We start from the raw sequence: 117,500 nt of genomic DNA on the forward strand, positions 1-117,500 counted from the left end.
GGGAGATGGCAGCACATCATAAGTAGCCCCTAGAATAAATCTAATTCTGCTGGCCTCCATGCTCCACAACTCTCTCCACTTCAACTTTCTCTTCTCTACACTCTCCCAGTTCACCCACTGTCCTTGCTTTGCCTGCGACACTGCCTTAGTACATCTTACTGCCTCCTCTTGCCTATGTACTTCTTCAACTACCATCTTCCTCTTTTCTATTACTGATGCCTTGTTCCACACAGGTTTCCCTATGCACAACCCTAAGCCTCCACGCCCATGCTGCACCTGACCTATGATATCCCTGTGTCTAAGAGCTGACTGTGCTTGCTGTACTGCCTCCTTTGGGTTCCACTTCCTCCCTGTTTTAACTGTGGGCGCTACACTCCTAACCACTGGATCCTTTGACTGAGTCAGAGTCATTTCCAGTCTAACCTTAGCACACTTGAACTCCTCTGTCAGGCTAGATAATGGCAATTCCAATATGCCTTTCCCATATAAGGCTACACTGCTTAGGCAGCGTGGGACTCCGAGCCACTTTCTAATGAATGAGTTAATCATCCTTTCTAGCTTTTCTACCTTTGAAAGGGGAACCTCATACACTGTCAGTGGCCACATCAACCGAGGCAACAATCCAAACTGCAAACACCACAACTTTAACTTTCCTGGGAGCCCTGACTTGTCTATACTTGAAATACCTTGAATCATTTCCTGCCTCACCTCCTCAAACTGTCCCTTATCACTGAGACTTGCATCATACCATCTTCCCAAACTCTTGACTGGTTTCTCTAACACTGTAGGCACCACCTCATCATTTATAACAAACTTCTTACCTACTACCCTCCCTTTAATGATTGAAATACTCCTGGACTTACTTGGCTTCACTTTCATTCTAGCCCACTGCAGATTACTATTTAACTTATCCAACAATCTGCTAGTACATGGAGCGGTTGACGTCATAGTCGTCATGTCATCCATGTATGCCCTAATTGGAGGGAGCCGCAGCCCTCCCTGCAGCCTTTCTCCACCCACTACCCATTTTGAAGCCCTAATAATGATCTCCATTGCCATGGTAAAAGCTAATGGGGAAATTGTACACCCTGCCATAATGCCTATCTCCAGCTGCTGCCAAGCTGTAGTGTACTCTGCTGTGGTAAAGCAGAGTTGAATATCTAAGAAGTAGGCTTTAACTAAGCTCTTTATACTACCTGGCACTCTAAAGAAATCAAAGGCCTCCCATAACAGACTATGCGGCACTGACCCGAAAGCATTAGCCAGGTCCAAGAATACTACATGCAGGTCTCTCTTCTCACGCCTAGCTGACTGGATTTGGTGCCAGATCATGCTGGTGTGCTCTAAGCACCCGGAGAAGCCGGGAATTCCAGCCTTTTGCACCGAAGTATCTATTAGCCTATTCTTTTCTAGATAACTAGACAGCCTCTGTGCCACAACACTAAAGAAAACCTTCCCTTCAACATTAAGTAGACTGATAGGTCTAAACTGACTTATCTCTAACGAGTCCCTTTCTTTAGGAATGAAGATTCCCCCTGCTCTACGCCATGCCTTAGGAATAACCTGCTTCTTCCAGACTACCTTCATCAGCTTCCATAGAAACTGCAACACATCTGGAGCACTCTTATACAGCCGGTAGGGGACTCCATTAGGACCCGGGGCTGAAGAGGCCCTTGCACGTCTCACTACTTCTTGAACTTCTTTCCACCTTGGTGGGCTATCATCACACTGGCTCTCTATTTCACCAATAGGTGGAATATCAGCTGGGACTGTCATCTCTCTAAACCTTTCCCTATCTTTGTGAACCTCCTCCAAATATTCCTCAAGCTTCTGCTTAGGTACCATAAGGCTACCATTCTTTTCCTTACTAAACAATGACTTCACAAATCTAAATGGATCCTTATATAATGCTATTCTAGCTCGCTCTTTCTTTTTCCTATTTTTTTTATTTTATATATATATATATATATATATATACAGTATATATATATAAAGGACCGAGCCTTAATGAGGGTTTCCAACTTCCAATCCATTTAGGTGTTCCAATGCTGGGGCCCTCATTAATGTTTTGCTTGCAGCTGTGTTACTTCCTGCATTTTAGACACAAAATGTTGCTGCTGCTGTGAGCAAGGCGGATTGGAGTTGGCACCCACAGGACAGACGGTCTGGGCCATAACGGACGGAAGGAAGGACGGATGGACGGACGGACGGACGGACAGACAGACACACAAAGTCAGTTATAGAAGTGGCTGCACTGCTTAAAGATGAGGGGGAAACTACAGCGGCATCATGAAGCGAGCAGCAGCCACTGACAGAAACAAAGATTGAGACTTGATTTGTCTAGATGCTTCTTCACCATGCGTTTAGACTTGATTTGTCTAGATGCTTCTTCACCATGTGTTTAGACTTGATTTGTCTAGATGCTTCTTCACCATGCGTTTAGACTTGATTTGTCTAGATGCTTCTTCACCATGTGTTTAGACTTGATTTGTCTAGATGCTTCTTCACCATGTGTTTAGACTTGATTTGTCTAGATGCTTCTTCACCATGTGTTTAGACTTGATTTGTCTATGCTTCTTCACCATGTGTTTAGACTTGATTTGTCTAGATGCTTCTTCACCATGCGTTTAGACTTGATTTGTCTAGATGCTTCTTCACCATGCATTTAGACTTGATTTGTCTATGCTTCTTCACCATGTGTTTAGACTTGATTTGTCTAGATGCTTCTTCACCATGCGTTTAGACTTGATTTGTCTAGATGCTTCTTCACCATGCGTTTAGACTTGATTTGTCTATGCTTCTTCACCATGCGTTTAGACTTGATTTGTCTAGATGCTTCTTCACCATGTGTTTAGACTTGATTTGTCTAGATGCTTCTTCACCATGTGTTTAGACTTGATTTGTCTAGATGCTTCTTCACCATGCGTTTAGACTTGATTTGTCTAGATGCTTCTTCACCATGTGTTTAGACTTGATTTGTCTAGATGCTTCTTCACCATGCATTTAGACTTGATTTGTCTATGCTTCTTCACCATGTGTTTAGACTTGATTTGTCTAGATGCTTCTTCACCATGCGTTTAGACTTGATTTGTCTAGATGCTTCTTCACCATGCGTTTAGACTTGATTTGTCTATGCTTCTTCACCATGCGTTTAGACTTGATTTGTCTAGATGCTTCTTCACCATGCGTTTAGACTTGATTTGTCTATGCTTCTTCACCATGCATTTAGACTTGATTTGTCTATGCTTCTTCACCATGCGTTTAGACTTGATTTGTCTATGCTTCTTCACCATGCGTTTGGTGCCACCTGTGAAGTCTGCCGGGGAATTGAGCTCATACAGATTTATAGGAGGCTGGAAACACCAATCTATGAGTCAAACAGCAGATAAAGCGTGTCAAGGTGGGGTCACCTTCCGCCCCCTCCCTGCCTGAAATCACCTAAAACCCCCAAAGAGCAAAGTGTCCTTGGTCTGTCCTTCATCATTCTCCACGCTGGATCTTTTTTTTCTCTTTTTTTTTGTGTGGCTGGGAAAAAAACAGAAAGTACTTTGGACCCAGATGAAATATGGCAATCATATCTGACATGTTTAATAGCCTTATGGGCCATGTGACGCGCAGACATGGCATTGTGTGGGGGGTGGGGGTGAGAAATGGGGGGGTGGGGGAGAGAGAACGTGCCTGCAATACTGAGAAGTCCGTCATTACCACAGTGTGTGTGTGTGTGTGTGTGTGTGTGTGTGTGTGTGTGTGTGTGTGTGTGTGTGTGTGTGTGCGTGCGTGCGTGCGCGCGCGTGTGTCTGAAAGTTGAATGGACAACACATCTTCCAGAACAAAACATGAATAAATAAATAAATTAATAAATTAATAAATAATAATAATAATAAAAAGTCTAAAATGTCAAGGCGGAATATAAATGCATGCCACTTAAAACAGATTAGGAATAAGATGCAGAGGAGCCAATGGAGATAATCCTATTATCTTGTTGGATGTAAAATGCCAACATGGGAGCATCCTCAGAGACTGAAATGAACTGAACATGAACTAATGCTGCAGATATATGGAGAGAGAGACAGACACAGAGAGAGAGAGAGAAAGACAGACAGAGAGAGACAAAGAGAGAGAGGGAAAGAGAGAGAGAGAGAGAGACAGATAGAGAGAGAGAGAGACAGATAGAGAGAGAGACAGAGAGAGAGAGAGAGAGAGAGAGAGAGAGAGAGAGAATAAAGGCAAAACAGTCTTGGCAGCCTGAAGTATAGCCTAAACGGCGCTGTTGTTGACCTCACGGGACACCCACGCCGTTTACCGCAATGTCACCAGCTGACGGCTGTCTTTGCACTCTGTCAACCTACAGCCCCCCCCCGACACACACACACACACACACACACACACACACTCACGCCCGTGTGCATGTGTGTGAGTACCATGTCGCGTGATGACATTGTCTCACCTTTGAGGGGTCCCAATCAGCAGATTGTGCTTCTTTTACCCTGATATGGAACAGAGGGCATGCTGGGGACCGGTGGGCTCCTATACGTGGGTGTGAGGATGTTGGATAGGCTAGACCAGGTGCCGCGTGGGGAGACGCACGCTGGACATCACCCTCTAACCGGAGCACATTTGACATATAGGGTAGACATGACGGGAATGCGCGCAGACAAACGCACACACAGATACACACACACACGTAACCTACAAACACACACACGGCAAGCAAGGCGAGAGAAAAATAAAGTCATGTGGTGGACTTACAAGGGGGGGGGTTGACCCTGGGCTCCCTCCGCGCGCCCCGTGCCGGCTGTTATTCCCGTTATTTCCCCCCGATTCAATCCAAGCGGATCATCAGATGCTGTGGAGCGGATCCTCAAGACGCCGTGGAGCGGAGCCTCAGATGCCGTGGTCGCAGTCCACGTCTCTGCAGATGTACCAGAGGATCACGTAGAGGATGAGGAGGATGGCGAAGATGAAGAGCGCTACGAGGATGGCCTTGGTCACCGGAGAGATGAACGACTGCATGTCAGGAGCGGAGCGGAGCGCGTGCAGTCTGCTGTCCTCCCTCCGGTCTCTCTCTCTCTCTGTCTCCCTCCCTCTCTCTCTGCTCCACTCCTCTCTCTCGCTCTCTCCTCCGCTCCTCTCCTCCGCTCCACCGGCAACTGTTGAGGATGGAGCCGCGTTGAAGCTTCGTCTCAATGCTCCCACTCTCCTCTCTCTCCTCCCTCTCTTTCGCTCTCTCTCAATTCAATTCAAAGTGTCTTTATTGGCATGAAATACCGGAGTACATATGTTGCCAAAGCAAAGAGGCTATACTCTCTCTCTCTCTCTCTCTCTCTCTCTCTCTCTCTCTATCTCTCTCTCTCTCTCTCTATCTCTCTCTTTCAGTTCAATTCATATCTCTCCTCTGCTCCGGTGGCAACTGTTGAGGATGGAGCCCGGGGCTTTGTCGTGCACGCACACATCTAGAGTGCGGCGTGCACGCACACGCACTGACGCAGATATATGTGTGCTGGGCTTCCCTTGCTAAACGGAGCGCAGGAGTGGGCTATCATTCTGTCCCCGGATCCACTCTCTGTGATGAGGCTGTCGCTCATCAGAGGAGTCAGAGGGGGGTGGGGGGGGGGGGGGGGGGGGGGGCTGAGCGACATGATTTGTTCAAAGAAGGTTGCATTAAAAACAAACACACACACACACACACACACACACACAGTCAGAGGAGATGCAGACAGACATCTCTCCACACAGGATCCCTTCTGAAGATGTCTGCTCAGGTCGGCAAACAGGTTGTTTAGTATTCCTCTCACACACACACACACACACACTCACACAGACACACACGCACACACACACACACACACACACACGCACACACACACACACACACACACACAGTGTGAGAGAGAGAGAATGAGAGCGAGACAGAGAGACAGATAGAGAGAAAGCGAGACCTAGACACACAACACACACACCCACACACACACACACACACACACACACACACACACAGAGAGAGAGTATGATGTGATCTGTTGAAATAACATAAACCATTCATCAGCACTCATAAAACAGATATGTCCGCTGATATAGCATCAGCTGTTGCATCAGCCTCTGCACACGAAAACTCTGGGCAAGAAGACATGGGGAGTCTACATGTATCTGCAAGAGTCTATAGAGGGTAGGCCAGAGAATAGGGTTTTTGTTACTTCTTTCCTACTACCATCTCCTCTGCCACAAACTACCATTATCATCTGCCACACATTGTGTCTCTTTCCGCTCCCTGTTGTAACATCAGCTCATAGACATGGCACCTTCAGGTGTAGCAAGCCATGTAACCTACTCAAACTGCACCAGTAGTCCTTTTACTATTGCTGGAGGAGTTTGGAACTGCCAGTCAACAGTTAAGAAACCCGAGACCATCTCAGTCCATGCTCTATCTCAATCCCTCCACTTTCTGGCCCTCACAGACACATGGATCATACCTGAAAACAGTGCACTTTCTGCTGCTTATTCTTTCTCTCACACCCCCAGAGCCTCTGGCCGTGGGGGAGACACCAGACTCGCCATCTCAACTAAGTGGACCTACACTGTCACTGTTCTCTCTCATCTCTCTATAGCCTCTTTTGAATTCCATGCGGTCTCTGTATCCCCCTATCAAGCTCAACATTGTGGTAACCTACCACCTGCCTGGCCAGCTTGGTGACTTCCTTGATGAAATGGACTCTCTCTCCTCTCTTTCCTGAGGATCCTCCACTCTTCTTCTGGGTGACTTCAACATCCTGCCGGAGACACTGCAATCTCTGCCCTTCCCTGCCCTTAACTTTTTCTCGTCCTTCGACCTCTCCCTCTCAAAAATCTCCTCCTAATTTGAAGGCAGGGAACGTGCTTGACTTCTTCACAAAATCCTGGTGCACCTCCAACCTCACTGTTACCCCTCTTCCTATATCTGACCATCTCTTTATAACCTTCTCCCTTCCCATCTCCCCCCAACCTCCTACTCAACAACCACTCACACTATCACTAGCCGATGCAAGCTGAAATCTCTCTTTCCTATCCCCACTCTTCTGCTGTCCTTTCCTCTTCCCTCCGTTGAGCAGTTCTCCCTCCTGTCCAATGAGGAGGCTTCCACTACTCGTCTATCCTCTATCTCCTCCTCTCTTGATGCTCTCTGCCTACTCACCACTAAACCTGCTCGATCCTCTCCACCTGCTCCTTGCCTGTCTGCATCTCTGAAAACTCGAACTGAGCTTTGTGGAGCTGAGAGGAAATTGAGAAAATGGCAACAGCATGACGATCTCGCTACCTACGACCTCCTCCTCTCCAACCTCTGATGTGTCAACAGCAAACACTTCCTTCATCAGCTCGGAAATCAAGTCCTCTGCCTCCAACCCCAGTCAACTGTTTTCCACCTTCTCCTCCCTCCTCAACCTTCCCTCCCCTCCCCCCCCCCCCCCCCCTCCTCCTCTCTCCTTATGATTTTGTAACCTTCTGTAAGCTCTTCCTTCCATCAGCCAGAGCCAGCCACGGACAACACTACTCTTTATTCCAAACCTGCTTCTCTGCCCCTGTCCCTGGGATTGTTTCCTTCTCTCCCCTCTCCCCTCAAGATGTCCTTAAACTTGTCAGGTCTAACCGAGCCACCTCCTGCTCCCTTGATCCTATCCATTCCTCTCTTCTCCAAACCATCTCCACCGACATCTCTCCCTTCCTCACTACCCATATTAATTCATATCTGTCCTCTGGTCTTGTTCCGGCTGCTCTAAAGAGATAAACCAGTTTCTGCTTAAGAAACCCTTCCTTTACTACTACTGCTATCCAGAATTACAGATCTGTCTCTTTTCTCTCATTTCTATCCAAACCCCTTAAATGTTCAGCTTCCAACCAATTTTCTCTCTATCTCTCCCAGAATTACCTGCTGGACCCTCTGCAATCTCGTTTCAAGGCTTCACAGCTCTCCTTGCAGTCACAGAGGCCCTTCACACTGCAAAGGCCTCATCCCTCTCCTCTGTCCTTGTCCTCCTTGACATGTCTGACACTTTTGATACAGTTAACCACCAGATCCTTCTCTCCATTCTGTCTGACCTAGGTATCTCAGGATCTGCACACTCCTGGCTTGCTTCCTATCTCTCTCACCACTCATACCAGATCTTATGGAGAGGATCCCTATCCAGATCCTGCACTCTTTGCACCGGTGTCCCCCAGGGCTCAGTCCTGTGGCCCTTGCTATTCCTTCTCTGAACTAAAGCTCTTGGCCATGTGATATCCTCCCATGGCTTCTCCTATCACTGCTATGCTGATGATACTCAGCTCTACCTCTCCTTTCCCCCTTCAGACACACAAATTGAGGCACGTATCTCCCCATGTCTCACAGACATCAGTGACTGGATGTCTGTCCACCACCTCAAGCTCAATCTTGAAAAGACAGAGCTATTCTTCCTCCCAGGGAGAGATTACCCTCTCACAGACCTCGCCATCTCCATTGACAACACTACTGTGTTACCCTCTCAAACTGCTAAGAACCTCAGGGTGATCCTGGACAACCAGCTGTCCAGCTCTGCCTACATCGCAGCGACTATCCACTCCTGTAGGTTCTCACATCCGCAAATCCATCCATTTCTTAGGAGGGAAGCGACACAACTCCTGGACAAGGCACTTGTCATCTCCCGCCTGGACTACTGCAACGTTCTTCTGGCTGGGCTACCTGCCTCTGTCATCCGACCGCTACAGCACATCCAGAACGCTGCAACCTGTCTGGTGTTCAACCAACCACAATAGGAACACAAGCCTCTGGTCTTTATTGTGTTATCCTGATTTTTCATTGAAATTATCAAATCAAATCAATCAATCAACCAACCTAAATTATCTCACGTCACTCCCCTCTTCTGGTCCCTTAACTGGGTTCCCATCTCGGCATGCATCAAATTCACTGGTACTCTCTTACAGGGCAGTACACCATACTGTCCCTCCTTATCTGTAATCCATGATCAGGTTCCAAACCTTGCATCACTCCCTCCACTCCTCCCCCCTTGCAGATCGCCTCACCCCTCCATCACTATGTGGGCTCAAAAGTCGCTCATCCCAGTCGCGACTGTTCTCATCGCTGGCCCCACAATGGTGGAACGAGCTCCCCCCTTCAGTCAGGATGGCCGAATCACTGCGCATCTTCCGGTGGAGACTAAAAACACACTTCTTCAGGCTACACCTGGACCCTTCTTGAACTAAAAAAGAATCTTCCAACTATCAACAAATGCTACTTGTTACATTTGAAAGGTCTTAGCTGATGAAGTCTGTGATGCACAGTTGATTGTTGACAAAATGTACTATGTAAGTTGCTTTGGATAAAAGCGTCTGCTAAATAACGCAATGTAATGTATGTGTGAACAGTGTATATAACTGATGTGTATTAATCTCAATGTTGCATTGTGTGTTGCATTGTATGTGTATTATTGTGTAATGTGTACTCATGTGTAATGTATTCATTATTTTTGTTTCATTGTTTCTTGATTCTTTGGCAATATTGTTGTTATGACATTCATGCCAAAGCAAATTTGAATTTGTGTGTGTGTGTGTGTGTGTGTGTGTGTGTGCGCGCGCGCGTGGGTGGGTGCTTGGCAGGATAGGCTTATCATCTTATCATGACCCGCAACATCCCATTTTGTGGCAGATCCATGAACACACACGCAGAGCTGTTAGGACTGCTGCTTTGCTTTCAAGCCCGTTTCCACTTGGAGTGCATACACTTTAAATGAATGAGCTTATTATCGCCATCATTATGATAAGTCATAATTAGGCTATAAGCTTGTCATTATTCTCGTCATAACGCATCCTCAGCCTGGTCGCATATAAATGACAGAGGAGAGAGAAATCTTTTAAGTCCCTATATAGGATTATTGTAGTGATTGGAGACAAAAGAAAAAATAAATTTAAATACGGCAAGGTCACTATAAACTCACTACTGAGTACCATAGACATAACTCCCAATAGGAATATTATAGAGATTTTTCCTAAGGGACCATGCACATATTCTATTCTATTCTATTCTATTCTATTCTATTCTATTCTATTCTATTCTATTGAGACAACACAATGATGGTCAGTTGGAATGGATGATAGCAGTGCTGCTATTTTGGCACATAGATGATTCGGATAATCAGGCCATTATGAAACGTTACAACATTATCCTTAGGCCTATATTAAATTAGGCTAACTTTGTTTCCCCAAACATTTGACCAGTAGGCTACAGGTAGCCTAAATAGACCTAACAGAAGGAGGACACGTCTCCCACACTTTGGCAACTGGCCTGGTCATTATAACCCAACATATTGAGTAAATCAATGTTTGTGGTTTCAGACTATCATTTACACACTTTTATCCCCAAACAGTAACACCCCCACCACACCAATTTTTCACAATAGCTATGACTGCATGAAACTGATGATTAAAGGACTTTTAATTTCTACATGGATTTGAGCATGATCAGATATATTTAGCTGACTATGAGCTGCCCCACTGTTCATAGACTTACATGCAGAATCCCCTGTAGTAGGTAGGCATAGATAGGTTACAGGGTTACATACATCATGCGTATTGGCTCACTAAAACCTATGACAATGTCCCTACATCTAATATAATTTACCACCAAAACTTCAAACTCCCTCATATAGGCAGACCATTGATAGTAGGCTTTAATACTATATGGATAAAGTGAGCGTGACGTCACCCACTGGGTTTTGATACAGCAAAATGAGGCCTCAAAGCTCCTGGTTCCTGGTAATGTTTGATTGGACGAATGGATTTCCGTGGAGCATTGTGGGATATCTGTTCAAATCTGGAGCCGCGAATGCAGGAAGGGGCGTGAGCATGGGCGTGAGTCGGGGGAGTGTCCGAATTTTCTGACAGCCATCTTGTTGTCCCCGCTTACCGCTGCTTGCTAGTTGCTAATGCTAGCCTTCTTGCTTCTTGCTCTCTTTACTGTCTCTTACAGTCTATGCTAGCCATTTGCTAGCTGTTGCTAACTGTTGCTGGGTAACTTTTTAGCCTGAAGAAAAAGCCAGTTATCTCCAGACCTCGCGTCGTCAGCCTGCCGCTTGACGTTATCTTCCACAAAATCGAGGTAATCTTAGTTGCTAAAGTAATTGCATGACATTAACGCTACATGTCCATTTCTCATTACAGGATGACTAACGTTATAAAGTAGCAGAAGTTACTGTGTTAATGTTAAACATTATTGCATGCCGCACAGATTCGCACGTAGTGTTGGGTAAACAAACAGTTCTGACTAATGTTAACGTTATAGTAATAAATAACAGTGTCATTAGTTTATTATTAGAATATCACATTAATAAAATTAAGGAAATGTATTCTGAGGTTGTATGGATGTGATTTTTGACATTTTTAATAGCATTGTCAATGGGTTTTTAAAGACATCTTGCAATAGGGGGGCCGTGGCCAAAGGCTAGTGCTAGTTGGGGGGCCTTGGCATGGAAAAGTTTGGGAACCCCTGTAGTAGGCCTACAGTAGGCTAATGATACAAACGACTAGATACAACTGGGATTCAGTTATGGTGAGTGGCTCACTTCGTCATAGACTCCCCAGTTTAGGAAACAATAAACATTTACTTTTCTTTTGCAGCCATAGGATAGAGTCACCATGGGGGGGGATTGGAGAATCTAACATCAATTTGCTCCTTTTCTCACTCACCTCCATGTCACCTGCTCTCCCCGCCTTGCTGGCATCCTCGTGCTCTCTCCCTTTTTACTCTCTACCTGAACATGAAAGAAATATAAAAAATTGTGACTAATAATAATGCTGATAAGAATAGTAAAATAAGTAGCAATAGTAGTAGCAGGCGCAGCCCAGTAGTAGTGATACAGAGTAGGAGTGTAGCCTACTGTTCACCTTATTAGCTCATGTATATTGTCGGCCACTAGATGGCGACAAATAGACGTTTTCATGCATTGGCTCATCAGATCAGATGTGATGTTGTATTTGACTATTCCGCACATCATCCCTTACACAGTAGTCTTGTATAACAACCATGACAACTACACGGAATTAACGATTAAGACGCATAGCAGGTAAGACCAAACAATATCGGCTTACATATACCATAACTAACGTTAGCACCCAGGCGCGCGGCATTGTTTCTCTTGTTAGTTAGCGAGCTAGCAAACGCTAGTTAGCGAACGTTAGCTTAGCCCGCTGCAACAGTGGCCTATTGAGCATGGCTGCTGAGAAAGCTCCCAAAGCTAACTAGCTCGCCAGATAAGTTTAGTGAAATGTACAAACAAGTCGTGTGTTTTGCCATATATCGCGTTTAATCGGAGGTGAAATAGTTTGTTGGTGACATCATATACCATGACATAACTTAGGAAAATGAATGTCACTTGAATCTTCTAATATCTGACATTAACACTAGTAGTATAGACGGACCATTTTTGCAGCCAGTTGCTAGCAGCAAAGTAGCCCAAACAGGCCTCCGCTCCTTTGACAAGCCCTGTCAATAAATCAAAAATAAAGATACAACATCCGGCCTCAGCCTTCAAAATAAACGTGTTGATGCGCGTATGGCATGGACCTGTTTGGGAGCCCCTCTTATGCTAATTATGCTACTGAAATAGGTCTTGGAAATTAAAAGCAGTAGAGACCCATGTATGATGTATCTTGAAGTTGTTGTTTTTTGCAGTCCTGTAATGTTAAGCTGCTTATTAGCATCTTGCTGTGGAAATGGATATTTTACACAAAATCCATATTAATCAGTTGGAATTTAACCCTGTTTTATTGTATAAATGTTTTCCACAGATTAAATTGACATTTTACACAAAATCCGTATTAAACAGTTGGAATTTAACCCTGTTTTATTGTATACATTTTCCACAGAATGTTTTGATTGACAAGCATTGTCTTTTACTTTGAAAGGAAACCCGCATTACTTCCGATCTCACTTCGGCAAAAATGTATGTTCTTTGACAGCGCTAGGTAGGTAACGCTAGATGACACTGGGTCAGGGTGGCTGCTGCAGTGGCTGTTTTAGCCGATATAAATACTTCACCCACCGGCGCAAGGCTGTCACGAGTTGAACCATAGATGAGTTGAACCGTCTCAAACTATTGTAAAATGGTCTACTAGCGCTGTTAGCAACCGTCCCAAGACCATCCCAAGACCAAGTAACGTCAATGCAGAGCTGTAACGTTATTTGTTAAGTACAGGCAATGTTGGGGTAATGTTGCAGTAACATCTCTCTGCTTAGCTAACGTTACCTAGAAAACATAATTTTTTAGCTTTCTTTTTGGTAGGCTTATTGGAAATGACCACATTGAATGATTGACATTTAGTCATAATGATATAGACGGTTTTCACGGAATGGTCAGTCCTGCACTTGAATGTTTTTTTTTCTTTTATGTCCATAGCAAACACTGCAACAGGAAGTGAGGGGGGGTTCAATTTAGAATGTTTTTGTTGTCAAGTTAAAACCATCTATAAAGCCAAAGTCACACCTACTTCCTGCTTCAGCATACAAACCAGTGTCTGAAAAAATATGAGTGGTAGTGAACACTGACAGACAATTTTCTTTCCCGTTTTAATTGTGCCATGAACTACACATGTGATTTTTCCTCAATTGAAAAGATAAGTGCATGTCAAGAAAACCGCAGTTCGTCAAACGGAAACATAAAATGTATTTCTTTTTTGTATTTTTTGGTATCAACTAACAGAACCGTCCGACGCCCTACCCGACCACTACCCAAACCAGCTTAGTTTGGGGACCGAGTGACGTACTTCCTCCTTCTTTGCGGGCTATTCAAGAGGTTGATTGTCAGCTGTCGCAAGTCGCTTTTATTTGCAGATATCTGACAGTCTATGTGTAAAGTTTCATATTAAAATGTGCATGATAAAAGGTCAGAATACCTTATGAAAGTGCCTTTGATAAGAGAAAGTAGCAATGAGCCGCTTGGGCGATGGTACCACAGAAGAAGAATACACCATGAAGAAGAAAGGCCCTGCAAAACTAGCCCAGGCTACTGCAAAACTCCGCTAGCAGCATAGACGTTTAGAGAGGACTGGTCGGATTTGGGGATTTCAGCTCACAGCTTTTTCACCAGCAATAACGTCATTTCCCAGACTCTGGTAAGGAAACAGCTATATTGAATGATTAAAACAAGATGTCTCCAGTGGTTGTGGTTTCAGCCATTAAACCGGGTGGAAACAGCACGTGATAATTTGTAGCAGCAGTTGAAACAGAATTTTGATAGAATATTGGCAAAAAAGTGGTTGGGTTTGGCGTCTGTGTCATGTCACCAACTCTTTTTTTACCCTACCAACACAGCCTGGCGGGAGAGACAGTTATCACGTCACTTACGTGACTGGTTGTGTGTAGTCTTTCTGACTTACCAGGCCCAGACGGAATCTGCGCGTGCAGAACTCAGCAGAAAACTCCACAGATTTCCCCCTCCTGTGTTAAAAGTTCATTTATCTCCTGTTATAATAACTTACCGTGCAACTGCAATTTTCTTGACTTGCAAAGTTATCTTTTAAATTGAGGAAAAATCACATGTGTACTTCATGGTACAATTCAAATGGGATCAAAAAATAATTGTCTAGCTGTTCACCACCACTCATATTTTATCCGACGCTGGTTCGCCAAGGGCCTTACCGGAAGGGGCGTGGCTTCAGCTCTTATTCTGTCAAAATATGATGCTGCCTTGCCTATCTGCAAACGTACAGTACATACCTCAGAACATGACTAGACCTGTTCGGTAGGGTCCTCTGATAATTTCGGCGTATAGATAATAAATCAGGCAGCGCATTGTAATAAGTATATCTCTCTAGGTTATATTATGGTGGGGAAAGGTTATGTGAATAACAGGCGGACCAGTTATAAAAGTAGAAAAATTAATAAGGTGTTGCATGATGGATTGGATACATTATTAGGAGTGGCTCCTGGAGCATATTAAATGATGTTCTACAATGTGTACATTTGCCAGTCAGCAAGCCAATACTAAACTGTCAAACTTTTTTAGGGTGAAGGGATGCAAATTTTAAGTAATTTCCGTAATCAACCGGAGTCAGGTTACCAATCAATTAATCGTTAATTAATATGTAAAAAACAGCTTTTGACATAGAAAATACAGAATGTGGGTTTTTACACCTGTCTTTAGGCCTACTCAACAAGTTAATCAACCAGGCAAACTCGTGCTGTATTTCAACAATATATCACAATGTTTACAATGAATACTGTTGTTTTTGGGCGTAAATCTCCCACACTGGACTTTGCTTGCCTTTCTCCTTCCTCTGTAAGCGGTGACATTTAAATTGCGCCCCTTGTGGTGGTAAATCATTTCAGCAAAAATGAGAAAATAGCACATAGCCTGCATTGTTGATTAATCTGTTTATATATGTTTGATCGATCAAATTCTTAACGGCAATTCATCAATTTCCGATTAATCATTAATGGGAGGATAGAACCTGACCTGTAGGACTATAGGACATAACTCGGTGTCAGCATTGAGAGTGATTTACTGTATTTGACCCTTGATTGTGGTTCAGTCATCTCTCTCTCTCTCTCTCTCTCACACACACACACACGTGCACACACACACACACACACACACACACACACACACACACACACACACACACACACACACACACACACACACACACACACAAACAAACACACTCTCTCTCTCTCTCACACACACACACACACACACACACACACACACACACACACACAAACAAACACACTGTCTCTCTCTCTGTCCTTTCACAGACTCAAGAACCAGTCTAAATAGAGATGAACATGGATAAGTTGGAGGGCATGCTGCTGAAATGCAGCAGTGGAGGAGTGGATGCAGGAGGGAGAGTGGGGCTGGGGAGCGGAGGGGGCCTGGTGGTGATGACCCTGGGAGAACGCTCACTGGCCAACCATCCTCTGCTGGCCGAGGACCACGACAATGACGACGACGACGAAGACCAGGACCTGACACTGGTGACACATGACCTGGTCCCTCCAGAGCAGCTGATGATGCAGGAGGAGATGACAAAGAATGATGGAGGAGGAGGAGGAGAGGTGGGAGTGCATTTCCCCCTTAAACTCTCCAATAAGTTCCCCTGCTCGCACCATATGCCAGTGAGTGTGATGCTGGTTTAGTAGTGCTCCTTGTTTGTAACTATTCAGCTGTATTTTTTTGATTAGATGATTGTATATAATACCCAGTCTCCATATAATCATACTCCCAATGAATTGTCAAGATGATATTGTTTGTTCACAACATCAGTTCAGCCATATCAGTCCTTTACCCATAAAGGATTGACCCATCCAGCACTGAATTCCACCTCTCACCCACATTGACAGCTTTTGCATTTCAGACAAACAGTCCTACTTGGCATAGTGTCATGTTGCAAAACAACAGTGTTTGCCAGTGGCTTTGCCAAAGATGCTATACAACGTTCAAAAACAGACTGAATATTCTCAAGAGGCATTGAAATGCCTACAGTTTGCCATTCATAGATGTGTCCAACATTTTGAGTTGAGTGGTATATGCAAGAATGTATGGATCTACAGTATAGATGGAGAAACCCCTTTCCATCCCAAGCGTGGTCATTGAAAACAACAGCATTCATAAACAACACTGTTGAAGAAGCACTGCAGATTAAGAGTGAATGTCAGCATCAGGTATTTCAGACAAGCAAGACGATCTTATCAGTTTAATACCATCATGTCACACCGCTCCTTGCAGTTAGTCGAACTGACTTAACCTTTGATAATTAATGTTAGTCAAATGATCAAAGTTAATAAATGTTAATCATATTCTGTCAGATGAGTATGGCAGCCAGACAGTCACTGAACAATACCTATTCTCTCGCTGGCACTGAAACCTTGGAACTACTGTCGGTTATTTTTCTTTTTGTTGAGACAATAATGTGGTTTGCCACATAGCTTGAATCACAGGAGTCATTTTGTAATGTTCTGGTTTGGTTTAGAAAATGAGATAAGACAAATAGTTCATCCTCCAGCCTCTCAGGGTGCCTTTTCCCCACCTAGAAAAATAGAGTGGGGAAAAAGCTCACATCTCAATCCAATGCTTGTGCACCTCAAATCTGGTATACACTGTGATTTTGGGCTGTCCCAGACCAAAGATGACCAATGGGAAAGAAAGGTGGAGATATCTTTGGTCGTGGCTACAAAACAGTGGTCCTGTGCCGCACAGTGAGAGAGGTTCAGACTCAGAGAAGGCCGTTGTCACAGTTTGCGACCGAAGATAGCCTGAGGCAAATTCGGAAATTTAGGGTGACAATCTCACAATGTGACTGCTGCTGCGACCTACGTCACTAACCAACCAATAGAAATGCAGCATGATCATATCAGTAGATGCTAAATGCTAGTACCGGTGCTAGTAGATGCTAATAAATACGTAATGTTACCTCAAGCTCTCCTTGAAAAATAGACATCCCAAGTTGACCTCGTTTCCCTAGCTACGACCAGGTCCACATTAGGGATGTTCATTTTGAAAATTTTCCAAAATCGATAATTGGTGAAAATTGACGATCAATTATCGATTATCGATCATATTAATACTTAGAAAATTTTCAATTTTCAATTTTCAATTTTTTTTTTTACAAAATGAATGTCTATGGCAGAAAATACGAAAAACAACGTGTTCTCCTCAATGAACTCTTTATTTCAATATGTCTCCTCTCCAACACTGCTGTCCCCGGCGCATGCCGGTGTGAATTTCCCATGTTTAAAACAGTTTTGTTGGCACAAAGGCCCATGCCCAGCCAGAAAACTAGAGACTATCTGAAGCTCCACCTCACGTTAGTCGGCTGTGCAATGGAGTGGGGCGAGGAGGAACGAATTCCACCCAAACCTAGTCCCAAATTTTTTTTTTTTTTTTTTTTTTTTTTTTTTTAATAATTAAAAAATCGATCCAAATGCCACAGGATCGATTCCAATCCTTAACGATCAATTATCGATTTTCAATAATTGATGAACATCCCAAGTCCACATTCTCCTCCTCCTCTTTGGATTTTTTTCCATACACATAAATACTGTGCCATTCTTGCTTAGCTTGATTGCTTATCTCTACCATATTGTGGTACACAGATGTGTAGTTCAGTGCACACTGATGCACATTCTCCAGTAGGTGTCATCATCGTGCAGTCTAGATCAAACTTGATGTTATCAAGTTTATTAGATCCATGTTGCACAGTGTGGCCTGCAATAAACGTGTACGATTGCTAAAATCTCACAGTCTGTAGGTAGCATAAGGTGTAGAATGTCGAAAGTTGTCCAAAGGTCAACGTTTCAAAGCTAGGACTAGTCAGTCTGTGTTAGAGGGGGGGAGTGGTTTGGAAATAGGCCAACTGCTTTGTGTGTAATGACAAAGGTGTCTCCCTGTCCATGGTCCTGCTCTCACAGTTGAACATCAAGCAGGAGCTGAAGCTGTCTGAGCCGCTGCTCCAGATGAAGAAGGACAAGAAGCAAGCTAAGGACCTGATGGTGTGTCCCAAGAAGAAGAAGAGGAAGCAACGCTCGCCAGCTAAGGTGCAAGTGAGACAAGTTCTTCATCATATTCAGCCATTTTAAAGAAGTAGGTTCATGGAGATGATCTGCCATGTGTGAGTGTGAAGGGCATTATTTGAGACAAAGTATGAATTTCCATAGTGAGATCTACAAGAGACAAACACAGGCTATTATCTTTGTTTTGTCTTCTTTTTGCCTCTCACCATTACAGATTCTCACTATCAATGAGGACGGATCATTGGGCCTCCAAAACCCCAAGTGTCACGTTTGTGTTCACTGTAACGCTGCATTCCGAACCAACTACCATCTGCAGAGACACGTCTTCATCCACACTGGTATGAATTACTCTGTCACCTTAGCATTACAGAATACATATGCTACTAACTGACCTCTTTGCTTGAAATTAGATATTATTATGATGTATAAATTCCTTCATAAGTGAAGGTATGTTTCAAAGATCGGGAGATGAATTGCCAAGCTAAAGGGGAACAATGCAAGGAAAATAATAGTGCAAAGTTACAGTTGATATCAGAAGTTTATATACACTTGGGTTGAAGTCATTAAAACTCATGTTTTAACCACTCCACAGATGGTTCATTGGGGGGGGGGGGAAACAAAACTATAGTCGGTTAGGATCTACTTTGTACATGACACAAGTCATGTTTCCAACATTTGTTTGCAGACACATGATTTCACTTATAATTCACTATATTATCACAATTCCAGTGGGTCAGAAGTTGACATGCGCTCAGTTCACTGTGCCTTTAAACAACTTTGAAAATTCCAGAAAATTATTTTATGGCTTTAGGCATAAGACATGGCCCGATGTCTGCATTGTTATTAATATGTTGAGGTTAATGTATTATTCAATCTGGTTCACCAGGTGAGAAGCCATTCCAGTGCAGCCAGTGTGACATGCGCTTCATTCAGAAATATTTGCTCCAGAGACACGAGAAGATCCATACTGGTGAGTGAAGAATGGAGGATATCAAAAGCCATGTCTGACTTTTTTCGTCTTCCGTGGATGATATTTATTTGCTCGTTCTCTTTTTTTGTCTCTGCCCAGGTGAGAAGCCCTTTCGCTGTGATGAGTGTGGGATGAGGTTCATCCAGAAGTATCACATGGAGAGACACAAGAGGACCCACAGTGGAGAGAAGCCCTACCAGTGTGACTACTGTCACCAGGTAAGCTGTGTTTCTTCTGTTTGCTAGTGAATTACTACTGTCGCCAGGTAAGCTGTGTTTCTTTCTTTTGAGATATTCAGTGTTTACATATTCATAGAACAAAATATTCTTGAAACAGGGCCTGAAATTCGCTGTGGGATTGTGGATATCACACATATTTTCCCACGTATTTTGAATGTATAATGTGGGACAAGTCCCACATGTGTTTGCGGGAGCCAATGTCTATGTTAAGCCGATGGTGCAGAATGTTGCTGAATGCAGATGACTGGCGACAGCGCAAACCTCCGCCAATTAATTCATTCCCCGCCAGAGGTTCAAAGGAAAAGTCACTAGCCACCGCCAGGGTTTCTGATCATTTTCACTCATTTTCCAAGACCCACAGAATATTTTCTTCTATGACTATGTAAACACTGAATATCCCAAAAGAAGGAAGAGAGCCTCTACTTTCATAGAAAAAAAAGAGTTAGATTCTACCTTCATCCGTTCTTTAGTTATTGACACTTGAATGTAGGTAGTGTTCACTGAAAATGTCTTGTCTCTTCACCAAAAGTTGAGAAAAAGGCATTTTTGTAAACAAAGTCATCTTGATGGGTCCTGACTCCTGAACCGAATAAATATTTTTGATGGCGGATACTGGCTGGTGTTACACTCAACTATTATCCCCATAATTATTTGGTTTCCCCTTTCGGTCAAACACCCCTGTGGGCACAGCTTTTACTGTAACACCGGTGCGAGAAAGAGATTCACCCCGCTATTGAGAGAGGGGAGCCCGGGTCGTGCGTTCGTCTTGCGCGCGGGGGGGGGAGAAGTAACACTCGCCACAAGAGCCATGTTTTCAGTGCAGCCAGCAGATCAAAGCACTTCCTCCCATCAGAAAACTGCCAATTGGTGAGTGGAAATTTCCATCACAGGACGTGTGAAAAAAAATAGGCCACATAATTATGATGATTTAAAAACTAATATTGCATTTATTTCAGATCACATAACTTTTACAAGCAAAAAAAGCGATAATCATCTTGACCCTGCGGTGGGCGTGACTTTTTGTATAACCGCGGTAATGCGATAGTCGTGCAGCCCTAGCTCATACATGAAGTTTTTCATTACAAGATGTCTGTGAGCTGCTACAATAGAAACAATGTTTATTTCTATTTCCACAGTACTTCTCCAGAACTGACCGGGTTTTAAAGCACAGGCGAATGTGTCATGAGAACAGAGAGAGGAAGGCCAGCAAGGCAGCTGAGAAGGTTGGACCTCTGTGTGAAGCCGAGTCACTGGACCTCTCCTTTCCTGCCAAAGAGTGTTCGCTGCCCAAGAAAAAGCGTCAGAAATGTCCAGACACGTTACAGAGCCCAGCCCCTTCCACAGCTGCCCACATGGAACCGCACACTGTTGCTGTCTTGGGAACAGAGGAAAAAGAGGAGCAGAGACAGGGCAAAATTGAATGTCTACCTCTCTATTCCGTCTCCTCCAAAGTCAAACATGAGTATGTGATAGCAGACTACTCCGTGGAACTTCCTGAAGAATCTGCTAGCCACCACCAAGAGGGAGAGGTGTCATCTGAAGCGATTCCTCCTAAACTGGTCCTGAAGAAGGTCCCCAAGAGGAGCCTTAAACAGTCCAGTGAACAACCAACTCCCAGCCTGTCCCCTTTGTCTTCCTTTGAGGAAAACAGTAAGGTCACTCGGTACACCTTTGAGATCGTGGACAAACAAGGCATTTTGGAAGCAGAGAGCAATGCTGAACTTGAGCCAGTTGAAACTCTTCAAGGAGGACCGACCAAGCCAGCAGGCAACAGCACAAACTATGATGACGCCATGCAGTTCCTCAAGAAGAAACGTTACCTACAGGCTGCAATGGCCAACAACAATCGGGATTATGCCGTCAACGCAAGCAACATCTCTTCGCAGCCAACTGTTACACAAACTGTGGTGTCAACCGTCATTGATGAAACTGTCCCTGCCACCATCCTAGAACCCCAGCCCATCAACACAGAGATTAAGGCAGCCCATGACAAGAACGTGTTGCCAGATGAGGTTCTCCAGACTCTGTTGGACCACTACTCCAACAAGACTAACGGGCAATCGGACATATCCTTCAGTGTGGCAGACACGGAGGTGACCTCGAGCATATCAATCAACTCCTCGGATGTCTCAGACAGCAGCCCTGTGGAGAGCGTGGGAGCCTCCAGTGCTCAGACTCAGCCGCCTACTGAGAAGGTCAGCCTCTTGCAAGAGTACTCCAAGTTCCTCCAGCAAGCCCTGGAGAGGACCAGCCAGAACGACAGCTACCTGAGCAGCCAGAGCCTCAGCCTCGTCTCCGAGAGCCCCACCCTAGCCGGGCAGCCTCTGTTCTCCACGGAGAAACAGTTCCCTTCCCCCAGCAGGTTCAAATCAGGGATGAGCTCTCCGCTGAGGTCCACTTTAGAGAAACCTCACTTTGGATTGCTGGTGGGGGACTCTCAGCACTCGTTTTCCTTTTCCGGTGATGAGACCACCCCTCCCTCCGCGGTGTCCGCAGCCGAGGAAGACTTTCTGGAACAGGTCTCGCCCTCCAAAAAGTCAGACTCTTCACAAGGGATGCTGCAGACTTTTCAAATCAGCACCTTTGATCAGAACTTCAGATCTCATTTCCAGACATCGAGGTCGGGAGCCTCGTCACAGTTCACTATTGCCAACGGACAAGTTAGCCTTCGAGGACACAGCACAGACTTCTCAGAGTTCCCCTTAGTTACAGTCACTGAGACCAGGTCTCAACTCAACTCCTCCCCCGACGTTTCATCCAGTGAAACCTTTGGCTGAAGAGAGTGGAAAGTATTCACACCTGTAATCATTTCAGTGGCACTTTATATCCCATGTCCTCTGTTCTGCCAAAACATGTCCCATGGCAAATGTGTGCTCTTGCTCAAAGCATTGTTACCTTTTTTTCTTCTTACGTTTTTCTGGTAAGTTTAACTTTACAGAATGGAATGAATGGAAATGGAAAAAGCCTAATTGGCATCCCCCTAAAAAAAGAAAAGAATTTGAATGGTGCATGGGTAGATATCATGCGCCATTCAAAGGAGAATGTACATCAAGACATTGGCGACCAAAGCGTAATGCAAGGGATATAGTGGAATACTCTCTCATATCATTGCCATAGATTATTTGTATTTAAAATTTGTATTTATTGTCAATCATTTTTACCTAACAATTCCTTGCACAAAAATTGGATCAAATCATTGTCGCTGCTTAATGCAATGTTTTCCACTTACTAAAATGTAGGCCTACATGCAGTATGTAGCCTATGCCTTTTTGCTATTTGCTACCTCCCCTTGCTGTTTATCTGGTAAGAAATTAATGAAATTAATTTCAAGTTCATTCCGAGACACCTTTTATTCCAGCTTTTAAACACGCATGTCAAATTGCCTCTTCAAAACAACATGATTATGACATCATGATTGACCCTTCGTCTTATGTTGAAGTCACTTTATTTGCCGTCACCTGAAGCAGGTGTTGCGACAGGATGTGCTTAACGAATGGCATAGGAGAGATTTTTCTGATTGTATTGATCTGGTATGGATTCCAGTATATTTTTGATTCACAAATTGGCTTTAATCTGGTTGCTGTGATGGCCAATAAGTCAAATAATATAGCCCTAATTATGTATGTCTTAGAATTAACATGATATGTGTTCATTTCCTGTCTGTGGCAGGATGTGTTGGCACAGATTAGACTTTTTTTCACCTAGTGATGAAAGGTTAAGCTATCTCATGAAAAGGCTTATGTGAAAAACATGCTACAACGTCAAAGCCGTCGCCGAATGCGCCGAGGGCCGCACCCACGGCTGGCGAGCCTGCGGGCGCAGCCGGCGTGCAGCTCCGCGAAAATGTGACTCGACGCAGCTGACGCGAACAGCACAAATATAAACAGGAGAGCGAAAGCTATTACCAAGTATATGCACTACATTCTCTCCTTGGGCTAACTTCTAGTCGTTGAAATCCTAGTGAAATCACACAATTGACTCATTTTGCTGGGGACTCCCCTGCGACCCCCTCGTCAAGCTGACGTTGGAGGATAGAGCTCTAGCTGCCGTCGGCAAGGCTCCAAGTCGAGGCTGACGTTGGAGCATGTTCACAGCTTTAATAGTCTCTAGGCTCTTAGGGATTCTTTCCCCTTCCCCAAAATTGCAATCCTCATATACTTAATGGTTGCAGAATAATGTTCGTTTCCTGTTACTACATTAAGTGAGTTGTAATAAAATTACTAACCAGGATTGAGCTTAATCTGTGCATATAATTTGCACATTGTCATTAAAGGGGAATGTATGTACTTTCACAGTAGAATCGATTGGCAGTAATTACTCAATAAGCTTTTTTCTTATTCTTTCTCTTCAATGACATGTCTCAGATGATGACTGATCCATTAGGAGAAATACTAGAAATATTAGAATTTGATTGAAAAGAAATTTGGCACAAAGTGGATTTCTGACGAGTATTTTTCTAGTCAGGATAGGGACACCAAGGGCCCTGACAAATCGTCACATCTGGACACTCAACCCCCCCCCAATGCTTTAGTCACTTAATGTCATGGCTCTTGTCACCACCAATTGCACTGGTCTGTTTGCTCACCCTCCTTGGAAGCATGGGTTTGAAACAGGTGAAGACAACCCATTGTATTGTGAGTGAAAACCAACGTTTGACCATGCTGTATGGTCAAATATCATGTGGAAATAGGTATTTGCTTTTCCAGTTTCATTAGCTTTGCATCTGTGCCTATACTGTACATACACCCACACATAATGTACAGTATGTATGTACAGTATGTAATGTGTATATATATATATATACATACATACATACATATTCCCGCCTTTCCTTAGTCGAAGCCCGAAGGCTATTAATTTAACTTGCACAACACATAAGCTATCAGTCTTAAGTTAAAATCTATCTAGAAACTTCTTTTCATCTTGGCTGTTCATATTTTATTTTACGTATTCAGGACTGACATCTTGTGAGAGGCAAGAAATGGCACCAAGACACATTCTCAGTGTAATATCTGTGGTTATAAAATATGGTATTTTAAAGGACTGTCCTGAAGTAGGCTATGTGTATATGAGTGCAGAATCACGTTTGAGATGTCTGTAATTGTGATAACTGATCATTTCTTATTTACAAACTAGAATTCTGTGGTAAGCAACATTTGTTAGACCTTGAGGAAACTGCGGTTTTAAAATGGTCAAGTGAGCTTTTTTTTTATGTGCGTGTGATGTCTTGATTTTGGTGCTATTGTTCAGAATCCCAGATTTTATGTGCACCATCAAATTAGGTTTGGGCATTGAAGCTCGTTAGCATTCTACTGACAATCAGGGACAGACAGCACCCACATTCTAAATCAAATCGCTCATTTTTCCTCTTTGAACATTCCTTCTCAACCCAATCGCCAGAATAAAATCTCAGCATTGTACATTTCTAGAATCCACGGAAATGTAAAATATGAACATTTCTGAACCAAAATATGTTGCATATCACATCTGGTCCTCCAGCACAGACACCGGCTCTTTTTGGTTACTTGCCACCACTACCTCCTGGGTACCAACCCTGGTAGCGAGTTTCGGGAGCCCTGGCTACCGCGACTCACGGCTACTGGCCCGGTTAAGTTTAGGCAAGTAAAAACAACTTGGTTTGGTTTAAGCAACAAAAGCAACTTTTAATTGGGGTTAGGCAAGTAAAACAACATGGTTGGGCTTAGGCAACAAAAAGAAACTTGGTTGGGGTTATGGTTTGGGTCGGGATTCGAATCAGCTCTCTCATGACGAGAAAGTTGCCAGTGGGGAAAGCACGGGTCCGCCAGTCGCACCCCTACTCCCTACCGCGACTTTGACATACTTAAACTTCAGACTGTCATTACGTTCAAGACTAACATACATTTGTCACGTATCTAGAAACATGAAATGCAACATATTTTCCTTCAGAAATGTTCATATCTTACATTTCTGTGAATTATAGAAAGGTGCAATGCCGTCATTTTAATCTGGCAACTGGGCTGTTCCTCATAGAATGTATAGAAAGGTTCCTGCTGTAAATATCTTGTATATTTTTCACATTGTGCATTTTTTCTGTTCTGAGAAATACTAGTATTTGTATTTGTCAGTAGAGTGACAAGGCTTGTGCAAGAGACACTTTTTGTCAGTGGATGCACATTAACACTTTTCTTTCCCACATTTCTCAGATCGACAATGCAGTCAAAGTGTGGCTTTCAGAGAGTTGTATATATCTCACCGTGGTTATCAATATTCAATTGTAAATTTTTCACAGTTTTGTTAGTTTAGGGGGCGATAATGAATCCCTCGCAAAATTATGTGCAGTCGATCGTGTATATTGATAGGCTGTTTTCTACAATTGTTATGTTGACGAAAAGCATTTAAAGTCCCTCCTATGAAATCATGTGTGTGGCTGGAATACTCCACTAGCTACCTATTCAGATGTAAGCACTTTTTAAAAGCACAATGCAGATTCATATCTCTGCTTTGTTAATTGTAACCTTTTTTTTTATAACGTTCCTTACGATTTTGATCTTATTTTCTCCAAATTGTACTTGGCCAATTCCCCAATGTTGCTCCACCCCCTCTGCTGATCTGGGGAAAGTTGTCGACTAGCATATGCTTCCTCCGAGACATGTGCAGTCGCCAGCCACTTCTTTCCATTTGACAGCGAGGAGTTTCACGGGCAACGCGAAGCATGTGGGAGGATCAAGCTTTCCCCCCAGTCCCCCTCCCAACAGTCACCCTGGCCGACCAGAGGAGGCGCTAGTGCATTGACCAGGGCTCATAACCCACCGGCTTCAGACACGGCCAATTGTAACTGTTGGAACGTCTGACCAAGCCGGAAGTACCACTGCCGGGAGTTGAACCCGCCGTGGTAGACGAGTGCTTTTACCTCTACACTACCCAAACATGGTAAATGTAACCTTTAACTTCTCTGTTGCGACTTTAAATTTGAATCTGTAATTGAAAACGTGAAATATCATTGGTGGAAAATAATCAAATTATATGAGCAATACTGCAATCCTTGTTTTTTGTTTCTTTTTTTAAGTAACTATTAACCATAACCTGGCCATAAGTGTCCTTGTATAAGCTGGAGAAAGAAAAGAAATCTTTGTTTTGTGTAAAAAAGAAGAGCAAAGAAGTGTGAATGATAAACCTTTTGATAAGAACTATTTTTGAAACATGTTGCATAAGGCACTGATGTGTATATCATATGCAGTCGCTATAGGTCATCCTCAGATGAGCCCAACTGGATTTTTCTCTCCATTGTTAGGCTTTACAATGCTATGTAAGGACTCCGCTCAGCCCCTATGACTACCCTCATGTATCTCCGTATGATTCATAGATGTGTCAAGATCTTTCAAATATGGACAGACAGGAATCCTCTTGAGTCAGACTGGACTCTGGTATTTTTCATATACTTTTAAAGAACTTGAGAAGGAGGCCCTCCTCTGGGTGGACTGTTCATAAGTTAGACAGTAAGGTTTGTTTGCATGGTCTCTAACTTGTTGGGTCGAGTGAACTTGTTTTATGAATAGTAATGTGCAGCTTTAATTGTAGCTCATTAATTTCAGTAAAAGTAGCCCATATGATTAGATTTTTGCAATATATTATGATTTGTAAACAACCGGATTAAATCGTTGTTTTGATTGTTGTGTGTCATGTCCTTATAAATAAAATATTTCACAGTATCTTTGACTTTTAAGTTGTTTCCAATATCCAAAGCCTATTTATTTCAGGTGTTTGACATTCCATCCAAATTATAGAAAGTAGAAAAGTAATCCAAATTATAGACCCATCTCTATATAGCTTCACCTCTAAAATCCTGGAGAAAGTAATCCATGAACAGTAATAGCTAGGGATGTCACAATATATATACAATATATATCGTCCCACGATATCAAAACGTGACAATATGTATCATTGAGATGAAATCTCATATCGCGAGAAAAAGAAGCTGAACATGGTGGCACTGATCTGCATCTGATTGCATGCTCGCTCTCCTTTTCATTGCTTTGTTTGAACAGACGAGGGACGTTACAGACACGGAGGGATGAAAATGGTGAAATTACTCAAATTAGCGTGGAGAATGCCCCCTCAACTTACAAATCGATCGCAAAAAAATATCGTTAAAATATCCAATCGTATCATTATCGTGAACCCAATATCGTGTATCGTATCGTGAACTGGGTGTATCGTGACACCCCTAGTAATAGCAGTACATCAATAATGAAAAATTTAAAGTAAATTGAAGAAGAACATATCACTTAAACACCCTGCAAATATATATAACTAATATATAACTAGACATCTCGCGCTCGATGCCGTAGCTCGTCGTTGCCTGTCCCAGCAGCTGTTCTGCCCTTGGGGTCAGACGGTCAGTAGCTCCCCTGGCCCATGAAGTTTGCTTTTTCTCAGTAGGAGTCGTATTTCTCAGGAGTTCAAGTGATTCTTCTATAAATAATGTAGGTCACGATGACATCAATTTCATTGTGACATCATCAGTGACATCATTAGTGATGTCATAGCCTTGAAACACAGGCTGTTGACATCACATCATTAGCTAATTAGCTTAATTAAAGAATCCGGCTCTGTCAGGTCACCCACACTGGTGCCCTTAAGGCTTTACACCCGCTGAAAGTTCCAGCCCGGTTGCACTTGAAAGGGCGTAGCTGGCCGGACACAGAATTGACACAGACACAGAACATACAAACAAACATAAATATCGCCCACATGCTCAATTTGATAGATAGATAGAGACAGACAGACAGACACACAGACAGATACACAGACAGACAGACAGACAGACAGACAGACAGATAGACAGATAGATAGATAGATAGATAGATAGATAGATAGATAGATAGATAGATAGATAGATAGATAGATAGATAGATAGATACCCTTGGGAGTTGGAATCCAGTCTGTAGCTCTGTTAGCTTCATAGTTGTGGGGATTTTTTTTTTGTCTCATATGGCAGACATCCCAGAGCCACATCAACCCCAAAATCGAATCAAGTGTTCCTTGGACCAAGTCCATCTGTCAAGCAAATTAAATGGAAGAGTTTGAGATGCTGACAAACAAAACAACGCACACACGCACGCATGCGCGCACACACTCGCGCACACACACACACACACACACACACACACACACACACTCGCACACACACACACACACACACACACACACACACACACTACATGTATGATATTCCACATTAAATTGTATCTAACAACAACTGGGAGATTTCATTGAATAGCTGCTTCGATCGAGGAGTCCTTGTTGGGAATCCCTGCACTATAGAAAGTGTTCATCTTATGTCTCTTAGATTCTAAGTGACATAAGATGAACACTTTCTACAAGCAAATTGGAGTTCTAAGTCTTAGAACACCAATTTGCTTTCAGTGGAATATCATTTAAATATCTGAGTCCACAGAAGGTTAGGGAAGAATAGTTATAATAGGCTTACCAATAATAAAGAAATGCTGTCTGGGAATAATATTAACATATAGCCTATAATGGTTCTGCTATCCCACAAATAAGGTTAATCATTAGCTCTATAATCATCTTGCCCACTAGCTGGCAGGCTTGCCAAAACTAACACAGCAGGCAGGGCAGCCATCCAGCAACACGCCCTGAAGGTTACACAGCCACCTGCAGGCAGGCTGCTGCTGCCTTCACAGCGCTGACGAAAAGCAGGGGCTGGGAACCTTGTCCACATTGAGTTGATCATGTTACATTTCACAGTTTTAGAATTTTTTTGAATTTGTCATTTTGGGACAGTGTTTTTTTTTTCTTTCTCCTCGACCTGGAATGATAGGTGGTAGGCCACATTGTGAAAGGTAAGTGAGTGTTTTGTTGGGAATGTGTGGGAATGCACACCAGTTTTGTTTATTGGCCCCTGTCCGTGCCCCACGCATGCCAAATTCCATCGAGAAAACGTAGAAATGTAATGTCTTCTTGATCGGCAAAACTAGCTACATATATATGACTGAGAGCATTTTTGAATCGCCAGGAAGCCGCGCTGTGTGTGGTGGGAGCGGTGGGAGATGGGAGGCGTTCTGACAAGTTATTGAATAATAATATTTGTAGCCTACCGTACGCTAGTATGTAGCCTACTGTAGCCTAGATGTTGCTGAGCACACTCAAAATCCGCGAACAAATGTTTACAAAAAAGTTTAGCTACTACAACTAACGTTAGAGAAGAGTTCAGCTATTCAACAACTAGAGAAATAAAAATTGGCATATTTAATTATATATTTATTTAATTAATTTACTTAGGCTAGCCTATCATTTTCGTTCTTTATTTTACTCTGTAGTCTGTATCTAAACGGATTATTGATATTTGTTGCCTAATGCCAGTCAAAAGTCAGCCTTCCCTCAGGCTGCAGGTTTCTCTAAGCTGTTTAGTGTTAAGTAACCAGCACACCCTCTGCTGGATCCGGGTGGCACACCTCTGTTTGACCGGGATGTGATGTGATGTGACACCGCTTGTCTGTCCCCGCCCCGACCCTTCAGAAGGGAAATAATCTGCAGCCATCTCTCAGCAGAGTAACACTTTGTTGTGGATGGATAAATTCAGACCTGAACGTGAATTATTTCATTAAATTTCATACTAATGAAAGGTTAATGGTTAAGCTGGGAGAATATAATCCAGTATTCAGCAGTTAAACTTTAGAAACTTTAGAAATCAATATTTGCTTACAGATTCTGGCATTTTTAGTGATTGAGCAGGAGGGGAAGTCATTTTAAGGATAAGATAATTTAACTCTTTTTGTGGGAAAATCACATCACACAAATTATTAGTAAAAGTAGAGGAATTTAAATACATCTTAAAAAACGAGGGTGTCTTTAGATCTGAGGTCTTTCTTGAGTATTATGGACCCATTTCACAGCAGCCGTTGAGGTGGTATAGCAGGAAGTAAAGCAGGTGCAACCAATACCATTAATTATGGTTCCATTCCGTTTAGGTATTCCAGTGAAAGGGCCCTCATTAATGTTATTGGTAACACCTGCTTTACTTCCTGCTTTATCGCCTCAAAAGTTTGCTGTGAAAAGAGCCTTTTATTAAAGCCAAAGTCACCGCCTCTTCTGGGTTCGGCATGGGACCTAAGGGATTTCATTCCTCATTATTTTTTCCATAGATGTTTCATTTACAAACCAAGCGATTCAGCTAGGCTATATTCAGAATCAGGAGAGACGAGAGACCATAGAACATTTCACTCAGACAAAAACAATTCCATGGTCTCCTGATTCTGCTTGGTTTGACCAATTAAAACTTTTTATAAGGATTTTTTTAAAACATCTATATGGGGAGATGAATGGGGGATGAAATCCCTTAGGTCCCATGCCGAACCCGGAAGAGGGCGTGACTTTGGGACTCTATGAGAGACAGGAAGTGAGGTAATGCATCCCATCCCACCTGTAGGTTTCCATGGATACCCTCCCCATAGGTTTGACTGTGCACAGGTGTGAGATGAAGGATGACGGGGCAGGCCTGTTGAAGCCGGGGGGAAACCCACACACCCGGGATCTCTTCCACGAAGACGCACAGGTAGGCTACATTCTCTGTCACTATTTAAGATGAAATGGTCTGAAAATTCCATATCATGATTAAAGTGACCAACATTATCACGTTATCAGTATTATCACGGTATTGTTAAAATGTGCTGAAAATGTTCAAAAAGTACTGATACACTCACTGAAATCATTTCACCAAGGCTGCACGCCTGCGTCTGGGAGACTGTTGCTAACTTTGGTTGATGATCCTCCAGGGGACAAACATTGATCGTTTGTTGAGGGGATCCTACCAAATTCAACTGTGTTTCATCATTGTATTTCTGTTTGCCTTTTGTGTGTTTTTGGTCATTTTATTTCTAGCTTTTGTCTTTTCTTTCTTTTCTTTTCTTTTGTTTGTGTAATGATGTATTGTGTTGTCATAATGTTGTAGTGTTTGTTATGTGTGTGTGTGTGTGTGTGGGGGGGGCGGGGGCTGGTTGATGATGGTCAGTATTTACTATGTTTTTCAAAGCGCTGTAATCACGGTAACATGGTTTGAATGATAGTGACAAATTGAAACAGTTAGCGTCAGGAATTTTATCACGTTTCAACATGATCACGGTTTATTGTTTCATCCCTAGTCACTATCAAGCTCATTCCTAATCATCTGGCCAGCTTTAATATATCGCAATTTCAATGTGTTATTTGAGGGGTAACTGAGCATCGTCAAATTGGGTTGAGTTCTTAAGGATTTTCTGGCTTGGTGTCCAGTGGTCGATTGATTCAGATCTTAAGAGGGATGCAGGGAAGTATGTGTTTAACTTGTGTTTTCTTTAAAATAAAGTGGAAGCATGCCACTATCTCATGTCAACATCTGGTGTTGGTTGTGACAGTGTTTGTCAAAAGTAAGAGCACATTTCTCATCAACTCTGTCACTTCCTGACGCCAATCTGTCACTCATCCTCTTCACCTGGTGTGCTTCCTCTTGTCAGGGCTTTTCTCTTTGATGTTGGAAGTGATTTTTCCATCAACATTCCACTCCTTCCACTATTTGCCTTTGCCAGAAACTGGAAGAACAGCGCCCTCTTCCTGTTTTGTGCCATAAAGCAATCCAGCAGATTTCCTGCTGAATCCAACCCGGTGCCAGACAATGTAAAAAGCAGTGTAGAGGCCAGTAGAGGGCGCCATTCGTCTTGCCAGTGATCTTTTTTGTTTATGGCGATAATACTAATGTCTCAGTGTGAAAGTGGTGATGATTTAATTGATGTTAAAGTGCTACGTAGTACCTTTAACCCTGCCTTGTTTGTGTGTTGAGGGCCTGCCGCGGCCCAGTGCCCCCTGGTGGAGGGTGCAGCTGTTTGTGTGGGAGCCCGTTCTGTTCGGCACCTGGGACGGCGTCTTCACCACCTGCATGATCAACATCTTCGGGGTGGTGCTCTTCCTCCGCACCGGCTACCTGGTGGTGAGTATACTGTACATCTATCCCGTCTGGAATAGACTGGTTTTTAACTTGACAACATAAACGTTCTAAATTGCCCCTATCGGAATGAAAATTGGTTCTATGGGTAGCCACAAGTCTCCCTTTCTCCCCCTCTACATTATGTCTGTCTTTCACTCCCTCTCTCCTGCTGGGGCCTGACAGAAGAAGTTTGAGAACCGAACCACTAAGTCATAAGAACAGAAAAAGGGACAATGTGCAAGTGCGCCATTTGTCTGTTTTCATTTTCAGAAAACTCATGTGACTACATCTACTTAAATAACGTACATAAATAACCCAGCAAAGAAATTAGTGAGACAGCATAGAGATGAACTATGTTTTTATTTTTTTCGTCCGGCCTCACGGGGGCATCGTCCAGGGGAACACGGGTGTGCTGCTGGGGATGGTCCTGGTGTCGTCGGTGGTGCTGGTTGCCATGGTGACGGTGATGTCGGGCGTGGGGGTGTGTGAGCGCTGTGGCATGGGAGAGGGAGGAGTCTACTCCATGATCTCCACTGTGCTGGGAGGCAGGCTGGGCGGCACCGTGGGTCTCCTCTATGTGTTTGGACAGGTAAGTGTGTGTGTGTGTGTGTGTGTGTGTGTGTGTGTGTGTGTGTGTGTGTGTGTGTGTGTGTGCGTCATAAATTGTGTGCGTCATAAATTTTAAAAGTGCAAAACATCTGCACTTCCAATTAGTAGTATAGATTTTGACTGATGTTTTTAAATGCAGCTTTTTGGACTGAAGCTACGGGCAGCTGAGATATTGTGCTGATGTTCAGTATCATTACTGTACATTTGACAATTTTTTTCACTAATTTTTCAATGTTAATTCTGGTCAGGATGGAAAAGCCTAAAACAGCATTTGGACAGCAATAGAACCGCAGGGATGACGTCTTTTTGTAGGCCAATCCAGAAGTCATGCACTTCCTGGTTCCCTCGTCGCGAAGGCAATGGGACTTTTGCATGGGGATTTTGGTTAAATGACTGAAATAAGGTCTGTGGTTAACAAAAGTTTATGAAATGGCAAAGCTTGTGTTCAGCAAGATAATCTTCACAAATTAACACCACTTTTATGACTTTTGAAGGGTTTTCCCGAAAATCTAGATTTTTAAACAATCACATTTACACTTCTCCATACAAAAAACCCCATTGAGTTTGAGATGAGGGAACCGGAAGTGTAAACATCCGGTTCTCAGGCAGGTCTTAGGCCTCATTCCTGCGCGGTACTCTGGCGATGGTTGTAACCTGGTTGTTGTGTGTTCTGCTGCCCCCTAGTGTGTGGCGGGGGCCATGTACGTGACGGGCTTCTCGGAGTCGGTGGCGGAGCTGCTGAGCGTGCAGAGTGAGTGGGCGGTGCGTGGGGTTTCGGCCGCCGTGCTCCTGGCTCTGCTCGGCATCAACCTGGCAGGGGTCAAGTGGATCGTGCGCCTGCAGCTGCTGCTGCTGGCCCTGCTCGCCATCTCCACCCTGGACTTTGTCATCGGCACCTTCACCCACCTCGATCCAGGTAGGCCCAGTGGGCTAGCTCGGGCTTTGACAGAGGAAACCGCTGAAGTGATATTGAAAGCTGTAGTTCATCAAATGGCCACTTGAGGTTGGCTCCAAAAGGGAGTCGTCCCCTGTTCACCCCCATGTTAAATGCCTGAGTTTTTACAACAGGATTAGGCTTAGTCCCCTGTCCAGTGATCGCACGGCTCCCTGGGAAACCCCTGTCTGGTCTCGTGCTGTTTCGTGCGAGCTGCGCAGAGGCGGCCACACTAGGCTTCAAAACAGGAGTCAGAAAAACACGTTGACTGTCGATGGGCTGGCAGGTTTTTGTTGAGGCCTGAAGACAGCCTGAAGACAGCACACAACTGTTTAGTACCCGTTTAAAGTCTAACGGCCGGGACACACATCTTGCGACTGCGTGGCGTGTGCGTGTGCGTGGCGTGCTTGCTGCGGCTGGCACGCCCGCGGCATCCACACAGGCAGCGTGGCTGGTGCGTGCAGCTGCTGCGCTGCTGCCTGTCTGCCAACTATCTTCGTATAGAGTTTACCTTTTATTAAATTTGCTATAAACAATACAATGATGATTTTAACTGAAGATCGCTTGGGCTCACTTCAGAATCGAGGCAGTATCATTTGTGTGTGTGTGTGTGTGTGTGTCTGTGTGTGTGTGGTGGGGAGGGGAGGAACGAAGCCAGTTGTAGCCTGTGGTTTTCAGAGGGCAGGAGAACTGCAGCTGTGAGCTCCGCTCATCCTCTCGTCTCAAATCAAAACGAGCCTTGATTGGCTGTGGCTGCCCCTGTAAAATATCATTGTAATGTCTTTTTGTGTCTATTTGTGTAGAGACACGCTAGAGACACGCGCGCGGAAAGCTGAAAAAATAGGCTTCGCTTCTATTCTCTAGATGACGCGCGTCTCACGCTCGCAAGACACGCGCCTGAGACGCGCGTCTGATGCCGGTGGTGTGGCTGCTGTAACCTGTTAACATGGGAACCGAAATGAACTGTGCAAACCATGCCCTCTTTGAACTCTTAACTACTCGTTCATGCTTTGGACTACAAACTCAATTTAAACTTTAAACAGGTCAACACTTTTACTACTTTATCACTTTTGATATCTTTCCTACTTTTTGAGAAATCGCAGTTTTAAGTTTTATACTTTTTTCAACCTTTTAATGGGAGCTTATGGAGCCAGTCTTGACTGTGTGATGTCATAATTCACTCTAGTTGACTTAAATGCTTAATGGACTGCATTTATATAACACTTTTCTGTCCTCTGACCACTCAAAGCGCTTTACAACAATGCCTACATTTACCCATTCACACACCGATGGAAGCTACCACCATGCATTCAGTATCTTGTCCAAGGACACTTGGACATGAGGACACCAACCTTAGTGGACGAGCCACTCTACCTCCTGACCCATAGCCAGCACCCACAACTTTACAGACTGCACTTTTCACTAAATTCAGAAAACAGCTAAGGAGAGAAGTTTATCAGAGATAATTGTTTATGAATTATATTAATCTCTAAACTCTACTGTGCTGCACTAAAGTGAATATAGTGACTCACTATTAGTGAGTCATTTTACTGCACTTCCAGAACTCTGAGTCTGTTCACTTGAACTGTGAACTCAGTTAGCAGTTTCAGCCAGTAGGTGTCACTGTGGCATCACCGATAATACTGAATGTATTCTACCAAGACTAGAACTCTAGCTCTCTCATTTGTGACACACTGGTGTCTGTGTAATTATATAAAACTTTTCTTTGCATATTCAACCCATTTTCCTCATGCCTATTAACTTGTTTTTAATTCCGCTTAGATGCTTATTAGGTAGGGCTTCTTAAAAGCCTTAATAATGCATTGCTGGTGGTTGTGTTTAAAGATCTAGTGGATGATGGTGGAAGTCTATTGGAACAGCAGACTGCTTATCACAAACAGCTGTGAGGATTCATTGCAAAGGAGTCACCTTTGATCCCCAAACAGGGCACTTAAAGGATAAAATCCTATGACAAACAAAAAAAACAATGAATTTGTTTAGCCAACAAATCTGGTCCAGCAGCCATAAACTCCATTGTAAAAAGAAAAGGGGGGGGGGGGGGGGGGGGGGATGGGCATGAGCATGTTTGCGATCTCAGCAAAGTAGTTCCCTAGCACCGGAAAATAGTCCCCGGCATAATGAAGAATTTGTTCTGATTTGAATTTGATTTGGTAATAACTACAACAGCCCGACTTTTTGTGTTAACAGTTGCTGATTTTTAACATGTAAACTGTTGGCGCACCCTGGTGGCTCACCTGGTACCACAAAGGGCACCCCCAGGGGTCTTTGAGGGGGTTCCAGGGGGTCCCCAGCAAAAAGGGAAATAATTTATTTTCCATAATTCCTCCCATAAGTAACACAATGACAGAATGTATGTGTATGTGTGTTTTGTCCATGGGTTTCATACACTTAAACATCTAAAAGCAAAAAATCTTATCAGATGGGGGACCCTGGGACAAAATCTTATCAAATGGTCAAATGGGGATCTGTGGTCTAAATTGTGTTCGAGTTTAGGGGTCCTTGACTTGTGAAAGTTTGAGAACTGCTGCTTTAAGTAGTTTAGTAGAGTAGTTTTGTGTCTGCCCTTTAAGTAGTTTAGTAGAGTAGTTTTGTGTCTGCCCTTTAAGTAGTTTAGTAGAGTAGTTTTGTGTCTGCCCTTTAAGTAGTTTAGTAGTCTTGTGTCTGCCCTTTAAGTAGTTTAGTAGAGTAGTTTTGTGTCTGCCCTTTAAGTAGTTTAGTAGTCTTGTGTCTGCCCTTTAAGTAGTTTAGTAGAGTAGTTTTGTGTCTGCCCTTTAAGTAGTTTAGTAGTCTTGTGTCTGCCCTTTAAGTAGTTTAGTAGTCTTGTGTCTGCCCTTTAAGTAGTTTAGTAGTCTTGTGTCTGCCCTTTAAGTAGTTTAGTAGTCTTGTGTCTGCCCTTTAAGTAGTTTAGTAGTCTTGTGTCTGCCCTTTAAGTAGTTTAGTAGTCTTGTGTCTGCCCTTTAAGTAGTTTAGTAGAGTAGTTTTGTGTCTGCCCTTTAAGTAGTTTAGTAGAGTAGTGTTGTGTCTGCCCTTTAAGTAGTTTAGTAGTCTTGTGTCTGCCCTTTAAGTAGTTTAGTAGAGTAGTTTTGTGTCTGCCCTTTAAGTAGTTTAGTAGAGTAGTTTTGTGTCTGCCCTTTAAGTAGTTTAGTAGTCTTGTGTCTGCCCTTTAAGTAGTTTAGTAGAGTAGTTTTGTGTCTGCCCTTTAAGTAGTTTAGTAGTCTTGTGTCTGCCCTTTAAGTAGTTTAGTAGAGTAGTTTTGTGTCTGCCCTTTAAGTAGTTTAGTAGTCTTGTGTCTGCCCTTTAAGTAGTTTAGTAGAGTAGTTTTGTGTCTGCCCTTTAAGTAGTTTAGTAGAGTAGTTTTGTGTCTGCCCTTTAAGTAGTTTAGTAGTCTTGTGTCTGCCCTTTAAGTAGTTTAGTAGTCTTGTGTCTGCCCTTTAAGTAGTTTAGTAGAGTAGTTTTGTGTCTGCCCTTTAAGTAGTTTAGTAGTCTTGTGTCTGCCCTTTAAGTAGTTTAGTAGAGTAGTTTTGTGTCTGCCCTTTAAGTAGTTTAGTAGAGTAGTTTTGTGTCTGCCCTTTAAGTAGTTTAGTAGAGTAGTTTTGTGTCTGCCCTTTAAGTAGTTTAGTAGAGTAGTTTTGTGTCGGCCCTTTAAGTAGTTTAGTAGAGTAGTTTTGTGTCTGCCCTTTAAGTAGTTTAGTAGTCTTGTGTCTGCCCTTTAAGTAGTTTAGTAGAGTAGTTTTGTGTCTGCCCTTTAAGTAGTTTAGTAGTCTTGTGTCTGCCCTTTAAGTAGTTTAGTAGAGTAGTTTTGTGTCTGCCCTTTAAGTAGTTTAGTAGAGTAGTTTTGTGTCTGCCCTTTAAGTAGTTTAGTAGAGTAGTTTTGTGTCTGCCCTTTAAGTAGTTTAGTTTAGTAGTCTTGTGCCTGCCCTTTAAGTAATTTAGTAGAGTCTTTTTGTGTCTGCCCTTTATGATCTGTCACCTTTTTCACTCCATGAGTTTGCATCCCTGGCTGTAAAGGCCTCTCTTGTTGCCTGTGGTGAAGAACTTTTTCTGGAGAGGAAACATGGTCACCCCCCCAGTAGATTGTGTTCTTTTGCTGGCCTTCAGGAAGTCCTTCCCCACACTTCCTGTTCTCACTGATTAGCAACGTCCTGTCCAGAGGGAAGGGCAAAGTGTTCCAGAAGTCAAACTTTATTTGCATAGCACCATTTCATTCTCATTTGCATAAAAACAATCCTAAAGCTAGACAGATGAAAAAGTAGAGCACACCCCCACAATAAAAATACATTTCACATGGAGAAAACAACATACACATAAGTGTCCCTTTTCTTTCTCTCTCCCAGCAAAAACTGTAGCACTCCCGTGTCCCTTCACCCCTCCCGTCTATAAACCCAGCCCTTCACCCCACCTCTCTCACCCCTCCCGTCTATAAACCCAGCCCTTCACCCCACCTCTCTCACCCCTCCCGTCTATAAACCCAGCCCTTCACCCCACCTCTCTCACCCCTCCAGTCCTCTTCATGGCACAGCTGGCACCGGCCGATTTGCAGTTCCTGAGGTTTTGTGGGAGAACCAGTCATAATGCACAGCCCAGGTTTTTCCAATCAAGAGTGTGTGTGTGTGTGTGTGTGTGTGTGTGTGTGTGTGTGTGTGTGTGTGTGTGTGTGTGTGTGTGTGTGTGTGGGGTGACCTCATGGCTGGCAGCCAGTCCCTGGTCTAGCCTCCGCTCGCTGGCTGCCTCACCGAGCCACGTCCTGGTTACCTGCCAGGACAGCAAGTTTATAAGACGATAACAACTCTAATCAGACTGGGCAAGGTCGTCACAGTGGAAGGTCAAGGTCGTCACAGTGGAAGGTCAAGGTCATCACAGTGGAAGGTCAAGGTTGTCACAGTGGAAGGTCAAGGTCGTCACAGTGGAAGGTCAAGGTCATCACAGTGGAAGCTTTCAGAGACCGCAGCACATAGAGTACCGCAGGAATGAGTCAGGAAGTAGCACTTGGGTTCGTAAGGGGAAAAGTGAATGGGGTTTTAGAATGGGGATTTGGGTTAAATGCATGAAGGTCTGTGGCTAAGAAAAGTTTATGGGGGTGTGGTAATTTGTGTTTAGCAGGATAATCTTCACAAACGTGGGCCACTTTATGACTTTTCAGCACACAGCGGGCAGTAGGTCGAGTATACGACCAGGCGTGCCTCTCTATGGCCCTCCATGCCTGTTCCCCGCAGAACAGGAAGCCCGTGATGTGCTTGTCGGGTCTGGGGTTTAGGGTGTTAACCAGACTCACCCACATGTTTGGACGATGACAAAGAGAGGATGCCGGAACTGAGATGTGAGGCCTGCTGCTGCTGCTCCAGAGATGCCACATCATCTCTCCTATGATCCTCACCACAGCATGGCTTTCTCAATCATCCTGCCTCTCCTCTGCAGCGACATATGGTCTGTTCTGGATTCTGCGTTATGTTATGATATGTTACGATAGTCTATTTCCATGCAGGACTAAGAGGTCAGAGAGTTAGAGAGAGAGGCCTCTGACTACACATTCCAGTCTGTATCACTAACCTACAGAGATGGGTTCTTGGACTTTGTGACTTGGACTGAAGTCGCACTTAAGTCACACACAGTGACTCGAGGCTTGACTTGAGACTGCTCAAAAGACTTGGGACTCGACTCGGACTCGAGATTTGGGACTCCTGAACAATCTTTATTTGTATTTTTTTGGGGTGCATTAACATTAAGGACATGTCTACTAATAATAATGTCAAATAATCAATGCTATGCTAATACATAAAGGAGTGAGGATAATACAGTATATACTTTGAATTCCTTAGTTTTAGCTATGCAGTGTTGTAAGCAGACTGGAGGGCATGTAGCAGATGATAGAACGCTCATCCATAAGAGACTTGAGACTTGACTTGGACTTGTGACCAAAGACTTGTGAGCATCTCTGCTATCCTGTGCTTCCAGACTGGGCCTGTAAAACTGTGCAGTCCTATCACCATATAGTGTAGGTCAGTCCAGTGAAGACTAGTATGGAGAGAGTGCAGGGAAAGACAGTTCTGCACTGCTGGTGGCTCATTTGACCCACCGAGCCAAATCTGAAGGGCCCGCCTATATTACAACACCGGACATTTCCCCCTTGGTTATCTCGCGATGGGAAAGAATGTGTTCTCTCTGATTAATGACATGTTTATCCAAAAGGAAGTCACCACCCTTTTCAGAAGCCCAGCAGCTTCCAAGTCTGAAAGAAAGAATGAGAGAGAGGGAGACAGGGGAGAGAGACACACAGAGACACACACACACAGACACACACACACACACACACACACACACACACACACACACACACACACACACACACACACACACACACACACACAGACACAGAGGTAGAGAGAGAGTGAGCATGCTCTTTTTTTCTTTTGTTTTCGAAATGCATGACAAAAAGCCAAAGACCAAACGGCTGGACGTTGTTATTCCAGCCAAGCTTTTCTTGCTCGCCACATGTTCTCTAGGCTGTCAAAAGCCAGATCAAATGGGACTCGCAGTCCAAACCCTCGTCCACTCTGTGACCCGACGAGACCACCCTCTATCCAAACAAGCAGAATGTAACAGAGGCAGGGCAGCCAGTGTCCACGTCTGCACCGCCCTCTACAGGACATGGCATCACGCTCCAACACCCAACCAAGCCTGACTCACACAGCGCGCAGCACTGAGGCTGTTCACGTCTTTTAGAAGGCTAAACTATTTCTATGTACAAAAGAGAGTAGAGCGCCCACATCCAGTCCAAATTGCAGGTGCAGGACAAGGGGTCAAACAATGTAGAAAAAGAGTAGAGTCCGCACACTGCTGAACAAGATGTCTCCCAGACGGATAGATTTATTGATTGACGTTTCTCACGTGTGAAAAGGTCGTGTGAGACCGAAACTGCACTATTTCTATGAACATGGACAGAATGTTTGGATACACTGACAGACAACGTTTAATGACCCCCCCCCCCCAAAGTCATGTTTGAAGATCTCACTACCATAATAAGGCAGATTCTACGGCGCACAATTGTTCCACTGCACATGTGCAAAGTGCATGCCAGTTTTTGCAGGCGATACAGGTGAGCACGCTAGAAATGAGCGCACGAAGCATGCATTATTTCTAGTATAGATGGTTTTGACAACATAAACATTCTAAATTGAACCCCAGCTCACTTCCTGTTGCAGTGTTCGCTAATACAGTAGGACAGGACTGACAATACCGTGAAACCCGTCTATGTAAAATTCTCTACGTTGACTAATAATTTGTGTCTGGTTTTTCCACAAAAAAGTTAATTATCTTGTTAAAATCGATTAGAATCCTTAAAATGACTTCCTCTCCTCCCTCCTAAAAAATTCCAGAATCTGTAAATACTGTAGTAGGCAAATACTGATGATTTCTAAAGTTTAACTGCTGAATACTGGACAGCGATTGGCTCCAAGTATTTCATGCTTGTGGGAAATGGCCTTTTCAGAGAGCACAGAGAAACCTTCCATTTTCAGCAGGTGGCTGTGAAAACAGCCTTCTAGTGTCAAACTCTGCACAGACATCATTCTGCACAGTGAAGCTCAAACATCCAACTGAAGGAACAAGAAGAAGAAAAACACGTTTTTGACTTTAGGGGGTCTTTAAAGTATTCAATAACTTTGTTTGATTGGTTGGTTGTCATTTGTATTGTTTTGGAATTACTGTTGAACAAAATGAACCTTTGAGTCATGGTGAGATTTGAAAGCGGCAAAGAGGTGATTGCATCAGCAGCTCCTCCATTGAGCACTGAAACTGATCCAAATGAGTCATTTAGTCTTTGAGTCTAGTATTGAGTGTTACTGATCCACATTTGGTCTTTGAGTCTAGTATTGAGTGTTACTGATCCACATTTGGTCTTTGAGTCTAGTATTGAGTGTTACTGATCCAAATTTGGTCTTTGAGTCTAGTATTGAGTGTTAAAATCTTGTTTTCCTGTTAACAAGAGTAACAAAATCTATGGGTTGAGATCATTTTGATTTTTCCATTGCTTGTCACCCCATCAGCAGATTATCTAATTCAGACATAATTGTGATTGCTGAGAAGGACAACATGCAGCACTTCATTGGTGGGGAAACACTGGGGTTTTTATAGCAGGGTTTTGGTCCTGCTCCTCACAAATACCAGTGTGCATTTTTCCTCTACTTTCATCTTAAAGGATAAGTTCACCCAAAAATTAAAATTCAGTCACTATCTGCTCACCCCCATACTGAGCGAACGTGAGAATGGGACTTTCAGCTGACGGCTACAGTGCAGATTTCAGCTAAAAACAGGGTGTTAGTGACGTCTTTTCAGGTCGACTTGGCATCTCAGAGCTCATGTCAGATGGGAAGTATGGAGCCATTATTTTTTTATTTTTTTATTTTTTATTCCTGTTTGAAAGTTGGTCACCATTCACTTCAGCTGTTTAGCTTAGGAGGATGCTGCAACAGTGTTTTACTGTGAAACTCCATGGACGTTTTGTGGACTAAAAACACTTGACCCGTCCTTCCATCGGCATGGGGGTGAGTAGATAGTGACTGAATTTTTATTTTTGGGTGAATTTCTCCTTTAAGCAGTCATCCATATTTTCTCATTTACAACTCTACCCTGTTTTAGTTTTTTCCCCTTGAACAAACTCTAACCACTCTGAGGACAACATCCCAGTATTCATGTATTTTTCTTCACCAGCTGATGGCTCTCATGTCCAGCTTTGCAAAAGCAGCAGGGTGACATGTCGTACTGCTTGAAGGAGGCCTGAACACACCTGTGTCTGTCTGATATTGGTATTGTAAATTGAATATCGGCCACCTCAGCTCCCTGACTGCACAGCTTGTGAATGTTGTATTTTATTTCATTTATTTTTGTATCAGACTTGAGATTTGAGATAATAACTGTGATGAATGGCTAAATAGACTTGACTCCACATAAAAATGGTCAACTTTGGTCAACATAAAAATGGTCAACTGAGCATTGGCACAAAATATCAGCAATCAGCAGCCTCAATCCAAAGAAATATTGTAGTATTGGCTGTCAAAATACCATATAGGTCTAACCTTATGCATTTATGTATAGTTGGTGTGCTGTGTACTGTTGCGTCCTTTCAGAACATGGCTTATAGGTCTAACTGTATGTATTTACAGTATGTATAGGTTTAACCTTATGTATTTACAGTATGTATAGTATGTATAGATCTAACCTTATGTATTTATGTATAGCTGATGTGCACTGTTAATTGTGTACGGTTGCTTCCTCTTTCAGAACATGGCTTATAGGTCTAACTTTATATATTTACAGTATGTATAGTATAGGTATATGTATGTATTAGTATGTATATGTATAGGTTTAACCTTATGTATTTACAGTATGTATAATATGTATAGGTCTAACCTTATGTATTTACAGTATGTATAATATGTATAGGTCTAACCTTATGTCTTTACAGTATGTATAATATGTATAGGTCTAACCTTATGTCTTTACAGTATGTATACTATGTACAGGTCTAACCTTATGTATTTACAGTATGTATACTATGTATTGGTCTAACCTTATGTATTTACAGTATGTATAGTATAGGTCTAACCTTGCTGTATGTATTTACAGTATGTATATGTATAGGTCTAACCTTATGTATTTACACAGTATGTATAATATGTATAGGTCTAACCTTATGTATTTACACAGTATGTATAATATGTATTGGTCTAACCTTATGTATATACACAGTATGTACAGTATGTATAGGTCTAACCTTATTTATGTATAGTTGATGTGTGTTGTTAATTGTCGCTTCCTCTTTCAGAACATGGCTTTGTTGGTTATTCGGCTGAGCTGCTTGCTAGGAACACGATGCCGGACTACAGCACAGGGGAAAACTTTTTCACCGTCTTTGGGGTCTTCTTCCCCGCTGCCACAGGTGAGCTGCCCCCATCATCTCTACCTGATTTCACCTGATCTTATATTAAGCTCTGGTTACAGCTCACTCAAGGTGATCAAGATAGCCCTGGTATACCAGAAGACTATTGTTCTTTAAGATGAACTCAATACTCAAACTTCTGAATCCCTGCATTACACTTAACACCCTGTATTGTGTATGTTCTATGAATTACGTGTGTGTGTGTGTGTGTGTGTGTGTGTGTGTGTGTGTGTGTGTAGGAGTTATGGCAGGCTTCAACATGAGCTCAGACCTTCAGCGGCCTGAACACAACATCCCTGTTGGAACATTGGCCGCTGTCTTTACGTCGTAAGAAATGACACAAACATTACACACATTAATGACACAAACGTTACACTAAAGGACACAAACGTTACACTAAATGACACAAACGTTACACTAAAGGACACAAACGTTACACTAAATGACACATGTTCCGGTTTGAACCATACTGTATCAGTCACCATTGCACTGACACAATTCTGTCTGATATGGGTCAAGTGGACCAGTTGATAATGATGTGTGCTGTACTGTTGGTGACCCACAGGTGGTTCCTGTATCTGGTCTTTGTCTTCCTCCTGGGGGCTATCTGCACCAGAGAAGCACTGCGCTATGACTTCTTGATAGCGGAAAAGGTAACCTCCTCTCTCTCTCTATCTCTCTTCTCTCTCTCAATCTAAGGGCCTGTCCCTCTCTACCAGGAGGGATTCCCCACAATGACAAGCTCCTCTTGGTGATGATGTGTGGTTAATGCATAGCCCTGTTTGTAATGCCATCCAAAGGTCACACTATGTCCAATCCCTGGCTATCTGTATAGGTCCTGTAATAATTTCAGAAAGATAACTGAAACCTGTTAGGGTAACACTTTGTTTTGGGCCCGCAATTTCCTAATACAGTAACTTCCTAGAAAGGAACTGTTCATTTCTTAGGACGTTTCCTGGAAAGAACCATTAAAGAGGACATGCAACATTTGATCATGTGACTCTACGTCATTTGCATTTCACCTCAGACAAGACAGGACACTGCTCTCAAGTCTGTACGTAGATTTGCGATGAACATTTCACCTTTTTGCCAACTAGGGCGCTGCTTGATGATGTCACCAGGTTGACTGTACAGTACAGCACAGCACAGTACAGTACAGTAATGGAGTACAGGCTAGTTAAGTGTCGGTAGTAAATATTTTGAATTCTAACAGGCTCACAACATATGCTGTTGTGTTTCTGACTTTGATTATAGTTGTTTTTGATTCATCAAAACATTCAAAAACCTTACTACTGGACTGTACAGTCAACCTAGTGACGTCATCTAGCAGCGCCCTAGTTGGCGTCTAGTGAAAAGCTGAAATGTTGTTCATCTTTCTAGCAAATCTAGGTAAATGTCAGACTTGAAAGCAGTGCCCTGTCTTGTCTGAGGTGAAATGCAAATGAACTAGAGTCACATGATCAAATGTTTCATGTTCTCTTTAAATTATGTAGTAATTCTATGGAAAATAGAGAAAGAGTTCAATGGTAGTTAGTACCGGTAAGTACCTCCAGTTTCTTCTGCTGTTTCCAAGACAGAACCATGAAATGATGTAGTAGATATATAGAAAATTAGAAATTCATTCAAATGAATGAAGAATTCAACAAATAACTATATAATATAATTATATGAATGATGACTTCTGATAATTTACCTCTGACTATTAGTTTTCCAATAAATAGTTGATAGTTTTGCAAGTCTTTCTATCAGGAAATTCTTGAAATGTACAAGATCTTATTGACTCTACCAGGCTGCTTACATTTTCTATATAACAAATACATAACTACAGTACATGGTTCTTTCCAGGAAACATCAGCATTACCCCTGATACCTATTACTATATTGTTATGGGAGTATTAAAATATCGTACTCAAGTACTGCTACTTTCCACCTCAGACACTGTGTCAGTGGGTGGTGCTTTTAAGGGTATAGCTACATGAATTTCCGGCTCCAGTCCTGACAGCTCCTAACCTATTTCCCAACGAACATTTCTGATGATATGACAGACGAATAAAATGGCACTTTAATTTTGCCCAACTACTTGATCCTTGCCTGTTGAACTAGGATGAATCTTACAGTTTTGTTTGAAAGAAAATGTTTCACAGGTAAATAAAAATGATGACATGTTTTACATAACCTAAGTAGCTTTCTTAGTCTGCCCAGTGAATGTGTACATTTAAAAACGCGTTGTATTTATGTCGGCATCTGCCAGTGGGCCATCACAATAAGAGTAGGCATAATAATGTGTTAATCCCACTACAGGAGAGACTTGATGTTCTCTGAAATTAGGTGGGGGGAAAATGGCGCATATATCGGTATCAGCAAAAAGAGTTTGAAAATATCGGCATATATGAAAGAAAATCCAATAAGAAGAAGAAAACTCCAATAATCCAATATTGTATACATCCCTAGCTTTAACCAATCATTGAAACTTTGCAGCTTCCCTGACTTCCACATTGTTTTCACAAGGGGCTGTCTGCAGCGGAACTGCCCTGGGTGTAGTCAGGTCTCCTCCCACCCTCTGTTTGTTCTCCCTCTTCCTCCAGGTCTCCTTGGTGGGTTTCCTCTTTCTGCTGGGCCTCTACATCTCCTCCCTGGCTTCCTGCATGGGCGGCCTTTACGGAGCACCCAGGATCCTCCAGTGCATCGCCCAGGAGAGGGTCATCCCCGCCCTGGCCTTCCTGGGAAAAGGGGTGGGTGGGTGAATAGAGCAATAAACAACATGAGCATATATTCACATGACTTATGGGCCGGTTACATGAGAACGGTCCCTGCATAAAATGACAAACTTTTGTTGCTGTTTGGCCTTTAATTCACATGACGACAGCATTTTGGGGGCCTGAAAAGGCCAACTTTTTAAACCAGATTCCAGAGTGGAATCTCATCAAGGGGCGAGACCATGTATACTGTATAGACGGTTTTAACTTGACAACAAAAACATTCTAAATTGAACCCCCGCTCACTTCCTGTTGCAGTGTTTGCTATGGACATAAAAGAAAAAAAAACATTCAAGTGCAGGACTGACCATTCCGTGAAAACCGTCTATACAGCTGAGCGACGAAAACAAAAGTAACGATGTCGAGTGAATATTTCTGCAGTTTGCCGAATGCTGAGAAAAAGGAAGTGCTGTGGGGTTGCGCTCTGGTGAAAACCGTCTATAGTGCGTGAGACGTGCAGATCATGCTGGAGGGCAACTAGCGGCAGGCTACATTTGCTACATAGGCTACACCGGGCAAATCGGACAAGTTGCTGGAAAAAGCGCTTCTCTTCATTGTATATGGATCATATCCTATGTTTTGCATCTGGTGATACCTGGAGCGTGGAGCAGCATCCAACCCTCTTGCATACTCGCTCTGGAGGGCTGCTCTCCAGCGCTGTTTTCGATGTCATCAGAATCATGTGGTTGCAAACAAGCTATTCTAAAAATCTATCCCATTTTTATCCCCCATTAGTGCTAATTTAATTTATTTATCCTGGTTGCTGCTCCACCCTCTGCCGATCTGGGGAGAGCCGAAATTGGCTCCATGCTTGATGCTTCCTCCGAGACATGGGCAGTTAGCCAGCTGCTTCTTTTCACCTGACAGGGGAAGCTTCACTGGTAGGACATAGCACGTGGGAGGTTCACGCTATTCCAACCAGTTCCCCTCCCTCCGAACAGGCGCCCTTAACGAACATGCAAACTCCACACAGAAAGGCCCTTTTGACGACCCCACCCGGGCGGTGGGCACTCGAGGACATGCGGACGGGCACGCATTCCTTCAGCGTTCACAGCGTCCCAGGTGGGAATCGAACCCAGGAAACAAGCTATTCTTGTGACAACTCTGATGACACGGTCGACCCCACTTCCCACATTCCTCCTATTAGGTTTTCAGCCTAATAGGCATGCACGAATAGAAGAACAATGGCGGCCCATCAAGCCGTGTTTGTGCGGCAGACTCTGCTGAGTTTGTTAACGCTCCTTCAGCAAAGTGTAGATTTTCTGCACCATTACTGTGATCAGCGGAGAGGGATTACTTACATGTGCCCAATACTCAATCCACCTCCATGGAGGGCACCAAAACATCTACATCACCATGCTGTTGTACGCAGGTGCATGGTGTTATTCTGTGGTGTTGTTACAAAGTTACACCGCTACCTACTGGCCTGGCACGCATGCGCGCGCGCGCACACACACGCACACACACGCACGCACACATACAGTCACGTTCCCATCCTGACCCCAGCCACCTCCAGTTTTGCTCAGACTTCCGCGGGTGGGCGGGGGCAGCAGCGGGCTGAATGAGGCCTGAGACATCTTGACCCAAATCAAAGCTCCAGAACAAATGCAGGAAGGGCCCCAGGCGGGGCCCGGCCCTGCAAGGCTGGAGGCCCGCCAGGCGCACAGCGGCCGGCACTCCTGTAGCGGGACAGTCGGGACTGGAGCAGTGAAAGCAACTCGTTAACAAGTGAAGAAGAGTGGTTATTGTTGGTGCATTGTTATAGAGTACCGCAGGAATGAGTCCGGAAGACCTAGATATTAGCACTTCCGGTTCCCTTGTCTAAAAGTCGATGGGATTTTTGCATGGGGATTTGGGTTAAATATGCCTGAAATAAGGTCTGTGGTTAACAAACGTTTATGAAATGGCAAACTTCGTGTTCAGCAAGATAATCTTAAAAAATGAGGACAATTGAGATGCTTCAAAAGTCATAAAAGTGGTCCTCTTTCACAATTTCATAAACTTTTGTTGACCACATACATACAGGCATTTAACTGAAATTCCAATCCAAAAATCCCATAAATCACCTTTTTGTTTGCGATTACATGACTCTCTCTCCCACTCTAAAACAGAAAGGCCCTAACAAGACCCCAGTGGCCGCTATCTGTCTGACCAGCCTGCTGACAATGGCCTTCATCTTCATCGGCCGGGTCAACGTTCTGGCCCCCATCGTCACCATCAACTTCATGCTCACCTACAGCTTCATCGATTACTCCTACTTCAGGTGAGACACCCCCGGTGAATATGGTAAAAAAAAAAAAAACTACCGTAATAGATATCAGTATGAAACTTCCCCACTTGATTACTTACCTTAAGGCAATTATTTTTTGTATTATGCGTTTTCAGAAAATGTATGGTTAAATATGCAAATGAGGCAGTCTCTACTAAATTATGCACTAATTTGCATACATTTCCCGGACAGAAATATGAATATAGGAAAAAGCCAGGTTCAAAATTATTTTCATTTTGTTGACATATTAGTGCCAAAGGTTTTTACAGAGGGAATGTTGGATAATATAAAATCCATGTTCGCCATGTTTTTAGGAATAAAATGTTATATAAATCAGGATATGAATGATATATAAACAAACCCCTCTTGTTAAAACCTTCAGAATATAGACCATCTAGGCGGTTATGTTTTTGGTGCCGTTTGTTTGTTAGCAGAAATACATAAAAACGACTGTGCCGGTTTTCTTTCTTTTTTTGTAATTCAAATTTGTATTGTGTCAACCACAAAATCTGCATATCATAGCAGACTGGAGTATTGGCCTTGGCAGAGATCTGTGCTCGCCCAGTACACTTCTAGTTAGGAATCAAACTGTCAAGTTTGGTGTATGTAAGTAAGTAGAGATTTTTGCCTCAAGAGTATGAGAAAGGGAAAACGGATGTTTGGTTTTATACTCTTTTTCACCTGGGGTGTCTCACCTTCAGCGTGGCCATGACCTACCAGCTCCAGACCAGGGAGAGGAGGGACGACGCACTGCTACTGGCCAGGAGGAGCCAGCCGAGGCCGGCCAGCCAGAGCTCCAGGCCGCTGCTGGAGCTCACCCAGCAGAACTACGGCAGCGGAGGCAAGAGTCCACAGGGGAAAGGCACTCTGTTGGAGTTCACTAAAGACATGGACCGCATCTTCCCACCTGTCCCCAACCGAGACGCTGGGGCTGAGAAGATATCTTCCATGCAAGAGGTGAGCAGAGATGGGAAGTAACGAAGTACAAATACTTTGTTACTGTACTTAAATTGGATTTTCAGGTATCTGTACGTTAGTATTTATTTTTCTGACAACGTTTTACTTGACAAAGGTCTGTGTCCCTTTAAGTAAAGAATCTGTGTACTTTCCCATATCTGGAGGTGAGCAGCAGATGCAAAAGCAGGAAGGTTCCTGCCAAGCAGATGCTGATGGACAGCTTTGGTTTGGACCTGAACAGCACCGTGTCCGGCCAGGAGACGGGCTCAGCTCCCCCGGAAGAGGGCACCGAGGTCCAGCGTGGACCTCAAATCAAGTCCCCGACTACTTTGAGCCATGTCGATCCGGATCGGTCCGCTGGGCCCCACAGCTGCAACACAGGTGAACAGCTTTACCTGTGATACTCTAGAGCGGAGAGCAGCGATCACAGAGGTCCTTTGTGGTCGCGCTTTATGTATGTAGTAATCTGACCCATTCCTAAATCTCCCAGGTGCTGGAGGTAAACCAGAGCACCACAGCTTGGAAATCAAACCTATGCCGGATTCATTCTATGCCAAGTTCTGCAACTACTGGGTCGCTCTCATCGGTGTAAGTTACACATTCAAAAGATATCCATAATGTCTCAGTATGTAGTTTAGTACCGTAAATTCCGGACTATAAGGCGCACCGGTGTATAAGCCGCACCTTCAAAGTTGACTATTTTTTTCTTATATAAGCCGCACCGGACTATAAGCCGCGGGTGTTTTAATGGTTTTTTTTTTTTTTTTTTTTTTTTTTTTTGTGTTTAATTACCATATGTAATGCTCCCATTTATTAACATTTCAACAAAACAACATAACACAACACCACCTGTGTTGTTATTTACAGTGCACACAGTGTCATACAGTGTCATACAGTGTCATACAGTGTGGTGAAAAGAGGGCAAGAGAGGAAATTAAAACAGAAGTGGATTTATAGTTAGAAAGAGTGCTAAAAAAGAGATTTTTTTTTTTTTTTTTTTTTTTTTGTTGAAAAAATCCATAGATAAGCCGCACCGTTATATAAGCCGCAGGGGCCAAAAAAGGCCAACAAAACGGGAAAAAAGGTGCGGCTTATAGTCCGGAATTTACGGTAGTTCCAATATGTTACCTTATAATTTTACAGTCAATTATGTTTATTTAGCCTGTTATTTTCAGCCAATATATTTCTAAATGTCGATGGATAATCTTCATAATCCGTGTTTGTTTTCTTTCAGGCATTGTGCTCCATCCTGATCATGTTTGTTATTCAGTGGGTCTACGCCTTAGCAAACATAGTAGTGGCCTTGCTGCTCTACTTCTACATTGGGAAGACAAGTCCTGGACTACCTATGGGTAACTGTCTTTGTCTATGTCCAGATTTCTGCAATGCAGAAAAAATGGATGGAGTCATGGAATTTGGTGGGAAAAAATGAAATCAACTGTAAAACATGTGTGTGTGTGTGTGGGGGGTCTTATGTCACCTACCTCACAACTTGCTTTTCACTTTGAGCAACATGTCAAAGAATCAAAGAGGCTGTCTGACAGAGCCAAGTCATCTTTGCTACATTCTGGTGAGAGTTTCACTTGCAGTGTCTTTGCCTGGCACTGGCAGCTGTTGTAGCTTAGGACAGTGTCTTTGCCTGGCACTGGCAGCTGTTGTAGCTTAGGACAGTGTCTTTGCCTGGCACTGGCAGCTGTTGTAGCTTAGGACAGTAGTGTCTTTGCCTGGCAGCTGTTTAAGATTTCTAGAATAGCTGAATGGGTTTCGCTGTGTGTTATATACAATGTTCACACATGCCTCCGCCAGCCCTCTGTGCATGAGCTGTACAAGTGTCAGCCACTTGTTTCACAGGTGGCACAGCCAGTTGAGATACTGTTCACACTTCCCTGCTCTGTTACTTCGCTTCTCTGGGCACTGGTCCTACTTTAAGATCATTCTGGGTATACGTTCACACACCAAGAGCGAAAATCACGTTTCTCGCTCGAGTTTGACCGTGCAAATTATTCGCCAAAATTGAGCGAATGACGCCGCAAAATGTCTCTTCGGTCCCAGGGTCTGCTCGCTTGTTTGCATTGACTTTGTATGTAATCTCTCCGCGCGAAATTGCGTTCGGCGTGAATGCCCAGTAAGACAGTAAGCTGCTTTTCCAGAGCAAATTTAGCTAATTTGTCGGACATTGTTTGGCCTTTTTGGTGCATCTACTTCAGCACGTGTGCAGGACAACACTAATAACAGTCTTCTTCTTTTTTGTCTTTTTTTTTATGTATTCGCAGGAATTGCAGCTCGATTCAGCTTTTTGGCATGGCTCAAATCAACACTGAGTAGCATTGGCAGGTATATGTCAATTTTATCACTGTGTTACAAAATGCCCAGCCTGGAATCAGAATAGCTTTGGTGCTATGTCGTAAACGGAGTCCACAGCACAAGAATTTCACACGTGATACTTGTACCATGGAGTGACAATAAAAATCTTGAATCTTGAATCTTGAATCATAGAGAGATAGAGTGCTCCACTGCTCTCAAATTGGATGGAGTTCATGATGTGTGAAAGCTGATGAAGTAATGTAATTTAAACCTGTAAAATGCCTGATTATATACCCAGCAAACATAGTCAAGACCGCCACGTCACGGAACTGTATCATTTCAGTTGGTCGCAGACCAGGCAGTTGTGATGTCATCAGTGATGTCACTCGAGCAACTGATGTAGTATGAGCCATCAGCCGATGGCACACAGTTGCACGATGGCGCCTACAGTAGGTGGGTGGGCGGTGTCTGTCTGTCTGTCAGACACGATTTTGGGAGCCCACGGAGCAAGCGATTTCCATAAATAACTGCAGCCATAGCGCATCATCTCCAGAGTCTCCACCCATAGGTGCACTCGATTCCTAGTTTAGTAAAATGCTTATACAAATAGTTTTACTTCGTCAAACCAAGTGATTCAGCTATATTTAGAATCAGGAGAGACCATAGAACATTTCACTCGGACCAAAACACACACAAAAAAACATCGAAAAAATATACAATTTATAATAGCTGAATTGTTTCGTTTGACTAAGTAAAAGCATTTTTATAAGCATTTTACAAAATGTTTATGGGAAAATAAATGCTGGATGAAATCTCCTGGTGTGTGCATGCTGAAGCAGGAAGTGACGTCTGCTTTGGCTCTCTATTGGCACTGCTATTTCCTTTTGTACAGTCTATGGTCCTCCTAGCAAGATGAGGAATTATACCTGTAAATAATTTCATTTACAATTTGCTGATAATTTAACGGGTCACATCTTCACGCTTAAACACATTTTCTCCATACCAATCAATCCCTTTTCCTCTCAGGAGAGATGGTTCCCCCAAGGACCAGATGGTGGTGACGCCGTCGCTGTCCGGGGTGGGCATGCAAACCAAGCAGCTGACGGAGGACAACGCCGACTTCGCCTCTCGTCACCGCTGTCACCAGTCCTCCTACATCCAGGCAGATAGGATGGTGCCACCACTCAACTGACTGGCTGAAACACTGGCTCAGTTACATGGCATGGTATGGCAGACAGGCTGGCATGGCATGGTATGGCAGACAGGCTGGCATGGCATGGTATGGCAGACAGGCTGGGACTGCAGTTTGCCTTTCGATAGAGGCTGTAGAGTTGTGTCACCCTGTCTGGCTGTCTGGGCCACATTCTGTACCCACACTCTACTGAACAGGGACTTTCATCATCCTGTGGTGGCTGGAAAGACCAGCTGCTTCTTTGGAGTTGCACAGTGTATGTGCGTGTGTGCGTGTGTCTGTGTGTGCGTGTGTGTGTGTGTGTGTGTGTGTGTGTGTGTGTGTGTGTGTGTGTGTGTGCGTGCGTGAGAGAGAGAGGTGGATTGTTAGTGCTATTTCTTCAATAAAGTAAAAATTAAAACTGGATTTGTCCTAGACTAAAGGCTCAAACTTCAATTGAAGCATTGCAGTCACAGAAATATGTAGTGTGTATTTATACACTGTGTGTGTGTGTGTGTGTGTGTGTGTGTGTGTGTGTGTGTGTATATACAGTATATATATATATATATATATATATATATATATATATATATATATATATATATGTATATATGCTTTACATGAGAGAGAGATGAAAACTGCAATCATCTACCTCCAATGGTAGATGATTGGAGCAAATAATTCTTGTGCTGTACGGGGTTTGTCCGTACAGGACGGACAAACCCCTGTCCATTTGTCACAATGCATCAATGCATGCACACATTATACACACACACATGCTCAGAGGCACCGTGAAATTTGTCCTCCGCATTTTCCCCATCCTGGCTCGTCCTCTATGGTCAGGCCAGCAGCGGTGGGCAGCTGCAGTGACGTGCCCGGGGACCAACTTCTTCCAACCGCCGCTGGTCAGACGACGTTCTTCTGCATGTTTTTAGTGGGGCTCCATATTGGTGTTATGTTGGGGAAATCCCAGCTGAATACGGGAAGAACATGCAAACTCCACAGAAAGGCCCTTTTCGGGAGATAGCCCACCTGGGCACCAGGCACTGAAGGCATGGGGAGACATACCCCCAGTGCCAACAGCATCTCAGGTGGGAATGGAACCCAGGACCTTCTTGCTGTGAGGCGAGAGTGCGAGGCAAGAACGCTGCCACTGTGCCACCATGCCACCAATCAGTTGTGGAAGAATGAAGAAATAACACCAGCAATTAGGAGAGAATTGTATTAGAGGTCCAAGCAATGTGTGTTTATTGGATAGCATTTTTGATATAATCCAGATATTACACATATTTTCCTTCAACACACAGGATAAGAAAGCTCCTTACCAAGTCACTCCCATCATCCGACACTTGAGTCCCCACTTTAGTATCTCAGGTCTATCCAAATAGAAGTAATATCTGAATAAATTATGATCTTAATACAGACCCAGAGAAAATAATGGTATAAATGAATACAATATACAATATGAACAAACATGGGCAGCTGGCTATGTTTTAAAGGGAGCAAACTTGGAAAGATGATTTGTGTGTGTGTGTGTGTGTGTGTGTGTGTGTGTGTGTGTGTGTGTGTGTGTGTGTGTGTGTGTATATATGTGTTTTGGGGGGGGGGGGGATGCCAAGTAAATTAAAACACATTTCCTGAATCTCAACCCTGGCTTTCCATCTTGGGACCAAAAGATAAATTGTGAGTAAAAAAGGGAGGTGTGGTGTGTGAGAGTGAGAGGAGGGTCATTTCAGTGAGTCTCACTCAAGCTATGAGTAGCCTACAGTAAATATGATGAGATACTTTAAAGTCCCTGGAAACCAAAATCCACAAGAACGTTCTAACTATGTTATTTAGGGTCTTATGTTAGTAATTGTGAGCCTCCGAAATTATTATACATTACTTTCAACCCAAAGCCTTAAAATCGACACTTTTCTACAAGATTCTACAAGGTACTTCCTCATTGAAGAGAGCAGTGCGCGAGGTGCTAAAATGCAGGAGCTTATGACGTCATAAGCTATATATAACCTTTGTACACGCGCGCAACTCGCCCTTCTCCTTTTGTCCGTTCTTTGCCCCCAGTGACAGCGCTCGCTCACAGTGTATGTCTGTCTGCCTCCCACTCTGTGCCGAGCGCTATGCTGCTCGCTCTCGCTCTCTCTCTCTCTCTCTCTCTCTCTCATGAACACACACACACACTTGTGTGTGTGTGTGTGTGTGTGTGTGTGTGTGTGTGTTGACACACGCACTCGATCTCTTCCTCTCTTTCTCCGTTTCCCTCCCCCCCCCCTCTCTCACGCTCTCCGAGAGACAGAAATTTCCCTGCTGCAGACGGGACACGCCCACACAGTCCGCGGGAGAAAATACACTCTAAAAACGAATTGATTCTCATGACTTTTGTCAAGACTGTCAAACCTAAATTTATATACTTTGCGACGTTCATCATTGTTCAAATTTGGCTGGTGGCTTATTAACATAGATTCCTGTGATGTGATTAACTCAAAATGCTAAATAATAATAAAATATTTCTGGTTTCCAGGGACTTTAAGACTTTAACTCATACTTTAAGACGTTAACTCAATTAAGTTCTAATATATGACTTTAACTTCTACCAAAGTCATTTTCTGGTAAGCCATCTATACTCAAAAGTGGCTTTCAGGTAGCCTACTTTAACCACCACTGCTCTTGGCCCTCTTCATGGTTGAAAACCCATTGAAAACCCCCACTTTCCCAGTCCGGTTCGCTACTGTGCAGCTCAACCTGGAATTCTCCGAAGGCACCTGAAGGCAGCATAAACTACTGCATTGATGGAATGGTTGATGAATAGCGGATTGGGTGGGAATTGGAAACCCATATCGGGAAACCACTATCGCTGCTGTGCACCTGAAGGCAGCATAAACTACTGTGTTGATGGTTGAATAGCGGATTGGGTGGGAAACCACATCGCTGCCGTGGGTGCGTGCGTGCGTGCGTGCGTGCGTGCGTGCGTGTGTGTGTGTGTGTGTGTGTGTGTGTGTGTGTGTGTGTGTGTGTGGGAGGAGCCCAGGCGCCTCCGCTGTGATAACAGCTTCTGCTTCAACTTTATCGGCTCTCCCCTCTTGTCGGACAGGACTCAGTGGATCTCTGATGGACTTTTGGAGGGATTCTCTATTCTGACGAGGAGACTCCATTACTAACAACAGCACAGGCGCTCTTCCCATGGTGGCCCTATGCTCTCTACTCGCTCTCTACTCGGACTCTCCCTCTGGCCGTGTTCAGGTCCGGAGACATCATGGAAACGTGGTTTTTGAATCTGTCGGTGCTGCTGCTGGCTATGCCGGGGCAGCTCAGTGCATCGTGGACCCAGACGAACAACCACCACAGCCACGGGGAGACACCGGGGACGGTACCGGGAGGGTATTCGGACTCTGCGGGCACAGATGAACTCAGCACCGGGGAGACACCGGGGACGGTACCGGGAGGGTATTCGGTCTCTGCGGGCACAGATGAACTCAGCCCCGGGGTGAAACCGGGGACGGTACCGGGAGGGTATTCGGACTCTGCGGGCACAGATGAGCTCACCACCGGGGAGACACCGGGGACGCTACCGGGCGGGTATTCGGACTCTGCGGGCACAGGCGAACTCAGCACCGGGGGAAACAAAGTGTTCACCGCCCAGAATTCAGCTCAGTCCAGCCCAGAGAGTTCAGGACACACTGCTGAAACACACGTCTCTGCTGCAGGGAGCCCGGGGGAGAAGACCAGTAACACTGGTAAGCAGTGCTGGAAGAAATATTTTGATCTTGCACCATAGCAATAGGCTAGGCTACCACAGTGTACAAATACTTTGTTACAACTAAGTAAAAGTAGCAATACCACAGTGTACAAACTACAAAGTAGCCTAAAAGTAAACTACAAAGTAGCCTAAAAGTAGCAATACCACAGTGTTCAAATACTTTGTAGTAAAAGTCTTGCATTTAAAATCACAGTACAAAATCAGCATCAAAATATAGGCTACTTTTAAGCAACAAAAGTAAAAGTAGCTAGTAATTAATTGACTTTTGCTACATATAATCATCATCATCATCATCGTCATCATCATCATCATCATCATATATAGAATTATCGATGCATTATGTGTCCATCACTTTAATGTTGCAGCTGTTAAAGGTGGAATTAATTTTAATTACTTTATATAGGCCTACTGCTGGGTAGCTTACCGTATACAAATATATAATACATTAGTTGATTTATAATTTGTATTAATAATAACATCTGCAGCAGTAACTAAAGCTCTAAAATAAATGTAGGGAGGTTTAAAGTACAATATTTCCCTCTGAAATGTAGTGGAGTAGAAGTATGAATGCATGAAATCAAATGCAAATATTCAAGTAAATAAGTATTGTACCTCTAAATTGTACTTAATTAGGCTACAGCAGCTACTTGTTATATTCAGACTGTCAGTAACATCTCAAAAGTGTCTGTCTGCTCACTAAAGTAGAAATGGCTTATTTCTTTAGAGCCATTCCCACCCTTATCAAAATAAACTAGTAGGCTAAGAGGATGCCATACAAAGTAAACATAACAGCAAATCCATAAGTCACACAAGAGGTATTATTATAGGAATGATGGTGATAGATGATATGATGATGATAGTGATACTACAGGAGATAAAAAAAAAGTAAAATAATAATAAATAAATTCAGGCTACAATACAATTATTATATTATTATTATTATTATTATTTTTTTTTGTAGGATCAATCATCTCTTCATCACACAAATGAAACACTTGAATATTAGATTGAAAAGAAACACCCATTAAGTCAGGTGAAGTTTGCCTGATGGTGCCTGCAGGCTGTTGGAGAAATTACTTTCTGGAAATTGCCATTGAGAAGAAATATCTTAACAGGCCGCATGTCAGAATGAGTTCAAATGACTTTCCTCAATCAATAGACATGGTAGCCTACCAGCAGAGACAGGATGTTGAAAGGTAGCCTACCACTAGAGACAGGATGTTGAAAGGAAAAACTAGCATTGCTCATTCTTGCTCCAGTAGTGGTGCAATAGTGTGAACGTGTCTTTATAAGACGACTTACATTCTCACTTCTCTGGTTCTGATATAGAAGACGTAAACACACTTCGCACTACTTTTATTTATGGAATCGTTTACCCAACTTTTCAGCATGACAAATCCTTTCTTTTTTTTTAACTTACAATCACACAGTATACATAGTAAGTAGCATCAAACTGATGAAAGATATAGGGAGAAGGTTATTTTAGGGGGGGGGGGCACAAATTAACGAATTATTTTTGTGTAAAAATATACTTGATTTTTGTTTCAAATCGTGCTTTTTCCCTTTGATCATTGTGTGAAGGTGGTAGTTTACCCTCTTTATTTACGTCTAATCACTTGAAAATATAACTGATTAATCATCAGCAATTATAGTGATAAATAAATTATGATACAAGATACATTGATGAGCGTCTCTCATTTACAAGCTATTACCATTAGGGGGCGTAACGGGTCACTAAATGCAGGGTTCGGTTCCATACAACAGTGGTGTCACAGTTCGGTATGTTTTGGATACAGCAAAAAAGTACAAATGCCAGAGAAATGTCCTTGGTTTTAATTTTTTTTATTTATTTTACGTAAATTATTGATTTATTTTATTATTTTCACAGTCTAGTTTAATTAAGTTTTGATTTCAATAACCACAATGTTTTTTTTTTAACACCTTTCGTCTCTATGACCATGATATCCTTGTAGAAGACTTGCACTGTTCAGCAGTGAAAGAGTAGTTCGGTTTGCAATGAGTATTGAACGTAAAGCCTAACCTAAAAGGTTCGGTACGAATATGCTTATTGTTTCTCCTCTAATTCCCATTCATCATTTGATGTCTTTTCATATCAATCACTGAGTTAAGTGTCATTCCACCACACATTTTAATAAACATACATACACTTTGTCCAGACCAGTACATTACAGTGTCCTGTAATTCATGTTCCTCCTATCATGATCTGAATGTCAAAACTGAGCTCCTCAGCATTCCACTTGTATGGATACTTTTATGCATTTTTTTAATCACGTTTTTTCAACTTTTTCTCACATTTTCTCCCCAACTGTACTTGACCAAATCCCCCTGCTGTCCCGGTCTTTGCTCCACCCCCTCTGCTGATCTGGGGAGAGTTGTAGACTAGCACAATGCTCCTCTGATACATGTGCAGTCACCAGCCCCTTCTTTTCACCTGACAGCGAGGAGTTTCACTGGTAGCGCATGGAAGCATCATGCTATTCCCCCCAGTTCCCCTTCCCCCGAACAGAGGAGGAGGAGGCGCTAGGGCATCGACCAGGACCCATACCCCACCGGCTTCCCACCCGCAGACACGGCCGATTGTGTCTGTAGGAACGTCTGACCAAGCCGGAAGTACCGCTGCCGGGAATTGAACCCGCGGTGGTAGGCGAGTGCTTTTACCTCTACACTACCCAGACCCCCCGTGCATTTCCTCCTTTGACCTGCGGCGTTGTTGTCTCTCCCTCTGTCTCCCTCGCTCTCCATCTCTCTCTCTCTCCCTCTCTCTCTCTGTCTCTCCCTCCCTCTCTCTCTCTCTCTCTCTCTCTCCCTCCCTCCCTCTCTCTCTCTCTCTCTCTCTCTCTCCGCACTGTCACTGCTGCTGAAAGATGCACAGCACAGGTGTACTTACATCAGCGCTCTCTTTACACCCACAACGTAACGTCGTATTGTTGTTTCAATAACGTTAGTCTGTCAGATTTCTTTCTTCTTCTGATGTCATTTGCGGCAGACTTGAATTTCATGTCCAAATTGGGTTTAAGTGATGAGAGCATTTCTGATAGGATGAAGCCTCAGGACAGCATGTTTCAAAGCATGACCACAACTAGTGTTGTGTGACCGCAGGTTTAACAAGTCTAATTTTAGTATTGAAATCCAGAAGAAACCAAAGAGAAAACGTACAAGAACAGGTGGTTACATAAAACTAGAAGTGCACTGCTATGATGTGTGCACATTTTGTGAGTCGGATCAGATCAGGTTTAAAATTTCACGTCTTGTTCCTTGGCCCATTGGCAAATTTCATGAAAATTGGCCCAGTAATTTTTCTGTAATCCTGCTAGTGCTAACAGACAGACAGACAGACAGACAGACAGACAGACAGACAGACAGACAGACAGACTGACACACACACAGACACATGCACACACGCACACACACACACACACACACACACACACACACACACACACACACACACACACACACACACACACACACACACACACACACACACACACACACACACACACACACAGGTTTCCAACTCCCAATCATAGAAGTTGGAAACCCTCATTAGTGTTTTGCTTGCACCTGTGTTTACCCTGCCTTTTTGACACAAAATGGTCCCCGTGAAAAGGGTCTATTGTCATTTTAGGCCTATAGCCTAAAATATTACTGGTATAGACTGGTATATTACTGTATTACTATTACTACTACTACTGTTACTACTAAAAACTATCACCACCTAGGGCTGGGGATATAGCAAAACATTCTATTGATATAAAATATTTCATATCAGTCGATATTGATAATTATTGATATTTGTAATGACCCGTTTTTATTAATAAAAAAAACACGAGAGAAAAAGTTTGCATTTAACCACTTTATTTTGAAACACCTCGTAGCACACGTAGCACGGCTCCATTAACAAGGGTAATTTTTTCATGCAGCCATGCTATCGAACGTCTATCGATTTTTTTTATTGTATTGATTACGTCTCTATCGTGATATATATTGCTATCGTTTTATCACTTAGTCCTACTACCACCACTAACTGCTCTGCTGCTACTGCTCTCATGCAAAATCACGCACGGCCTAAAGCCTTTCTGCCAGCCTAAACCTAAGCCTTAGGTCCTAAGGCCTTTCTGCCAGCCTAAACCTAAGCCTTAGGTCCTAAGGCCTTTCTGCCAGCCTAAACCTAAGCCTTAGGTCCTAAGGCCTTTCTGCCAGACTGACTGTTATGAGGGTGAGCTGAGCTCCCTGCTTTACATTCACACCGAGAGCTGCCCAGCACAACAACACTCTTACTGTTGGCCTGTGAGCAACTCCACTGAAGCAGCTGGAGCTGTCAAGTGCCTTGCTCAAGGGCACAGCTGCTGCCGAGGAAATAAAGAGTGCCCCTCTTTTATTTTCCATTTCTTTTATTCACTCACGCACACAGATTTCACCTAGATTCACATTCCACAGTGTGATCCAGGGATTCAAGCTGGCAATCTTCTGACTGCAAAACCCACTAATTAAGCTGTGAATCACACGCGCACACAGACACACAGACACACACACACACACACACACACACACACACACACACACACACACACACAGCTCAACATTCCGCGTCACGTTTAGCAATGTTTTTGGCCATAAGCAGTCTTTGGCCTGTAAACAATAGAATCTCCCTCATTCTCTTCATAGCATTTGTACATGCTACCATCACCTCTCTCAGATTCAGATTCAAAAGTATTGTCAGTACATGTGCTAAGAGAAACAGGGTGTTGTAACAAAAATAATAGACTTAAAGGATTTTCCTTTTTATTGAAACGAAAATGGATACAAACTGTGCAATAATCACATCAGATAAATGACAGCCAGAGGCGATAAAAAACAAATGTGCTCATATGGCCCTGCTGGCTGCATGGTCAAGTCACGTTAGATGAGAGCTGTGAGGCACACAACTACCAGCGCCCCTGTCTGAGACAATAAATAATGTTGATGCATAATGAATAATGTTTATATATGATTAAAAAATAAATGTAAGAACACACACACACACACACACACACACACAAAGCATTGAAAAACTGATTTGAAAGTCGATTAGCGATCGAACTTTCGCCACTGACATGCTGCTAAGCTGGTGAAGCATAGTGGGTGTGAGAGGGAGACACTGACATGCTGCTAAGCTGGTGAAGCATAGCAGGTGTGAGAGGGAGACACTGACATGCTGCTAAGCTGGTGAAGCATAGTGGGTGTGAGAGGGAGACACTGACATGCTGCTAAGCTTCTGAAGCATAGTGGGTGAGAGAGGGAGACACTGACATGCTGCTCAGCTTCTGAAGCATAGCGGGTGTGAGAGGGAGACACTGACATGCTGCTAAGCTTCTGAAGCATAGTGGGTGAGAGAGGGAGACACTGACATGCTGCTAAGCTGGTGAAGCATAGCGGGTGTGAGAGGGAGACACTGACATGCTGCTAAGCTGGTGAAGCATAGTGGGTGTGAGAGGGAGACACTGACATGCTGCTAAGCTGGTGAAGCATAGCGGGTGTGAGAGGGAGACACTGACATGCTGCTAAGCTGGTGAAGCATAGTGGGTGTGAGAGGGAGACACTGACATGCTGCTAAGCTGGTGAAGCATAGTGGGTGTGAGAGGGAGACACTGACATGCTGCTAAGCTGGTGAAGCATAGTGGGTGAGAGAGGGAGACACTGACATGCTGCTAAGCTTCTGAAGCATAGCGGATATGAGAGGGAGGCAATATTTTTTTTCCCATGATGGCGAAGGCATGACCCGCCCCTCTCTGCCTCTGATTGGCTGACTGTACTCGGCTGCTCCCACCTTCTTTCCAGGCGAGCCAGAAGTATCTCAAACGTGAGCAGCAGGTGCAAAACAATCATTAAATCAACAAGCATGAGATACTTCATTATATGAAGCGTTGCAATAGCAAACCCTATATCTGAGTTATTTAGGCCTACTTAGCCTATTGCACAGACGTGTAATTTTTTCGCAAATTTAATCACATTGTTGCTCTGATTAAGTAGAAGTACAGTTATTTGTGTAAAAAAAAGACTGGTAAAACAGAAGTACTGATTCAGCTTAATTACTCAAGTAAAAGGAAAAAAGTACAGGCTCTGAAATGTACTCAAGTATAAAGAAAAAGGTTTTCTGTGCAAGGTGAATAGAAACTCACATCATATTAATATAATTCAAATACTATTCAACTTAAAAGGTCCCTTCAAAACATATTTTAAGATGCATAAAGACTATACTTTAATATTCTAGTCACTATGACCCACTAGCTCAGAGAGTTGGATTGCTGTCTAGCAGTTTGGAGCTTATGGCTTTGATTCTCAGTGACTTTTGAGGTTGTGGGTTCGATCCTCAGTCAGTTTTTAAGGTCGCCACCAGCCAGAGGAAAGAGTCATTTAAAGCCCTGAGAAAACCTCGCTCAATCAGCCTGACTTGGTGGCACAGAGAGCAGCCTTTCTGCCCGGCAATATTGAGACGTCAGCCACTTTTGCGGTCGTGGGTTTGAGCCTCAGTCAGTTTTGAATGGTGACAGGCAGAGGGAAGAGACAAGAGCGCCTGGAGAAGAGCTGTGAGTGTGAAGGGCAGCTGGTGGTGTGAAGGAATAATACACACAGAGACACTGGGGCCAGAGGTTGTGGGTTTGATTGCCGCTACCTGGAGCTAAGGGGGGGGCTGTTCTCCCCCCCGACCCCTGCAGAGACATGAGCTGAGGGTTATGAGACAGAAAGCCACAGAGAGCTGAAATTTTACTGACATCGGAAGTATGTTTTTGGCGTAAAAATAACTTTTTGAAAAACTGCTCTAGTGTCAGTGTCCATTTCTGTGGATCTGTAGGAGGCGCTGTGTCGCTCTGTATATCTGCCTGTAGGAGGCGCTACGCTGGTGATGTTAAAGACTGGGCAGTGCTGTAATATGTCTCCTCCATCGGGAATCGAACCAACAGACTACCTGTCAGACAGAGATAGTGACACAGCCGCTCAGCCGATTGCGCTATGAGCTGTTGGGAGTTATGCTGTGTTCACACAGACACAGGGAACCTACGCCTTGCCTTGCCTTGCCTTGCCTCAACCCAACGCCTACGCCTGCAGACCTTGAGCTGGGCGTGAACCGATCACACCGCACGCCTTTGCACGCTGAACCTGGAGCCGAGTCACAAGCGCCTCTCCTCTCTCCCGGCTGTATTTTTTCACGTGTGGTCCCGAATTATCATGTGTAGGTAAAATAAATCTGATAGCCTATATTTAATGTTCTATTGATGCTGGATATGTATAACCAGGTCTGACTATAGTCGGACATTTTAGAGAGGTGATCTTGCAAGAATATGTGCTGGCACTAGGGCTGTGGCGATTCACTTATCTCCCGATTCGATACTATCACGATTCTTGGGTGCCGATTCGATTTATATTGCGATTCTTAAGTATTGCGATTCTACGATTATTGCGATTCGATATTACGATTTATTGCGATTTTTGTTTATTTTTTTCTTTTCTTTTTTCAGTTTGTTTGCTTTTTTACACTAGATTAGAACATGGGAAAAGTTGAATCATACACTAGAGACTGTATATTATATATCATGAGTAGGGCTGGGCGATATAGTTAAAAACAGGGGCGGACTGGGATCATAATTCAGGCCAGGCATTAGATACCAAGCAGGCCAGGCCGATATGGGCCAACGCGCGTGAAATTTGGGCCGTTTGAAGCCAGATTTGGGCCGTTTGAAGTCCAATTTTACAATGAGATGCACCCACTTTAACCCTGAAGTGTAATTATTACTTCAGACTAACTAATAAAGTAATAAAACCACTAGTAAACCAGTAGGCGGCGCCTGGCCTGCTGTTCAGTGAGTGGCCTGACTGCAAGCACCCAAAAAAAAAAAAAAAAAAAAAAAAATTTTTTATTTGCGATTATCGATTCTGGAATAAAAGATCGATCCAAAAAATCGTGACATTAAAAATCGCGATACTTAGGTGAATCGATTTTTTCCCCCACCCCTAGCTGGCACAACAACATTGTCCATCTTGCTTCTTCGGTCGCTATTCTCTCATGAAGAGAGAGAGTTGACTTTGCCATTTCCCATGGATATTGTCGCGTTTTTCTTTCGTGGCTTGACAGAAGAAGCCTGCCTGCAGGCGCCTAGTCGGCTTGAAAATAGAACTCACGCCTAAATGATAAAATCGGCAAGGCACACACGCAGGGTTCACGCTCAGGCGGCCGGTGTACACAGCCTCGTTGACTAAAACGGACGTCTATTTAAAAGCGTGGGTAAAGGCAAGGCATAGGCAAGGCTTGGGTCCCCGGTAGGGCTGTGCGATTTTGCCTAAAACTAAAATTGACGATTTTTTCTCTCAAAACTCGATTTTCGATTTCGATTTCGATTTATTATACTATTATACTTCTCTAAACATTTGTTGCCCTGCAGAGCTCTTTTCCCCCCTTTTTTCCATAATTGACAATTTACGCTTTTACTCTGAAGGTAGAACAACTCAACTTCCTGTTTTAGCTTGCCGCTGCTATGCTTAACTTCCTGGCTGTTGCTTGCTAACTTGACACTGGTGGATTTGCGTGTTCCTCCGTGAGATAATTATATTAGTGTCTAAGCGACCACCCGTGCTCGGAGTTATATCTGTACTAGAATAACACAAAGTCACAACAGGAATGCGTGGAACTGCGATAGCAGTTAGGGGGAAATTCAGACACACAGGGACAGGTGAGTCAGCTGAGGCAGCCATGAATACAGCCAATCTATCAGTACTCGGTGGCCTCACGTGTTGTTTTGTTATTATGTGAACTGGCAACGTTTCATCGTCCGGTGATAATGTCTGTGTTCGTGTGCGCGCGTGAGTGTGTTGTGGCAATCGTTATCTTGTAGGCTACAGCCTGCAGTGCAACAAGCTGCTTTTTGGTCGGAGGTGTTGAAATAAGTCCATTGTGCTGCTGTTTTTAGTAGCCAGTATCACAGCCTCTAGAGAGACTTTACACAAGTAGCAGCATGCGTACATGAGAGAGAGCCGCCCCGCGTAACGTACTTACCCTAGTTAAAGTGAAAATTTAAAAAAAAAAAAACGATTTTACGATTTTCATTTTTTTAACATCGTCCTAACTAATTAATTCGATTACGATTCAAAATCGATTAATCGCACAGCCCTAGTCCCCGGTGTGAACTAAGCCTAGCTTCTGATTTCTACACACTGTATTCACACTGACAATAACACAGCGCATAAAGAGTGAGACAGGTGAGATTTGTACCAGTGAGTTGAGCTAGAGTCAGGGACTGACTAGTCTCCTTCATCAGCTTATTTCTATCAGTGTTCAAACTACTGGTGATGATAAAGAAGGATCACTGCTGCAGCTTATAATGTGAGTACTTTTTAAGAAATTGTCTGAGGCTGGGATTGAACCAACAACCTTTACATATCACACAACATTCACATGTTTATCTGAGTGAGCTATAACCCACTTTCTCTTATGCATTATTTAGTCAACCTCATCCTGATTTTATTTAGTCAAGTTTTCGTTGACTAAGTGTCTAAGTATTTTCATCTCATCTTAGTCAAAGAAAACCGTAACTATTCATTTGAATTTCCAAACTTATTGTAAAGATATATTAATCTGTTATTCTGGAATTGTTTTAAGGTTTGAATGTGCAATACAGACACAGATGTTTAACTTCTTCTTGTCTTCTGATTGGATCTCTTCCCAATTCGTCCCTCCCTAACATTTTTAGTCTAGTTTTCACCAGTGAAAATAGGTAGTCGACTAACATTTTTCCTCATAGTTTTTTCCTCATAGTTTTCGTCTACGAAATCAACACTGCTATGGATGCATGTCTCCACCTAGTGGTGCACTCCTCTTCCAAACTCACACACACTTTTCCACAACTCCACCATGTATCTGAAACAATGTTTACTTACTGTCAATCTCATCAAAGTTTCTGAAGACCATCTCCACGTGATCCCACTCCATAAAGCTGCATTTCCCAATCAAGGGCTGGGCAAACACCACATACTGATACACATTTCAATTCAAATACATGTCACTCTTGTGTTAGAATGAGTAAATGGGCATTGACACTGTTTTTATATAACCCTTGATCAATTCTCATTAATCTTTTATCTTTTCTTTTTTATTTGTCTGTAGGCTACATACGTGCACTGCCAAGAGTAGCGGCCGCATTAGAAAACCAGAGACCAGACTATATCAAAAACATAAACACACAGTGGCGTCTTTCATGCATGCTAGCAAGCGAAACTGCTGTCTGTCTGACCACAGACTGTAGAAAGAGACGCAGCCAAGCGAATGTGATTGGATGAACGTTTGACGCTAGGCCAATCACAGGCAGAGAGGGTGCCTCCAGCCTTCGCCATCATCCGAAAGAAAATATCGCGAGAGGGAGACACTGACAGAGCTCGTGTTCATGTGGAGAGCAGAGAGATCAACAACAGAGGATCTGATTGGGAGGGTCCATTACCCGGTGCCAACAGCACCTTCCAGTCTGAGTCTGGTTGCTTGGACTGAATCCAGAGAAAGCAGACAGACAGACAAACAGAGAGACACACACGTCACACACACACACACACACACACACACACACACACACACACACACACACACACACACACACACACACACACACACACACACACACACACACACACACACACACAGATAGAGAGAGAGAGAGAGAGAGAGGAGAGAGAGACACTGACTGACTGACATATAGACAGAGAGAGACAGACAGACAGACAGAGAGAGAGAGAGAGAGAGGAGAAAGAGACACTGACTGACTGACATATAGACAGAGAGAGACAGACAGACAGACAGACAGACAGAGAGAGAGAGAGACACTGACAGACAGACAGAGAGATAGAGGAGAGAGAGACACTGACTGACTGACATATAGACAGAGAGAGACAGACAGACAGACAGACAGAGAGAGAGAGAGAGAGAGAGAGAGAGAGAGACACTGACAGACAGACAGAGAGATAGAGGAGAGAGAGACACTGACTGACTGACATATAGACAGAGAGAGACAGACAGACAGACAGACAGACAGAGAGAGAGAGAGAGAGAGAGAGAGAGACACTGACTGACTGACATATAGACAGAGAGAGACAGACAGACAGACAGAGAGAGAGAGGAGAGAGAGACACTGACTGACTGACATACTGTATAGACAGAGAGAGACAGACAGACAGACAGACAGAGAGAGAGAGAGAGAGACACTGACAGAGATAGAGAGAGATTCAGAGGCAGTGAGGGAGAGAGTTCTCTCACTCCCTGTGGACACTGACAGGCTGTTCAGATGAACTCTCCCCTCCACTGATGTAAATGTTATAATCATGTCTACTTGTTGTCACCTCCTCCCTCTTCCTCCAGCCTGGGCTGGATTAGTCTCCATTGTTGCGAGGTTATTTAAAAAGACAAATTGTCATTGTTCTTTATGACTTTGATGAAGACGCACATTAGTCAATAAAAGTTTATTATACACTTGATCCGTGCGCTCCAGTATCTGACTGTTATCTGAAGTCTCTCCTCTCCCCTCCAGTGGTTTGTGTTTATATGGTTAAACTGGCACTAAAGGCACTAAGCTAAGACTCTATGCACTTTGTTGTACATTGTTTCATCTCATTGGTCAAATTGTGTGACTTTTTGCCTTTTTAGGGCGATGTTTCCTTCCTCAGTTGCACAGATACCGTGATGTATCGTAGAGGATCAATAGTATATTGCAATGTAGCGAGTATCACAGAATCACTGTATCATGATACCATCATCGTTATCGTGCACAATGTATCGTGATAGTCTAGCGTGAGTTATTCTGTGATTCCCTTCCCAACCCTAAGAGCTAGGGGTGGGACTACACACACACTACACTACACACACACACACACACACACACACACACACACACACACACACACACACACACACACACACACACACACACACACACACACACACACACACACACACACACACACACACACACACACACACACACACACACAGATGCACACAGAAACACCCACACCCTATCCCCAGAGCCCGACTGACTCTGGGTGAGGTTCATGTCTCACACACACTTCAGTTCATATCAAACAAATGTCTTGTAAGGCTGTCGTGGAGCGAGACGACGACGACGACCAAACTAAGAAAACAAAGCTGGTTATGTAATCTATAATGGAATGATTAAAAGATGATTTATAATATTATGATACTGAAGCTGCAGCCCTATGTACATAATGACAGTGGGTCTTAGACAAAGTTTAAAGCAAAATGTTGCTTTTTCCATTTCACGTCTCTTGGCACCATACAATTTAGCAATATTCCACACAAACAATGAGCCAGGGTGCAAACTCTCCACGCACAATGGACATGAATAGTTATCTGGACGCCCACGACCACAGTGAGCGTTTGCTAGCAGGGCCTTGTGCTGCTCGCTCAGCTTTAGGAAGGAAATGGCCCATTCCCAACAGTCACTGTTGCCTCCATATTTAGGCCTCGGGCCTTTGTTAGGGTAGACGGCCTGGCTGACAATGGTTCTCCACCCAAAATCATTACATCCGCAGCAAACTACTTCTGACAGCATCTTCCCCCTCCTGCAGCAGTCCATATAGGCCAGTCACAGCCTGGTGGGCTCCCTCTAGTGGCCACATGTTGCATTGACTCCCTGTACATTTACCCTGCTTCTGCAATCTACACAGACACCAAAGAAAGACATTCATCATTTCACATGAAATACTCTGGTTTAAAATGATTTTATTTAAAACTCAAGTAACTTGTAACTTGTATTGGAAAACATAACTTAATACAATGCCAATTGTTGAAAACATATTGAGCTATATTGTTCTGTATTACCTAATGGGCCATGGTGACCTGTCTGTTCAATTATTATTATCTGTGTTCTACTCAAACAAAAAACACAAAAATAAAGTAAAAAAAAAAAAACTAAAGTAGCTTGAAAGCTTCTGCAAAAAAGAAGAAGGGAAAAAAACGACCAGCAGGACCAGTGAGTTTGACTAGAAATCAGTCAAATTGATTTAATGTGAAGCAGAAATAACAGACCTCAGAATGTGTTCACCGGTCAATCAGACTTGATCTGTGTATTATGTAAGGGATAATCAGACTTGATCTGTGTATTATGTAAGGGATAATCAGACTTGATCTGTGTATGATGTAAAGGATAATCAGCTCCTAGGTGTGTGTTAAACCATTTTAATGTACGACGTGGAGACGAAGAATCACCCGAGGCCACAGGTGGAGGGAGGGTGGTTGCCTTGGGCAGCCGACTAATACCTGGAACAATCGTTAGCATCCCGTTAGCTTCTCATGCAATGGAAACGTTGTTTGCTGTTCCAGTAAATAGGACGAACCTTGGATACGAGCCTGTATGGTGCAGGGAAGCTAGTCCGCTCAGATCCTAGAAGCTGAGATAGCGAGTTGAATAACGTTAGCTGTGCTGTTTGATTAAACAGCTGTGCAGGTCGGGTAGCGGATGAATTTATGTGATTAGATTTGAGCCAGACTACAACTGAGGGTTACACTTGTTTTATACACACACCTGCCAGCCAATCAGAAACGAGCATTCACCAGACCATGGTATAATATTTATTGTTTACTTTTTCCACAGCCACTGAGCAAACCCACACCCTCACAGAAGCAAGCCGCTGGTCACTGGAGAAGACAGCCGTCCCGTCCACCGAGAATCTCATGTCCACCATCGTGACCACCACTGAGGCCAGCAGCACCGACTGGGAGGACCTCCCCACCCCAGACCTCTCCCCTGCCCTCTTCCTGGAGCCCAGGCCCTGGACGGTGCCCCGGGACAGCCCCGACAGCACCCTACGACTGGGGGATGCCGCAGACTCTGCCTCAGCCTCTGGGACGGCCCAGGGGATCCCCGTCCAAACGGGCAGTACCTACATCTCCACCACCCTGAGTCGAGCCGGGGAGAGGACCCTGCTGTCCGTCACCTCCTCCGCCTCTGGCAATAGCACCTCCTCTCTTTTTACAGAGGACTCCAATTCCCATCAGCCCCCGTCAACCCGGGGTATCCCGGTTGCCGGCACAGAATCTGAGGACTATAATGATAGCCACGCCTCCACCAGGGCTGACGATAGGGATACGACGCGTTTAGACCGGCATCTCACGCACTCCTTCAGAGGAACATTTTCTGAGCCTGAGACAGAGAGTCCAGGCGTGTCTAGGGGAACCCAGACGTTAACGGGACAGCCTAACATCACCCAGCATCAACCCACCTCCTCGTCGGAAAGGACTCCCAATTCAACCCCACCTCTCACAGTGACGGGCCACAGTACTGACCGATCGGAGGTCTCTGTTTCATCCACACCCCGTGTCATTTCACCAGAGAGTGGTCCTACCAATATCTCAGGGACAATCCAGGGTTCGGACTCCAGCGTTGGGACCTCCACCGATGGGACCTCCACCGATGGGACCTCCACCGAGTCTTTTACTGGAGCTCAGAACTCCAGCAGCCAGAACCTGGGAGGAACAGAAGTGGTGTCATCCCTGACCGGATCAGAGCCCAGCACAGGACTGGGTCTGACCACAGCACCCACTACGGTCAGAACCAGCGTGACGGACCAGGATGATTCTCTGACCAGGTTCCTGTCTGGTCAGCCCCCCTTCACCCCCAAGACAGACAGGCCAGTGCAGGCTACCGAGGTCCTCGTCACCACCACGCCTGTCACCGTTACACACAGGTACCTTTAGACATCGATTTAGAATGGAGTCTAGTACAGATGTAACTCTTAACACTTAACTTTGTTGAGTAATAGCAGGTCACCAACATTATCTAAATGAAAATGTGTGACATTTACTAATAAATAAATCAACTTGTCTATTTTTTCTATTTTGCCTGTAGATTCATACATTTTAAAAATGGAATATTAATATTAACTCAATATAGCTGATATAGCTGGCTACATCAGCTATTTTGAGTTAATGAAATAGTTGCATAGTATACCTTTAACGCTTTAGCCAGACAAGCTAACGCGTTAGCAATGCTATAGCATCTGGCCCTGCTGTCCTTGCGTCCACATGCCTGTGCTGAATGTCAGTCCAGTGGTTACATTATATGCCAGTTTTATCTGACACAGCCTACATACAACAATATTTTCATTTACTGGATCAAAATACTGCCAAATTACACTGTTTCTTTTTATGAGATGCCATCTTCCTTCCACTCCTTTGACTGTCAATCGTCCACACTACCACTAACTACACATGGCTGCTTTGTTTACATCCACACTACCACTAACTACACATGGCTGCTTTGTTTACATCACACTACCACTAACTACACATGGCTGCTTTGTTTACATCACACTACCACTAACTACACATGGCTGCTTTGTTTACATCACACTACCACTAACTACACATGGCTGCTTTGTTTACATCACACTACCACTAACTACACATGGCTGCTTTGTTTACATCACACTACCAATAACTACACATGGCTGCTTTGTTTACATCACACTACCACTAACTACACATGGCTGCTTTGTTTACATCACACTACCAATAACTACACATGGCTGCTTTGTTTACATCCACACTACCAATAACTACACATGGCTGCTTTGTTTACATCACACTACCACTAACTACACATGGCTGCTTTGTTTACATCCACACTACCACTAACTACACATGGCTGCTTTTTTTACATCCACACTACCAATAACTACACATGGCTGCTTTGTTTACATCCACACTACCAATAACTACACATGGCTGCTTTGTTTACATCCACACTACCACTAACTACACATGCTGCTTTGTTTACATCCACACTACCACTAACTACACATGGCTGCTTTGTTTACATCCACACTACCAATAACTACACATGGCTGCTTTGTTTACATCCACACTACCAATAACTACACATGGCTGCTTTGTTTACATCCACACTACCACTAACTACACATGGCTGCTTTGTTTACATCACACTACCACTAACTACACATGGCTGCTTTGTTGACATCCACACTACCACTAACTACACATGGCTGCTTTGTTTACATCCACACTACCACTAACTACACATGGCTGCTTTGTTTACATCCACACTACCAATAACTACACATGGCTGCTTTGTTTACATCCACACTACCACTAACTACACATGGCTGCTTTGTTTACATCACACTACCACTAACTACACATGGCTGCTTTGTTTACATCACACTACCAATAACTACACATGGCTGCTTTGTTTACATCCACACTACCACTAACTACACATGGCTGCTTTGTTTACATCCACACTACCACTAACTACACATGGCTGCTTTGTTTACATCCACACTACCACTAACTACACATGGCTGCTTTGTTTACATCACACTACCAATAACTACACATGGCTGCTTTGTTTACATCCACACTACCAATAACTACACATGGCTGCTTTGTTTACATCACACTACCACTAACTACACATGGCTGCTTTGTTTACATCCACACTACCACTAACTACACATGGCTGCTTTGTTTACATCCACACTACCAATAACTACACATGGCTGCTTTGTTTACATCCACACTACCAATAACTACACATGGCTGCTTTGTTTACATCACACTACCACTAACTACACATGGCTGCTTTGTTTACATCACACTACCAATAACTACACATGGCTGCTTTGTTTACATCCACACTACCAATAACTACACATGGCTGCTTTGTTTACATCACACTACCACTAACTACGGTACACATGGCTGTTTGTTTACATCCACACTACCACTAACTACACATGGCTGCTTTGTTTACATCCACACTACCAATAACTACACATGGCTGCTTTGTTTACATCCACACTACCAATAACTACACATGGCTGCTTTGTTTACATCCACACTACCACTAACTACACATGCTGCTTTGTTTACATCCACACTACCACTAACTACACATGGCTGCTTTGTTTACATACATAAACTCCAATAACTACACATGGCTGCTTTGTTTACATCCACACTACCAATAACTACACATGGCTGCTTTGTTTACATCCACACTACCACTAACTACACATGGCTGCTTTGTTTACATCACACTACCACTAACTACACATGGCTGCTTTGTTGACATCCACACTACCACTAACTACACATGGCTGCTTTGTTTACATCCACACTACCACTATCTACACATGGCTGCTTTGTTTACATCCACACTACCAATAACTACACATGGCTGCTTTGTTTACATCCACACTACCACTAACTACACATGGCTGCTTTGTTTACATCCACACTACCACTAACTACACATGGCTGCTTTGTTGACATCCACACTACCAATGACTACACATGGCTGCTTTGTTTACATCCCGGCATTACAGGAGGGGGGGTGCCGTAGTGGCCGGTGGCAGGCAAGAGCTGCCATTTGCTACTTTTGACCAGACATCTTCTCCATTAGAAGTAGTTATTTTAGGAAAGCGTTGAAGTGGTGAGTGTAGGCAAATGCTGCTTTGTTTGTGAATCAGGTCTCACGTGGGCACAGAACGTACCTGCTCGTCTGCTGTAGTATTTTGCCGTGTGTGCAAAAGTGCAACTTTTTGGCTGTGAAAAAGGCGAGGGTGGAGCGACGTCACAGTCTGCCTTTGTTCCCGCTAGTTCTTTGGAGTGGGGTTGATGTGTTCCTGCCTGTTGTGATCAACAAGCCAAGTCTGGCTGCTTCATTGATTGACTGTTTGATTCACAGATACATTCATTCATTTACTATTTACTCTTGAACACTGAACAGATCTCAGGTAACAGAGGAGGAGACCTTCACACCCACTGCCTCCACTACCACCACCACCATCATCACTACCACTACCACACCCAACCCTCCTCTACCTACCCCTCCACCCCTCCAGCCCAGTAGCAGTAGTGCCAGCCCTACCCAGGGGTCGCCCACCCAGGGCACCATCCTGCACACTACGCCCTCCACCACAGCCTCCACCCTTGGCCAGCAGACCACCGTGGCGGCCCCCCCTCAGCGCCTGACGCCCAGCCAGACCCAGGGGCCCTCGACAGCGGTGCCGAGCCCCACAGACGTCACCACCTTCGAGCAGGAGATCAGCTCGGCCACTCCGCGGATCACGACGGCTCACAGCGAGCACACCAGTGCCCCCTACAGCCTCAGCACGCCGACCGGCAGCACGGTGACACCTCACACCACGGGGACGCAGACTGACAGGGCGACCACGGAGCAGGCGCTGCCAACAGCGCCCATGGAAGTGCAGCCCACCAGGGCACCACCACCAAGTGAGTATAGGTACCCCTTTCCTTCATTTAAAGCAACACGCCAACATTTTAGTAAGACGAGGAGATCAATGCCCTTCTCTTCTCTCTGCGTGCAGTAGAAAGTAGCGAGCGCCCCTCCTGCTACTTATCTTAGCACAATGACTTTGCTTTAGAAAATTGCAATGTCTCATAATTTTGCATTATTTTATTTTATTTTATCTTATTTTATCTTTTCATAACGTAAAAAAAGAATTACGTGTACTTTGATTGTTTGTGTGTCTGTGTGTGTGTGTGTGTGTGTGTGTGTGTGTGTGTGTTTTTTATTTAGTTTGGCTCATGTCCCATCCACTGACATAGAGGGGGCGGGATTTATGACCTATACAGCAGCCAGCCACCAGGGGGCGATCGGGATGTTTTGGCTTCACTTTTTGGGAGCTGACATATGACATCCATATTATTTACAGTCAATGGTTTAAACTATTCACATTATTGGTGTACAGGTGGGAGAACAGATATACAGAAAATGTTTCCAGATGTGTAAATGTGCATTGTATACTATTCACATAATAACATTTTCAGATGAAGATAACTGCGGCCTACAACTAGAGTAGCTACCGAATTTCATTTGAACCATCCTCTAAAATAATTCCCTCTTCCCCGAAAATCCAGGAAACCCCTGTGCACCAAACCCCTGCATGAATGGAGGGATGTGTGTGAGCTACAAAGGCCGTGAATACACCTGCCACTGTCTGCAGGCATGGACAGGCCCCACCTGCAACCAGGGTGAGCTACTCTCACGTCATGTCAGCTCAACAACATTGTAACACTGTTTGACAGGGGGGAGAAAGTAGCCTTTCCTCTCGCCTCTACCAAACCAGAAGTCAACAACACACACACACACACACACACACACACACACACACACACACACTGCCCACGTCATTACCATAAGTGACTGTGAATTCAGTCTGAGCCCAACACAAAATCATACCGCAATAAAATAAATAATACCTGGAGTCTATTTGAGACTGCCGTTTATTTACCAAAACATGTAGCCAGACCCGGCGTCTATATGGGACTGTTATGGGGCGTTTATTTGAAATGTTAAGGTAGTTTAAATGTACAGCGGGTAATCGGCCACTGTGACTGCTAGGGATGGGCATCAATAATCCAAAATCGATAATTGATCGTTAAGGAATCATTTCGATCATGTGGAATTTTTATCAAATTATTATAAATTTATTTTGCGGACTAGGTTTGGGTGGAATTATTTCCTCCACTCTTCTCTCCCCTCTCCATTGCACAGTCGACTAATGTGAGGTGTAGCTTCGTATTAGTTTTCTGGCTGGGCGGGGTCCTTCGTGCCAAACAACACTGTATTTAACATGGGGAATTCACACCGGCATGCGCCGGGGACACAAACAAACGCACCCAGCGGTCTGCGGACCTGATTGAGGCCGGGTTATAAACATGAAACTTCCTACACTTCTTTCCTAATTTTCAACCAAGTGTGAGTAACGTTACACATGTCCAAGTGAATTCAAGTCATTGAATTAGTTTATAACGTTATGAAGTAGCAGGAGTCAGCATGGCTGGACATGGACTCAGCATAACGCCCACCTGAATCAATTCACATCTCGTGGGAAATAACAATATTCACACGTCGGACTGAGAGCAGTTGGATGAAAATCGACCATCAGGACAGGAGGAGGTTTTTGTCACGAGTTTATAAGCCTGGAAGAAAGTTTAGCCGCGGACAGTGAGCTGAGTCCTACTTTCAAAACGTGAGTACAGTAGCCTACATGTTTGTTTAGCTGCATTGTGTTAGTCACAGCGCTACTGCTGTCTGATAATCTTACTACACAGCGGCATCGCCACAGCCGGCCGAGAACGCACAACGTTATTCCCAGAGTACAAAAAATATGAATATTATTATTATTCTATCGATAATCGATAATTGATCGTTAATTTTCCCGAATTTCGATTATGGAAATGTTTTCAAATGCCCATCCCTAGTGACTGCACTGAAGAATATAGCAAAATCAACCCATTTGAGAGCAGTAAAAACAAAGCTAGTTTTAGTTTGGATATTCGACAGACATTCATGTGGTGAATGTCTGTTCAATATCTGTTGAAATCTCCTCTCTTTAAATTCAGCATCTGTTTTGGTTATAGCCTTTATCCCTTAATAGAGATAGAAATAGAGAGAAAAGATAGATGGATAGACAGACGCACATGCGCGCGCGCGCGCACGCACGCACGCACGCACGCACGCACACACACACACACACACACACACACACACACACACACACACACACGCGTAAGAGCCAACTAACATCCAGGGCTTCCAGACTCATTCCTGCAGTATGCTATATCAGGGATGGGCAACCTTGTCACAGTGGTGGAGGTCTTTAACTAATCATCCAGCCTTGAGCTGCTGTTCATTTTCTCACTTTCACCATGCTAATTGTACGTAGCATACTGTATGCTAAAGCCTTAGCATGTGCACTGAGAGAAAGCTATCTATACCAGGGTTAATAATAGGGTCAGAGGTTAGGGAATATGTAGTCAATGAAAGCCCTCACAAATATAATAATACAAGCTGCACCTGTGTGTGTGTGTGTGTGTGTGTGTGTGTGTGTGTGTGTGTGTGTGTGTGTGTGTGTGTGTGTGTGTGTGTGTGTCCAGATGCAGATGAGTGTGAGAGGGACCCCTGCCCCCTGGGCTCCACGTGTGTAAACACGCGAGGGTCCTTCAGCTGTGAATGTCCCCTGGGCTTCGACCTGGAGGACGGACGCACCTGCAACAGAGGTACACCTCCATTACAATAGACATGCCTCTGTGGAAACATGGTGGCATTTTACAGGTGTGTAAACATGACAGCGTTTGACATGTGTGTAAATGCATATCTGTTAACATTAGGCTATGAAATAGAAGGAGATTTTCTGGGGTATCGGCAATCCCCCCACCCTCCATCCGATCCTTCAGGTCCGTCGAAACCTTCACTCTGGCTTTCAAACTAACCCCGCTAGTAGCCGCTACAGCCATTTGATTTGAATCACTATGAAATCAGGAAATTAACGGGCGGAATTACTAATCGGGAGCATAGCGGGAGAAAGGGCAAAAAATGAGACTCGTGCGAAAATCGAGAGTGTTGGCAGTTATGGTAAATGCTACGCAAACTTTAATAAACTTTGATATTTACTGTGATTTTACTCCTTCCAAGAAAATCCCTCCTTGTCCCCAGTTCCTTCCTTCTTGTGGTACTTTTGAAGTCTGAGACTGACAGTACATTGTCCCTTGTCCTTTAGCAAAGACATTTCTGGGAACCTTCAGCGTGAACAGGCTCCCACATGACCCTGTTCACTTCAAGAGCAGCACCCTGCACGAGATCCAGAGAGAGATCATTCAGCTGGTGAGAGGCTGCATCTCTGCATCATATCAACAACTGAGTTGTGAGAAAATGTCCACCATATTTATGTGTATTATGACATGTTACCGGTAAATACACTCTGGATTAATACTCTCTTCCTTCCTTTGCCTCAGCTCAATGCCTCGTTGTCGGTTCTGCGTGGCTACAGCCGATCAACTCTGAGTAAGAAGTAAGTTCTTGCAGCACCATGTACAGTACATGGAATGCAAATAGGCTTTTGTGATAAGAGCTCTGACAGCAGACAGACATCATTTAGCATTAGAAAGGCCAAGTACCATCAATTGACAGCGGTTTTAAATTGTTGAATTGAAATATCTTTGCCTTCCGTGACGACTATTGTTGTTAGTATTTCAAAATCGACTATTATTTACCGTTGATTAGGCCCATTTCACAGCAACTGTTTTGAGGTGGTAAAGCAGGAAGGTGGTAAAACAGGAAGGTAAAAACAGGTCTAACCAATAACATCAACGATGGCCCTGGCACTGGAACATCTAAATGGAATGGAACCATCATTAATGGTATTGGTCACACCTCCTTTACTTCCTGCTTTACCGCTTCAAAATGGTTGCTGTGAAAAGGGACTATGGAATGTTTTTGGCCTCCTCTTCTTTTTTGTAGATCTAGTATTGAGCCAGAAAATTGTATTTCTGCCTACAGGACGAGATCATCTCACTTGCATTTCCAATGCAAATCAACTTGTTTCAGAGATCATATCATAATTCTTACATCAAGTGGACTGATCTGCCTATTCAGCCATGTTTCCAGATACTGACACTGCATTGGAAACAACTGAAATGATCCCACCTATTTGGCAGAATTGTTTCAGAAAAGTAAGATTTTAAGACTGAATATGAGACTGGACATTTTCAGTCTAGCCCTCTGTGCTCCTCTGAGCCCTCGTGTCGTCCTCCCTACAGAGAGGAGTCTGGTATCTCTGCTGTCAACATGTTCTCCATCTCCACCGAGGTGACGAGCGCCGAGGTCTTCCACAGCATCCAGATGTCCATCAGCAACTGCAGCTCCGCCTCCGCCCACTGCAGGATGGTCCTCCTCCACCAGCTCACTTACCGTGGTACTTTATTTTTTGTTCTACAGTATATATAGTGTTTCCAAAAGGCTTACATTACACATTATTGAGGGCAGACTACTGATATCTACTGCTCCAAAATTTAGTGTGAATACATTTAACCCCCCCCAGAGGGCACAGTTTCACCACAAGTAGTGGGCAGCCTGAATGAAAAACAATACTATCATACATTTTCTCAAGAATACTATATAAATATTGTAGGAATATGAAGATAGCATAGTAGGAGATTAAAAAAAAGTTTTATCAAGTACAATAAGGTCATTATAAACTCACTATTGAGTACTACAGACAGACAGACAGACAGACAGTAATTTCCTCCATGAATATCATAGTGATATAAGCCAGTATCACCTTATAGCATCGCGCTAAGCTGGCCATGAGTCGGTCAGCAGGTGTCATGCTAACAATGCAGTTAAGGCATTAGCAATCGATTGTTGAACGTCGCCCATGCTTGTCCTACGGCTCTCTCTCATCAAAGGTAAAGGTAAAACGGTAGTCCCAACGATAGCAAAAATTCGTTCTCCGCATTTGACCCCTCCCCTGGGGGAGCGGTGAGCAGCAGCAGTGCCGCGCTCGGGAATCATTTGGTGATCATCAAAGTCACTTTCCTAAACTATTTGGACATTTAAATGGCCATATTCACATGAATTTGACATCTAGATTGTTAGACATGTCTAAAGTAATTCCACAACACTAGCTGGTGTTCGCTGACATGAATATCGTCGCAAGACATGACAGATTCAGGTCCACAATGTTGGAGGTAATGCATGACAAAGTAATGCATTACCGTAATCACATTACATTAGTCTGTAACGAGTAGTGTGTAAGGCATTGCTGTTCCCAAATTCAGTAATGACATTACAGTTACTAAATCAAACACGCTGCCATTACCTGCATTACATAAGTTCTTCAATTATCAGCAGGATCAGGGTTGAATCTGCAGGATTGTCTAAATTATAAAAGTCAAACGTGCGGTGCTTTTTCATGCACTCGATTATGCAACACAACAGCTGACTGGATGAGCTGGGGGACAGGGATGAGTGATGATTGGTTAGCTTTAGGGATGAGGAGTGACGATTGGTTGGTTCAGCCCAATCAGAGGCAGTCGTGCTTCCGGCCGATCCATTGTAGCACCAATGGGAGAAAAATGGCAGCATGGTCTACAACTTTTGAGGGGTGGAGATATGCACATTACTTCACATCTCAGGCGATGTGGAGTAACGCAAAAGAAAGCTAATGAGTAGTGTAACGAATTAAGTAATGTGTAAAGTGTAATATATTACTTTTTTGAGTAATGACCCCCAACACTGCTTAGGACACAGTTACCTGATAAAACAAGGAAATTAAATGTATGCCTTTATGCCTTTACTGTCCTATGATTGCAGACTTGTCACATGCTCATGATACTCATGTCTGATACTGTCCACATGTGTGTCCCAGAGGAGAGTCTGTGTCTGGCCCAGAAGGCTGCGTGTGATACAGAGCGCTCCAGCTGCACAGACAACAGTGGCACAGCCTACTGCCAGTGTCTGCCAGGCTATTACAAACACAACCCCGAAGACCTGTCCTGCATAGGTAGGCTGTGCGTGAGTGTTGTGTCTGAAGACCTGTCCTGCATAGGTAGGCTGTGCGTGAGTGTTGTGTCTGTCCTATAGAGTTACCACAGAGATTACCTATTTTTGTAGGCCAACCCAGGAGTCATGCACTTCGTGGTTCCCTTGTCGGGAAGTCAGTGGGAGAATTTTGAAGCTTTTCTGAAAACCAATTTTTTTTTTAATCGCATTTCAAAAAGCATAAAAGTGTTCCTCATTTGTGAAGATGATCTTGCACAACACAAAGTTCGCTGTTTCATAAACTTTTGTTAACCACAGACCTTATTTCAGGGATTTAACCCAAAATCCCCATACAAAAATCCCATTGACTCTGAGACGAGGGAACCAGGAAGTGCTAACATCCGGGTCTTAGGCAGATCTTAGGACTCATTCCCGCAGTACTCTATTCCTGCAGTGCGTTTTCTTAGAGATGAATATCTAATTCGATCCAACTACAGTTAATGACCTCAAAGCATATGATGTTATGAGTACGTTGTACACCAGTGAGAGCTGTGATTTGATGAGATTTTGTCTCTCGGACCCGAATCCGAGAATATTTTTAGATTTTGTCCAGAATTCCATGACTATCTGTATTATAGGCAGAAAGATAACAGAGAAACTATGATCAAAATAGTCATTCTCCTAAGCCCTTTTCCCACATGCGTACCGGAAAATTACCTGTAAGTCAATATCGGACATTTCCCTTCACACTTCGGCTCGCGCATGTGGGAATCTATCAGCGAATTTTCCTGTATGTTGGGGGGGCGGGGGGAGGGGGGAGCTTATTTGGGGGTTCGGCAAAACTCGAAATAAGTTCGCTTGTCAGTTGTCACACAATAAATCACACTCGTTTGACTTAAGAGCAGCGTCAAGCCGCCAGCGTAATCAACACAGCCGATTTCCCCCTCCCCTCTCTGCTCGAGAGCAGCAGCCACGGACAGACACAGCGAATGACACAGTAAATGCAGGAAGCGAAATGTGTGGAAGTAGTTTGCTTTGATGTGCGCGAATGATTAGTTGATGCACTTTGAAGAAGTTGGGATCCGTGTCTGAGAGAAATAGTTGCTGGTTCGATGTTTATCCGTTCACCTGCGTCGCGTTGAAGCAGTTTTTTCAGACTGGCTTCATTTGATGTGTCTGGGGTTGCCTTCGGAAATCAGCAAGCTGACATACTGCTCTTATTAGGCTATCACAAGATCATTTCGCCAGTTTGCTTTAATGTGCGCGAATGATTAGATTATGCCCGCTGGAACATTAAGCAACGTGTGTAGGCTACTCCTCGCCCATGATTGAACGACCGCTGTCGCGGAAAATGACTGGAACCGTTTCCACTTGCGTCTCCTTAAGAGCATACCGCTCTTCTGACAGGGTCGAAACAGGTGAAATGTCGGGGACGACGGGGTCGCGCTTATACCGGCACGGCGCCTTTCTCACATGCAGGCATTAGACCACGTACCGGTCATTTTGCGGTACAAAGCGCATGTGGGAAAAGGGCTCTACATTCTCCAATTGTGTTCACTTTAACAAAACATCAATTTGCTGGGGACTTTTTGGAACCCCCTTCAAGGACCCCTAATGGGCCCCGGACCCCACGTTGAGAACCACTGTTGTACACTATTTGACAGTTGTTCCATATAGTTTTGTTTGTGTAAGGAGACGGACACTGACAGCTGAGAGCCAGCAGTTACTCATGCTTGGAAAGCCTAGCATAACAAAATTAAGTCTGGACTGATGCTCATATTCACATTTCTCGTTATTTTCATGCCTAGCTAAATGTACAGGACTGTGTTGACTGGCAATCTCTAACCTGGTGGGCTGACAGCCTGATAAGAAAAAACTATTTGTTTTTAGCATCAAAATGGTCAAATGTAACCCCATGAACTCTGATTTCCCTAACTTCAAAGTTGGATCCCCCCCATACTGTACATCAAAGTCAGTGCTTCATCAAGCTATAGCTGCTCATATTGAGTGAAATGTTCAAACCCGTCACGCCATATTTGTATGGCTATGTGCACCATTTTGTACACAGTTCCCTGTAATTGAACCTGCTGACTATTTGCTATCTTCGGAAACCTTGAAATCTTGACTAGAATTTAAAATAAAGTTATGTGGGTTTGAACATAGCTTGCTTGGCTGGGCATTGATAATGGTGGATCAACTGGTGTGACCGGCAGGGTTGAATTAAAGATGTTAAATATTGCCACAGAATATTAGATATTGTCTCTCCCATATCAAGTCCCACCCAGTTGAACACTTGTTACATTTTAGAAACTGGAAGTTTTCTGACTGATTTGTCTTTTGTTGCAGAATGTGGGGATGGCTATAAGCTGGAAAATGACACCTGTGTCCAGTAAGCATGTTTTTTTGTTTTTGTTTTTTACTTTTGATTTATCCTTTAGTGTCAAAGTCCTTTTGTTATTGTAAATTGTATTGTTTGTTTCCACTTTTCAGGTGCATGTTTGGATTTGGAGGGTTCAACTGTGGAAATTGTAAGTGGCATTTAAAATCCCTGCTCAATTTGCAAATTGCTTTTGTGTGTATATATATATATATATATATATATATATATATATATATATATATATATATATATATATATATATATATATATATATATATATATATATATATATATATAATGTGTGTGTGTGTGTGTGTGTGTGTGTGTGTGTGTGTGTGTGTGTGTGTGTGTGTGTGTGTGTGTGTGTGTGTGTGTGTGTGTGTTGATGTGGTTGTAGTATTAACATGTTGTCCTTGATGTTGCAGTTTACAAGCTGATTGCAGTGGTGGTGTCGCCTGCAGGGGGCGCCATGCTCCTCATCCTCATCATAGCTCTCATTGTCACTTGCTGCAAGTAAGGATACAGCCAATAAGCACCATGACACATCTGCCATGCAGTGGCACTAGGGCTGTCCTCTAAAAGTCGAATAGTCGAATCATCAGTCGAGAGACCCCTGAGTCGATGGAGATTCCTCAAGTCAAGCAGTCAATTTCCCCCCCATCTAAATTTAATTTGTTAATTTATTCTTGTTTAGATTTATTTATTTATTTAGGCATATTAGTTTTTGAGAAATTCTCCAGACACTCCTCCAGATTCAACTCCATCTTCAGTAGCTCCCTAGCTTTTGAGTTCTCCAGACACGCCTCCAGATTCAACTCCATCGGCAAGCTACAAAAACAGGTCTTGTAGGGAAATTGAAGCTTCCACTTATTTTATGCTGGCTTATTTAGGTCGGAAATCACCACAGGTGATCGATCAGAACCACGGAGATGTCTTTCAAGCTTTATTGGAGTATCACAGGCAGAAGTAAGGCATTGGGATGTATGATATCGATGAAAGTCTGACATCACCGATGACATCATTACAACAACTATGACATCGTCTACTACAGCCTGATACAAAACAGAACCTTAAAAGAAGGCACGTCACACACAAAAATCACTGTCCACAACACAGCAGCACAAAATCTGTAGCGTCCAATACACTTGTGCGCAAAATCTTGCCAAACAAGCACATAGGCACAAAGCAAAAGATAGCAAATGATACAAAGCAACACTCCAGCATTACGATACGTATAAATCAACATCTAAGCGTGAGCGGGGATTATTTGAGTGTGAGGTCGGGGTTTGAGGGAAAGCCTTACAAAATCGGAACGTGAAATCCATAAATCATGCTATCAAATTGATCGATCGCGCTCTTGCATATTGATAGGTATGGCATTCCATAACTATCAGCCATGGTTACAGCCAGTGTATTTGCTCAGGATGAAAAGAGGTGCAGTGTGGAGTGTCAAGTTGTTGTGGATGAGCGGTTCTGAAGAAAGCTGCAAGCAGCAATACTGGAGGCCATCGGCCCGTTCCAACCAGGCGTGTTTTGAACGGGCACTGCACTCGTGATGTTAAGGGGTTTTAGTTAACTGACACGGTTGTGTTGTCTCCCAGGAAAGACAAGAATGACATCAACAAGATCATCTTCAAGAGCGGAGACCTGCAGATGTCTCCGTACGCCGACTTCCCCAAGAGCAGCCGAGTGTCTACAGAGTGGGGCCGGGAGACCATCGAGATGCAGGAGAACGGAAGCACAAAGAACCTGCTGCAGATGACTGACATTTACTACTCGGTAAGGAGATGCCAGGGTCACTTGACCCATGTTCAACCCTTTTGTCAACTCACACCAAGTCAGTCAAGTAAGGTATGATGGACACCAAGCTGGTCATTATGTAAGGGATAATGTATACTGAGCCGGTGATTACTGTGGAAATAATGACCGACAGGTGAATGATTTAGCCCGACGCGCAGCGGAGGGCTTAATATTCACCTGAAGGTCATTATTTCCAGTAATCACCGGCTCAGTATACATTATCCCGCTTAGAACACGGCCTACAACTAAATCATTCAATAATCTGACAAAAATAATTATTCAAATAGATTTTTTAATAGCGTTTTCAACACAAAGCGGTTTCATTCGTAATTGGCACACAAGACACCACAGCTGCAACTGGTTGGCCTAATTAGTAGTGTCTGCGGACAAAATGCTCTTACCAACTGATTAATCCAGGTGTGGCAGAGCAGCGGTCGGTTGTCGAGAAATAATGACCGGTGAATAGGGGTGTCACAATATATCGTCCCACGAAATTTCGCGATAGTAAAACGTCACGATATGTATCGTTGAGATGAAATCTCATATCGTGAATTTTTTTTTTTTTTTTTTTTTTTTTTTTTTTTTCAAAAGTAGACAAAGAAACGTCTTTGTTTGTTGAAGTTCAATGTGTGGAAAGTAGTTCAGTTGAACAAGTCTCTGAAGAGACACATGAGAAGTTATACAGGAGAGAAACCATTCAATTGAGTTTCTGGCAAAACTGTTTACTTGACAGGAAAAACTGAAGATGCATAAAAAATAGACTAAGAAAAGTCTTGTTGTTTGAGTTTGAAGAAAAACTGAAGATGCATAATGAGAATTTATACTGCTGAGAAACCTTTTAGTTCAAAGTAAATCTAAGTGACGGTGTAACTCATTCTATTTCAAGATAAGCCTTATCTCCAATCTCATGTTTTTTCTAGTTGTTATTGTAATAACAATTTCCCACAACAGCATGTTTTGTATTTGTGCATTTCAAATAAAATACTACTTTTCCAGTCATATATTGTCATTATTCAAGTTTAAAAAAATATTGTTAAAATCGTATCGTATCGTATCGTTATCGTGAACCCAGTATCGTGATACGTATCGTATCGTGAACTGAGTGTATCGTGACACCCCTACCGGTGAATATTGTTGATTGACCAATCAGAATCGAGTATTCGAGAGAGCCGTGTTCTAATGGAAGATAACACCCGACAGGTTGATCATATCACCGACGTGCTGCACATTATCCCGCTTATTACACGGCTACTAGTCTGACTGCCTGGAAGCAGGCTTCGGATCTAAGCTCTGCCATTGGCTCTGACCGGCTCCAACTGACCGGCTGCGACCATTTATGGATTTCCTTTCCGCTCCCTGCGTGTCGAATCTGTCGATCTCATATGCCTCCATCGCTGTGAAACAACAACGCTAGCTCCTTGCTACACGCTGAAAATGGCAAGTTTTGACGAAGATTTGGACTGCAGTAAAGCAGGCCTGCAGCCCAGAGTGGAGGTATTAGCAGCCAGACTCTCTCCCGGTGCAGGGAGATAGTCTGGCAAGCGACACTACACAGCTACTTACTAAATAATTCAATTATTTGGCATAAAATATAACAACAATTTTATTGATTCGAAAATGATTTCATTGCTTCCGCCAAAAAAAATAGTCTGTTTCCTTCTTGCCGTGGGGCTTTGCAGTTAACCTGACACGCCTGGAAACAATACACCCTTTTCACAGGGGCCATTTTGTGTCGAAAAGGCAGGGTAAACACAGGTGCACGCAAAACACTAATGAGGGTTTCCAACTTCCATGATTGGAAGTTGGAACCCCTCATTAGTGTCTTCCTTGCACCTGTGTTTACCCTGCCTTTTCGACACAAAATGGCCCCCACGAAAAAGGTCTATTAAGACGGATTTACTAACCAGCGTTAGCTTGGACATGATGCTACATGTAACACATCACCCGGGTAGAGACAACAACATAGTGTTACTTGCAAGCTTTTTCTTGCCCTGATGAAGGCCGAGAGGCCGAAACGTTGGCATGTATCGACCTGACATGGCCAAATAAATGGTGAAATAGAGAATCCTTTGTCCTGAAGATCTGTGTGTGCTTACTGTGCTACCTTGTGCCTTAGGTGCAATTATCTTTATGTTTTGAACTTTGCTGGTTTAGCACCACTAAGAAAGCCACCGGGAAAGCGCATCCTTTCCAAGGACTTGAATAGTGTTACTTGGATTTGTCTAAGACGCTTCTAACGAAGAAAGCAATAGTGTCCAACCAGACAGATAGGACCCGGGTCACAACTCGGGAGAGATGCATAACAATTAACAACATTAGCATAATAAATAGCAATCCAGGTGCCATTCACCCTGAAATTAACCCTTGAACTAACCTAGTTTAACCCTTCCAGACACCAAATCAACATGGGAATAACTAAACCCTGGTGGGACCTTGGTGTGAAAGGGGTACCCTCCTTCAACTGCTCTTTTCTCTCCTTTCTCCCAGCCTGCATTGCGCAACTCCGACCTGGAGAGAAACGGCTTGTACCCGTTCACCGGTTTGCCGGGCTCTCGCCACTCGTGCATCTACCCCGCCCAGTGGAATCCCTCCTTCATCAGCGATGATTCACGAAGAAGAGACTATTTCTAAATACCCCGCTCTTCCCAACACACACACGCCCACACACACACACACACACACACACACACACACGCCCACACACACACACACACACACACACACACACACACACACACACACACACACACACACACACACACACACTTGATCTGATGATGTCATGTCATGGCGGTGTTCTGCATTGTTTGTGCTGCATCTCACTTTATTTGCATTTGAATGGGACATGCTGCTGGAATTAGCTGGACCAAGACCATTCTGGGTTGCACACTAATCATGCATGTCCCTGTGTAGACATGGAGCTGTGTGTGTGTGTGTGTGTGTGTGTGTGTGTGTGTGTGTGTGTGTGTGTGTGTGTGTGTGTGTGTGTGTGTGTGTGTGTGTGTGTGTGTGTGTGTGTGTGTGTGTGTGTGTGCGTGCGTGTGCGTGCGTGCGTGTTCCTATTATGTAAATGCTCACTTATGCAAGTGAAATGTTTCTGAGTGTGTTTTTGCATGACCACATGTTAATTGAATATGTGCGTGCCACTGCTGTAGCCTGGTAAACCAGTCGGTCACGTGACCTCACATTTCATTTCGTTCTACCAGACCGTCTGGCCTCAAGCTTTCACCCAGTGTTTGACAACTCCTTCAGCCAATCAGCGTAGGATCCAGTCAAACCCAAATCCACTCGGGAGAACGGCGAAAACATCCTTTCCGCCGAGAAACACCACTGTTGCATACTCATGTATGATTGGCCGGTTACAATGTCAACTACGAGGCAGGTCGCTGATTGGCTCGTACGCTTTGCAGTTTCTGCAAACACCCTCCCAGGGCTTGAGGCCAGATGGTCTGCTAGAACAAAATGAAATGTGAGTTCACGTGACTGGCTGGTTTAACAGGCTATCACTGCTGTGCATGGACACAAAGGAAACTCGTAGCTGCAGACCCATGATTAACTTCTTCTCAGATCATACGGTGACGATGTAGCTGCAGACCCATGACTAGCTTCTTCTCAGATCATACGGTGAGGACGAGGTAAGGGCTTTTCACACTGCACTAAGGGGTTATGCAGGCCTGAGGCTAAGGGACCTGGTGGCTCCAAGCTAAGAAAGCATTCACACTGGCACGATTCCTGGAATATTCCAAAGTGGGCTAACCCCGACTTTAGCCCGGGGTTAGCTGGCCCTGGTCTGGAGCAGGGTTAACCCCAGAAAATCGTTAAAAAAAATCTATTATATCTATTGGCAGTGGGAACACGGTTAGAACACTTTTGTGTCACTTGTGTGTTCAATCAAAACAAACTTCTCCATCACAACTTTGCTAAGCATGAACTCATTCCTAAGTGTTGTTCCAATGGACATTTAACCCAATAGTGAACTCGAGTGTGAATCGTATAGCCTTGGGTTTAGGTTAAGGTGGGTTAACAAATGTGTGTGTGTGAAAAGGGGGCTAAGTTAGCCCAGGGCTATCTTACGCTGCAAACACAGTGGATGCGAAAGTGCCGCCGCGCGTAAATTCAGCTCGAGCAGGAGCCTGGCCATTCACACCAGAAGTGATCTGTTTCGCTCTTGTACCGACTTCGTGCCTGGCTGCACACAATCGCTCGCGGCGTACGTCAAAAATAGACCAGATGCCAAAACTATTGCTGCAGGTGGCTGATCTGAATGGTCTAATCCGTTAACAGGAATGAAACTGACTGCGCTTCCAGACGCGTCCACGTCTCTTCGGCATCTGAGGTGTTTGCACCGTTAGCCCTATTCTTAGGGTGTCCACCCGCTATGCCGACCACCCGCAATGCCGACCTTAGGTTTAGGCGTGGGGGGTGGGAGAGGTTAGGTTTTGGGTTAGGGTCTGGGGGAGGTTAGGTTTAAGCGTGGGGGTGGGAGAGGTTAGGTTTTGGGTTAGGGTCTGGGGGAGGTTAGGTTTAGGCATGGGGGCTGGGAGAGGGGAGGTCGGAACAGCGAGAGGTCGGAACAGCGACATGGAACCATTCTTAGCCCAAGGCTAAGCCAATGCAGTGTGAAAAGCCTCAGTGGAACAATACTTTAACAGACCACTGAAGGTGTTAAGATGCACAAATGTGTTTTGAATGCCAAATGGAAAATGATGAATGACTATTTAATCTGACGCCTGTGTTAATTTATTCCCTGTATGACTTTGACATGTAGCATAATGGATGTCTCTCACATACACACTGACTGATCTAGCAGGGACAAATGTATGGCTTTAAGTGAGTGCCTTTATGTGTGCCTCTAAGGTATTGGTTTTTGTGAAGTGTGTGTCTGTGTGTGTGTGTGTGTGTGTGTGTGTGTGTGTGTGTGTGTGTGTTTGTGTGTACATACAAGGAATTGAACACACCGGAATGATCAGAAGTATTATATGTCCTTGAGTGATTGTATGTAAAGATGTATCATAATTAGTTTGATATTTTCTAGATGGAATATTATTTTTATGCAGCTATTCTCTTCCTTTGTGTATGAATGCCATGGTCATTCTGGCGTTTTAGTCAGACATGTTTATTTAAATAAAAGTGCGGCACTGCAGTTTGTCTCCAGCGCCATTCTAATCAAAATGAACTCCACATCATTGCAGGTTGTTTTTTTTTTATATTGGAAGTCGTTTGCATTGTGTTACTATTAGCTTAAATGCTACTGTACTTGGAAAATGTTCACTGTATGGTTTGATTTTATTTTATGTTATTCTGGATAAAGAAAAACAACATCCAAGGGCTATACATGTAAAAGTGTAAACACTCATTTCCAACACGGTTCCTGGTCTTGTAAAAACAGGAGAAAAAACCCTGTATAGACAGAGGAATTTAGGCTACTTCTCCCAACTTTGCTTTTCACATTGGGTAGCCTCTAGTCTCGCAGGCCAGCCTCCTCTCCCTTCCGTCCGAGGAGTCTGGCGCTGCAGGTCTCCATAACGGAGTGCCAGGGCACCGGTATCTTGAATAACAACATTGGCTCGGAGGTGGGTACAGTTCTATTGTGATTGATAGCGTGTATATCGCGTGCAGCCACTTAGCAGGCGTTGCAGTGGCTGAGGGGACCACGCATCCGATACTCTCAAGGAAGAATGACTGAAGAGTCTCGCATTGAGGCTAAGGGGGTCCCTGCTCTGTTTCTCTATCAATCCTTGAGCTGAAGACCCCTGGTTTACACTTTTGAATGACCCCCCTACGAAGTACAATACATGAACTAAAGATGATGTCATGTGATCTTTAACCTTTAACCTTCTCGTTCAACCAGAGCAGCAACAACCAGACAAACAAAATCAGTGATGTTCGAATGTATTTATTGAAATTCAGCATCCGGCTTAAGTCGCGTTTCTCTCAAAGAGCAGATGTGGTCGCGGCGGGCGGAGTGGGCCGGGGTCAGGTCTTCAGTTGGCAGCCAGGGTCTGGTCCACCCAGCTGCGCAGCTCGGTGACGCGGGCGTAGACGGCGGGGGTGGAGGTAGAGCACCGGCTGCTGCCCCAGGACACGATACCAACCAGAGTCCACATGTTGTCCTTTTCACAGACCAGAGGACCGCCAGAGTCTCCCTGGGGGTTGTGGGGGGGAGCAGAGAAAGAAGTCAGTACTTCCATGGTGCCAATAGTGGTTCATGTGTTTGTTTAATGAGGCACCTAAACCTACATTGCAATTGGGTAGCGGTATACTCACCATGCAGGACGTGGCTCCATCAGCTCCAGCACAGATCATGACGTCGGAGATGTTGCTGCCCCAGGTCTTCTTGCAGTCCTGGTTGGACAGAAGAGGCAGAGCGGCCTGCTGCAGCTTGTTGGGAGTGTTGGGAGCTGAGGAGAGGTGGGGTGGAGGGGACACATTGTCAAGTGAGAAATGAAAAGATTATGAATGTATATTAATGCCATGGACGTCCTTCGACGTCCAATTAAATAGTGACGTAGAGTGCCACGGACGTCCTTCGACGTCCAATGCGTTTTTTGACGGTGGGACGTCGATCAAAGCCTTCCGCAGCTCCTGTACAACTATAGTAGCTATTGGAGGTCTATAACCTATTTTACAGAACCCTTAGGTGGCGACAGTGCTCTCCAGATTACAGAAATGTCAGGAATACACAGCCTGAATTAGCCTTGATGAAAGAGAACCCGCTCATGCTGCAATCCAGAGCCATGTAGATTGTTCTGGCTGCAACTGACGGTGCGTGCGAACACAGTCAATCCGCGCACACAACTGAGTCCTTCTGCCTCTGTCTGTCTGTCAGCATAGTTTCTCCACATGATTAGCCGCTAGAAAAGCAGCAGCGCGACACTGAAAAGCCAAACCTTTCACTGCAGTCCGCGTGTGGCTTCTCCATGTTGCGCTGCCTGGGAGGCGGCGCTTCCCAGGCTTCCTAGAGACGCTTGGTGCGAGGCTGTGTGTTACTAGTGTGGGGAGGAGTTTTCAGCTGAGGGGGGGGAGGGGGGGTGGGGCACGCAGGGCAGGACACAACTACACCACATCACTACATCAGAAAATATTACCGTATCTAGAGTCAGTGAATGTGCTTGAAATGCTGCATTTCACAAAAGGCTGAATATCTCAGCTTATAATTTGAAATGCCTGAAAACGCTGAAAACAACCTATCTTCTCCGGCTCATAACTAAAGAACGGAAAATGGTATCAATAAACTTTTTTTTGCTGATGATACAATAGAGTCTCCTTGTTCTTTTTGCGTGTTCGGTGTTTACATAGTAATATCACACAATATTCTGTGGGCCTCGAGAAATCACTGAAAACGCTCTGAAAACTCTGGCACTGGGAGCGTCCGTTCTCCAAAAGTGGCTGGCACTCAATGAGTTAAACACACACACACACACACACACACACACACACACACACACACACAGAGTATAATGTGATCTGTTGAAATAAGCACTTCAAGAGCGCTCACACATGTTCTGCTGTATATAATTGATGTATTGTAATTGTAATGTATTCTATTTGATTGTATTAATGTTATTTTGTGTCATTAATTCTAGGTGCTTTGGCAATATTGTTCTTGGAACATTCAGGCCAATAAAGCGAATTTGAATTTGAGAGAGAGAGACAGAGAGAGAGAGAGTTGACCACCTGAGTTGTGGCTCCTCCAGATTCCTCTCCTTTTAAGACTCACTCCATAAGTTCTGCTGTTTACCTTTCATTTTTCTAAATGAACACTATCAGAGCACAGTGAAAGTGTGTGTCTTTGTGTGTGTATGTGTGTGTGTGTGTGTGTATGTGTGTGTGTGCGTGTGTGCGTGTGTTTGTGTGTGTGTGTGTGTGTGTCTTTGTGTGTGTGTGTGTGTGTGTGTCTTTGTGTGTGTGTGTGTGTGTGTGTGTGTGTGTGTGTGTGTGTATGTCACACCGTTGTAGCGGGTCAGGCCCCAGCCGGAGGTGACACAGGTCATGCCGGGGGCGAAGACGTCGCTGGACTCGGCCAGGCAGACGGGCGACACATTGGTCCCCAGGCGGGCGGGCGTGGACAGCTTGATCAGGGCGATGTCGTTGTTGATGGTCCTAGGGTTCCACTTGGGATGGGTGAACACCTAGGAGGTGTGTGTGTGTGGGGGGGGGGGGGGGGCGACATGGCGGAAGTGTGTGTTATTATAGTCATTAGAGCTGATTAATCGAATAGTCGATCGACGGAAAATTAATCAACAACTATTTTGATAATCGATTCATCGTTTTGAATATTCTTTTTTAAAGAAAAAGTCAAAAGTCTCTTATTCTATCTTAAATGTGAATATTTTCTAGTTTCTTCACTCCTCTATGACAGTAAACTGAGTATCTTTGGGTTGTGGACAAAGCAAGACATTTGAGAACGTCATCTTGGGCTTTGGGAAACACTGTATGACATTTTTCACCATTTTCTGACATTTTATAAACAGCTAATTGATAAATCGAGAAAATAATCAACAGATTAATCGATAATGAAAATAATTGTTAGTTGCCATAATAGTTATTGCATAACCAGTGTTGTAGCCAAGTCACTATATTGCAAGTCTGAGTCGAGGCTCATGTCCCTGGTGTTCGAGTCTGAGTCCAAGTCCAAGTCACCAAAGATGAGTCTGAGTCGCGTCCCCATTACCTGAGTCCGAGTCCAGAGTTACGGAACATGAGTGTGTAGGTGGAACACGCGTGCCTGCCCTTGCACACAATTCAATAATGTCACGGTATTAATATACATATTGGGGAGATAAACAGTCTTTATCAATTAACAAGTCTGAGTCCTCGTCTCCAACTTCAGAGTCCAAATTCATGTATGCTCCAGTCCAGGTCCAAGTCCCAGTCTATCAGTGCTCAAGTCCAAGTCGAGTCACGAGTCCTGAAAATGAGTCCAGGACTCAGACTCGAGTCAGAGTCCTGGACTCGAGTCCTACAACACTGTGTACAATAACTATAACAACATAGCTGGAGATACAACAATGCTACACTAATATGGGTGCATGAGCAGGTGGTCACCTTGGAGGGCTTCAGGATCTGGATGTCCTCGCTGGTGGAGTAGCTGGCCTTATCGTGCTCTCCAACAATGACACGGTGGTAAGTCCTGAGCAGACAGTTAGTGCTGGTTAGTATGTTAAGCAGGCCTAACTACTGCATATCTCTGCTGTTAGTCTTTTTATATGATCTCATGTCGAGGTATTCAGTCATATACAGAAAGAACCAACTATGTTTTCATATCAATCCAGATGCAGTTTGTGTGACCTCACCTCTGAATATCAGTCCGGATCAGACAATGACACATACTGATAGATTGCGGTTTTAGCTCTACACACAGGCAGAAATAATCTGATTGGCTCAGTTAAACCTGAGTGGGCGGAGCCAAATAAGCAGTTTTCTCAGAGTGCAACTTAGCTACAGTTAGTGAGAAACTGGTGAAAATATACACAGAAATGTTTGTAGAACTAAAGCTACAATCTGAGACCAAGTCCACTTTCAGTGAGTTGAAGTAGAGTAGAAGAAGCTTGAGTTTCTAGATGGTCAGCATACAGACCCCGGCAGTGAGGAGGTGAGAGGTCACACATGTTTGTTTCACTGACCTGACGTTGCAGTGAGCAGCAGTCACAACCCAGTTCTCGTTGATCAGAGATCCACCGCAGAAGTGGAAGCCGTTGGATTGCTGAGTGAGAAACAAACTGCAATATTTACCCCTACAGACTACACTCTTTCTCTATGAAGACTGTTATATGTTTCATGTATGTTTGTATTGTAACGTTGTTGTTACATTGTCCTGTGTTATTTCTGCCTTTATTACAGTCAGGATATTAAAAAAGGTTTTGACTGTGTAGTAGACTTCTGAGAAGCCAGAAAACACAGACATGAACTTCTAGTGCTGAGAGAAGATATTAGAATAATGTATGTTGTGTTGAATAATATGTATGTTTTGTTTTTAAGAAATCCTTTTTAGACAAAACATTGGAAAGGGTTTGTAATGTGTGTGTGAGGCAGATGCAGGCTACTTGCTGTGTGAGTGTCAGACTGACCTGCAGGGAAACCTGCCAGGGCCAGGAGTGAGGCACCGCCTCCTCGCCGTTCACGATGCGGGCGTATCCTGTCACCTGGGGGGGGATGGCAGGGGTACCGCAGCCTGGAGGGGGGGGGGGGGGGGGGGGCAGGTTACTGACAGCTTCTAACACTGCAATTACACTGGAATAACATGAGTTCATCTGACATTTTGGGGGGTGAAAACTGCAAATTAGAAACAGTTTGTCATATGAGATTTGAGAATTTGGCCTAAATACCTTAAAGGAGAACTTCACCAAAAATCAATGCTGATTTATTTTGCACATGATCTTATACATATCGGAAAACTGTAAACAGTTTTGCAGATGTTAATTTATTTGAACAGTTATTGAGAATTGATTTGAGTTAAAGGAACACCACTGATTTTCAACCAGCTTTGTATCATTACAAAATCAGTAGTATATCAGAAAACTGCAAATAGTTTTGCAGGCATTGATATGGTTTGACAGTTAGTGAGATTTGATTTGAGTTCAGTTGATGTCATTTTGTGGAAGAATGACGTCACTGGTCCACAACTTAACCAAGAGTCTGGTTTTTCAGATTATTTTTTTTAGCAAGTATGCAATGAAAAGTACTTTATATCCCCAACAGAAGAAGAGTGTGGTTCCTCACCATAAGCGGCGCTGATGAAGGCGAAGCAGGAAACGATCCAGAGGAATGCCATGGCGACGATGTGATGCTGGATGGAACGCGCGGCCGCCTCTTATCCCCCAACCCCACTCCGCATCAACCAATCAGAGGCCGGTGTTCGTCCAGCTCAGCTCCAGCTGGTTATCAGGTCCAGCAGCCGGTCTGTTCTCACAGCTGATCTGGACGCATTGGTTGTAGATTGATGTAGCTTTTTAGATAAAAAAAAATAAAAAAAAATACTACTAAACTAAAAATAGACTACTTTCACTTCAGTTTGTTTGCCATCACCCTTGAAGAGGAAGTGTTATGTTCCAAAAATACACCAGTAGTTTTATAGTCAAGATAAGAACCAATTATACCTCTCTTTTCCAATTCCACCCAATAAAGAGGTTCATTTTAAGATGATGAAAGATTTACCCATGTAATAACTTCTTACATAAAAAAATGTAACTGTTATTTCTGTAACTCAGACATTGAAGAACATATTTCGTTTTCTCTCTTGTAAATTCACCAAAACCTTTTGGGTGGCTTTTCAATATTGGATAACTTAAAATGATTTAAGTATTCCTATTCTAACTTGAAAATATAAAGTTTAGTCTCCAGAGCTTATTATTATTGTATTTTTTAGCAAAATACGTGTATATGTATTTTGCCGTAAAATAAAAAATGTAAAATGTCGTTTTTTCAAAACTATTCCTATTTGCTGCATTTCTAAATGAGATAATACCATACAAAAAGTATGTAAAATGACAAATTTAAAAAGCCCAATACCTGTATGACTATCCATGAACTGATTGACCACTTGATTATTTGTATTTTGTTTTATTATTATTTAATTACTACATTATTTGTTTCTTTTGTGTATCTTCCTTATGTGTTTTTGTTGTTGCTTCCTCGGTTTGTTGCGTAACCTGTATTGAGTATGTGTACTCTTGACAGTATGGCATGTGCCTTTTTGATTGTCTGTGTGTGTGTGTGTGTGTGTGTGTGTGTGTGTGTGTGTGTGTGTGTGTGTGTGTGTGTGTGTGTGTGTGTGTGTGTGTGTGTGTGTGTGTGTGTGTGTGTGTGTGTGTATGGGAGGTGTGCATTAAATGATTTTAATGCACACCTAGGAGTTGATTATCCCACTTAAACATGGTCATTTGCCAACAATATAAAATAAAAGCATTCACAAATTGTTGGTGCAAGTTTAACTGTAACTGCAATGGAATACAGTTACTCATATTTTGTATTTTAAACACTATTATCAATACCTGTATTCCGTTACTCCCTAACCCTGGTCAGAGTTCATTTATCTTGACAGGACACCAGAAAAAGAACAAATACCCCAAAATAACTTTTCCCTACAGGAGTCTCTAATGTGCTGCTCTGCCTGAGACTCTTTGTGTTTCCTCCACCTGCTGCAGCTGTGTTCTCGCTGAAGACCAGGCTGCGCTCAGATCAGCTCTCACTCACACACACACACACACACACACACACACACACACACACACACACACACACACACACACACACACACACACACACACACACACACACACACACACACACACACACACACACACACACACACACACACACTGTATACTGTAGTAATTAAATAATAATAAAACAAATAAAAATAATCACAAGTGGTCAATTGGTACATATAGTCATACAGGTATTGGGCTTTTAAAATGTGACATTTTACATATTTTTTGTATAGTATTATCTCGTTTAGAAATGCAGCAAATAGGAATAGTTTTGAAAAAATTACATTTATATGTATTTTGCTAAGAAATACAATATTAATAAGCTCTGGAGACAAAACTTTATATTTTCAAGTTAGAATAGGACTACTTAAATCATTTTAAGTTATCCAATATTGAAAAGCAACCCAAAAGGTTTTGGTTAATTTAGAGGAGAGAAAACAAAAGCTTTTACAGAAATAACACATATTTAGATCAAAGTTACATTTTTGATGTAAGAAGTCATTACATGGGTAAATCGTTCATCATCTTAAATTGAACCTCCCTGGGTGGAATTGGAAAAGAGAGGTATAATTGGTTCTTATCTTGAGTATAAAACTACTGATGTATTATTGGAACATAATGCAATCGGTACATGGATAGTCATACAGGTATTGGGCTTTTTAAATTTGACATTTGTTTTATAGTATTATCTCGTTTAGAAATGCAGCAAATAGGAATAGTTTTGAAAAAATGACGTATTATGTATTTTGCCAAAAATAATGTTATTCCCAAGCTCTGGAGACAAAACTTTATATTTTCATGTTAGAATAGGAATACTTAGATCATTTTAAGTTATCCAACATTGAAAAGCATCCTAAAAGGTTTTGGTGAATTTACAAGAGAGAAAACAAAGGATGTTCTTCAATGTCTGAGTTACATAAATGACACATACTGTATTTAAATCAAAGTTAAAATTTTTATGTAGGAAGTCATTACATGGGTAAATCGTTCGGGTGGAATTGGAAAAGAGAGGTATAATTGGTTCTTATCTTGACTATAAAACTACTGGTGTATTTTTGGAACATAATACTTCCTCTTCAAGGGTGATGGCAAACAAACTGAAGTGAAAGTAGTCTTTTGTTAGTTTAGTAGTAGTTTTTTTTTTATCTAAAAAGCTACATCCATCTATAACCAATGTGTCCAGATCAGCTGTGAGAACAGACCGGCTGCTGGACCTGATAACCAGCTGGAGCTGAGCTGGACGAACCCCGGCCTCTGATTGGTTGATGCGGAGTGGAGTTGGGGGATAAGAGGCGGCCGCGTGTTCCATCCAGCATCACATCGTCACCATGGCATTCCTCTGGATCGTCTCCTGCTTCGCCTTCATCAGCGCCGCTTATGGTGAGGAACCACACTCTTCTTCTCTTAAAGTACTTTTCATTGCATACTTGCTAAAAAAGAATCAGAAAAAAAACAGTCTCTTGCACAAAATGACATCGCTGGTCCACTAAAAGGAACACTATGATTTTCCAACCAGCTTTGTATCATTACAAAATCAGTAGCATAGTATCAGGGATGTTATTTGTGCATGAATAACATCACTCATCCACAACTGAACTCAAATCAAATCTCATTAACTGTCAAACCATGAATGCCTGCAAAACTATTTACAGTTTTCTGACATACTACTAATTTTGTAATGATACAAAGCTGGTTGAAAATCTGTGGCGTTCCTTTAACTCAAATCAATTCTCAATAACTGTCAAAATGAATTAACATCTGCAAAACTGTTTCGAGTTTTCTGATATGTATGAGATCATGTGCAAAATAAATCAGCATTGCTTCTTGGTGAAGTTCTCCTTTAAGGTGTTTAGTGCCAAATTCTCAAATCCCATATGTCAAACTGCTTCTAATACTGCTAATATAATATAATAATATAATACTGCTTATAGACAGCACCAGTGGCTCCTGCATTACATTACTGGCTTTCCTTGGGAAGCTAAGCAGGTCTGGCCTAGGATGCTCCTTGGATGGGAGACTGGTGCTGGAAGTGGTGTTGGAGGACCAGTAGGAGATGGTCTGATGAATAATCTGGTCTGATGAATAATCTCCCCAATGCCCCAGGGCAGAGACAGGGACTCTGTCCTGTGAGTGAGCACGGTCCTTCGGATGAGAAGTTAAACCGAGGTCCTGACTCTCTGTGGTCATTAAAGATCCCATCGGCACTCTTCGTAAGAGTAGGGGTGTAACCCCGGTGCCCTGGCTAAATTCCCAAAACAGGCCTTCCTTCAATCATGGCCACCTAATCATGCCTCGTTACTTAATTGGCACATCCAGTCATCAACTCTCCACCGTGAGAACTGATGTGTGGTGAGCGTTCTGGCGCAAACTGGCTGCCGCGCATCATTCACCCAGGTGGGTGCTACACATCGGTGGTGGTGGTTGAGTTGAGTTCCCTCCCCTCCCTGCCCTGATATGTGAAGCGCTTTGAGTGTCTAGAAAGGTGCTATATATATCCAATCAATTATTATTATTATTATTATTATTTGCAGTTTTCACCCCCCAAAATGTCAGATGAACTCATGTTATTCCAGTGTAATTGCAGTGTTAGAAGCTGTCAGTAACCTGCCCCCCCCCCCCCCCCCCCCCCCCCCCCCCCCCTCCAGGCTGCGGTACCCCTGCCATCCCCCCCCAGGTGACAGGATACGCCCGCATCGTGAACGGCGAGGAGGCGGTGCCTCACTCCTGGCCCTGGCAGGTTTCCCTGCAGGTCAGTCTGACACTCACACAGCAAGTAGCCTGCATCTGCCTCACACACACATTACAAACCCTTTCCAATGTTTTGTCTAAAAAGGATTTCTTAAAAACAAAACATACATATTATTCAACACAACATACATTATTCTAATATCTTCTCTCAGCACTAGAAGTTCATGTCTGTGTTTGCTGGCTTCTCAGAAGTCTACACAGTCAAAACCTTTTTTAATACCCTGACTGCAATACAGGCAGAAATAACACAGGACAATGTAACAACAACATTATCACAATACAAACATACATGAAACATATAACATAAACATAAAAATAAACATATCTTCATAGAGAAAGAGTATAGTCTATAGGGGTAAATATTGCAGTTTGTTTCTCATTCAGCAATCCAACGGCTTCCACTTCTGCGGTGGTTCTCTGATCAACGAGAACTGGGTTGTGACTGCTGCTCACTGCAACGTCAGGTCAGTGAAACAAACGTGTGACCTCTCACCTCCTCACTACCGGGGTCTGTATGCTGACCATCTAGAAACTCAACCTTCTTCTACTCTACTTCAACTCACTGAAAGTGGACTTTTACTGTAGCTAAGTTGCACTCTGAGAAAACTGCTTATTTGGCTCCGCCCACTCAGGTTTAACTGAGCCAATCAGATTATTTCTGCCTGTGTGTAGAGCTAAAACCGCAATCTATCAGTATGTGTCATTGTCTGATCCGGACTGATATTCAGAGGTGAGGTCACACAAACTGCATCTGGATTGATATGACAACATAGTTGGTTCTTTCTGTATATGACTGAATACCTCGACATGAGATCATATAAAAAGACTAACAGCAGAGATACGCAGTAGTTAGGCCTGCTTAACATACTAACCAGCACTAACTGTCTGCTCAGGACTTACCACCGTGTCATTGTTGGAGAGCACGATAAGGCCAGCTACTCCACCAGCGAGGACATCCAGATCCTGAAGCCCTCCAAGGTGACCACCTGCTCATGCACCCATATTAGTGTAGCATTGTTGTATCTCCAGCTATGTTGTTATAGTTATTGTACACAGTGTTGTAGGACTCGAGTCCAGGACTCTGACTCGACTCTGAGTCCTGGACTCATTTTCAGGACTCGTGACTCGACTTGGACTTGAGCACTGATAGACTGGGACTTGGACCTGGACTGGAGCAGGGACGCTGGAACTAGTAGTTGGTGCTGCAAGGAAGGGAGTCTCGGTGGCACCCGTTGCAGCTCTAATAACTATAATAACACACACTTCTGCCATGTCGCCCCCCCCCCCCCCACACACACACACACCTCCTAGGTGTTCACCCATCCCAAGTGGAACCCTAGGACCATCAACAACGACATCGCCCTGATCAAGCTGTCCACGCCCGCCCGCCTGGGGACCAATGTGTCGCCCGTCTGCCTGGCCGAGTCCAGCAACATCTTCGCCCCCGGCATGACCTGTGTCACCTCCGGCTGGGGCCTGACCCGCTACAACGGTGTGACATACACACCACACACACACACACACACACACACACACACACACACACACACACACACACACACACACACACACACACACACACACACACACACACACACACACACACACACACACACACACACAAAAAGACACACACTTTCACTGTGCTCTGATAGTGCTCATCCAGAAAAATTAAAGGTAAACAGCAGAATTTATGGAGCGAGTCTTAAAAGGAGAGGAATCTGGAGGAGCCACAACTCAGGTGGTCAACTCTCTGTCTCTCTCTCAAATTCAAATTTGCTTTATTGGCCTGAATGTTCCAAGAACAATATTGCCAAAGCACCAAGAATTAATGACACAAAATAACATTAATACAATCAAATAGAATACATTACAATTACAATACATCAATTATATACAGCAGAACATGTGTGAGCACTGTTGAAGTGCTTATTTCAACAGATCACATTATACTCAGTGTGTGTGTGTGTGTGTGTGTGTGTGTGTGTGTGTGTGTGTGTGTGTGTGTGTGTGTGTTGTGTGTGTGTGTGTGTGTGTGTGTGTGTGTGTGTGTGTGTGTGTGCACACGCACGCGTGCATTTGTGTGTGTTTCATATACATTCATATTCTTTACATTTCTCACTTGACAATGTGTCCCCCCACCCCACCTCTCCTCAGCTCCCAACACTCCCAACAAGCTGCAGCAGGCCGCTCTGCCTCTTCTGTCCAACCAGGACTGCAAGAAGACCTGGGGCAGCAACATCTCCGATGTCATGATCTGTGCTGGAGCTGATGGAGCCACGTCCTGCATGGTGAGTATACCGCTACCCAATTGCAATGCAGGTTTAGGTGCCTCATTAACACATGAACTGCCATTGGTACCATGGAAGTACTGACTTCTTTCTCTGCTCCCCCCCACAACCTCCAGGGAGACTCTGGCGGTCCTCTGGTCTGTGAAAAGGACAACATGTGGACTCTGGTTGGTATCGTGTCCTGGGGCAGCAGCCGGTGCTCCACCTCCACCCCCGCCGTCTACGCCCGTGTCACCGAGCTGCGCAGCTGGGTGGACCAGACCCTGGCTGCCAACTGAAGACCTGACCCCGGCCCACTCCGCGACCACATCTGCTCTTTGAGAGAAACGCGACTTAAGCCGGATGCTGAATTTCAATAAATACATCCGAACAGCACTGATTTTGTTTGTCTGGTTGTTGCTGCTCTGGTTGAATGAGAAGGTTAAAGGTTAAAGACCACATGACATCATCTTTAGACAGTTCATGTATTGTACTTCGCAGGGGGGGTAATTCAAAAGTGTAAACCAGGGGTCTTCAACCTTTTTCAGCCCAAGGACCCCTTGGTTGATAGAGAAGCAGAGCAGAGCTACGATTTAAAAATAAATTAAAATGTGTTGCATTTTAAGCGTGGCCTATAATAACATTTATAATCTTCCTTTTATTAATAGATTACATTAAAGAAGCAAGATGGAGCGAATGAGTTTCACATTATTGCTTCATCAGATTTGCTTTATTTATTTTCTTGTCAAGAGCTTATTATTGCCTATTAATGCTTGGAGTTTTAAAATAAAAAATAATAATTTTCGCATACTACTTTGACAACAACAACAAAATTGGCGGACCCACTGTAGTACCTCTGCAGACCCCCTGGGGGTCCCGGACCCCCTGTTGAAGACCTCTGCTCTAGAGTGAGTGAGTGAGTGAGTGAGTGAGTGAGTGAGTGAGTGAGTGAGCTAACAATGGGTGCGCAGCCCAATACACTGCATGGGTTTTCCACTAGTGGTTACAAAACAGGGTGTTTTTCTTCTCTGAGTGGTTGACAGGAGTGATTTATGTTTGACAAAGTAACATAATACATAAATCGAATGAAAACCACATTAGGTTACTATGCAACGCGTTACCCCCAGCACAGCTTTTCCCACATGAAGGCAAGCCGTTACATTTACATAACAGGCTGCATGTGTGAAAGGGGCTTCAGAACAGTGAATTATTCTAGCATAACATGCTCTGCGACGTTCATGAAAAAAAAGAAGCATCAACACGAGGGTCGCAGGTTCGAGCCCCCGTGTTTCCTCTGGCTTGGTCAGGTGTGCATACAGGCACAATTGGCCGTGTCTGGGGTGGGAAGCTGGATTAAGGATATGTGTTCTGGTCGCTGCACTAGCGCCTCCTCTGGTCGGGGCACCTGTTCAGGGGGAAGGGGAACTAGGGGGAATGGCGTGATCCTCCCACGTGCTACGTCCTGCCGGTGAAACTCCTCACTGTCAGGTGAAAAGAAGCGGCTGGCGACTGCTCATGTATCGGAGGAGGAAGCATGTGCTAGTCTACAACTCTCCCCAGATCATTAGAGGGGGTGGAGCAACAACCGGGATAGCAGAGGGAATTGGCCAAGTGCAATTGTGGAGAAAACGAGAGACGACAAAATTCAGAAAAAAATATATAAAAAAAGAAAAAAGAGTGATTGTTTGTTCAGAGTTCTTTTAAGGATTTGATCAAGTTGTGTTTTGAGACTAATATAGTGCGGAACTGGGGGAGACTTAATGTATTTCCACTTTGATCTGGATTTACAATAATGATCTATGAGTTCCGTTTGTTAATCAACAGTTAATTACTGGAAGTTCATTAAGCGAATTGTAGAGAGGGCTGAGGCTTTTAAGTAGATTTTTCACCCTCTCTGTGGTGGTTAGCTCACCTCATCAAGGTTGATCCAGCTCAGAGCAATTACCCCGGAATGTGAGAGTGGTTGAACACTGCCAATTAACTTTTTACCACTCAGCTGAAAAGAGGGAGCCTCGTTTGGCGGCTTGCTTTGATTCAGGCTCTTGCCTTGTGGAGGCGTGGAAAGAATGACAGACTGATGGATCAAAGAGTCGTGGCAGCACGTGAAGAGAAGTACGTTGCAAATGGATCCTGACCTGTAAGAGTTTTAATCAGGTTGAATCAAGTTGCTTTCTAAACAGAGTAATCAATTAGTGTCCTGGGTTGTTGATCACATAACCAAAGGCTTTCTGACCACATATTTATTATTTGGGTTATTTAATAGAAATAAATCAAATTAAATAAGGTTGAAGGTGGACCTGCAGCAAGTATTTAAAGGAAAATATCGGTGGTTTTAACATGTTTTAGACCTTAACCTTTTTCATATAATGTCCACATTAGGGCCACAAACTTAACTTGATGACATTTTGTCTCTCAAACCCAGAGAACATTTGTTATTCAATAGGTATTCGCTCACTCCTTGCAAATTAAATAATGGTGAATGATGAAAGGTGATTCATCAGTTTGCTCGAGACCCTCTGGTGGCCCCCGTACCCCACGTTGAGAACCACTGTTTGTGGTACCATTCACATTACATGAATACTGACCATTTTCCAAACCATGCCATATGGTTAATGTTTGAAAAAGAAGTTTGCTTTATGGCACAAAACAGGAAGAGGGCGCTGTTCTACCAGCGAACTAGAGCTCTCACTACCTGCAATGGCAGATAGTGGAAGGAGTGAAAGGCCAAATCACTTCCAATAGGCTACATGCACAACTTTTTTACTTCCTGAAATTAGTACAGCTTCTTTATTTCCTGTCCTACACTATTGGATGAACTGATGAATCAGGTGTGCCTGATCATTGTTGTGACTGCAGCACACCTGACATTAATCAGTTCATCCAATAGTGATGACAGGAAATAAAGAAGCTGTACTAATTTCAGGAAGTAGTGGAGTTGTGCATGTAGCCCATATGTTTCTCCCAAAGTCAGTGGGGGAGGAAAGGAAAGGAAAGGAAGCAATTAGTTTATGGGAATGTGGTCTTCATTTTGCCTGACATTTCATCAGCACCAGCTTGTCACAAGTATTTCCCAGAGAATTTTGTTATTTTTCAACCTGGACCCTATTTTCCTACGTAACTAACCAGGATATTATTTTTTTTACCCAGTATTGGTGGCACGGGCTGCAATGTAGTCAGACAGGGCACACAGAAGTGTCAGTATACGTCCACTAAAACTGCTGGTTTTTGCCTGACAGGTTAGGCACACCTCAGATTATAAGTATGTGTCTGACAACATGGAAATTGAACAATTGAATCTGAGCATGTCCAGCAAATACAAGGTGTTTTAGTGGACGTACACTGACGCCTCTGTGTGCCCCATCTGACTACATTGCAGCCTTTGCAGCTGGGGCCAGCTGATGCGCTCTCGCTCAATATGAATCAAATTCAAAAATTGTTGTCTCGATTAGACACAGAAAGTTAGGAAAATAATATAGATCCAGGTGGGAAAATACAGACATTCTCCTTTAAGGCTCAAAATGTCCCAGTAATCTTTTTCTTTGCTCAGCACAGTTACTGCAAAGTCAGGTTTAGATTAGCCTCAAGCCTGAAAAGGGACAGTAAAGAACCACCAATACTGGAGGAGTGGCAGTCGTTCCTGGAGGCTAGTCCAGAACAAATGGAGTAAGTCAAGCGTACTAAGATGACCTGGCCTGAGGGACCTGGCCTGTCCCACAGGTATCTCAGTGGCACTGCATTGTCCCTCTGTCCAGACCATGCCTGGTGACCTGCCGGCCGGGGAACATCTATTGAATGTTATTTGAGAAAGAGGTGAAACCTCAGGCCTAGTGAGGATGGAGCCTCAGTGTATGTTGAATCCCCATTTGCACTTTGATGAAGAAAAGTAAATGTTAGCTGGAAAGAGAAGGAAGAAAGCCTCTGGCATGGTGATGCTTCCAAGTCAAGCAGGGGGAGAGCACCTGGACAAAAACCATGTTGTGTGCTTAAAAGCGTTCTCGTAAAAACTCCTCCATCATCTTGATGTTGCAGACATGATCTTTTACGTTTCCATGGTAAGATATACAATGTGTAAGCAGTGCAGTTCATTGCTACAAAAGGACACCTCGTGCTACAGATGGAAACACGTGATGTATAAAAGCGGCTGCACCGCTAAAAAATAAATCGTGACAGGCAGACAGGATGCAGAACCCACTTACTCCATTTTATCTATCTACATAATAAAGTTGAAGTTGTCTGTCTGTGTGTCTGTCTGTCTGTCTTGTATGCATGCCCACACCGGGCTGAAAAGGAGTGGAGCAAAATCCGTAACGAAATTAAATCTGCTAATTCATGCTGAGTAAGCTACAGTAATATAGTGCAAAACCTTTCTTTGACTAGTTTTTGAACTTGTGTTGGTTTGTATCTCTTTTTATTTTTATTCTTGATTGTATTGTATTAATTCATTAATTTGTTGAATAAATTCAATCAATCAATCAATCAATGATCTGGGGAAGGTTGTGGAACCATCATCAAGTCCTGGAACCACCTGGAAAGTCCTGGAGAATCCTGGAGAACCACCTCACACCCATACCCCAGGTCAGATTGGGCTGAAATTTTGCATGGCGGTGGGTTATGATCCGGAGGACAGTCATAGACTGGTTGTATACTCCTGGAAACCTTCCACCATAATTTCCGGGCAAGCAAAAGGTGCAACAAAAGTTGTATTGCCTTGTGCCTATTTAACCTAGGCCGGGTTGCTAGGTATGATCACAGCTGTTCGAGTGACATCACTGATGACATCACAATTGCTCGAGTGACGTCACAGTTGGGCAATTGCAAATGCATTCAACACAAACACACACACACACACACACACACACACACACACACACACACACACACACACACACACAACTACGTGAGTGACATCACTTCCGTCACAAAATCTTGACCACCCATCGATCTCAGTTTCATTTGACACTGCTGATAGCCATAGAAAAATGGATGTATTGTGATATTGCTGCTGCTGCTCTAGCTCATCTGTCAAAGGAGAGAATCGCCAAACTGAGCATCCCATGGCCGCATCTCAATGAGCTGTTCAGTATGACAGACAAGACAGAGATAGCTTAGGTAACACTGCACATGTGCTGGATGTGTGAAATATATTAGGGTACTGTACATAATTAAAATATAATACATTTTTAAAGTAACGCAAATGTACTTTTTTACTTGAATACTTTTAAATAGGCTACCTTTTTACTCTGCTCAGTTGCTTAATTTGAATGCTCTCATCTCTCTTAACCCATTGATACCTGATGCAGCATTTGTGTGTGTATCCCTTTAAGACTGCGAACCGCGTTAACGCGGTTCGCGGTCTTACGCACACTAATGGATACGCACACAAATGAGGGATATACACGCAAATGCTGCATCAGGTATCAATGGGTTAAGCAGCAACTGGTAATGACCCTAGCCCGTTTGAAGTATCCCATCATGCAACAGTTACCGGGAAAATAGTTTTCAACCTGGCCGGACAAAGTATGCAGGCATCTCTCCTCGTTCACCTTGGCCCAAGTAGGGCAGCTCACAGCTTCTATTTAATCTGGTGACAAAAGCAGGAGCAAATCTCTCATCATCTCAGGAGATTAGATCTCCATGGAGCAAGGTTGATGAAAGCACACACCAAGACAGTCACTAGCTCCTCGCCTGGGTCCATTGATTCTCACTGTATAAGCTTAATATAGGCTTAATTAAATGTGATTGAAGACACTCTAAAGTAGTAGCTCAAAACATAATGGAGATAATCACCAGCTTGAATGGCCTGATTATACAGCCTGAAAAATACGCTTCTCTTGAATAAAAGTCCCTCTTCAGATTTACCTCAAAAGAAAAAGTTCATTGTCTGATGTCATCAAATGTTATTCAATTCTACCTTATGACTGCTTACACAAGGGGAAATAAGTGATTAAAGACAGTAGACTACTTGATGTACTTAACAGTGCCTCAAATGTTGACAGGGCACTGGGAATTAGTGCTGCCTTTTCTGTAGCATAATAATAGAATTACAGTATGCTGATAAGTGATATATTGTTGTACTTTTAGACAGAGATACACAAACAAAACAAAACTTGCACCCATATGCATGAAAGGCAAACTCTACCCCTGTACCCCTTAGCTCTATTGCCATGCCAATATAGCCTATATGCCCTCACTCGTGCATGTTGATTATTCTGCTAGATTTGCTCTATTAAAGTATCTATAACACAACTGATTATTCAATGAAAATCAATGACACAATTCAGCTTGTTTTGTTGTTGTTGACTTGAATTCTGACTGTTTTTAACTGGAAAATGTGTCAGTTTTACCAAGACTTCCTGGGTGTTTGGTGCTCTGGTGCTGCAGTAGATGGGCTTGCCTGGCTTCATTGAATTATTGTTAGTTGACTTTTCAAATGTAATCCCCAATCTTTCCAAGTAGCCCCTGCAAGCTGCTCAAGTAGCCCCTGCAGGCTGCTCAAGTAGCCCCTGCAAGCTGCTCAAGTAGCCCCTGCAAGCTGCTCAAGTACCCCCTGCAAGCTGCTCAAGTAGCCCCTGCAAGCTGCTCAAGTACCCCCTGCAAGCTGCTCAAGTACACCTAGGCCTCGGGGTACTTGTACCCCTGGTTCACTAGGGTAAAGTAAGCAAAGAATTGGTTTCCTTGTGATCAGTCTATTGCATGAATATTCCTCTCACCTCTGGTTTAAATCGTCTCTACTAGTATAATTAGAGGGGCGGCGCACAACAGCTCAACTGTGCATGTGCAAAGCGCATTCCAGTTGAGCAGGCGAGGCTGCGCAGCGAGCTACCCCTTACAGAAAAAACACACAAGGTTCACATGTGTCCACATGTTTCACCTCATGTGGCACATGTGGTGAAACATGTGGACACATGTTAAATTTCACATGTGAAAACATGTGGAACACATGTGAAACCGATGGGAAGCATGTGGTTTTGGAACATTTTCACATGTGGAACATACGTTATCACATGACGATAACATGTTTTGCCACATGTTCTATAGCAACATGTTTTCCACATGTAGAAAACAACATTTACATGGGTTTCACATGTAAATCCCATAGGTTTCACATGTAATCAAAAACGTTCCAAAACCACATGCATCCCATGGGCAAAGCACATGTTTCACATGTGTTCCACATGTTTTCATGTGATATTTAACATGTTTTCACATGTGATCACATGTTAAATAGCACATGTGAAGTTCATGTGGTTTTTCGTGAGCCCACGAAGCGGGCGAGACCTTGAGGGCAAACCAACGAGGCACGGTAGGAATGAGCAATGAGCAATGAGGAGGAGGAGGAGGTGGAGGAGGAGGAGGAGGAGGAGGAGGAGGAGGAGGAGGAGGAGGAGGAGGAGGAGGAGGAGGAGGAGGAGGAGGACAATGACGAGGCATGGTAGGAATGAGCAATGAGGAGGAGGAGGAGGAGGAGGAGGCACGGTAGGAATGTTCAGCGGGCGTGGTGAGGGACGCTAGAAAAGGACCGCGCTCTGTTTCTACTTTTTTTTTTAATGCTTGTCATATTTTCTCATGAGCTTCACCGGTGAACCTTTACACCATTTCTATCACCTACATATCAGATAGCTCCTGCTTTATAGGATGCACTTGGATTTATTTTGATGGATTATACCTGCTGTCCTCGGCTTAACACACTGTGTTGTATTGTTAGCACTGAGGGCAGACGGTTAGACAAACACTGTGTAGCGCACACACCTGGAGTGGGCGGAGTAGATAGCTGGCCATTTGAAACCAATTGAAATCCTAGGAGGATAAGCCTTATCCTAAGATGACACGGGTCACACTGTCAAAGCACAATAGACATATCGCCACTCAGTCTGAGATTCCTCTGTGCTTGCTGGAGTGGGCGGAGTCTGACACACCGTTAACATTAGGTTCAGCATGTCATGTCCTCAACTGCACTGCATATTACACCCACTTATAGAGGAGCTGTAGAAGTGAGGTCATCACCTGGAGAGTAAGATGCAGGTGGAAAATAGGGATAATTATCCTTTAAATAAATATATGTTACGATCATCGTCGTCAGCCACTGGTTTTTGGATCGTTTTGAAGCCTATCTTGCACAGCTCACGCGAGACGGCACAAGACCAGGGCTTTCCCAGAGCCGCAGCTCCGCCTGCTATTGGTCCATGATTGGCAAGCTGTACGATCACTGGGCAGGCGACCTGTCAATCACCCCCAAAACATAGTCTTTTCTATCGTCTATTTTACTCTAAACTGGTGGTTTATATAAATTTCACCCCCTGTACAGTTGTTATGAAAGGTGAAATGAGCTCTATAGAGCAAAACTGCGTTTTGAACCAGGCTGTAAACATGTTTAATCCTGTTTCAAAGGCATTTTAACATGAAGGTGAAGGGGGAACGACTCCCTTTTGGAGCCAGCCTCAAGTGGCCATTCCAGGAACTACAGCTTACAGTATCACTTACGCAGCTTCCTCGAGCTTGCCGCCTGGTTACGACTTGACATTGCATGTGTTTGGTGGGATGTTTCTATCTGGAGAAAACCTGCAGGGGAGCACGGGAAGAACATGCAAACTCTGCACAGAAAGTTCCCTTTTTGACGAGCCCACCTGGGCAGTAGGCTCTGGGGACATGGGGATGGGGACACACCATCAGCGCCCACAGCGTCCCAGGTGGGAATCGAACCCAGAACCTTCTTGCTGTGAGGCGACAGCGCTACCACTGCACCACCGTGTACCCTTTTTTTCATTTAATTGCAGGAAAGACAAAGTGTTCTAATTCCGACTTTTATCAAACGATTGGCGGCCATTAAAACTGCTCACCCATTTATACCTGCTAACTTTACCTGTAGATTGCGTAGGAAAGATACCTGAGACTTACCAGCCTGAGCAGTGGAAGACGTTTTTGATTTCCTGGCAGAGTGGCTGAGACAAAGACAAGCCTTGTCTGGAGTCAGGCCACCCCTCTGGGCCTGCCGGGCTGGAAACTGGAAGCCACACAACCTAATCAGACGGTCAATTTAACTGACCCAGGTTTCTTGCCCCTGTGTAATGACCAAGCTTTAAACCTGGATTGTGAGTGAGATCTCCAGAGGGAAGCACTGACTTGAGAGGAGAGGACAAAGGTGACCTGGTCAAATGGTATCATGGCTACACGGATCTGTTTTCCCCCCCATTTTCTCCCAATTGTACTTGGCCAATTTCCCCCTGCTGCCCCGGTCGCTGCTCCTCCACCCCCTCTGCCGATCCGGGGAGAGCCGTAGACTATAGCACCGTGCTTCCTCCGACACATGCGCAGTTGCCAGCCGCTTCCTTTCACCTGACAGGGGGAGCTTCACCGGCAGGACATAGCACGTGGGAGCTTCACGCTATTCCCACCAGTTCCCTTCCACCCCGACCAGGCGCCCCGACCGAGCGGAGGAAGCGCTAGCGCAGCGACCAGGACACATACCCCCAATCCGGCTTCCCACCCACAGACACAGCCAATCGTGCCTGTATGGAGGCCCGACCAACACGGGGGCGCGAACCTGCGACCCTTGTGTTGGTAGGCAGGGAATCTACCGCTACACTACCCGGACGCCCTGATTAATCTCGTACCTGAATAGCTTGGTTCGTCCAAGTAAAACTCTTTTTATAAGGACTTTACGTCAATGGAAAAATGGGGATTCGGAATTCACTCCCTTAGGTCCCATATACGGAACCCGGAAGAGGGCGTGACTTAGGCACTCTACAAACCATAATAGTACTGAAGAGCAAGCAGTCAGAATTCTCAAATCCCAACAGTATTAGTCGAGATCAGATAACAACCACACGTTACACTCTCCAATTTATGACCCCATACATCACTTCCTATACCCTGAAAGTGCCAGGGGGAAGTGAAGTCAGCTTTAAGTGCTGTTTTATTTCCCCTCTCCGTGTTCTGCTGCCACCAGACGGATCCCCCTGGGGGCTCATTTGCAATGAAAAGGGTGGCTCTGGCATACCACTGAGCCACTTTCTGACTCAAATGAATGGACCCAACACAAATTTAGTGCAAAGGTGTTTCTCCTGCCTTTTCATTTGAGTGATGTCATTTTCTGTCATTGCAAAACAATGTAGATCATGGTGTAGCCTACCGTACGAGAGGGATTACATACACACACTCATTATTTCTGAGTGGCAGACAGACAGTAGAGGCAAAGATAAAGGGTGGCTAACTTTAGTTGTTCGGTTCACTTTATCAATAAAGTGCTATCTTATCTTATCTTGAAAACAACTAATATATATGCTATCCAGGCAACCTCAGCTACATCAGTCTAGACAAGCTATCCAGGCAGCCTCAGCTGAGTACATCAGTCTAGGCAAGCTATCCAGGCTAGCCTGGGTAAACCCAGCCCCCAGTGACCTGCTCTCAGGCTTACCCTGCTTACAGTCACAAGGTAGTGACTGAGAGCAGGTCTGAGAGCAGGTCACGTGGCGGCTGGGTTTACCCAGGCTAAACCAGGCAGCCTCAGCTGAGTACATCAGTCTAGGCAAGCTATCCAGGCAGCGTCAGCTGAGTACATCATTGCCCCGGTACCTCTTTCTCTGCCTTGTTGATCAGTGGATGACCTGAAAGCTATATGACCTGCGTGCCTGTGCTCTGACTGAGGGGCATTGTCATACAAGTTCGCACAGCCCACTCACCCACAAACGGGCCATAAAGTCAAAGAAAGGCCTCAGGCTTTATAACGGGCCTGCCCCCCTGCAGGTTTATTTCCTGCTGTGGGGGATCCACCGTGGGAGAGCAGATAGATGGCTATGGGCTATGGGTTAGGTTAAGACTTAAGAGTATACGACTTGAGGAAACAGGAATTGAGTTTTGTTTGGACCAGGCAGTGACCAGAGCTCCTTGCTTTGTATACAAGAGTGTTACTCTTGTAACAACTGCTAAGGTCTTAGTTTACACACACAGTGCCTTTGTTTCCTTCCATATGTGTTTCTTTAATCCATCATCTGAAAACACAGACGGGTCAAACAGCTCAGCGATTGACTGATGCGAAAAACGCAGAAAATCGAACCTGTTCCGAAAATTTTAATGACGGACAAAAGTTTCGGAGTCACTGTGTAAACGTGAGTGACACAACATGAGGTCGTTTTTCTTTTAAAACATGCAACAATTTCAGACGAAAAACACAAACTTCATGTGCAAAAGCCTTTACTGCGATGCTTTGCCACTGTTTTTGCTAAGTTTCTGCTGTACCACCCTTGACCTTGACAGCTTTGTAGCGGGTCATTCCTCAAAATGGGTGCCTTTTGGACAGAGTGATGTCTATTTTTTCAAGTATCCATTTGACATCTTTTTAACATTCTATCAGAAAGAGGACATGTTTGACGTTGAGGAAAAAGTAGATTTTGAGCAAATTTGGTACACATAAACATAACATAACACAACATAATTAAGCTATTTAATAAAATGGCTTTTTATGTCATTACATTTGTGTTAAGCAAAGTGTTGTTTGCTCATGACTGCCAACGCATTTCGGCATTACACCTTCATCAGTGCATAATAACTAAATGTATTTTCATTCATTATTGATCATTGATTAATCTATATTGATTAATCTATCATTGAAGTCCAGCCCCTACTGTAGCTACAAAGTAGCCTTTTGGAGGAAAGCACATCAGTCTCTATTTTGAATGTGTATATTTGTGTCAACTACTTTAGGTGGACAGGGACTCCGAATTATTTTTCTCTTAACTATTCCAATCCACAGGTATATGATGTTGAAATGGAATTTTAGCCTGCAGAACACATTTGGTAGAAGTATCGAACATAATTTATATGTATACAAATTTTCTGTATCAAATTAGTACTGACATTTTGCTTATTGTGACAACGCTAGATTGAAGACAGTCAGCTGAAGATGCCATGTAAACCTCTGGTAATTGATTGAAGACAGTCAGCTGAAGATGGCATGTGTAAACCTCAGGTAATTGTCTCATGGTTGGTGTTCTCCTTTAGTTGATGTGGCTTGCTCCTTGTCTTCAGCTTGCTTGTGCTCTGTACATGTTTACATGTATGGGCTTGCTTCAGATGACATCAGATGGAACAAACGATATGTGCTGAATTAGTGAGATGCCTGCGCCCCAGTTAAGTGCCGCATTGATGGAGCAAGAGATCGTTTAATTTTCCAAAAGCTTCCCCTGTTTGTTTGAAGTACAGTCTCCGGTGGGACTTTGATTTGAGAAGAGGCCTCTGTGGCATCCCTTTGAGCCATCCCTACTCCACGGCCCTGCTGAGCTCCACACAAACAGTAACCTGATCTGTTCCCTATGTTTCCTAATGGAGGATCCTAATAGCTAGCACATTCTTGTGGGCAGCAGTCGGTTGTTCTCCGCCAAGGGTTGCATCCAAGTCTGTGCATGTGTCTGGTTTCATTGTGCCAGCATGCTGAGGGATCCACTCTGTCATGTGGGTAGAAGATGTACCGAGCATCACCCAAAGGTGTTTCTTCACCTGGATGGCCAGAACAAACTCATCACATCCAGGTGTTTCTTCTGGAAAGGCTTCTACAAAATACACATTTCAAAATCTGGAAGTGAAATCTCAAGTGTGACAATGTCAAGGGAAATCATAGCGCTTCCTTTTGTCTTTGTTTATGGTTGTGCCGGTTGTGCATGGGGTGTGAATCTTTGGGTATCTCACGATTCAATTTCGATCCCTGGGGTCACAATTCAATTGAAAATCGATTGTTGGTTCAAAATGAATAACCGAATATACCGTCAAAGTATATTTGTGTGCAGACAGAATTGACACATGCAAGATGAGGCTGGATTTTGCACCGTCAGCTCTACCCGGCTTCCTTTCCCTGGGGACAAACCCCCACAAAACTCTGCTGTGAAGCCTATAAAACATGACTCAACACTTTCTCCTCCTCTACAATTAGCTGGAGCTAAAAATAGAGCCATACTTTGTCCTTTATAGTCTTTAGCCATAGCCATCAAGGCGTCAGCACCACTCGTGGTTCACTCACACTGTGTCCACTTTAATAAGGCTGAGGCTGAATATCTATCCTCTCCCTCTGTCTCCTCTCACTCACACAGAGTCCAGCAGCCGTCTGCCAAAACAAAGCTGTAAATCTCTCATTACACTTGCCTGCAGCACACTAAACTGCTAGTTGCAGCATTAAGGGTTACACCTTACTCACTATCAGTCCCTCCAGGATTTCGCTTTTTTGTGTGTGATTGTTGCAATCAAAAATGCTTGATTCCCCCCCCCCCCCCCCCATTTTTAATGCTTTTTGGAATTGTGCAAACTGGCAAAAATTGCAAGTAGAGGAATCTGGTTCGCCGTTTTTGCAAGCCCCCATAAATTTCACAGAGATTGGTTGAATTTGCACCAATTACCGCAAGATTGCAAAATCATGCTGTCTGTGTGTGTGTGTGTGTGTGTGTGTGTGTGTGTGTGTGTGTGTGTGTGTGTGTGTGTGTGTGTGTGTGTGTGTGTGTGTGTGTGTGTGTGTGTATGTGTGTATACAGTATGTATGCATGCGTTAGTATTGTTGGTGGCCCCATCAAAGTTACATTAGTAAGTTTAAGCACAAACCACCGGAAGCCTCTTGTCCTGTCTAGTTCTTTAACAGATTGAGCCATCATCATCATCATCATCATCATCATCATCATCATAACTGATTGAGTCATCATAAACAACAATTAAGCTATCATTGTAATCAAACCCCAGGCGGCCACATGATTGATATGTGACAGTGACAGATAGTCAGTTTAATTATTACACTGTGGCAATTAAAGGAAACATTCACATCAAAACAAAAGCAAGAGTTGTACTATGTGCAAGAAGAAACCGCCTCCCACCCTGTGAAGTTTATGAATTATTCTCAACTGATGTGAGAATGCTTGTCCCCTCCGGGCAAACCACAGTGTTCATGTGGTGAGTTTGCATTCCCAGTTTCCCTCAGGAGACCACTGAGCTAGTCATTACCTCTGAGGAAGTTGTGCCACCCCAGAGTCACTTCAGTTTGCAGGTTCTGCATGCCGCACGATATGAACAAGCCCATGAACAAAGTGAATCTCAGTGGAACATCCATGCGGTGAGACGATTTTTTCCTCAGTGGTCTTTGCTAAGTCAGGGCAAGTCAGCTGTGATTTGACAGTTGAGGATGCCTGTGGGCCAGACCTGGATTTGACAATCTTTAGTCAAAGTCGCGGATGGACAAACCCGTCTTTATTGTCACACGACAACCCAACACATGCATGCTGCTAGCCACACACACACACACCCACACATGCTGCCAGCCTCGCATCCTGACGGTGGCCGGTGAAATATTGTCTCTGCA

The 117,500-nt window shown here is 43.8% G+C and overlaps 5 protein-coding genes across 6 annotated transcripts; 4 read left to right on the top strand and 1 right to left on the bottom strand.

Annotated features, from left to right (window-relative positions):
* Positions 1-15,781: 15,781 nt before the first annotated feature.
* Positions 15,782-22,933, top strand: znf148 (zinc finger protein 148; the record flags this gene model as incomplete). Of its 2 annotated transcripts, none has more annotated exons than XM_083638787.1 (6): positions 15,782-16,117; positions 18,410-18,535; positions 18,726-18,849; positions 19,398-19,481; positions 19,581-19,699; positions 20,857-22,933. In XM_083638787.1, 6 exons carry the CDS (start codon positions 15,782-15,784, stop codon positions 22,495-22,497), a joined length of 2,430 nt encoding a protein of 809 aa, XP_083494913.1. In that variant the 3' UTR covers positions 22,498-22,933. The 2 variants fall into 2 exon arrangements, with proteins under 2 accessions (XP_083494913.1, XP_083494914.1); XM_083638788.1 differs by having other exon boundaries at positions 15,782-16,057.
* Positions 22,934-31,155: 8,222 nt separating this feature from the next.
* On the top strand, positions 31,156-54,000 carry slc12a8 (solute carrier family 12 member 8). Its single transcript, XM_083638587.1, has 15 exons — positions 31,156-31,277; positions 32,538-32,684; positions 33,079-33,270; positions 33,975-34,206; positions 44,066-44,179; positions 44,419-44,506; positions 44,745-44,832; positions 46,765-46,911; positions 49,047-49,198; positions 49,906-50,161; positions 50,326-50,542; positions 50,652-50,749; positions 51,396-51,513; positions 52,435-52,495; positions 53,492-54,000. Exons 1-15 carry the CDS (start codon positions 31,158-31,160, stop codon positions 53,655-53,657), a joined length of 2,196 nt encoding a protein of 731 aa, XP_083494713.1. The 5' UTR covers positions 31,156-31,157; the 3' UTR covers positions 53,658-54,000.
* A 2,889-nt stretch (positions 54,001-56,889) lies between these two features.
* Positions 56,890-88,927, top strand: heg1 (heart development protein with EGF-like domains 1; the record flags this gene model as incomplete). The annotated part of the gene is made up of 14 exons (XM_083638253.1): positions 56,890-57,370; positions 71,043-72,135; positions 75,201-75,706; positions 76,355-76,468; positions 78,377-78,499; positions 79,000-79,103; positions 79,235-79,290; positions 80,039-80,193; positions 81,649-81,783; positions 84,108-84,150; positions 84,252-84,289; positions 84,567-84,654; positions 85,743-85,920; positions 88,429-88,927. 14 exons carry the CDS (start codon positions 56,890-56,892, stop codon positions 88,570-88,572), a joined length of 3,258 nt encoding a protein of 1,085 aa, XP_083494379.1. The 3' UTR covers positions 88,573-88,927.
* A 2,998-nt stretch (positions 88,928-91,925) lies between these two features.
* Positions 91,926-96,715, bottom strand: LOC310778254 (chymotrypsin B; the record flags this gene model as incomplete). The annotated part of the gene is made up of 7 exons (XM_083638631.1): positions 91,926-92,087; positions 92,209-92,342; positions 93,893-94,073; positions 94,990-95,074; positions 95,568-95,647; positions 96,012-96,115; positions 96,664-96,715. 7 exons carry the CDS (start codon positions 96,713-96,715, stop codon positions 91,926-91,928), a joined length of 798 nt encoding a protein of 265 aa, XP_083494757.1.
* A 2,766-nt stretch (positions 96,716-99,481) lies between these two features.
* On the top strand, positions 99,482-103,470 carry LOC310778088 (chymotrypsin B-like; the record flags this gene model as incomplete). Its single annotated transcript, XM_083638414.1, has 7 exons — positions 99,482-99,533; positions 100,799-100,902; positions 101,286-101,365; positions 101,795-101,879; positions 102,213-102,393; positions 103,059-103,192; positions 103,309-103,470. 7 exons carry the CDS (start codon positions 99,482-99,484, stop codon positions 103,468-103,470), a joined length of 798 nt encoding a protein of 265 aa, XP_083494540.1.
* Between the last annotated feature and the right edge of the window lie 14,030 nt (positions 103,471-117,500).

The sequence above is a fragment of the Poromitra crassiceps genome (assembly GCF_964638095.1).
Source record: "Poromitra crassiceps genome assembly, chromosome: 6".
Classification (NCBI taxonomy): Eukaryota; Metazoa; Chordata; class Actinopteri; order Beryciformes; family Melamphaidae; genus Poromitra; species Poromitra crassiceps.

Coding starts and splice junctions, on each gene's coding strand:
- slc12a8 (XM_083638587.1), top strand. CDS start 31,158: ATGGATACCCTCCCCATAGGTTTGACTGTGCACAGGTGTGAGATGAAG. Junction 32,685..33,078: donor TCCGCACCGGCTACCTGGTG/GTGAGTATACTG, acceptor GGCATCGTCCAG/GGGAACACGGGTGTGCTGCT. Junction 49,199..49,905: donor ATCGATTACTCCTACTTCAG/GTGAGACACCCC, acceptor TCTCACCTTCAG/CGTGGCCATGACCTACCAGC.